This window comes from Gopherus evgoodei, chromosome 3 (assembly GCF_007399415.2).
Source record: "Gopherus evgoodei ecotype Sinaloan lineage chromosome 3, rGopEvg1_v1.p, whole genome shotgun sequence".
Taxonomy (NCBI): Eukaryota; Metazoa; Chordata; order Testudines; family Testudinidae; genus Gopherus; species Gopherus evgoodei.
This window is the reverse complement of record NC_044324.1, coordinates 135,901,510-136,031,962: the sequence shown is the minus strand read 5'-3', so window position 1 is coordinate 136,031,962 and position 130,453 is coordinate 135,901,510. Positions and strand designations below refer to the sequence as shown.

General features: G+C 43.2%; 1 protein-coding gene across 6 annotated transcripts; it reads left to right on the top strand.

Moving 5' to 3' along the window:
* The first annotated feature begins 9,799 nt into the window (after positions 1 to 9,799).
* Positions 9,800 to 66,163, top strand: C3H6orf118 (chromosome 3 C6orf118 homolog). Of its 6 annotated transcripts, XM_030556716.1 has the most exons (11): positions 9,800 to 10,021; positions 19,512 to 20,220; positions 25,005 to 25,127; positions 29,835 to 29,894; positions 32,285 to 32,409; positions 34,327 to 34,385; positions 37,262 to 37,458; positions 40,398 to 40,451; positions 41,749 to 41,810; positions 54,615 to 54,755; positions 64,500 to 64,583. In XM_030556716.1, the coding sequence occupies exons 1-10, from the start codon at positions 9,876 to 9,878 to the stop codon at positions 54,733 to 54,735; spliced, it is 1,656 nt and encodes a 551-aa protein (XP_030412576.1). In that variant the 5' UTR covers positions 9,800 to 9,875; the 3' UTR covers positions 54,736 to 54,755; positions 64,500 to 64,583. The 6 variants fall into 6 exon arrangements, with proteins under 6 accessions (XP_030412576.1, XP_030412577.1, XP_030412578.1 ...); XM_030556717.1 differs by lacking the exon at positions 54,615 to 54,755 and having other exon boundaries at positions 64,500 to 66,163; XM_030556718.1 differs by lacking the exon at positions 25,005 to 25,127.
* Positions 66,164 to 130,453: the final 64,290 nt, after the last annotated feature.

Sequence of the window (130,453 nt, the reverse complement as noted above, 5' to 3'; positions counted from 1 at the left end):
GGGTAAAAATTTCACTAGTACCTTAGGGACTTCAAGCATCTGCTAGTCACTTTTGAAATTACCATCAGTGTCCAAATACTGTGGGGAATAGGTAATTCAGAAATACCACAGACCAACAGGTTGATCTTAATGAAAGTAAAGCGGAACTTGAACGTGATTTGCCTAGTTTCCAAGGAGATACCACCCTTCCCTCAATTCCCACTTTTAAGAATTGGTAAAGTCCTGTATTGTGCCTGTTGTAAAAGTACTAAAGTTTAGTTACTTTTAAACAGTACAGAATCACTTCGCTTGACAATTATTGTTAGCAGTATGGATCAGCTTGGGAAAGGAATAGGTGACAAACTGTGCACACAAGATAGTTGACATTAAAATGATGGGATTTTGTGAAGAATCCTGCTTGATGCTTCCATTTTGATTTGGAGTTAAGTGCTTGGGAGATCTGGCTTTAAGTGGCCTTGGACAAGTCATCAAGGGTCAGATTTTTAAAGATATTCAGGCACCTAAAGATGCAGATAGGCACCTAGTGGGATTTTCAAAAGTGGCAGGGTCCCTAACTCCCACTGAAATTAATGGGAGTTAGGTGCTTAAGTGATTTTCAAAAGTGCCTCAGTGCTGAGTTGTGAATTATCTGTTGCACCCCTTTGAGGCACAGCACAGAATCTCACCCTGAGAGTTCCAGCTGTTTTATATACAATGTCTTTGTTCATACAGAGAGACCATGTGACATTCTTAGAGATTATATACAGGGATTACTTGATCCATCGATGACAAAGCTGTCTGGGGTTGACCATTGTAGTTTAAGAGGACCAGATATATTGCACAGTAGTGTAGGATGGGAAGTGAAGGAGCTCCACTGAAATAGCAGGAAGAGATAACATGTAAGTTTGAACACTACAGAACCTCAAACAGTTTAGCCATGTAACACTTAGATAACAAGGCTACCCCTGATTGGACATAAGGTGTAGTTTTTTTAATGGTGAGTAATTAATCATTGGCACAATGTACCAAGGTTCATGACGAAGTCTTCAAGACTGATCATTTTTAAATCAAGATTGCATGTTTTTCCTAAGAGATAAGGTCTAGGAATTATTTTGGAGGCAGTTCTATGGCCTGCGTTATATAAGAGGTCAGACTAGTTCACGGGTAGGCAACCTATGGCATGCATGCCGAAGGTGGCATATGAACTGATTTTCAGTGGCACTCACACTGCTTGGGTCCTGGCATCCAGTCTGGGTAGCTCTGCATTTTAATTTAATTTTACATGAAGATTCTTAAACATTTTAAAAACCTTATTTACTTTACATACAACAATAGTTTAGTTATATGTTATAGACTTATAGAAAGACCCTCTAAAAATGTTAAAATGTATTATCGGCACGCGGAACCTTAAATTAGAGTGAATAAATGAAGACTCGGCACACCATATGAACATAAGAACAGCCATACCGGGTCAGACCAAAGGTCCATCTAGCCCAGTATCTGTCTACCGACAGTGGCCAATGCTAGGTGCCCCAGAGGGAGTGAAGCTAACAGGCAATGATCAAGTGATCTCTCTCCTGCCATCCATCTCCATCCTCTGATGAACAGAGACTAGGGACACCATTCTTTACCCTTCCTGGCTAATAGCCATTTATGGACTTAGCCACCAGGAATTTATCCAGTTCCCTTTTAAACATTGTTATAGTCCCAGCCTTCACAACCTCCTCAGGTAAGGAGTTCCACAAGTTGACTGTGCTCTGTGTGAAGAACTTCCTTTTATTAGTTTTAAACCTATTAATTTCATTTGGTGACCCCTAGTTCTTGTATAATGGGAATAAGTAAATAACTTTTCCTTATCCACTTTCTCTACATCACTCATGATTTTATATACCTCTATCATATCCCCCCTTAGTCTCCCCTTTTCCAAGCTGAAGAGGCCTGGCCTCTTTAATCTTTCCTCATATGGGACCCTCTCCAAACCCCCAATCATTTTAGTTGCCCTTTTCTGAACCTTTTCTAGTGCTAGAATATCTTTTTTGAGGTGAGGAGACCACATCTGTACACAGTATTCGAGATGTGGGCGTACCAAGGATTTATATAAGGGCACTAAGATATTCTCTGTCTTATTCTCTGTCCCCTTTTTAATGATTCGTAACATCCTGTTCGCTTTTTTGACCGCCTCTGCGCACTGTATGGACATCTTCAGAGAACTATCCACGATGACGCCAAGATCTTTTTCCTGACTCGTTGTAGCTAAATTAGCCCCCATCATATTGTATGTATAGTTGGGGTTATTTTTTCCAATGTGCATTACTTTACATTTATCCACATTAAATTTCATTTGCCATTTTGTTGCCCAATCACTTAGTTTTGTGAGATCTTTTTGAAGTTCTTCACAATCTGCTTTGGTCTTAACTATCTTGAGCAGTTTAGTATCATCTGCAAACTTTGCCAGCTCACTATTTAGCTCTTTCTCCAGATCATTTATGAATAAATTGAATAGGATTGGTCCTAGGACTGACCCCTTGGGAACACCACTAGTTACCCCTCTCCATTCTGAGAATTTACCATTAATTCCTACCCTTTGTTCCCTGCCTTTTAACCAGTTCTCAATCCATGAAAGGACCTTCCCTTTTATCCCATGACAGCTTAATTTATGGAAGAGCCTTTGGTGAGGGACCTTGTCAAAGGCTTTCTGGAAATCTAAGTACACTATGTCCACTGGATCCCCCTAGTCCACATGTTTGTTGACCCCTTCAAAGAACTCTAATAGATTAGTAAAACATGATTTCCCTTTACAGAAACCATGTTGACTATTGCTCAACAGTTTGTTTTTCTATGTGTCTGACAATTCTATTCTTAACTATTGTTTCGATTAATTTGCCCAGTACCGATGTTAGACTTTCCGGTCTGTAATTACCAGGATCACCTCTAGAGCCCTTTTTAAATATTGGCGTTACATTAGCTAACTTTCAGTCATTGGGTACTGAAGCTGATTTAAAGGACAGGTTACAAACCTTAGTTAATAGTTCCGCAACTTCACATTTGAGTTCTTTCAGAACTCTTGGGTGAATGCCATCTGGTGACTTGTTAATGTTGAGTTTATCAATTAATTCCAAAACCACCTCTAGTGACACTTCAATCTGTGACAGTTCCTCAGATTTGTCACCTACAAAAGCCGGCTCAGGTTTGGGAATCTCCCTAACATCCTCAGCCATGAAGACTGAAGCAAAGAATCCATTTAGTTTCTTCGCAATGACTTTATCGTCTTTAAGTGCTCCTTTTGTATCTCGATCGTCAAGGGGCCTCACTGGTTGTTTAGCAGGCTTCATGCTTCTGATGTACTTAAAAAACATTTTGTTATTACCTTTGGAGTTTTTGGCTAGCCGTTCTTCAAACTCCTCTTTGGCTTTTCTTATTACACTCTTGCGCTTAAGCTGGCAGTGTTTGTGCTCCTTTCTATTTGCCTCACTAGGATTTGAGGAAGTCTTTTTATCTCTCACTGCTTCTTTTACATGGTTGTTAAGCCACGGTGGCTCTTTTTTAGTTCTTTTACTGTGTTTCTTAATTTGGGGTATACATTGAAGTTGGGCCTCCTATTATGGTGCCTTTAAAAAGGGCCCATGCAACTTGCAGGGATTTCACTTTAGTCACTGTACCTTTTAACTTTTGTTTAACTAACCCCCTCATTTTTGTATAGTTCCCTCTTTTGAAATTAAATGCCACAGTGTTGGGCTGTTGAGGTGTTCTTCCCCCCACAGGGATGTTGAATGCTATTGTATTATGTTCACTATTTCCAAGCGGTTCTGCTATAGTTACCTCTTGGACCAGCTCCTGCGCTCCACTCAGGATTAAATCTAGAGTGGCCTCTCCCCTTGTGGGTTCCCATACCAGCTGCTCCATGAAGCAGTCATTTAAAGTATCGAGAAATTTTATCTCTGCATTTTGTCCTGAAATGAAATGTTCCCAGTCAATATGGGGATAATTGAAATCCCCCACTATTATTGGGCTCTTAATTTTGATAGCATCTCTAATTTCCCTCAGCATTTCATCATCACTATTACTGTCCTGGTCAGGTGGTCGATAATAAATCCCTAATGTTATATTTTTATTAGAGCATTAAATTTCTATCCATAGCGATTCTATGGAATATGTGGATTCGCTTAAGATTTTTACTTCATTTGAATCTACATTTTCTTTCACATATAGTGCCACTCCTCCCCCTGTTCTGTCCTTCCGATATATTTTGTACCCCGGAATGATTGTGTCCCATTGATTGTCCCCAGTCCACCAGGTTTCTGAGATGCCTATTATATCAATATCCTCCTTTATCACAAGGCACTGTAGTTCACCCATCTTATTATTTAGACTTCTAGCATTTGTGTACAAGCACTTTAAAAACTTGTCCCTATCATCAGACTCTCCCCTAAGAGAAGTCTCTGTCCGATCCACATGCTCCTCTGCAGCAGTCCGCTTTCCCTCATCTCCTAGTTTAAAAACTGCTCTACAACCTTTTTAATGTTTAGTGCTAGCAGACTGGTTCCACTTTGGTTTAGGTGGAGCCCATCTCTCCTGTATAGGCTCCCCCTATCCCAAAAGTTTCCCCAGTTCCTAATGAACGTAAACCCCTCCTCTCTACACCATCGTCTCATCCACACATTGAGACTCTGAAGCTCTGCCTGTCTACCTGGCCCTGAGCGTGGAACTGGGAGCATTTCTGAGAATACCACCATAGAGGTCCTGGATTTTAGTCTCTTCCTTAGCAGCCTAAATTTGGCTTCCAGGACATCTCTCCTACCCTTCCCTATGTCATTGGTATCTACATGTACCACGACCACCGGCTCCTCCCCAGCACTACTGTCATTGCATAAATCCCCAATCTGAATCTTAGAGTCCAAAAGATGGGGTACCAGCATGAACTCCTCTAAGCTTAATTACCAGCTTAGATCTAATAGGCTGCCACCAACCAGGACTTACAGTGCCTGGTACACTCTGGTCCCCCCAAAACCTTCCCTGGAGACCCCAAGACCCAGATCCCCTGGATCTTGACACAAGGAAAGTAAACCCTTTCCCCCACCTTTGCCTCTCCCAGGCTTCCCCTCCCTGGGTTACTCTGGAAGATCACTGTGATTCAAACTCCTTGAATTTTAAAACACAGAGGAATTCCACCTCCACCCCTCCTCTGTCCCACCAATTCCCTGGTGAGTACCGACTCAATTTCCTTTGAGCCTTAACAAGGGGAAAATCAATCAGGTCTTTTAAAAAGAAAACTTTTATTAAAAGAAAGAAAGAGTAAAGATCATCTCTGTAAATTCAAGATGGTATATTACAGGGTCTTTCAGCTTATAGACACTAGAGAGAAGCCTCCCCCCAGCAAAAATACAATTTAAAATACTTCCAGCAAAATACACATTTGCAAATACAGAAAACAATCAAAAGACTAAACTCGCCTTTTTCCTGGTACTTACTAAAATTAAAACAGAAGAGATTTTTTCAGAAAGATTGGAGGAATTTGCTTATATGTCTGGTCCCTCTCAGAACCCAGAGAAAACACAGACAAATTAAAAACACACAAAGAAAGACTTCCCTCCACCGAGATCTGAAAGTATCTTGTCTCTCGATTGGTCCTCTGGTCAGGTGTTCCAGGTTCACTGTTAACCCTTTACAGGTGAAAGAGACATTAACCCTTAACTATCTGTTTATGACAACTACACATAAGTCTGTCTAGATGCCTCGAGAGATCCGCAACCTTCGCACCAGGCAGGCAAGTCACCATACGGTTCTCCCGGTCCTCACAAACCCAGCTATCTATGTTTCTATGATCAGATCTCCCATTACTAACACCTGCCTTTTCCTAGCAACTGGAGTTCCCTCCCCCAGAGAGGTAACCTCAGTGCGAGAGGCAACCCCAGCACCATGTGGAAGGAGGGTCCCAACTATGGGAAGGTTTCCCTCTGCTCCCATTGACTGCTCTGCTTCCCTGGGCCTTTCTTCCTCATCAACAGCACAGAGGCTGTCTGAGCAGAGGTGGGACAATTCTACAGTGTCCCAGAAAGCCTCATCAACATACCTCTCTGCCTCTTAGCTCCTCCTTAGTTCTGCCACCCTGGCCTCCAAAGTCCGTACGTGGTCTCTGAGGGCCAGGAGCTCCTTGCACCGACTGCACACATACGCCACCCGCCCACGAGGCAGGTAATCATACATGCTACACTCATTGCAATAAACTGGATAGCCCCCACTCTGCTGCTGGGCTTCTGCCTGCATTGTCTCCTAGTTAATGAAAGGGTGCGTTAAAGAAAGGGGTTTTGGAATATGGTTTGGATTATAGGTTTTAAGGGGAATACAGGGGAACAGGTAGGACCGACAAGGGACCCCCCCCTTCCTTTCCACTCCCCTTCCAAACTCCCTGTTAGCAGCCCCTGGTCTCTTGTGCATGGCTTTATAAAGCCCTTGCCTGAGTTAATGCCCCGCCTACTGATTAAGGCTCAGCCAATTACCAGAGGCTTTGAGCTTTCAAACCTTCCTTTGAAGCTCACGGCCTCCAACTGCCAGCCACAGCACATGGTCCTTCAAACAAACAGACTGACAAACACAAGCTCAGCACACAGCAAGTAACCCCCAAACACAAACACACACACACACACTACAGACAGTTATCCCACAGATGCTGTATTTGCTCCTCCTTCACCTGGAGAACTCCCCTGCAAAACTCCCTGTTAGCAGCCCCTGTTCGCCACTTCTGAAAGGTTGCCAAACCCTGGACTAGTTGATCACAATGGTCCCTGCTGGCCTTAGAGGCTCTGAATATATAGGGCTCAGTCTTGCAAAATGATCAGCATATCAATTTCTCTGATTTCAGTGGAAGCAAAGGGAAGCACTCGATATTATTTGCAAGAGATGCTCAGAACTTGGTAGGATGATGTTCATAAGCCATTTCATATCTCAGACAGTCCTCTTAAAAAAACAGCAAATAACCCCAATCATCAGAATAACAGGCAACAGACTCAACTGCCCGAGTTATTACATAAAGAATAATTTAGGATAGAATTTTTGAAGGCACTCACCATTGGCCTAGCTCTACTGCCAATGATATTGCTAAAATCCCACCCTTCGGGGCCACCGTCAAGGTAAACTTGCGAGCATAGTGTGTAATAGACCCCCCCCAAACACACACTTTTATAATTTAAACAGTGACTTTACAATTTCTAAGAAAATATGAGCTATATTTAAGCCCCACCTATTGTACATAACCCAAAGACCATGACTTTTTTACAATTTTAATACACAAATTAACAAGCATAGTTTGCACGCTAAAGCTCAGAACCAATGGAGAACTTACGTTACCACTTGATACTTCACCTTTATGGAGTGCTGTATACTCCTGCAGCCCCTGCTGGTTCCACTCCATTTAGAAATGTTGTCCAAAGTCATGAAATTGTCCCAGGAGGACTTCAGCAATCAGCAAACTTTTTCTAGTTCTGAGGTAAGTAGCTCAGTGGTTTGCGCATTGGCCTACTAAACCCAGGGTTGAGAGTTCAATCCTTAAGGGGACCATTTAGGGATCCAGGGCAAAAATCTGTCTGGGGATTGGTCCTGCTTTGAGCAGGGGGTTGGACTAGCTGACCTTCTGAGGTCCCTTCTAACCCTGATACTCTATGATTGCTTTTGCAATAACTGGGCACTTTGCACCTAATACAGCCCCTCCTCCACTGCTGCCCCAGCTGAGGCTTCCGTAGCAAAAGCTCCATTAAAACAATGAGGAGAAATGTAAATATTTGCACTATAAGCAGGCAGGTTGAGCTTTCCTTCACAGGTGTGATCCTAGAGTCTAGCCCTGCAAAGTGCTCCATCCTTCCCTGAGCCTAAGGACTGCATTTGTGCCTGGCCTTTCTGTGGACCACACAAGGAGGAGGTTTCAGGTCTCTCCCATGCAGTTGCACAAGGGCCAATCTGGCCTTTAGATAACATAGCTACCCCTGACAGTAAGCAGCTGCTGAAGGAGGTTCTTAGTTGCTCTTCTATGAAAGATCTCTGAGATGGTCCTCTGGCAGTTTTAAATGATCAGAAGTTTATTAATGACCTAAGAATTGTATTCTTATTTCTTTTCATAGACTTATAGGCAGAATTGTGTAAACATGGGGTCTCATTCCATTTTGTTTGACTTAATAAAAGGAAATCTGGGCCAAATTGCACCTGATTTTGAAAAGGCATAACGTCCAATGACGTCCTACTTCAGCCCCAAAGGAAAACATAAATCCATAGTGGTCAGATACCACAGTGATGGCTAATAATAACCTGGATAAGACATTCAGACACCAGTTCCCACATTCCAACCATGGAACATTGCTTTAACAGCCAACCTGGGGCTGAATTTGTCTGGGTAGGGGAGCAGTGGGGCTGTGGATAGGGGTAGGGCCAGAGGCTCCACTTGCATGCACATCCTTCAGTCCAGGATGTGGAGACACTGGTGCCATGGAGTTTTGTGCCATTGGGCTAAAGCAGCCTCCATGGAACAACTCTATAGCCTATACTCCTCCCATCTATGCTGATACTTCGACTGAGCTCTGAATCCCTGAATTATGCCTTCAGGGCTTATATGATGTGTATGGACCCTCTGTGGTAGGGTGAATTTACCTTACTATGAATACATATTATTCAATAACAGAGTGAAAAGTAAAGCAGGTGGGACTAGCAATGTGAACTTCTGTTTTAAACATGACTTTCAACATTAGAAATGTGCATCATGAACATGTTTTGGAATGATAATATCTATAAAATATGTAACAGTGGGTCTGGTTTCCTGACAGCCCAGTGTGGTGGTTGCTGCAAACAAAAGTCTTGTGGCACTAACAATAGTTCTAAAAAGACTGTTTCTGCTGCTTTACTCTTTAAACAAACATAGTTTGAGGAATAGGGAATTAGCCGCAGGATATTGGTCAGTGCTTAAGTTGATCACGATTAAAAAAATGTTGTTGCTTTAGCTGGCTTTGTGGCCACATACAGCATTACCAGCTGGGAAATATCAATTCTGGGCACAGACGGACAGTTTCAGGTTTATTCCAAACTATTACCAGATCCAACTGCCTCATGGATCCCATGCATGTAAATACTACAGTTCCTTGGAAAGGGAATCTGGGCTGCTTTGTGCCAAATTGTAGAAATGGTATTGCCAATGAGAACAGCCATATGCCTGTTCTCCTGAGGTAGAGAAGAAAAATCAGTGCTGGGTGTAGTGTTCAGTAAGCCTCAGTCATCTGGTTTGTCAGGAGAAGGCAGCACAATGCTTATGTTAACACCATGAGCACTCGACTAGGCTGACTTTGCTCAGGCTTCTGAGCATGCTCGGAGGATTAATACACAGATATTAACATTGTCTCTACGTCACCAATGCATCTGCCCGCACAATGCCTGGCTCAAGCCAGGCCTAATAGCCCTCAATTACATGAGTACTAAGTTATTATTTAATGATTATTTATGATATGCTAAATGCGGTATCAGACTCAAAAACAAAGACAGTCTTTGATCCGAAGAGTTTAAATGATTGAGTGTGTACTTTTCAGGAGTGTTCTCTGTTTGCAAATATTTAACTCTGACAGCAGGAAGAAATAGGCTTTGCACAAGGTGTTAAGTGTATTCAGTATACAAAGGAGGACAGGCTATCGCTCCTTGGGATTCAGAATAGCTCCTAGGAATGTGTCCAACTGTCCAGTGTGTTTTAACAGATCAGTATTTCCAAACAAAAAACAATCAGGTTGGAATTTAAAATACCAGTCATCAATTGGCAACCTTGAAGTGAAAAAGGATTCCCATGAGGGAGGCGGTTTTGATTCCACAAGCTTGCTGGGCTCCACAGGAAAATACCCTTCCCTTCTGAGGTTCCCTTTGCAGCAGCCTGCATGGTTGCTCAGCAGCAGCAGCAGGAGCGAGGGGGGTGGAAGGCAGAATGTTTAGCTGGTTTCCTTGGAAACAGCACCCGGTCGAAGGGAAGCAGTTATGCTGGATACACAGCGGAGCCAGTGCGAGCGGACAGCGGAGCCTTGACGTAAGTTATTGTTCTGCCATTCGAGCCCCTGCTGCAATGTGTCTCTCGTGGCTGGGTTCTGTGGGAAAGTGGTTAGAGCAAATCATTTTTAAAAAGCAACGCAGGTGCCTGGGTGGGTCCTGGAGGCTGTGCAGCGGGCCGTGCGGAATGAGTGAGTTACCACGAGAAGGTGCAGTGAAAGGGCACTACAGAAAACCAACACAGTAGCCAACTTTCATGCGGTAAATAAGCACCGTGACTTTCACCATAAACCAAAAATCAAGCTAATCCCATTTAAAACAAGGCCAAAACCTGCCAATCCCTAAGAACCCCAACACTCCATGTGACTAGATCCCCCTGGCCAGGGCCAGATTAACTCTCCTGTGGGCCTAGGGCTATTTGATTTTATGGGGCCCCTGGGGGGTTAGAGTGCAGGAGGGGGCTCAGGCCTGGGACAGGGGATTGGGGTGCAGAAGGGGGTGCACCTCCAGCTGAGTGGTGGGGTTAGGGAGGGGACGGGGGTTGGGGTGCAGCAGGAGGTTTGGGGTGCAGCAGGAGGTTTGGGGTGCAGGCTCTGGGTGGGAGTTTGGGTGTGGGAGAGGGCTCAGGTCTGGGACACAGGGTTGGGGTGGAGGTATGGGGTCTGGGAGGAAGTTTGGGTGCATGAGGGGGCTCTGGGCTGGGGTAGGGGGTTGGGATGCAGGAGGGGATGTGTGGGGTGCAAGCTCTGCCCAGGAGCTGCTTACCTCAGGCGGCTCCTGGTCAGCAGCACAGCGGGGCTAAGGCAGGATCCCCCAGAGTTGCCAAATCCACAGAAGCTAAGTGGAAATTGGGCTTGTTTTAGTCTGAGTTGGCTCGTATGTTGCATGGTGGCTAGCTTTTTGGCTTTCAGGGCTTTTACAGTACCTTGTAGTTTCTTGTTTGGCTCCTGGCCCTGGCCCATCCCTAGTCCCAGTCAATCAGAATGAGAGCTTGAATCAGGTGTTTTTGGCTCCAGTCCAGCTATAGCGTGTGTGCGCATCTCCCAGTGTGCCTGTGTCATAAACAGATAGCTAAGGGTTAACGTCTCTTTCACCTGGAAAGAAGTAATTTGAAACACCTGACCAGAGGACCAAGCAGGAAACCAGACTTTTTTCAGATCTGGGTGGAGGGAAGTTTGTGTGTGAGTCCTTTGTTCTGGGTCTTCTGCCTGTACTCGCTCGGCTATGAGGGGATTTCTATTTCCTTCTTTCTAATCTTCTGTTTCCAAGTTGTGAGTACAGAGATCATAAAAACAATAGGGGTTATTGTTTTTTCTTTTGTATTTACATGTCTATGGTTGCTGGAGTGCTTTGAATTGTATTCTTTTTGAATAAGGCTGTTTGTTCATATTTCTTTTAAGCAATTGACCCTGTATTTGTCACCTTAATACAGAGAGACCATTTTTATATATTTTTCTTTATTTTTATATAAAGCTTTCTTTTTAAGACCTGTTGGAGTTTTTCTTTAGTGGGGGGACTCCAGGGAATTGAGTCTGTGCTCACCAGGGAATTGGTGGGAGGAAGAAGTCAGGGGGAAATCTGTGTGTGTTAGATTTACTAGCCTGACTTTGCATTCCCTCTGGGTGAAGAGGGAAGTGCTTGTGTTTCCAGGACTGGAAATAGAGAGGGTGGACTCCCTCTGTTTAGATTCACGGAGTTTGCTTCTGTGTATCTCTCCAGGAACACCTGGAGGGGGGAAGGGAAAAGGTTTATTTCCCTTTGTTGTGAGACTCAAGGGATTTGGGTCTTGGGGTCCCCAGGGAAGGTTTTTTGGGGGACCAGAGTGCCCCAAAACACTCTAATTTTTTGGGTGGTGGCAGCTTTACCAGGTTCAAGCTGGTAACTAAGCTTGGAGGTTTTCATGCTAACCCCCATATTTTGGACGCTAAGGTCCAAATCTGGGACTAGGTTTATGATAGCCTGACTGTGCGTGGCAGCGGTGCTAAGCGTGTGTGCGCATCCCCTTCCCTGCCCGTGCCCCTGAACGCTCCTTGCCCATGAGGACGGGTGGCAGGGTGCCGAGGCTCAGGGACTAGTGACTGGCCCTCAGCACAGAAACTTGCCGCCGGCTGGATGAAAAGAAGCAGCAGGCCCCATCCAGCCCATGGGCATGCGGGGCCACCCCTTAGTCCAAGGCCCTGGGATGCAGCCCCCTAAATCCACTGCAGTAATCCGACCCTGACCCCAGCGTGCAGTCTGAGACTGTGGTGGGCCCACTGTGCATCCCTGACTCTGTCCCCCCTTCCTTGCCCCTGCTTGCTGGGGGCTGATTAAAAAAAACAGAAGCATCAAGCTGCAACAAGCTACAGGCCAAAAACTAGCCAACAAGCAACTCTCACAACCCAATTAAGCCAAAACCAAACCCAAACCCAATGTCTGCGTTTTTTTCGGCAGGTTTGGCATATCTCAAAATGAACTGTGCTTTCAGTTTACTCAAGCCCGAGAAGCAAAGCAGGACTACTACCATTCATTATTCAATACCAGCCATGTGGTTGGTACTGTCCCTGCCTGCAGGTATACGGGATCTTGGGGAGCAATTACCACACAGCTGGGGTTCCAATTAATTTCATTATTAAAGGAAAAAAAAGAAAGTGGTGGGAATTTAATAATGAAATATGATGGGATGGGGTGTATAGGGTGTTTACAATAAACAACGATGGGGGGGGTTCTTCTTATTGAACAGTGTAGGGAGTTTTAACAGTGGGCTACAGCAAGTGGGGTTCAGCACAATGGGATACAGTACAGTCAATAAGCAACTCTAGATACAGTGTGGAAATGCAAAGTGTACCCAAAAGAAATGCAAAATAAAATGGTAGCTTCTATATGAGTTAATAGCTAGATACACAATGTAACACAGTGGCATCAATGTAAATACAAAGTATATCAGAAAAGTGGAGGCAACCAATGGGGTGTTATAATTACAAGTAAAATGTGAGTTACAGTACAACAATACAATATCAATATAAAGGCTGGGTCAAGAAACGGGGGTGGGTGAGTGATTAGTGGTATGCAGACGAGCGGCTGGAAGCAGCGAGAGACTCTGAAGCCCTGCAGGGCAAGGACAATGGAGCAGCGTGATGGTGATCTTCGGTAGGGGAGGGGCAGCGGAGAAGTGTAAAGAAGGGCTAGAGAGAAGTTTAAGCAACAAGCGGACACCAAAAACAAAGGTAAAAAAACAGCAAAGGGTTTGGGAAGTTTCACGGGGAGAAGCAGCAAGGGGTTTGGGAAGTTCGGAGAGAGTGCAGATGTGGGGGAAAAAGCAGCAAAGGGTTATAACAGGGAGACACGGGGAAGCACACAGAGGGGGAGATTTGAGCGGGGGAAAAACAGACATGGGAAAGTTCAGGGAGAGATCGGGACAGCAGGAAGGCGAATTTAAGCAGCAAAAACCTTATCTATCTTAACCAACGACTAGGCAAAACAACAAATATCGCAATTCTAAGCAAAGCTGTAACAAGCAACTATACGGAGCAACAAAACAGTAAACTATAACAAGGCAGTTGAAACTTACAAGCTCTACAATCTTAACAAACTATGACTTATTAAACTAAAAAAAACAAGACCTATGGTGCACCTTATGCTATGGAGAGGTTACAGAGGGCAGAGTGGTATGTGTCCAGGACCCAGCTCCCAAGGAAGCCAAGGGATGGTGGCTACAGCGATGGATACAGCTGAAAGCAGAGAGCCCCAAGGCAAAGCCCACAGGAGCAGAGCTTAGCAGCAGCACAAACTTATTTTTAACGGCAAAGAGCCCTGAAGTTTAAGAGAGGTTTTAAGACACGGACCAAGGTTTAGCTTGAGTCTGTGTACTGGGGAAACAGAGCCAGCAGCTAAAATAATAAAATAAAAGTATAGAAAGTTTTACAGAGGGATTCTTACCAGTCCCAAAGGCAGAAGCAGCAGCAACATCAGAAGAGGCAAGGAGGGCTCAGTACAGTCTCAATAATCAGGAGATCTCTCAGGTAGCAATTCGTTCTTCGTGGAGGGGGGGCATTCAAAAAACGAGGGTATGCTCAAAAATAAAACGAGAGCGGAGAAAGGACCCCCCAGAACCCCTGGCTGATCAGACCAGGCAGCAATGCAGGAACCTTTCTGAGGTGTGTTTCAAAATGTCTGGTTTTAAAGGCAAACTTGGGCAGTTTCCCGCCAGTAATCCTGATAGGCTCCCTCTGTCACAGGGGACGGGGCACAGGGAAAAAACTGAAGGTAAGCCCAGAGACATGCCTGGACATAGTCCTGTGCAATAGGTGACTCAAGAGCACATGAGGCCTATGACTCATGCCCAGGATCTTAAAAACACATTAGGTCTTGCAGCTCTGGACATTGCCTGCCCTACACCAAGCCCAGGCTCAACGAGGTGATAACAGGACTAACCCTTTGAACAGGGCAGTGGTCCCACTTAGCACGCAGCACAAGTGGCCATCCCTTTGAGAAGGGCAGTGGCCCTGGTAAACAACTTAACAGCCAGGGAAGGGCGGCCACAGGAGAACAGAAAACAAAATGGAGTCTGGGGACAGCTGTAAGAAACAAAATGGAATAGGGGATAGCTGTAACAGACAGGTGCTACGTAAAGCATAATGGCAGGTGCAGGGTCCCGACCTGCTCCTAGCTTCGCTGCGATAAATATGGAGTCAGGGCCAGCTTTAGGACGTGCAGGGCCCTATTCGAAAGAGCTGTCGCCGACATGCCGCCGAAGACGGCGGCAATTCGGCAGCAGCTCAATCGGTTGCTGCTGTTTCCGGCGGCACTTTGGCAGAGGGTGCAGAGCCCCTCTTCTGGACGCTGTGGGGCCCTTTTAGGCGAGAGGCCCAATTCCCAGGAATCAGGGGAATCACCCTAAAGCCGGCCCTGTAAGGAGTGACTCCAAAGACTCCAATGATTTTGTTTACACCAGCATAAATAGGACCAGAATTAAGCTCACAGGGCAGAGAATTTGAGTTCACAGTGTCAGAGCATGATCCAACAAGGCTCTGAGCAGCACTTGGGGTTGAGAACACTCAGAGGCTCTCAAGAACAAGCTGGCAACAGGCATAAGTAACCTTGTAAAAGAACTATGCGAGTTTTGCACAGGAAAGGCCCCAGGCTCTGCAGTCTGGAGCTATAATGTAGTATTGTATTATAATGTACTGTTGTACAATGTACTATTTTGGACAAATACTGTAGAATATTATAAAATACATTTATTTACACTGTTGCTTGTTCTTTTTTAATTATAGCGTGAGGTAGTAGAGAGCCCTTATATTTGTTTCCTAATACTGTCCATTGTAATGGATTCTGGGGACCTGTTGTCTAAGAAGCATTAGCACCTCTGTCGTTTGACATTCAGAAGGGGGAGATTCCCTCATGCTACAAAAGTGCCTTTTCTGTGTCTGGTGACAGTCTGTTGAGATTTAGCTAAGGACTTGTCCACAAGAACAATGAGTTTGTGGCAAGCTGGGGTGTCAGTCTGCTCTGCACTAGCCTGCTGTGGTCTGACTGTCCCTCAGCACTCTGCTGATGCGCATTCCCCGGTTTTTTATGATGCGCTTTGAGCTAGTCCCATTTCAAAGAGGACTAGCTCAAAGTGCTCTGCCGAGCTGCTAACACACATCAGCAGGATGCTGACAGACAATCAGACCCCAGCAGGCGAGTACAGCGCACACTCACGCCCCTGCTTGCCATGAACAACTACAAGAATTTTTCTTGTAGACAAGCTCCAAGTGTTAAAAATCACCATTTCCCTCCTCTCATGTCTCTCCTCTAGAACATTTTGCCAAATGTTTTGGCTCAAATCACTAAATATTTGGAAGAGCTCAGCCTTGTCACTCCCACTGCACTAGGAATACCAGTGACCTGCCAGAGCAGCAGCAGCACTGTGGGTAGGGGAATGGAGAGAGCCCGGCTGGGCTCCCTGGACAACCCCTTCTTCTTTCCTTACACTCCCAGGCCAGCGCATAGTCCCAGCTTCTGTTGGGCGAGAGGGAGTCAGACCAGGCTCCTCTGTTTGCCAAGAACTGGGAATGGGTGACAGGGATGGATCAGTTGATAATTATCTGTTCTGCGCATTCCTTCTGGAGCACCAGGCATTGGCCACTATTGGAAGACAGGATACTGGACTAGACAGACCTTTGGTCTGCCCCAGTACGGATGTTCTATAAATAAATAATTGGAGATATCCTATCTCCTAGAACTGGATGGGACCTTGAAAGGTCATCGAGTCCAGCCCCCTGCCTTCACTAGCAGGACCAAGTACTGATTTTTGCCACAGATCCCTAAGTGGCCCCCTCAAGGATTGAGCTCACAACCCTGGGTTTAGCAGGCCAATGTTCAAACCACTGAACTATCCCTCCCCTTCTTATGTTCCTCTGTAAATATGCCCTAGACCCTGCACATGTTTTTAGCAGCCTATATCTTGTGGGACACCATCTGGGCAGGAGCTCCCTGAATTCCCAAGTAAGGAGGGGCAAGGGAGATGAGCCATGCTCCCACCCACCTTTAGTACTATAGTATATTTTCCCATAGGGCCCCTACCTCATTCAGTATACAGGACAGACTCACAAGGGGGGAGTGAATTAAGTTTGCACAGACAATCCTAACTTAATTCTGGCATTTCTTAATCTTAACTTTTGTGTGCTTGAATTTGCAACCTTAATAATGTTCTTTAACATAGTTTGTTGTATGTAATTTCCTATATTATAACAATGCCCAGAGGTCCGATCTGTACCTCTTTGTGCTAAGTTTTGTACAAGCACATTCAAAGACACAGTTCCTGCTCCAGAGCATTTAGAATCTAAAATCAGATTAGAATCTCAACTTGTCTCCTTATAACAAAATGCAATGGGCCAAGTTCAGATGGGATATGTAAGTTAGATCCCCTTTCTTTAGTTTAGGTTCCCTTTAAGCTATTTGTACACACTGATGTCTAAAGGATTATACATTGATGTACCGTGTATACCATGGAGCCTGGAATGAGATGTAAAAGGTGTAAACCAAAGTAAGGGAGGAGCTAATTAATGAACATCTTTTAACTCTTTGAGGTGCAAATTACAATAGCACACACTCCAGACACCAGGCGAGTGGGTGTAAGTAGCTCTATGGCTGCTCTGTTTAGTGTAAGGGAATCTAATTTACATTTCCTGACTGAATGTGCCCCTGTGAGTCTACATAAATAAGTTTAGAAAGAGTCTAGAGGGATTCTAAGTTGGCATATCATAAACTTTGAGGGATCTGTATGAAAGTATAGGTTTGCTTCCACTTAGCCTCCCGCTAGACTTTTTTACTTACCTGTGACTCTGGTCCAATGAGTGGATTTCATTGCTATATTTAGTATAAAACTGGGTGTTAATTTAATCAAGGCATTGGATTGGTTAAATATGCCAGGACCTCTATTAATTGTGTGAATTTAGTGATCCTGAAAAACTGAAGTTCCCTTTTTTTTTTTAAAAATCCACAGACCAGGTGCAGCATAGGCAGCAGTAATGAACATTTCTCCACACTGCCCTACTATTGCGTCTCAGATCTGACCCAGAGGAGATGACCTTCAGGGTTAGTTCAGTCTCCAAAGTCACAGAAGAACTGTGGGCTACCATGATTCTGCCCCACAGGGAACTAAAAAGACAAACTTGTGAGCATGCTCTGATCTCAGCCCAGCTCTATACTCTCCTCAGGCCCTCCCCTGACTGCACATGGGAGTACTGCACTGTAATGGCTAGATGCTGCCAGACCTTTTCTGCCTCCCTACATGCACCCATCTTACTGGTCACTCTGTTGTGCTGCAGGAGAAAATAAAAGCATCTGCTACAAAGGGATTTGGTTTTCTTTATTTAAAGAAACAAGCTGGGATTTAATTGATGATAGATAACCCCATTAATCCTTCCTTTCCAGCTGTCATAGCTTCTTCCCTTCCATAAACCTTGCAGTGTGCTCTTTTCTCCCTCATGTGCTTTTACAACAAAATCATGACCTTATAAGAACATTCAGTTCAATCCCTCCACACAAGTCTGTCCAGATAACAAGCTGTTTTAGAATTAGAAGTGAATTAGAATTGGCTTTTTAAAAAGAAAAGAAGAATGTAAACCTTGGGGGTGGGAGGGCAGGGGGAGTATTGGGTGTTTTGTCACTTTCTCATATCAATTTACTATCAAGGAAAATTGTAACCAAGCCTTGGCAAATCTCCTTTTTAAAAAACGTGTCCCACACTCTGTCAGGCCTAGCCCCAAACAACGGGTGGCCACAGACAGTACCAATGTGTCACGTCGTGTTATGTTAGATGGAGCAGTGATTGAACCATGTTTAAATCTGATTTTCGAACTTTGTCGTATGGCCAGCAAAGATGGGTGGGGGGCCAGCACATACTTCTGCAAAGCCTGGTTTGTCCAACAGATTTGTTGGGTAAATGCCAACCTACATATAGTGACGAAAAAGCTGTGATAACTGGCTGCTGTGCATGGAGTCAAACTATGTTAGAGCTATACTCAAAAACCAAATTGAGTAGCTTAGGCTCCTGCATATGCAAAATATTTCTTCTTCTAACATGTCTAGCTTGGCTGCTCAAACTGTGTTAGACGAACTTTTTGCTGCAACTGAGTTTAAACTTAAGCACCTTAGTTACACTTGGTTGTTTAGCTACTGTAGACTGAATCTCACACTGGGTGTAGTACTAAGGTCCTGATCCTGCAAGCTTTCATGACTACACATGTTTAACTGTAAGCACATGAGTAATATTATTGAAATCAGTGGGACTACTCTTCTGTTTAAAGTTAAGCAAAGGCATAAATAGATGTAGGATTAGGGCTTTATGCACAGCTCTCCCACATTGCTTCCTGATGAAACTACACAGACATCCTCTGTCAGATGCTTTGCAGAAATGGCATTTTCCTGAGTGACCTCAAAGAGACCACGACAGGACAGTGATCTGATTTAAGACGTAACTTTGAAACAGAATGTGAGTGACAATCAGATGTGTTACAAAAGCCTTTTTTTTTTAAACAAAAAACACTCAATTCCTCTCTGCAAAAAATCAGGAAATTCCTCTCACAGTTTTCCATGTCACCAATATTTTTGGCAACTCTTGGAATTATTTCTTATAGTTTTCCCCAGATCACTGTGTTTGCAGTCTATCTCATTGTAGAGTCTAAAGTCATTCAAGGGTCCTACAAAAATTCCCAACACAACTGGCACCTACAGGTATGGTTGTAGGGATGAGATCAGCAATTTACTGGGCATGGAGAATGGATTTAGACTTTTAGCCCTATAGGTTGTACTCCCAGCTCCAGATTGAGGCATGCTGAATGGGGCACATTGTGAGGAAGTCATGCTGAATTTGACACGACTGCTTCCTATGCTGTTTAATTTCATACTTCATGGGCTTGGCTATCCAAGGCTGAGAATCCATGCACTAATTTCACTTAAAATATTTTATTATGAAGCTAGAAGAGCTGAGGCATATGTTCAATGTTTTTCTCAACTAAAACTATACTACTTTTTCTTGTTTTCTGTGATATAATCATCAGTTTTACTATGGCGGAAAGCAAGCAAGCGAGGAGCCTGACTCATCTTTTAGATGGCTTGGAAAAGGCTCACAGAGCCGATGTTCAACTTTACACCTCAGGGCACTTAAACCATAACAATCTTTATAAGCCCCGAGAGAATGTAAAACCGGGATACTGGGACAGTGCCAAGAAACCAGCAAGTTTCATGACAGAAAGAAAGCAACTCCCAGCTCAAAATATATGCAAGGAGACAGCCAAGAAGATGAAAAATAGTTTGGCTGATTTCACCCCCAGCACCACACAGGTTCCAGTACTTGCCAAATCTGCCTTTTCTATCTATAGACACTCTCAGGCACTCATGGCCAGTGTTGATCACCCAGTGAATGGCCCATTAACTTCTACTCCTTTGGAAAAGCAGCTGAAAGAGCTTAAAAAGAAAACAGAGGAGGAAACGGACAGACTAAAAAAGCCACTTAGAAGAGAAGAGTTAGATGTGCCAGAGATGAAGGTGTTGAAGTACAAGCCAGTTAAGAACAGCCGACGTTGTGCTGCTGAAGTTACTAAGGATGAGTACCAGTTTATGCCTTCATATTTGGCTGGAGTGACTAAAACTGATCAGTTTAACAAGTTTTTACATTTTCAGAGGGATTTCATTGCCAAGCACGATCTGCTAGAGAATGACATCACTGGGAGCAAAGCATCAGAGCGGCATGAAAGGAAGTTGGCTCAGGTAAGGAAAAGCATCTCAATAATTATTACAAAAACAACACATCCTTCCCCCCACCCATCACCACCTCCACCTCCCTCCAGATCCTACAAATCTTCTAAACTGGACAGGGTAAGAAATGATAAATCTGATCATTGCTATATGAAAGCCCCACTCGTAACCAAGGAGTTAAAGTAAGAGATTCATTTGGTAGTAGTTAGAGACAGAAAAGACTTGTTAGATTCTCATTTGAGCACTGAACTGCAATGCTGGGTCACCTAACAGCTGATTAATACTGCTGTGAGCAGAGAAATGTATTTCTGTCTGGGCACATGAGAGAATCATTTTTACAAGGGCTTGTGTCCCTTGATCCTTTTCATGGTGCGCAGGGGTGTGAGGGTGGGTACAAATTTGTTCTAGGCCAAGGAAGAGTCATAGCACAGGCTGACAGTGTGTTAGTATTGGTCCCACTGACCATACATAGCATGGGGTCTTTCTCAGAAGCACAGGGTATCGGCTAAACCTGATCTTGCTCTTGAGTTCCTGCTGTTAAGTTTAATAATACAGGCTGCCAGTGATTACTAACCATGATTTGATTTGGGATGAGGCTTTGGGCTTTGCAAACTGGCTGAGTCCAGCTGGGCACTCTATTCAGCTTGAATCAAGAGAGAGTTTGGGAGGTGATGTAGCCAAGCTTTTTGCATCCACCCTTCAATGCAAGTGGTCTCCCACTCTAAAACTGAGCTTGATTAAGGGTGTCCAGCTTGGACGTGAATCTCAGAATGGGATGAAGATGGTACTAGCAGAGGTTCTCTGGTGCACCATAGAATCCCTGCTTGCACTGCAGCATTCAAGTCACCAACACTAATTGTTGTATATTCTTGGAACCCACCAGGTTGCAGCGGACTCTAAGGAGGGATGCTGTTTTGCTGATTGGCCACTCTACTGATGGGCCGGGGGACTTTAGATAGCTTAGTTGTCCTTGGTGATTGATAAGATGGCTCATAATTGTCTTCTCTGTCAGCTTTGTCTGCCTAGGTCACCGTGGTATTCAGAAGCCTTGGGAATGATGCAGTAGGCAGGGAGATAACTAGAGAGCTAAAAGTACTATGGCAGAAATAGAAATCTGTCTGACTGCAGCATACAAGGTTTTTGAAATGTTATCCTGTGGCTGTGCAAGAGGCAAAGCTCCCCCTCCCCCAATTTACACACTAGCTATTTTATAAGAGTACCGCACGTAGGTGATCAGCAGTATTTTCAGACAGGGAGTTGAGCTTAACAGGCCAGTGAGTAGTGATGACTGCTCGGCAGAGAGGGAGACTGATAGTCCAGGCTTGAAAGAGGCAGCAGTGAGAGCATTGAGCAAATGGCATGTTGGCAATGAAATAGGTGATGAACAGCTAAGAAAAGGAGTGCTCCCACTTCCTGGATGCCTCCAACCTACTGCAGCAGCCGCACTAGGACAAAGTGTACATTTCTGGTAAGAGGGCCAAATGCTTGAGGATGGATAACCACCACCAGACCTTTGGCTCCTCTGAAATACAAGTTGCTATGCTGAGAGAATTGGCTAAGAAGTTGGTTACTTCCACTTGCAATACGTGTTCCTAGAGCAGTGGTTCCTAAACTGGGGTTCATGAACCCATGGGGGTTGACAAAATGTTACAGAGGGTTCTTGGGGAAAAACTTCCCTAATGGCAGACAGAGCCATAGGGACCACAGGCAGCACGGGGCCAGCAGCTCGGAGCCTTGGTGACTTCCAAGAGCTAAGCAGATCAAAGCAATCATATCTATCACACTGAGGAGATTTAAACTTCAAGACTCCTTATATGAAATAGAAAGGGAGGTGGCTATTTTTTGCTGTTTTTAAAATTAAATATGCAGCTAGAGGTGTTTTCAAATTATTATGAAGAACAAGTTTAAGCTTTGTTGTAACATGCACTGTTTGCCTGGACTGCTCAAGACCTGAATGCTTGTGTAGGAGGAACTCTTTGAGTTGGCTTCTTAAATACCTTCATGCTGTTTCACATCTGATACTCCTTGATGAAACATAGGAGCCAGAGGCACCAGTATGGTGGGGTGACCAGGGTCATTTGCAGCCCCCACGTTGGCAGCCCCCTGTGGGTCCCTCCTCTTTTTTTCCAGTGGCCCCTTTGCCCCCCCTTTTCCGGCAGTGCCCTCCCAGGCCCTGGGTTGCATGGGGGCTTTGCCACCACACCCCTTTTTTCTACTGGCGCCTCTGATAGGAGCCTTGTCTTGTAACAGGCTTAATCAAAATTGATACAAGCTACAAAAGTGAGATCTTGGAAGAGTGTTGCTGTTTTCATAATGTAATAAAAATCCTGTAATAATTAATAATAATAAATAGTGTGTAATAAGCATGTCATAAAAACAAGTTTTATATTTACAAGATCACTGCTTTTATAATTTATGCTAAGGTAAGGGAGAAAATCCTTGGAAATATTCATTTTTAGCAGGGGGTTCACAAGACTTGACTTTTAGGTGAAAGGAGTTTGCGGGTTGTTAAAGTTTGGGAACCACTGCCCTAGAGGAATATCTCTCTACTTAGTCCCAGGGTGCATCAGGGAGACCAAGAAGAGAGTAGGCAAAGGAATGAACCACTGCCTGAGAGAGATCTTCCAGGAACTGCCTGATTGTAGACTTGATGTTGCATTAAAGATGCCCAGAAAACCAAGAGTTTATAGGCCAACCTTGCATTTAGTAATTCTTCATCTGAGAGACTTAGTTACAGGTGATAACGAATCAAGAGAGACTTTTCTTCACTGGGAAGAAATATGGTCATGTTGTCAGTAGAATGAGCTAGAGAAGGTAAATCACTGTGAATCAGAATCAGAGGAAGGAGGTTTGCCATAATTTGAAATGAAGGAATTGTATGCTGTTCATCATCATAAGCAGGAAAATGGCATCTTGCTATTAGAATAAAAGAGCAATGTAGCCTTAATAAAAAAAACCCCACAACTGTTTAGCCACAAAAACATTGACATTTCTCTACAAAAATGCAGAGAATATTTCCTCCAGGACAAGTTTGACTCCATCACATTTTTTTGTGACTTTGTGAAAGTCGACTACAGTTAAAGCTGTTAGCCAGCAGCAATGGCAACCTCTGGCCTTTGATCGAATCCGCAAATTTTCCTTTCTGCCTCTGTTGAGAAATATGAATGTTCACAAAGTGAAATTGTGCAACGTCTCATCACCTGAATAAGGACATCTCCCTGAAACAGGTATGATATTGAAGATAGACAGAGCACTAGAAGCATTATAGAGCAAATGTTGCAGTGGATGGGGATGGACCAGATGACCTGACATAGCTCTTCTGTCTCTAATGCCTAAGATTTTGTAATCAGAAGAGATGCCTATATGAACAGTCACAACACCCTGAGTAAGGCCCTACCAAATTCATGGTCCATTTTGGTCAATGTCATGGTCATAAGATTTTAAAAATTGTAAATTTCATGATTTCAGCTATTTCAATCTGAAATTTCACAGTGTTGTAATGGTAGGGGGTCCTGATCCAAAAAAGAAGTCTGTCTGTGTGTGTGGGGGAGGTGGGTGCAAGGTTATTGTAGGGGAAGTTGCAGTACTGCTACCCTTTCTTCTGTACTGCTGCTGGTGGTGGCCCTGCCTTCAGAGCTGGGCAGCTGGAGAGCTGTGGCTGCCGGCTGAGATCCCAGCTCTGAAGGCAGTGCCACCGCCAGCAGCAGCGTCGAAGGAAGGATGCCATGGTATGGTGTTGCCACCCTTACTTCTGCGCTGCTGCCTGCAGAGCTGGGCCCTCAGTCAGCAATTGCCGCTCTCCAGCCTCCCAGCTCTGAAGGCAGCAGGATGTAAGGGTGGCAACACCATACCAGGCCATCCTTACTTCTGTGCTGCTGCTGGCAGCGACCCTGCCTTCAGAACTGGGCTCCCGGCCAGCAGCCGCTGCTCTCCATCCACTCAGCTCTGAAGGCAGCACAGATGTAAGGGTGGCACCACAACTCCCCTAAAATTGCAACCCTCCTGCAAATCCCTTTTGAGTCAAGACCCCCAATTTGAGAGAGGCTGGTTTTCCCCGTGAAATCTGTATAGTAAAGGGTAAAAGCACACAAAAGACCAGATTTCACGGCAGGAAACCAGATTTCACAGTCTGAGATGCATTTTTCATGGCTGGGAATTTGGTAGGGCCCAAGCCATGAGGTTATAAATGTTGCATACCTTGTCCAAGATTTCCTTATTTTTCTCACTCTCCATGCTAACAGTTTTCTTTAAGGAATGAGATGATGGATTCTAAGGGCCAGCATCCTCATCTGTTGTAAACAGGCATAGATCTGTGGAAGCCTGTGGCGTTACACTGATTTATAACAGCTGAGGAATTGGCCTTAAATGTCTAAGCAGTGATACCTAACCATTTATTCAGGCATAATATACTAATCGCTGCCTATAATACTCTTCCTCAAGCTTCTCTTTATTTTCTCTTGGCTGTTATAAACATCACTTACTTTTCATTTCCAATCTGAGCCTTTCTTCTTCTTGCTGAGCAGGGTTCTCCAAAAATATTTTTCATCCCGTGAACCATGTTATATGAGTGAGAGAAAATCTTTCCTTGAGTGATCTCTGTCTAATCCTTCAATCTTTCAGAAAGGGCTCCACAGATCACCAGAGGGTTGAAGCACTGCTGGTTGAGAATCACTGCTTTAAAGTATATCCCTGAGTCTCAAGCCTGTGCTATGCTGTCTGTACCTCCTAGAGCTGAGTGGGGATGACGCATCCAACACACACCTGCGTGCAGTTGTTAATTCTGATTTTTACTGCAGGAGCTCCAGAAGATCTGTGATTGTAACCGTCCCCATTTCAAACGGTTGCAGGTCTTTGGGGATGTGTTTGAAGATATTTGCAACAGCTCTTTGATATTTGGTGATATTCTGAAGGAAGTTAAAGTAAGAGATACCAGTCAGGCTTAGCATATTGTGAACTAAAGGTTCTCTAACTCCTGTTTTGTATTACCAGTGTTGTGCCCTATGCACCTTAGGGACTATTCACAAAATGTCACTGAATCAGCTAACACTATTCTATGCAACCAGCATGTCCATGTTTATACTTTCCTTTTATTCCTCCTTGATCTCTTGGCCACACAATAAAATCACACACACCTGTTAAGTCTTCCTGTACTCCTGATATCCTCAAAGAACCTCCTAATTAATTGCTATGCTCCCACAGGGGTTGGATGATTCTGTCTTCATTTATGCTCTCTCCTGGCTCCTCCGCTCTATTTTGTTAAACATACAAGAGCAGAGAAGTGTTGAGTGAGAGAGCAACTGTAGAAAAAGTCAGTCCGCCTGCATGCCCAGCAATTTGAGGTGACAAAAGCTTGCTCTGCACCCCTACCATCACCAGGTATCACTTTGCTAACAGAGAGAGGGTCTTCCACAGATCCATTAAGGGGATGGTAGCATTGCCGAAGCTGTGAACATGCACACAGTCGGAGGTAGGGGCTTGCGTAGCCTATAAAGATAATATTTGCTTATATTCATATAAAAATATGTTGCAAAGTAAGTAGGCCCCAAAAGCCTTGACAATAGCCAAGTGAGGCCTGGTAAAATATAAGGCAAGTTAAATAAAACAGTTCAGAAGCAAGCTGGAAATAAGTTCGGGCATAACCCCAAGTCATGTTATCTGGTTATACCAAAAGAAGGACAGGGGACACCTGATATGGTTTTAATCAGGATGCAACCTTATTATTGGATGTCTGAGACTACCTGGCAGATAAAAGTGTACAGTGCAGGAAACTCCATGATCATTCAATATCTACCCAGGAGATTCCACCAGCACCTCTCCCACCCTTTTTTCCCCTCCCAACCTGTTGCTGGAACCTTACCATCTGCCACCCCTTGAACAAGGCTGAAGGTGGACTATAAGAAAGAGGGGTCAGCTTCCTGCCAGTCATAAGAGCCCTGAATCCCCACCCCCACTTCTGCTTCTTTAAAAAACACCTCCTTTTTAAGACCTTCACCAAGCCATTTTTTTGGTCATCTTATCCTTTCCCTGAACTGGACATCTGCCACAAGTTGGTGCCAGTAATTACCATCCAGTCAGGTTCCCAGACATCTCCTAATGCCCCTGTTATACCGGCCAAAAATGTGTCTGTGCCCAAGTTTGACAGGTGGACCCTATCCTCCTGAAATAACTCTGGTGCCCCATATGCTATGCCAGAATGCAAAATTACCGACCCTTCTATGGCTCCAAGGAATTTGGCCACCTCCCTGTTCACATACCTCCTTACCTTGTCCACCTTGGGGGCGGGGGAGCTTTACAGCTCCCTGCCAGATTCTACATTGAAGTATATCTAAGCACACAACTTTTACTCCTGGAAAAAGTTCTCCATTAAGTACACCCTTCACACTTTCCCAAATTGTTTTCCCCCAGGTGCACCACAATTATATCTGGTGACCGCTGATAAACCTGTCACAGCATACAGCTGTGGCATCTGCTGGTTCCATAACATACCCCTCTTTCTGTGCCATCTCAGGATTGCTTCATCACTGAATACCAGCTGAGAACCCTCAGGCAACTTGGATGCCTACCTATAAGCTCAAAAACACCCCAATACTGTGCCTGCAGATCCACACCACCATCTGCATGGCTGGTCATCCAACATCTGGAATAAAAATACAATAAATTAACACTGACTCACTACCTGGGATCTCACATACATTCTGTCGGCTTCTGAATGCCAATATCTAATTGCCTGATTTGCTTCTGCCCCCATGCTCAGCAGTGCTGCTGCTGGTGACACCCCAATCCTGAATGAATGGGAATCAAATTCCTGGGTTGGCAGTACCAGCCTTGTCAGTCCCTGTCTCAACACTGTAACGAACTGGTACATTGCGAGGGGACTCCCGTCACCATACATAAAAAGAGGCCCACCCCTCTCTAGTTGTATCACCATGTATACCTTCAAAGCCTCCATGGGTTCAGCCTCACCACCCACCTGTAGATTAACAGATTCACCCCTGCCTCCTTGATCAGTCATTGACCATCACTTCTTGCCCCTGCCAGTATCGATCACGCAGTTCCAAAACCCTTCCCACACCCACTTTTGCAGCAGCTTCTGAACCCTTTTCTCCCTTTCTGCTTGTAAATCACTATTCCCCCTCCCCCGGCAAGCCAGACAATGCCCTCCCCCTGCAAGGGTGACCATATTTCCCAAAGGGAAAATGGGACATCATGTGGGGCTAGCCTGAGCCACCCCCCTCTCCCTCAAAGAGCTGGCACGAGTCGCTCACCCGAGCGCCCCCCCCCAGCATGGGCTACCATTGCTGCACCCCCACCCTGCACATTCCTATGCACCCCGCTTTTTTGACAAAAGTGGGCATTTGTCTCGTTTGCTCTTGCCAACTGATCAAGTCAGCAAGAGCAAATGGGACAAATGCCCACTTGTGCCAAAAAAATGTCAGGACAGGGCTTAAAAAGGGCACTGTCCCAGCCAAAATGGTCACCGCACCCCCCAACTTAAGCTGCTGTGTGGTCATTTTAACATGGTTTGCTCTTAACTGGTTTTTACAAGTGTTTTAAATACATTGTTAATGTTTTGGAAAATGTTAGTGGTATGGTATTTACACAAATGCTAATAAAATCATATTTAATGTAAAATAGCCAATGAAAAATAAAAATATATTTAATCATGGTAGTGGAAATATAGGAATGATAAAAGGTATGTTTAATTTTAATTATTTAAGGGGTGTTATAATAGATTATAAAAAGGGTAGCTCGCGACTTTTAGCTTAGGCATGCCCATCCACCATCAAGGAACCGCTAGAAAAAGGATTATACCCATTTTCTTCATTTAGGGACTAATCACCTCTAAAAATGCCTTATTTCACCTTAAAATGTAAGTATAAATGCAGCATATGGTTATATTGTAATGACTATTTTCTTAACTATTTTATATTAAATAAAGTTCTTAATGTTATCACTTAATGTGCCATTCATAGTCCTTCACTAAATTAAATTATCTATAACCAGCCTGCAGGTTCAAGCCTTAAAAAATTCAGTTTGGTTTTTTCCCTCATTTTTAAACTGTGAATTGGCAATACATAAATCAAACGTTACACTTGAAGGTTTATAGTAATTAACTAGTTCTCTTAACATAATTTGACAAAATTTTCAAACTTAATAGGCATAGAGCACATGACATTAAAAGGTACTAAATCCTGAGTTTCACAAGGTCTTTAACTGTGACTTTATTAATGCCACAGACTCTATCTTTCCTTATATTTTCAATATTTGCCTTTCATCTTCATTTAGGCTGCTGTTCTCCAGTTTCTAAGGGTTTGTCTACACTATGCACCTTTTAGTGACACGTCTGTGCAGCTACAGCTGTGCTGCTAAAAGGTGCACAGTGTAGTGACTCTTTGTTGGAAAGAGTGACTACATTGCCAGCAAAATACTTCCACCCCCAATAAGCAGTGGCTGCTTTGTTGGCAGGAGAGCGCTCTGCCGACAAAATGCTGTTCACACTGGCACTTTTCATTGGCAAAACTTTTGTCGTTCAGGGTTAACCTTTCAGTGCCTTAATTTCCCTCTCTGTACAATGGGGATGATAGTATTTTCCTGTGCAAAGCTCTAAAGGTATGTCTACACTACCCACTGGATTGGCAGGCAGTGATCGATCCAGCAGGGATTGATTTATTGCGTTTAGTCTAGACGTGATAAATTGACCCCCAAGTGCTCTCCCATTGACTTCTGTACTCCACCACCATGAAAGGCACAGGCAGAGTTGACAGGGAAGCGGCAGCAGTTGACTCCCTGCAGTGAAGACACTGTGGTGAGTAGGTCTAAGTACATCAACTTCAGCTATGTTATTCACTTAGCTGAAGTTGCGTAACTTAGATCGATTCTCCCCCTCCCCCAGTGTAGACCAGGCCTTAGATATGTACCTATGAAAAATACTGATGACTGTATTATCATCTAGCTGCATTAGTCAGTGTTTGTTATCCCCCCTCTGTTTCTGAACTGTCGTCAGGTTGCAAGATAACATTTAAAACTCTCTGGACATCAAATCTATTTGTCCCTCCAACCGTACCCTGGTGATAGTGACTCTAATATGGAACAGAACCTAAAAATTCAGTGACGAAAATTGAGTTTCACTCTTTCTGTTCTGTACATAGTCGAGTCATGCCATTGCCATTAGACAGTGCCAGGCTGACATACCATCTGATATTTGAGAGGGAGAGAAATGGCAACATTTCACACTTGTTAAGAAAGTGAACACACCCCAATGCCTTCCAATAGTTGGCAGTGGGTAATGGCAAAAGGCAGGAAATAAAATACTACCTAGGATGAATGGCAGCGAGAAGGAAGGAGCGGCGGGTTGGAAGAGGGTTGGAGAACAAAGACAGTCTACATTAAAGGAAGCTCGAGGGGGTGGAAAGAATGCACTTCAGATCGGTATATTTATTAACAAATGACATGACCCAACTCTTTCAAATGACTTCAGTGAGATCAAGACCCCACTCATTCCTAGCCCTATCAGAAAAGGTTCTTGTAGAGCACATACAGTATCTGAAGTGAATCCGATCTGTATAATCTCTGAACACTGTTGATAATTGTTCTGTAATGTTCCTCATTCCTCTTTGTTTGTTTAGAATGAATATGAGCTCTACATGGTGATACTTCTGGATTCTCTGCCTACAACACAATACCAGGTAATAGGCATTTGCCAGTGGCAGCACAGAATGAGGTCACAAGGTCAGCGTTACTTGCATTCAAAGCTTGGAAAACAGCAGGCGGAGCCAAATGCATAAGTTAAAACTTCCTTTGGACACATGCAAACAGACACATGCACACATGAGCGCACACAGACACAAGTTACATGAAACTGAACAGCCCTTGATTCTTTTGTCCTGTGCTTTAGACACATTTAGGACCACTGAAGGTGATGTGCACTTATCTTTGATACAAAGATCCAAAGTCTGCCCATTATTTCACTGCTCATGAGGACTTCTGCAGGAGCACCAACAGCAAAAGGTTAAGGTGGAAGCAGATTTCAGGCATAAAAACAGAGTTGGCAGAAACAGCATGAATTGAATGTGTTGAAGCAGTTCACCCAACCAAGAACTCTGGCTGTGCAGTATATGTATTATTGGGGACTTTGACTTTGACTTTGACTTCATTGATGCATATTGCATCTGCACACTGTTCATTCTGTATTAAGACTTTCTTCTGTGGTCCAAAGGGGGAATTTGAGTAGATCGAATGGCTCGGGGATTCGTAATTTAAATTCAGTATTATTTATCTCTAAGTCAGTGGTTGAAGCACCCACAGAATGATAGTGACTTTTAGTCACTTCCACTGACATCTGTTTTGTTTGTCTCTTGAGTGAGCTAGCGGTTTCACTCCAATTCCTAGTGGACTTATATCTGCGTCATAAAATACCACCCACACGAATGGGAAAGAAAGCATTCTGAATAAGTGCCAAACTGCAATATCCAGCTACGTGTAGACACGTTACATAAAAATATGTTCACACAGCCAGATGTTTAAAGCTAAGAGAGTGGGGAGGGTGCCTCCAAGAAATGTTCTGCACAGTGGTTTTGTGGGGAGCACAAAATCTGAATTTAAACTTTGGTATTTGTACTGAAAATTACACAGAGCTGTGTAAACATTTCAAGCCAGAAACTCCTGTCGAAGGCAATTTTGTGGTGTATTGTTCCCTTAAAGCAGGAAGAGAATTCCTCCTGTGCACGGGAACTACCACTGGAATGAAACTGGTAAAGTTAGCTCTCTGTGCCTTCTACATCAGCTCTCTGCTCCTCTCCCCTTCCTTCCCCTTAGCATAAAGGGAAGAAAAAGACATGTCAGAAGTGTTCTGGGGTGCAGTGCAGGCAGGATAGGGAGGGGGACTGCCATGATTCACCTTATTCTCCAGCAGCATGTAGCCCTTTGGGCCAGGGACTGGGTAGCTTTGAATCAGGTAGAAGAAACTGTCTCTTTAAGGGTATGGAGCCATAGTAGCTGGGAACATGCTTCCCAGAGTGGATAGACAGATGCATACTAGCTCCACTTGAGCTAGCCCACTAAAAATAGTTGTGTGACTACAGACCCAAGGAGTCAGGTAATCTGGTGTGTTTGTTCTCAGGGGGGCTAGCCCAAACCGCCACACATGCTGCAGTGACCACACTGCTAGTTTTAGCACTCTTGCTCAAGGAGAGCTAGGGCACATTCATCAACCTGTACGGGGAAGCATGCTCCCAGTTGCTGTGTTGACACACCTTATTCTCTCTGCCAATTGTTTTGTTTTCCGCTGTATTATATATTGCTGTCATGAAGCTCGTAACACAAGGATACTGGGTGACATTTTAAACTTTCATTTTGCTTTTACTGTGAAATATAAAAGTAATCATTTAGGTCAATGGTCTCCTGCCAACCACAAGTATATGATTTTGTTGTAGGCTCAAGGTGAAAATCCTGTGGGAGTAAAATCCAATGGGAGTTTACCATTTACTGCAATGGGGTGAGGATTTCACCCTAGGTACCACCTCCCTTCCTTAAAGGTACTCTCTGCTGGGGTCCTGGTGCTGCTGTATTACTATGATGATCTGTTGAAATCACAGTGGAACGTAATGATGAACCTGGCACAGCTGATAGCAGTGGAAGTGTGCTTTCTCTAGCATAACTAGACCATTAATCCCTCTCATTGCTTCTCTACTGTGTATCCCACAAGCAGCAAAGCCTTCAGCTGGGTAGGAATGGAAAGACAATCAGCTGGGAGAGACACAGCATTGTCAGTCCTTTCTCTGTTAGTAACCACCTTTACTTTACCTTTCCAGTGTCTCTGTGGAATTAGAATGAATTGTCTATTTACAGAGATGAGTGTTTTTCTGGTTCATCCGTGGAAGTGTTAGCATTAGCACTTATCCTCATTCAGAAGCTTCCCTCAGAATTGATTTTTCACCATATATATATATATACACACACTGTGCTAGGTCCTGCGTATTCAGTGAAGAAAAATTGTACAAGTTCTTGCATGTTTCTTCCATATGCCCGTTATAAACGTGCATGTCCTCGTATTTCACTCCTGTTTATTTAATCTCAGACACTGATGGCTCAGGTGAAAGGTATGGGGAAAAGACCCGTGAAGACACAAGAAATAGAAGCGATCAGGCGAGAAGTACAGACCCTTGTGAAAAAAGCCAAAAGTGTCTTGGAGAGAAATGAAGAGTAAGTGCCATAAGTGTAAGGGACATGCAAACCAGATGTGTTATCTCACTCTAGTGCCTAGTATGCATAGAGGATGAGAGTCTGTTACTACTGCAAAATAAATGGAGTTATTCCTAGCTCAAGTTGTTGAGTCCATACTGGACTGTGGAAATCTTGCTGGTGACCCATTCACATGCATTGGAGACAATCCATTTTTTGTTTCAAATATTATTACACCTACACTCATTCAATCACATGCTCCTGCCTCCAACACCCCTTCCATCAAAGTCAAGAACTAACGAGTCACAATCTAACCTAGTTGACTTTTGCCCCCTTTTGCAAAAGTCAACTAGGTTAGATTGTGCGTGAGCTACCTAGGTTAGATGACCGAATAGGTCTGTTTATTTTGTTGTGTAGTTATTTTTATTTAATCAAAACTGTGTAAATAACGGCATTAACACTGTGCTTTCCAAACTTATTATGTATGATTCTATGATCATTACGATATTAAAGTGTGACAAAGCCTTGTTTACACCAAAGGAAACTGCAGCAAAAACAAGTAGCTAAATAACAGTGGCCAAACAATTATACCAAACAATTATACGTGTGTGTAGGTGTCTACAGAGACAGATTGTGTGACAGAGTGGTATGGGAGAAGGGTTTTATTGATATAAGTTTGGGATGGCTCATAAGAACAGTCATACCAGTTCAGACCAATGGTCCATTTAGCCCAATATCCTGTCTTCTGACAGTGGCCAGTGCCAGATGCTTCTGAGGAAGCATATACAGAATGCATGCAAGTATATCATCAAGTGATCCATCCCCTGTCACCCATTCCCAGCTTCTGGCAAACAGTGGCAAGGGACCCTTCAGAGAATGGTTTTGTGTGTTGTTTGGAGTGTGTTGTAAAACTTTTATAACATCTCACAACTTCATGCATCCTGTATATGCACCATATCTTACAAATGGTTAGATTTTAAGAAAAATGCTATTTTTACTATTTTCTGTATTCTTCCAGTAGCAAACCCAGCTGCCTTAGTTACCATGAATCCAAGGGTATTGGGCTCAGAGGGAATAACACAAACCTCCAAATATGAACTAAAATAGTTCTTTAAATTTGTGAAAATGTTAGGGGTAGAAGTCCATTATCACAAAATCTTCCAGGACTAGAAGGGAGTCTGTGTTACAAGAGAAACTGAGGATTTCCCTGTCCCAATAGTATCTTCATTTCTGCCACTAGTAATCTGAATTTAAAGCTGTAACATTTTTAAGTTGATCAAAGGTGTTACTGGTGGAGGTCTGAATTTTGCTTGGAATCATGTAATTGGTGGTAGTGGAGGAGGGGGAGAAGTAGGAAATGTTTCTTGGTGGATATCTTTTTAAAATGGCATTTGTTTGAAGCTGCTTGCAATTTTAAAATGAGTCCAGGGGACATGGATTAATTAGCAGAGAGCAGGTGAGGAGGGCCAAGTACATGATCAGCTGATCATCATATGAGTCTGCAATAGATTACATGGATAGCACTCCACATATGTTTCTAGGCTATGAGTGTATCCTACCATGTGTTTAAATAATGTGTAGCTATTTTCTCTCTGTTGCCATTTTAATGTTACTTCCTTCATGAAACAAGGGCTTAATGTGAGGGTGCTTTGAGTCTGCAAGTTTCTCAGAGCAGGGATCATGGACCAAATTCTTCTCTGATTTATATCACTCAAATCCAGAGTAAGTCCAGTCACTTAACTGAATTTACTATTACTCTGCATTTACACAAGTATACCTAGGCTCAGAATTTGGCCTATGAATGTCAGTGGGAATTCTCACATGTATAAGAGCTGCAGGATTACCTGAATTGCCTTGGCTCATGTCTAATCCGCAGAGTGATACTCAAAACATGGCTGTGATCACATTAACACAGTGTTCTCTCTTGTTCCACTCTAGACTCAGAAATGAATTAGAAATTCAGCTGTGGGTGAGCCAGTCTCCTGAGAGTAAAACTGGTAAGTAACAATACAGTGTGGATTTACAGAAGGGGTGTCTTGCAAGAAACAAATAAACAAACACACCCCAACACACACACATTGTGAATCAGGGTACCAAAACACACTAAAACTAAACAGCTTCTAAAGAAAAGCAAAGAAATATATCTCTCAGTGGTGCTGAGCATCTTGTGGGATAATATTTTTCTTGCCTTTCATTCTGGGCCTGATAAAGCCCACTGAAATCAATAGGAGAATTTGCATTTATTAAAGAACACAGGGTATATGCCATACCAGATAAGACCTGTGGTCCATCTAGTTAAGTATGTTATAGCCAGCAGGAGATACCTAAGATGTGAGATAATCTGACACTTCAAGAAGGTCTTGTCCTGATCTCTAACAGTCAGAGGGCAGGTTAAGTTGTGCAGCATGAGCTTTCGTAGTCCTTTCATAAACTCTTTTAGGCATCAGCTATTATAACTCTGGACAATCTTGTTATTTATATAAATGTCTAATCCCTCTTTGACACTTGCTAAATTCTCAGCCTCAACAACATCCTTGTGGCAATGAGTTCCACAGTCTAATTCTGTGCTGCATGAATAATTATCTCCTTTGATCAGTTTTGAATTTGCCTTCAGTGAGCATTGGATCAGAGTTTTCAGCTAATTCAATAAAAAAAAAAGAGTATGTAAATCTGGAAGCTCATGAAAGGGCAAAAAGGAAGGAGACTATTTTCTGATGAACTAGGCCATTTCTGAATTTCTATAAAATGTCATCAGGGCAGAATACAGTATGCGAAGACTGACTGCATAGTGCATCTATATTTCATGCATTTGTTAAACTTCTGTATTTATGGCAAATGCAAAACATGGATTCTTCACATAGCATGTGACCATATAACATGGTAAGCTTCTACACTGGAAATAGAGAGAATAAATAGCCACATGAGTTGTTAAGGTGAGATGCTTTCTGACTGTCTCTGATAGCTGCTCCACACATATGTTAAATACTACATGGCAGCTTCTGAAAGAGAGGCTATAACTCTGTTTTGGCCCATACGCTCCTTCTCAATTAAATACAGCATCATACCCAAGGCTGCATGTGATCTGTTATCAGTGCTGTATTTTAGGTGCTACTATCAGTATCTTACTCATTATTATGAACGCACGTTGCATATGAAAAGTGCCGTATAATCAAACCAAGTTCTGCTCTTTCATCACTCGGGAAATGTGCTGGCCCAAATTCCTCTCTGATGTAACTCCATGCACTTCAGTGGACTTAGCCAGGGCTGCATTTGCCTTGCTATGTTTCTACAGCTTGGCACAGGCTTTGAACTCCAAAGCTTTACAGCTGTCCCTCTCAGAAATGATCATTGGCTCTAGATCTCTGACAGAACTAATGAATTTGAAGTTTCTAGGCCAAGACATTTCTCAGGGATGGCTATGCATGAAACAAGTTAAAAGACTTATGAACTACGTGAAAACACTTCCCTTTTCAAAGTCTTGCATCTCAGAAATGCTGGTCCAATTAATCCCAAGCTCTCCTCCCCAACATTTTCAAGATATTAGACAACTGTATGTGGAAAGCTTCAGATGAAAAGGAATTGCAAAAAACAAAATCAGAAGGGGCTGAATACTATGCTTAAAAACCCAATATGAGATTGAGGCCCAAATGTGCTAGTCACTATACAAACACATAGTAAGAGACAGTCCTTGTTCTGTATGCTTATAGTCTAAATGGACAAGACAGAAAAGGCGATACGACTATTATTCCCATTTTACAGATGGAGAACTGAAGCACAGAGAGATTAAGATATTTGGCAAAGGAAGTCTGTGACATAGGCAAGAATGGAATTCAGGTCTCCTGAGTATAGAACCTTAACCATAATGATAATCTTTAGCAGTTTGTGCCTTCAAAACCTTTACAAACAATACAAATTACTGCATTGTTTTTAGCAAACCCCTCCTCAAAACTCACCTCTGCTGTGAGGCCTACCTACAATGGACAGGTGGGTATGCTGTGACCGTTGTTTATTATACCAAGTATGATCACTGGCAGGTCTATTGAAACTAAAGGCAGAAATGTGATGCCTCCTGTTTCCTGGTGGGGGCTGAGTGGAAGAAGATGATGCTCACTGCTTGGAACAGGAGATTTACACTGTATACACTGGACTTCCATTGGTAAAACTTTTATCATTCAGAAAGGGGTGTGAAAAAAACATACAACCCCCGCCCCCCAGAACAACTAAAGTGTTACTGACGAAAAGCGCTGATGTGAACAGTGCTTTGTTGAGCTCTCTGGTGACAAAGAGAGGCTACACTGCGCACCTTTTAGCGGCCCAGCTCTAGCGACACAGCTGTGTTGCTAAAATGTGCGTGGTGTAGACGTAGCCTAAGTTAGAAATGCAGGTAGCTGCAGGGGATGGCAAGCATGTGTGCGGTAGGGGAGGGTCATCTGGCTAGAGAAGGATCCTTGGTTTGAGAAGAACGTTAGAGCATCACCATAACAAAACAGTGTATAATTTCTGAAGGGTTATTTCTAAATAGTTCAGCAGATACTTAGCAGTGATACTTCACTCACTAACTGGGCAGATTTTTCGTTCTTTTGTTAAAACACCCAATCAACGTTATTATCTGCTAGGAATGAACCAGACACTATCATACTCATTGCGCTGCCAGACAAGATATAATTCCTAGATACCATACATGCCTGCAAGCTGATTCGTCATCTGGCAATTTCTGAGAAAAGAGCATGTGATCTAATTTCTCATTGGCCTCTCTGTAGACGTTTTGCCATTTTCACTGGGTCCTCAAACTGAGATTGCAACAGTTTAGCTCAAAAAAGCCAAATAACTCTCTGGCAACACTGTGCTATTAACCATGCCTGCCTTTTTATAGTTCCAGAGACCTCCGGTGACCATGCTATGAAACTGCCTGAAGAGAAACATCTCTCCCTCGCTGAACAGATTGAATCTATGAGGTGCCAAGTTCTCGCTAAGTGGGAGGAAATGCAAGCGATAGAGAAAGAGATTCGAGAAACCATGACTCATGCTGGGATGGCAAATACTGTAGAGAAGACGGTTAAAGACATAGAGGCATGGCATAATTATTTCTAAACAGCTTCTATCAAGTTTATTGGTGCCTAGTTACTTTGGTGATAGGCTCTTTAGAAGAGACAGATAGTGACTCAGTTGCCTGTATTTTCTCCTCTGAGAACATACCTCTCTACTCCTTGTACTTATACGGCCCCAAACACCATGGTGTTTAGGCTCTGATCCTGCAATGTGATGCATATGGGTGGACCCCCAAGTTAAAGTAAATGAGCTCTGCAGACACAGGGGTCTGTCTGCACACACCACTTTGCAGGATTGAGGCTTTAGAGTCATATGTTATTTAAAGTACATATGTTAAAATATATAAGTGATATAGGTGCAGGGTCTGATTTTTTTTTTTTAAATTGATGTTCTCTCCTTTTGCTCCTGCGCTTGGTTGGTGGTAATAACTGTGTGCGCCGGTAAGGTCATAACAGGTGGGATTTTCAAAAGCACTCTGTTGGCCTAACTCTTCTCCTATTGAAGACGATGGTAAAACTTCCTTGGGCTTTAAAGGGAGCATGGTTGGGCCAGCACTGAGCACTTTTTAAAAATCCTACCAGCAGAGGAATAAAACTACAAATATATGTTAATAATGTTTGTTACAAAAATTATCATCTATTTGTTTGTATTCCAGTAACATTCAGAGGTCCCAGTCAGGGTTGGGGCCTCACTGTGTTGGGCATCAGAGATAGCCCCTGCTCCAGAGCATGCAGTCTAAGCCTCTGATCTCGCAGAGACTTAAGGGCCTAACTTTAGCTCTGTGACTGGTCCTATTGAAGTCCTGGGACCACTGACGGTATGAAAAGTCTAATGTGTGTAAACATCTGCAGGACTGGTGCCTAACACATTAAAAACAGCATTCTCTTTACTTTGGAAATTGTGCTGCTAGCAGTACCACAAGCGCTCAACAGAGCCATGCTTTCCCTGTCCCTGATCCGGTGACTAGGAATCCCAGGTGTCTTAAGTGAAGTAATGTCCTGAAATCAATTAAAAGGTGAATATTCTCTGCTCATGCAGAAAGTGAAATGTGGCACAGTTAATGATGGATAGACATAATTGAAATACACTTCTAAGATATGGGGAGGGAAAGCTCAGTGGTTTGGGCATTGGCCTGCTAAACTCAAGATTGTGAGTTCAATCCTTGAGAGGGCCATTTAGGGATCTGTGGCAAAAATCTGTCAGGGATGTACTTGGTCCTGCTCTGAAGGCAGGGGATTGGACTCAATGCTTTTTCAAGGTCCCCTCCAGTTCTATAAAATTAAAAAAAACATTCAAATATTTCTCCCAACCTTTTATCCCGAGGCTGAATTTAGCCTTCCTTCAGGACATCAGATCCATTCAGTTTGTTGTACTGGTAGTAAAACAGAGCAGCCATGCAATTGTGTAGCATCCAGGAACAAATATGAAAACAAACACACAGACCAAAAGTCATGCACACTCCACACTTGTCTTTTCCAGATCAAACACGCAGACCATCATTGTGTTTGCTGGGTTTCACTTGGGTGCCTTTAAACTGACTGGCTACATTCCAATTCTTTGTTTTGCCTGCCAGTTTTTTCAATCTTGTCTTCTTATCGAACTGTACAAGACAGAAAACTGTATTTCACTTTAAAAAAACAAAACAAAAAAACCTGCTACCCACAAATGACAAACACTCGTTTGGAGAGAAAGTCTTGACTCAGATGAATGTACAGAGTGTCAATATATTACATCAGAGAATAACAACTATAAGCCACCAAAGTCTTCCTTATTTGTAGTAGCATAGAAAAGGTATAAGCCCAAGATGTTTTCTGAAAAGTTTATTTTGCAAACTTATCAACAATGCATGAGTTATGCCCCTCACAGCTAAATAAACAATTAATTTCTGGACAAAATGTGAAGCACCTTAAGAGAACAAATTCTTTTATCTGCTCCAGAGATGCCTATTAAAAGGGATATGAGTATCCAGAAGTTCCTTATATGGTTTTAACTTTGTTCATGTCATTTTCATTTGTTTTATTTTTTGACCAATTTTACCTGAGCTGGAATGAGAGAGAGCAGCCGGCAGAGGGCAATATTGCACAGTGCTCTCAGCCTGAGAGACACAGCAGCTGTCTGAGGCAGGCCTGCCCAGTGCTTCATTTGCAGCCGCTTCAGGCACTCTCAACAAGTATATGAATTCTGGGTGTGAATTGACCCTCTATACCAGTGGCTCTCAACCTTTCCAGATTACTGTACCTCATCAGTCTGGCATCCCCCAAGTTGCATACCCTGACTTCAAAATGATTTGCTTACAAAATCAGACATGAAAATGCAAAAGTGTCACAGCAACTATGACTGAAAAATTGCTTGCGTTCTCATTTTTACCATATAATTATAAAATAAATCCTTTGGAATATAAATATTGTACTTGCATTTCAGTGTACAGTATATAGAGCAGTATAAACAAGTCATTGTCTTTACCCTATTTTCGTTTGTACTGACTTTGTTAGTGCTTTTTATGTAGCCTGTTGTAAAACTAGGCAAATGTCTAGATGAGTTGATGTACCCTCTGGAAGACGTCTGCGTATTCCCAAGAGTAAGTATACCCCTGGTTGAGAACCACTGCTCTACACAGTCTGAGACATTAGCTCCCCCAGCAAATGGTTGGTTACTTAATCTGGGTCTGTATGTGTAAGGTGTATATGATTTCAAATTGTTATTCATAATAATAAAGCTATAATCTAAACCTTGCACCCACTGGATATTTAGACAAAGGTCAAGTATGCTATCATTTAAGAAGAACAAGCTAATTGAACTAACCCATCTTCGTATTTCTCCTAACACTGTGATTTCATAATGCTAAGATGGCAGGACATGTACTGTGCACATATATGGAATTTTTAAAATAGGTCAGTTCAATTGTTTGCTTTTTTGGAAACGTGCTACAGTTTAACAAAGCTGGATTATTGTTTTTACAGGCAGAAGCTCTCAAACTCAACTCAGCCAACAGCTTCCTTCAACACCAAATCAAAGCAAGTTCCTTCTTTAGAACTGTGATATGGTCCAAACCCCATTAGAAACTTGTTTGCTCCAGTTGCCTTCACTAGGTCTGATCCAGAGCCTATTGAAGTCATTGGAAAGACTCCCATTGACTACTGTGGGCTCTGCATGAGCCCGAGGTGAACCACCTGCTAGAGAGTAGAAAAGTGTTGGTTGTCCCTCTACTCTGTTGTTCACTGTTTAGGAGAGCTATTATGGTACTTCGATGAGAAGCAAATTTCTCCTGATCACCATTTGAATTATTTTTTACAAGAACTTGTCAAAGCTTCAAAATCCATAACTCAGCTGATGATGCTAAAGCTGCTAGTCTAATTAGGGAACTAGCATGAAGGACGGGTTCCTATGCTAGGTGGATTTAACATACTCACAAAATACGTAACTCAGAACAGAGTACGGTTGCCAACTTCCTAACTGCACAAAACCAAACACCCTAGCACTGCCCCTTCCCTAAGGCCCTGCCCCCCATTCACTACATTCCCCCTCCCTAGGTGGCTCGCTCTCCCCTACCCTCATTCACTGGGCTGAGGCAAGAGGTTGGAGTGAGGGCTCTAACTAGGGGTGTGAGCTTGGGGGGTTCAAGGTGTAGGAGGGAGTTCCAGGCTGGGGCAGGGATTTGGGGTGCAGGAGAGGGTGTGGACTCTGGAGGGGGTGCAGGCTCTGGGATGGGGCTGAGGATGAGGGGTTTGGGGTACAGGAGGAGGCTCTGGGTTTGGTGGGGGTGAGGGATTCTGAATCTGGGAGGGAGGCTGCGGGTTAAGGTAGGGGGTTGGGGTGCAAGAGGGGGTATGGGCTCTGGGTTGGGAGCTCTAGGATGGGGCTGGGGATGAGGGCTTCAGGGTGCAGGAGGGGGCTCTGGGCTGGGGCAGGGGGCTGGGGCTCAGGGTTCGGGCGCAGGCTTACGTCGAGTGGCTCCCAGTCAATGGCCAGTGGGTCTAAGGCAGGCTCCCTGCCTTTCCTGGATCCGCACTGTGCCCCAGAAATGGCCAGCAGATCCAGTTCCTAGGTGAAGGGGCCATGAGTCTCCACATGCTGCTCTCACTCACAAGCACCGCCCCCCCCACCTTCCTGCTGAAGTTTAGCGTTTTATAGCACAGGAACCACAGTATTTCTTTCCCATAAATTATGAAGTTAAAAAAGACTTCAGCACCACCAAGCACTTATCACAGATGTTGCCAATTAACATCACAAACAATTTTTTTCTTAACTCCTGACAAATATTTCTCTGCATTTATACATAGATGAGTTTTTCTGGTTTTGGTGTTTTTTTAGGAAGTTCAATACAACATCACAGACATCTTAAATAGACAGAAGGTCACCCAGGAAAGTCAGCGGTGAGTTTCTTTATGTTAGTACGTATTTTGGATTTATTATATTGTTTTATGTGTATATTATAAATGTTACATGTTACAGAATGATGATTGAAACCCCTATTATAAAAACTTCCCAGAACTGAGTAAGAAAGATCAGTTATTTATAGCTGCTAGGTTTAAGTATTACTTAGTACAACATACACAGTAGCATTTTAGGGATTAAGGTAAGGACTCAATTTAAATAAGGCCCTGTAGTCTAGAATAAGCTAAGAAAAAATAATGTGAATCTGAGTGCTTATGCACGGTGTTCGATTGACACCTGCACTTGCTGCAGTTGTCTATTCAGCTACAGAGCAGATATATTGCAGAGGCTGTTTAAGCTTCTGCCCACGGCCCTGTTGATACGCTTTAGACTTGCCCAGAGAGGTGACCTCTAGGCATGAGATGGTAGCACAGTCTCCATGCCCATCCAGTCCTTGGCCTCTGTTCTGAGGCTGCAGTCCAATGCCAGGTGTGAAGTGTTTTTTGTTATGTGGCCTCATGTCCATAGGAACCAAATTGAGACCTTATTTCACACACGGAGCTTCTTTATTGTCTGTGGCACTCTGGGTTTAAGTAGAGAGCTTTGTAAAGTAATGAGTTAGAACGTTTTAGTCACTACTGAGTTGGGCTGGATCTGAACTGGTTGCCAGGGGCAGAAGACTGTACACTCCATTACCACTCCCCTCGGGCATCCTCCTCACCTTCCTACACTACATCTTAATAGTATCAAGATGGAATGAAAGAAAAAAGAGACAGCAGGCAGCTAAGTCTGCATCATAAAGAGTACACTTTTGACATCTATGCTTATTTCAGAGGTAAGTAAGGAATGTGTTTATTGGTTTGGTTTCAATTATGTGCAAAGATTTAGCCCGATTTAGTTTATTCTGTCCACAGATGAGGTTTTCAGCTAACCGTATATTGCAATCTCTCTTAATAGTCTGCATTCAAATTAGTGTAGCATAACATTAGATTTGGGTATGTATTATAGGTCTGCAATATAGTTTTATGAAAACCTAACTTGCAAACTTCTGTAGCAGAAAGAGGTTAACAGTAGACTGAAAGATGCATAAAAAGTTTTAAGAGTCCATTTCAGTGATAATATTTGGGCCAGATTTTTTTTCACATACCAGTTAGACACACATCATATACTGGTATAGGGTCTGATTCAGTGCACCCTGAAAGAAAAGCCTCTCATTGACTTAATGATCTGAGACATTAAGTGCCTATCTCCTTACAGTATCTGTCCCCATTGTATTTTAACACTGTGCTATTTAACTATAGCTACAGACATCATTCCCTGAGCTCAGATGGGAGGTATGTACGCTTTTGGTAGTGAAAGTCCCACGTTCAATCCCCGCAGACAACAATGGTGCCGGTAGATACAGGGTCATGGTCTGCAACATTCCCAAATGTACACATGCAGTTATGTGACTAATGGTGCAAATCTGAATCTATAAGTGTAAACTCAAATTAAAATGGCATATTAATACTAATTAGTGGAACACTGTTTTTCTCTCTTCTCGCCGGTCAAGTCCTCCATTTAAAGGGGGTCTGTGTTTTAGTTGCTGCCATTGACAGAATCACTAACTTTTAAATCGACAGTTGGAATGTAGAAAAGTCACATCCCTCTTTTAGGTATTTTAATGAAGTCTTGTTGCAAATAGAGAACTGTGATCTCAAATCCTGGCATGTAAAAAGCTTTTCAGTTCAGTGTTAACTTAAGAGAAGATTTCAGAATCTGCTTCATGCTCTTTTACTCAGTTGTGGATTGTCAGCACGTGGTAAACCAGTGGTTTTTATTTTGGGAGGACCATATTGCCAAATGGCTCACAATTTCTAGGGGAGACACAGAGCTGCTATGTAATTACCTAAGAATACTGATCTGTAGTAATGCTAGGAAAACTTATGTGACCAGGTCAGCAACGTGAAGCTGCTGTATTTTGGGTTATTAGACTTTCCTGTATGAATGTATTAAACTAGCTTGATAGGAGACTGTTGGAGAAATGGGAAGGAAAGCAACACAATGGATCTAGATAAGCAATCTCCCAATAAATAATTACCTCAGACAATGACCTACTTTCCAGCCTAAGTTGCAAGGCTGCTTTGCCAGAGCTGGGAACAAAGGCTATAAACAGTTACAAAGGCCTAAATTCGCAAAGGGAATTAGTTGTTGTCCAGTGGAATTAACAAACCTGATTTAGGCTCTCAGGCCTGGTCTACACTACGCGTTTAAACCGATTTTAGTAGCATTAAACCGATTTAAGGCTGCACCCATCCACACAATGAGGCCCTTTATATCGATATAAAGAGCTCTTAAAACCAGTTTCTTTACTCTTCCCCAACGAGAGGAGTAGCGCTGAAATCAGTATTACCATATCGGATTAGGGTTAGTGTGGCCGCAAATCAACAGTATTGGCCTCCAGACGGTAGCCCACAGTGCACCACTGTGACCGCTCTGGAAAGCAATCTGAACTCAGATGCACTGGCCAGGTAGACAGGAAAAGCCCTGCGAACTTTTGAATTTCATTTCCTGTTTGCCCAGCGTGGAGCTGTGATCAGCACTGGTGACCATGCAGTCCCAAATCCAAAAAGAGTTCCAGCATGGACCATACGGGAGATACTGGATCTGATCGCTGTATGTTGTATCAGAGCTCTATTACAGAAGATGAAATGCCAAAGCATTTGAAAAGAATCTCCAGGCTATGATACAGAGTCCACAGCACAGTGCTGTGTGACAAGCGTAACGGAAAGCCAAAGAATCAAATGGACGCTCATGGAGGAAGGGAGGGGGTACTGAGGACTCCAGCTATCCCACAGTCCCCGCAGTCTCCCAAAAGTATTTGCATTCTTGGCTGAGATCCCAATGTCTGTAGGGTCAAACACATTGTCCGGGGTGGTTCAGGGTATATCTAGTCAATTTACCCCCCTTCCCCTCCCATGAAAGAAAAGGGGAAAAAAATCATTTCTTGACTTTTTTCAATGTCACCGTATGTCTACTGCATGCTGCTGGTAGATGCGGTGCCGCGGCACTGAACAACAGCATCCTCTCCCCTCCCTTCCCTGGTGGCAGACAGTACAGTGCAGTAGGACTGGTAGCTGTTCTTGTCATCATCCCATGAGTGCTCCTGGCTGGCCTCAGGTGAGTTCGGCCGGGAGTGCCTGGGTAAAAATAGGAATGACTCCCGGTTATTCCCGGCAGATGGTACAGAACGGCTGGCAACCGTCCTCATCATAGCAACTGGAGGCTGAGCTCCATCAGCCCCCCCACTTTCATGTCTAAAGAAAAGATTCTGTACTGCCTGGACTATCATAGCAGTGGGATGCTGGGCTCCTCTCCTCCTCACCATTAAATGTCCTGCCTGGACTGTCATAGCAGCTGGAGGCTGCCTCCCCCTCATTTTATCTCACTAAAAAGTCAGTGTTTCTTATTCCTGCATTCTTTATTACTTCATCACACAAATGGGGGGACCCTGCAATGGTAGCCCAGGAGGGTTGGGGGAGGACGGAATCAACGGGTGAGGTTGTTGCAGGGGCACACCCTAGAATGGCATGCAGCTCATCATTTCTGCGGGATCTGACACGGAGCAGCTGTGCTCTCTGGTACACTGGCTCTGTAGTACACTTGCCCCATATTCTAGGCACGACTGACTCTATTTTTAGATACAACGTAAAGGAGGGAATGATTCCCATTTTTGTCTTTGTGCCCCCGGCCGACCTCACCGAAGTTCAGCCAGGAGCACCCATGACAGCAGCAGACCGTACAGAACGACTAATAACCATCATCTCATCGCCAATTCACAGTGGCACAGCAGACGGTACAGAACAACTGGTAACCGTCTCTGCTACCTTGCAAAGGCAAATGAATGCTGCTGTGTAGCGCTGCAGTACCGCCTCTGTCAGCGGCATCCAGTACACATATGGTGACAGTGACAAAAGGCAAAACGGGCTTCATGGTTGCCATGCTATGGCGTCTGCCAGGGCAATCCAGGGGAAAAGGGCGCGAAATGATTGTCTGCCGTTGCTTTCATGGAGGAAGGAATGAGTGATGACATTTACCCAGAATCACCCACGACACTGTTTTTGTACCATCATGCATTGGGATCTCAACCCAGAATTCCAATGGGCGGGGGAGACTGCAGGAACTATGGGATAGCTACAGGATAGCTACCCACAGTGCAACGCTCCAGAAATCGACTCTAGCCTTGGTACATGGATGTACACCACCGAATTATTGTGCTTTGTGTGGCCACGTGCACTCGACTTTATACAATCTGTTTTACAAAACCGGTTTATGTAAAATCGGAATAATCCTGTAGTGTAGACGTACCCTCAGACTCCACAATACATGGGGTAGAGTCAGTGCTCAAGAATGGAATTCATAGAAGAGAGCATGTGAGTTGGGAGCTAACTGAGCTGGCCAATAGAAAATGCCAAGGATAGAGGTGGGGCTTCAACTCTGCCCTTGCCCTAATGCAGGGTGAGGAGGAGGTGCCTATCTCTCTTTGGGATTCACAGCTCTGAACCCTCTCCTGGAATTAGGCACCTAAACCAGCTCATCACTTTCTCATGGGAGAAAGTGTGTGTGTGGTGGGGGGAGAGGGCAGTGGGGGATGATTTTAGGCACCTAAACCAGCATCACTTTCTCATGGGAGAAAGTGTGTGTGTGGTGGGGGGAGAGGGCAGTGGGGATGGAAGGAAAGGCACTCCCATGTCAATACAGCCAAGAGCCTGGTGTTTAGAGAACTCATCTGGGGGTGGGGGCAGGGTTGTCTTTAGGCATAGGCAACATAGGCAGCTGAGTAGGGCACCTGAAAATTTGGGCACCACTGGGTCTTAGTGTCCACCCTCTTGTTTTCCTATCCCTGTTCTGACCCTTCCTGCAGGCTCCCACAGATGGCTGCTCTAGCCTGGTGAGTCTTCCTTGGGAGGGAATCTAGTAGTTAAAAGTGAAAAAACCTCCAGCCTGCCAGACCTATTAGCACAACATTGAAACTGTTCAGGGGTAATAAAGCCATTTAACAGGCATTTGCCAACCCCAAGGTATATACTGACAGGTTTCAGAGTGGTAGTCCTGTTAGTCTGTATCAGCAAAAACGAGGACGAGTCCTTGTGTCACCTCAAAGACTAACACATTATTTGGGCATAAGCTTTTGTGGACTAGAACCCATTTCATCCGATGTCCATGAAAGCTTATGCCCAAATAAATTTTTATACTGTCAGTTTCTGACTTAACTGACAAAAACAGTTGTGCATTAATGCAATATTTACAGGACCTTAGTTTAAAATTTGCTTTAAAAATATTTCATTAGTGAGCTGGTGAAGATTATAAAATCCCATTTCTAAAAAATGCTTGCATAGAGTTTTAGATGCACAATCATTTTTAGCCTTAAATGCGTGGATCTTCAGACATACAGTTTTTTTAAATAAATCCTTCAAAAGACCTCCCTTATCTAAATACACATTTTAATTACTATAGTTAAAAAAAAAAGTGCTTCCAAGTCTTCCTGTCCTTTCTGTCCATCCCTTCACCACCTCTCCCTCCACTCCCCACTGAAGAGAGCCCTTAAAGGGACAACAGTCCTTCCCTTCCAGATAGCTGGACAAAGAGTTTCCCTTTCTTACTTCTGACTATCCGACGAACTAGTTTTAAAAGAACCCTCCAGCAAAATCAGTACCTTAGTAAGACAAAATCCTTGTTATACCTAAAATCTTTGGAAACATATTTTTTTTTAAAGTTGGTGAAATTCATAACCATGTCTCTTGTTATGGAGATCACACAAAGTAAATTACTGTTCCCTTTTTCTAAAAGCAATGAACATTGTTATGAACACACTAAACCTCTCTAATTAATTTAAAAGAATGTCTTTGTTTCAGTGAGTTAAATATGTAATAATCTGGAATGCTGGCTTAAGATTTGAGTACATTTAAAATATAAATTCAATTTAGAAATACTGAATAAGAAAATGTAAAACAGAGAAGAGCTGCATCATGTATTCCATTATATGTAATGTTGTATTCAGCAGGACAGCTGACCTCACCCTTACTATGAAGTTTTTGCAAATAAATCTCTGACAAACTTCAGGGCATATCAAAAAACCTGTGACTGACATTTTTTATTCCCAAATTTTAGTGCTTTTAATTAGGTACTTTCTTCATGTCCATTCTGCATGAGGGAGAGGGCATGGAAGTCTCTGCGGGGAACTGTGACTCTCCACCACCATGAGGCAGGCCGGGCATCTCATTATCCTTTGCTGTCAAGTCCCTCCTCCCCCTCCCCCACCAGGCAGTGAGCTTGGGCTGCCATCCGGCACAGGGGCACCAGTTTAATAATACTGCGTAGGGCCCCATAAATCCTAAGGACGGCCCTGGGTGGGGGGATGGGAGACTTGTTTTCAAATCCCTGTTTGCCTGATTTGGAGCTCAGAATTGGGTCTCCCAAATGCCAAATGAGTGCTCTTACTACCAGGCTATAGAGTCAATCTCTGACCCACTGATTATTGATACAAAGTGGGAACATCTGGAGAAGTCAGAAGTGTGGGTTAGCCTAGGAACTGTGACAACTCAGATCTGGTTAGAGGGAGGGTCAGAATTACAGGACTGCATGTGATGTTAGTTTCTGATATTCCTTTGGTTCTGTGAGGTGTAAAACAACCTTTTAGATTAGAACTGCATGTCCCAGAGAGCAGGAGTGGCACCTCACAAACCAAAGTCAATGGAACCAAAGGAAACTTGGAAGAAAATGGAATGTCACTGCATCTGAAAGAATAATGAGAACTATTTTGTAAAAAATAAAAATTCAGTAGCATTGTTTTAAAATCATTCAAATGCAGTGCTGCTTAGCCAAGAGCTTATTAGAAATAAAATATCAAGGCAATTAGTAGTAGATATACTTGAATACAAAGTTAATTAGTTTCATTTCTATGGTGTTAATTATTAAAGTAATTAGCCCTGAGGTACTTAAGAAAGTGCCCTCACTAAGTGTTTTTTAATGTAACATAAAGACTTAAGTTTTGCTTCCAGCAGAGCTCAAGTTTAAACCCTTTAAAAATGTAACAGTGCCTCAGGATATTTGCATAATAAGGCATTTTATAAATGAGATATTTCCAATTCTGCCCTCCTAGTATTATGATTCTCAGTTCTGGAGCTGACACTTTTTCCTATCCAGGATAGATCAGGAAAACTAAAACATTAGCAAAAGCATGAGATTTCTGAATCAAAGCCTGTCTGTAGGCACAATTGAAGGAGAGCTAAAAGCAGGATGTGAAGATGCCCTGCATTTAGCATTATAAAGGATGTACAGATCTGGACTATTAAAAATGGGTTTACAAACTATGGCAACTAACTGGATTAAAATGTGACCTGGATTAAAATGTGCATGCCTTGCTCCCCTGGACTTTTTGATCACCGATGACCACAACTCATGCCTCTATTGCAGGGGTGGGCAAACTTTTTGGGCTGAGGGCCACATCTGGATGGGGAAAATTGTATGCTGGGCCTGCATAAACAGATAAGTAAGAGTTAATAGAACAGAAATGCTTCATATCCTTTGCCTGGAAAGGGTTAACAAGAAACAATGAGCCTGGCTGTCACCTGACCAGAGGGACCAATCAGGGGACAGGGATACTTTCAAATCTGAGGGAGGGAAGTTTTTGTGTGTGCTGTTAGATATTGGTGGTTGTTCACTCTGGGGGCTCAGAGGGATCAGACGTGCAACCAGGTTTCTCTCCAATCTCTCCAATACCGGCTCTTATAAGTTCAGACTAGTGAGTACTAGGTAGATACAGCGAGTTAGGCTTATGGTGTTTTCTTATTTTGCAAATGTGTATTTGGTTGGAAGAAATTCAATGTGTATTTGGCTGAAGGAGTTCAAATTGGTATTTTGCTGAAAAGATTTTAATTGTACTTAGTATACTTAGGCTGGGAGGGTGTTCCCAGTGTCTATAGCTGAAAGACCTGTACCTATTCCATTTTTTTTTAAATTTACAAAGATAATTTTTACTGTTTTTCTTTCTTAATTAAAAGCTTTTCTTGTTTAAGAACCTAATTGTTTTTTATTCTGGTGAGACCCCAGAGGATTGGGTCTGGATTCACCAGGGAATTGATGGGGAGAAAGAGGCTGATTTCTCTCGTGCCAGGATACTTTCTCTCAGGAAGAGTCTGGGAGGGGAAAGAGAAGGAGGGAGGAAGGTGAATTGTCTCTCTGTTTTGTGATTCAAGGAGTTTGAATCACATAGTGATCTTCCAGGGTAACCCAGGGAGGGGAAGCCTGGGAGAGGCAACGGTGAGGGAAAGAGTTTACTTTCCTTGTGTTAAGATCCAGAGGGTCTGGGTCTTGGAGGGTCCCTGGGCAAGGTTTTGTGGGGACCAGAGTGTACCAGGCACTGGAATTCCTGGCTGGTGGCAGTGCTACAGGTTCTAAGCTGGTAATTGAGCTTAGAGGAATTAATGCTGGTACCCATCTTTTGGACACTAAGGTCAGAGTGGGGAATTGTGCCATGACAGGGCCGGGGTAGGGAGTTGGGGGTGTGGGATGGACTGCGGGGTGTGAGAGGAGGTGCAATATGCAGGAAGGGGCTCAGGGCAAGGGATTGGGGCAGAGGAGGGGTGCAGAGTGTGGCAGAGGGCTCAGGGCAGGAGGCTGGGGTACATAGGGGTGTGGAGTATACAAGGGGACTCAGGGCATGGAGTTGGGGTGCAGGAGTGGTGCGGGGTGTGGTGGAGGCTCAGGGAGTGTGAGGGAGTGTGGAGTGTGGGAGGGGGTGTGGTGTTCAGGAAGCAACTCAGGGCAAGGAATTGGGGCAGAGGAGGGGTGTGGGGTGCAGCAGGGGGCTAAGGGCAGGAGGCTGGGGTGCAAGAGGAGTGCAACAGGGGGCTCAGGGCAGGGGGTTGGGGTGCATAAGGGTGCAGGGTGCAGCAGGGAGCTCGGGGCAGGGGGTTGGGGTGCAGGAGGGGTGCAGGGTGCATGGGGGGGCTCAGGGCAGGGAGTTGGGGTGCAGGAGGGGTGCGAGGTGCAGGCAGGGGGCTCAGGGCAGGGAGTTGGGGGTGGAGTACAGAAGGGGTTTGGGCTCCGGTCCAGCACCGCTTACCTAATGTGGCTCTGGGGTGACAGTGGCGTGCACCGGAGCCAGAGCTGGCTCCCTGAATGCCTGCCCTGTCCTTGTCCCTGCGCTTCTCCCAGAAGCACTGCGGCCCCTAGGGGCGGAAGGCTCTGCATGTGCTGCCTTTGCTGAGCCTCTTGGTACCTTCCCCGAAGCTCCCATTGGCTGTGGTTCCCTGTTCCCGAACAATGGGAGCTGCGGGGGGCAGTGCCTGGAGGCAACACACGGAGCCATCTGCCCCCCCATCTGGGGGCCACAGGGACGTGGTGCCAGCGGTGCCGTGGGCCGGATCCAAAGCTCTGAGGGGCCGGATCCAGCCCACGGGCCGTAGTTTGCCCATCCCTGCTCTATTGCCTTAACGATTAAAACCCACAGGGCGCCACATAGTGGTCAGAGAAGGGTGACAGGCACTGTTCTGTGACTGGCCCTCTGAGCTGTCTATAAGTTGCATCCACCCCTTCTGGGATATGTGAAGAGTCCCCTGAAGTATAGTTCTGCAGCCCAGCTCGGGGCGTCAGGCTTCACCTGGCCAAAGTCCCTGAGTCAGGACTCTGTGGGATATGGGGGTCTTCCTTCAGCCCTATCAGAAACAAGGTGTATGGGTAGGGGAACCTGGTCCCACCCTCTCCATGAGGTTCTGATTCAGGGCCCAGAGGCAGGCAGCTGAGTCCTGCACCCTGGAGTGCTATGCAACTGCCTCCCTGGATCACTTTCTAACAGTTTCCCCATGCAAGAGAAAACAGCAAAGACAGGTAAAGAAAATAAGCCAAAGAAGAAGAATCTGACCTTGCAAATGTCAGAGTCCTTTTCTCTTAGCAGGGAAAGATGTGTAGACCATCGATATTCATGGGCCCTAGCAGCTGGGCCTCCCACAATTCTCCTTTTGCAGGGCTCCAGAGTGCAGGTCTGCTCACCTTCACTGGCTGCTGCAGGTGAGCTACTCTCTGCTTCCCTTTTCAGCTCCTCCTGCAGCCTGTGCATGCCCACATCCAAGAAGGGGTCCTCGTCTCTGACATCCACTAAGTCAGGTGAGACGCTGCACCGCAGTATGAGAGTGTCAGGAGCTCACCAGGAACATGGTCCTGGTTTCCTGGCACCAAAGGGAACAGCACCCTGAAAACAGCTCTAACTGGCAAAGGAAAAAAGGCATTAGGCATCTTCTACGCTGTCCGTACCAACACAGAGTGAGAAGTCATCGGTACCGAAGACCATGGCGAGAAACAAGGGGAAAAAAGATCCATCTCTCTTGTACTGCTTCTGTGCAATCTCAAACTGGTGCATTTGCTACCAGATCGCTTGTTCAGCAGCGCACCTTCTGTGGGTGCACAACACATTATAGCAGAGATCCTTAGCAGATGGTTCTCCAATGACCAGGAGTGGGATTTATCTGACTTAGTAGTGAGGAGCATCTTTCTGCTGTGGGCACTCCCATCTTCGGATCTCTTTGCATCTCAACAGAACAAGAAATGCCCAACGTACTGCTCCAGGCCACAACTCCAGAGGGACACATGTGTAGTTTGATGGTCAGGACAGAGGATGTACATGTTTCCTCCGATCCTTCTCTTACCTCAAGTTCTGAAGAAGATCAAACAAGATGGAGAGTCGGTGATCCTGATTGCTCCCCAATGGCCCAGATAGTTCTGGTGTTCAAGCATTCTCAAGATGTCCTTGTGCATCCATATTTGTTTTTTCCCAGACTGGCTGATTCAGACAGAAGCAAATATCACAACCCAGCATCCCTCCATCTAACAGTGTTGTGTATGGTGGATGTAGCATGAATACCTGATTAGAAACACAGAAACGTACACATGGCTGAAGCCATGATGGCTGGCTGACTTTTGTATTGCAGAGAGAGAGAGAGAGAAGAAAAACATAGTAACCACTATCTACCAACAGAGTCAACATAAGCAACTGCTTAATAAACTATAACTGCAAAATTCACATAAACAGATTCAACATCTACTTGATACATTCAAATATATCACATCTGTCTTCTCCCCACAATATAATGGGCACAATGCTGTCAGAAGTACTTGTGGCAAAACAACCTGAGGTCCAATTACAAATCAGATCTTTCAAGTGGTGTGTGTTTTCTCTCTGGAGAAAGTCTGCCAACATTTTGAACACTCCCCTGAGGAAATGGGGTGTCTGCAGCAATGTCTGACTCATATGTTCCCTCAGATGATATTGATTGTTCAGCACAGCTGCTTTCTGGTATCATGTTATTGGTTGTTGCATCAAGCTAGGACACAAATTCAGCAGCTCCCTGAATTTTGCTTTCTTTGTCAGACATGGGGTCACCCACGAATCTCACGACTGGTCAGTGTGCCAGTGCCAAATCATATTTGGTGCCACTTGTACTGTGTAGGACAAAGGATTCACTTGTGCACTAACAGCTGATGAAAGCCATGTACTGGGTCCCCAATAATCATGAACCAGTACCGTTTGACCCACTTGTAGCTGATGAGCTGCACTGGTCCCTCTCACCATCACTTGACTTATTTGATTATTTCTGGCTTATATCTGACTTTAATAAGCCCAAGTGTGACCTGAGATTTTGGCCCATAAACAGCATTGGCATATGTTGCATCTTGATATGCTAGAAAAAAATGTTCCAGCTTTCGCTGTAGTGACCCCTTCTCATCTGCCATGGATTGCAGGGCTTGCTTAAAATGTATATAAACCTTTCAACAAAGCCATTTATAGCTGGATGGTAAGGTGCAGAGGTAATAATCTAATAACATTTTTCTTTATGAACTGCGGACCTTCTTCTGAACTAAACAGAGGACCCTTGTCACTCACAACTTGTTCTGGTGGTCCAGTTCTTGCAAACAAATGTTGGTTTTATACTGTCTGTGCAGCTGTGGCGGTTTTCATGGAAAAAGCTTCCAGCCAATTTGGAATGGGTATCTACAACTACTAAATACATCATACCCAAAAATGGAGTGGCAAAATCAAAATGAAGACATTATCAGGGAGCTGATAGCCATTCCCAAGGGTGTAGTGATGCTGGTTTAGGCCTGCGCTGTACCTGTTGGCATCCCAAACATTCTTTAGCAAACTGCTCTATTTCTTGGTCAATTCCTGGCCTCCATACAAAACTGGTGAGTGCCATCATTTTTACTACCCCTAACAGACCTACATGAATCCCATCTAATACTCTTGTGCACAATTTACTGGGAATAATAATACAAATTCCCCTCATGACATATCCTTGATGTATGGTAAGCTCACCTTTGCGTATGGAAAAGGGTGCCAGCTTAGGGCAATCAGTACATTTAAAACTCTTCAAAGTTAGCTTCATAAACCTGAGCTAGTGTGGGATCCCTCTTAGTTTCTGCAAGACACTGAGGAGCACTCGGTCTGCAACAAATTGACAAATTTGATAGATTCTGTCTCTATTACAGGCCACCCTTCAATTGGCATGGGCAGGCAGGGGAGCCCATCTGTATTTGCGTGCACTTCTTTTCTTTTGAATTTGATGTTGTAGACGTAACCAGCTAAGAAGAGAGCACAGCATTGCATTCATGCTGCTGTTGTCAAAGAAGCTCCATTCCTCGAATGAAGGACTGCCATTAATGCTCGGTGGTTGGTGACAAGGGTGAATTTCCTCCCATATAGATACTGGTTGAATTTCTTCACACTCCATACCAAACTTAAATCCTCCTTGTCTATTTGTGCATAGTTATGTTCTGCTGCTGGGAGAGATGTTAAGTCCAATGCTATGGATCTCTCACTGCCATCTGGCACGGAGTGCGATAAAACCACCCCAATTCCATGGGATGAAGCTTCACATGCTAACTTGATAGGCAAAGGATGGGTTAAGGTATGTAAGCACACTTTCTCAAGTGACCTATTGCTTTGCTTCCAGGAAAGCTTTTTTGACACTGACATGACCATACCCATTTTTGACCAGTCTGCAGTAAACAGTTAAGTAGATGCAATACAGTTGCTATGTCTGGTACAAAATGGCTATAGTAATTGATAAATCCTGGAAATGATCTAAGTTGTGACATGTCCTTTGGCAGTGGCACTTTCAGAACTGCTTTTATAATCTCCTGAGATTTATGTAGGCCTTATGCATCAATGACGTACTCACAGTAAGCTATCGAGTCCTTGAAATATTCACATTTTATGTGATTGGCTTGCAATCCATATTCTTCTAGATGTTTTAATATGCTTTTCAGGGTTCCCAGATGATGTTCTTCACTTCCACTGGTCACAGTAATGTCATCCAAATACACTCTGTTCTCAGAATAGCTTGCAAAATCTGGTCCATTGCCCATTGCCATATAGCAGGAGCTGAAGCAATACCAAACAATAGCCAGTGGTATTGATACATACTCTTTTGATCATGAGGTTTGCCTCAGACTCTCCTTCAATTCCATTCATAGGTAGGCCTGTGACAAACCCATTTTGCTAAACAGTTGCCCTGCCAGTGTAGCAAAAATGTCAATTCAAGGCAAGGGGCATTTTTCAATGGTCAGTACAGGGTTTATGGTGACCTTAACATCTCCACATACCCTTACTGGATCATGTTTTTTTTACATTTGGGATGATAGGAGTTCTCTACTTGCTCTCTAGGCCACTTTTGAAAGTATGCCCTCCCTTTCCAGATGTTCCAGTTCAGCATCTACCTTCAAGTAGATACTGTAAGGCAATGGTGTTCAACCGGTGGTCCGCAAACCCTAAGGGGTCCTCAAACTGTTTAAGGGGTCTGTGAAAAGTTGCTGTTACCATAGAACAGTAGTTTTCAATCTGCGGTCCGTGGACTTCTGTGGGTCCGCAGACTATGTCTAAGATTTCCAAAGGGGTTCTCACCTCCATTTGAAATTTTTTAGGGGTCCACAAATGAAAAAAGCTTGAAAACCATTGCTGTAAGGGACAGGTTGAGCTTGGGCTGCTCTTCACAGCTAGGATTATTTTAGCCTTCATGTGTTTGAGTTCCTATGGCCTTCTTGAAGGCTCCCAATGCCTGACATAGTATCCCTTCCAGCTGTTGTTCAACTGTTTTAGTGAGGTCTTCTGAAAGTGACTGCAGCATCTTTATAGATTTCCAATCCAGAGGAATCATTGTGTAACCATTCACAGCCTCACAGGGCTGGTCCTCCCTTCTCAATGACATAAGGCTAATAAACAGTGCTTATTGTTGTACTCCACACTCACTTGCATCACTCCAGTTGGTATTATCTTTTCAGCAACATTAATGTCCCCTTCAATTTGCTATTTTTAAAAGTTTCCATATTCAAAATGTGAGATGCTGCAGTGTTTCTAACCTGTTTTAGCATTTCTCCCACCACCCAGGGTGTCAACCAGATTGCTGACTTGTCATTTTGATCAGACTATATATATTCAGGCTGGCTACTCCACTCTCACTTTGTGTCACTATTGCCTCTGTCTACAGACTGTACATTGATAGTCCATTTCAATTCCCATCTTTGGTCTCTTCCATATTTATCTTAGTGCGACAAACAGCTTGGATAGGATCTTTTATATTACAGCTTCTGCAATATGCATCCTTGAATCAGCAAGGAGAGTGAAACCCTTTTCCACACCAGTAATGTGTCTGTCTGCTGAGTGGACCAGATCTTGTCTTGGGTTGCAGATAGTTTATGCATTCCTACTTCCGTTTTAGTTGTGGTATGCAATTCTATTGCATCCCTTGCTGCAGTTTTCAGCATTACTTCAATTTCTACTTCATGTTTAAAGATAAGATTTTCCTCAATTAAGAGCCTCTTCTGTGTGCTTTCATTAAGCAGTCCACACACAGATGTCACTTAGGGCTTCGTTAAGCTCATCCTTAAAAGCACTGTGTGGTAATAATCTTTTTAACTCTTTCACAAAGGAAGAAATAGATTCACCTTCAAGTTGATTCCTCTTATGAAACCTGAACCTTTGTGCTATAATCAGGGGCTTGGGTTCCAAGTGCTTTTGAACAGTTTGCATTATCTCTTTAAAGGGGTTTTGCTTGCTGGTTTCTCTGGGGCAATCAGACTGCATATTAAACTGTTACGTTTTTCCTCTTAACACACACAGTAAAGCTGCTACGTTTTTCTGGTCTAAGCTCATTTACTTCAGACTACTGCTCCAGACTCTCTCCATATGTGAGCTAGTCCTCCATGGCAGTGTTGAAGACCTCCATATTTCCAATACAGCCTTCCATTTGACCTTGCTGCTGTTAGTTTAGTACTTTGGAGTATTCAGTAATAGCAGACGCCTCTCCCCACCCAGGGGCTGTAAGCAATGTCAGCGATTGTTTTGCTAATTTGATGCATAGCATGTTCTTGAAATCTTCATTGCCAGTTGTTCTGTATGGCAGGTATAGCACAAGTCCCTAATTAGAAACACATTCATGTACACGTGGTTTGAGCCATCATGGCTGACTAAGTCTTATACCGCAGAGAGAGAAGAAAAACATAGTAACCACTATATAACAACAGATTCAACATAAGCAACTGCTTAAGAAACTATAACTGCAAATTCACATAAACAGATTCAACCTTCTGCTCAATTCATTCAAATATATCTCACACAGCATGGAAAATATTTTCTATCTGGTGCCAGCATTGTGGGATACCTACAGAGGATGCTGAGATCCCTACTATTATATACTACCTCCTCCTTCTAAAAATGTTGGAGTTGTCTCTCTGTTCCTTGTGGGTGCACTTGGCAGCTGTTAGAGCCTTTCACTCTCCAGTGGACAGCCATATGGTCTTTGCCCATCCTACTACTAATTTCTGATGGGACTTATCAGACTATTTCCTCAACTACTAATGTTTACCCCAGTACGGGACCTCAACCTTGACCTACTGGCATTAATGAACTCTCCATTCAGACCTTTAGCATTGTATGTCTTTGCTCATCTATCTATGAAGGTTGCCTTTCTGGTTGCAGTCACCTCAGCCAGAATAGTAAGTGAACTGGGGGCCCTTATAGGGGACCTAAATGTGGAATTCCCCAAGGATAAAGTTTCCATGAAATTGCACCCAAAATTCATTCAAAAATAATCTCAGAATTTCTTTAAACCTAGTCATACACTCACCAGTTTTCTACTCAAAGCCACATGCTACCAGAGAAGGCAGGAAACTACACCGTTGAGCCCTGGCATTCTACCTGCAAAGGACAAAACCTTTCAGGAAATCTCCTGAATACTTTGTCTCCTTTGCTGAGTGTATGAGAGGGAAAATAATCTCCACACAAAGACTTTTCAAATGGAGTTTGGGCTGCATCTTGCTTTGTTGTGAGCTAATAGTGACCTTTCTCCCACAAGGTTTGAGGCTCCTCTTGACTAGAAACCAGGCTGCATCTGTAGCTTAATTTGAGATGTCCCTCTTCTGGGGATCTGCAGCATGAGGCTCCATGCACAGTTTTGTAAAACATTATGTCATGATACAAACTTCTATAGCAGACACATCCTTCAGCAGAGCAGTCCTTCTGAAACAGCATCGGAATCAGCACTGGACTCAGTGCCTTCAGAGCACAAGGATTTTCTAAAACCAAGGCAAAATTGTTTTCAGTACTATCTTCTGTAGACTGTTGGGTTGAGCACATGGACCTCACATCAGGACAGGCTTCAGTACCCACAGTGTTCTGACTTCTGAGGATCACAGAATCATAGAATATCAGGGCTGTGAGGGACCTCAGGAGGTCATCTAGTCCAACCCCCTGTTCAAAGCAGGCCCAATCCCCAACTAAATCATCCCAGCCAGGGCTTTGTCAAGTCTGACCATAAAAACCTCTAAGGAATGAGATTCCACCATCTCCCTAGGTAACCCATTTCAGTGCTTCATCACCCTCCTAATGAAAAAGTTTTTCCTAATATCCAACCTAAACCTCCCCCACTGCAACTTGAGACCAGTTCCTATCCAGACTTCCTGGTACCATCCAGGCTTCTTTCCCATTAGGACCTTCAGTCCTAAATGAACCTTATTCACCTTTGCTGAGGGATACCAAGACACATTTCCTGCTGGTATTGACTTCCCTTCCAGATTCGATTCACCCTCTGGTCATACCACACTCTGCAATGATGATTCAGCCTCTGGTACTGATGTGGTTTCTGGATCCACTCAGACCTTTTGAAGTAGCTCCGTTGAGTGGTGCTGAGAGGGATTTTCAGCCAGTACTAACCTATCCTCCATAACCAATTTATCTTCCACTGAAGTCTTGGCTTCCGGTACCAATGTAGTTACTGAGCTCTCACTGGCCACCAGTGCTGGCACTATTTGGATCTGAAGAACAGAAGGGTATACTGGCTGCCAGGAGCTAAGATATGGGATGTACGTCTGAGTCAGAGGCAGTAGGAAAGAATCCACTGATTGTCCTTCACAAATGATACAGCTGGATGAACAAAGGATACAGCTAGATTCTTGCCAGGCTGGGGAAGACTATGCCAGGCTGGTGAAGATGGTTAAGGAAATAGATCTTCAATGGAATTCTTCTCCCTGTCCCTAGAGGAGGAGAATAAAGGTGAGACAAGATTATGATGATCAACAGATGGCTCAGGCAGTGATGTTATAAGGAGGGCTTTGGGATGTTTGACCACTGGGAGACATTCATGGACAGAGGAGTGGTCTCATAAGAAGATGGACTCCACCTGAGCAGTGAGGGAAATAGACTTCTGGGATGAAGGTTGGCACAACTGATTAAAAGAGGTTTAACTAGGAACTCGGGGAAGACAGCTGAGTGATGCACATATAATCTCCATACCTAATAGTGAGATTGAGTGGGAGGAAAATCAGGTAAGAAAAGATACAGCAATGGAGAAAGGAACAGCAGTGGAAGGGGAACGGATGTTAAGAAAAAAGATAACTCACTGGTATTGGCACTAACAGTCAGGTAGGCGATACCGGCAGTAGAATGACTGTACCCAATTGGGTGAGGAATGTGGGCGAAGCCAAGCAGAAGCAGCTAAGGAGACTGGGTAACAAAGTGGAGGAACTAGAACCACTGATACAGAATGTGAAACCAGATATTGTCGGGATGACAACAACATGGAAGGGTCCAGATTTTCCTGGATGTGATAGCTGACTGATTTCTTCCTCAAATAGTTGCTACACCAAAAAGAGGTGATGCCATTTTAGATTTGATATAGGTGAGTAATGAGGACCTCATAGAAAATATGGCTATGGGGATAACCTTGGTTCTAAGGATCATGAGCTAATTTAGTTTAAACTAAATTGTGGAATAAACAAAAATAGATCTGCAATGAAGGTCCTTGATTTCAAAAGTGCAGATTTTAAACAATTAAGGGAATTAGTTAGGGAAGTGGACTGGACTGAAAAACTAAAGCATCTGAATGTGGAGGATGCTTGGAATTACTTTAAGTCAAAGTTGCAGAAAAGATCTGAAGCCTGCATCCTAAGCAAGGGGGGAAAATTCATAGGAAAAGGTTGCAGACCAACTTGAATGAGCAAGCATCTCAAACAGGTGATTAAGAGAAAGCATAAAGCCTACACAGAATGGAGGATGGGATGGATCAGCAAGGAAAGCTACCTCTTGGAGGTCAGAAAGTGTAGGGATAAAGTGAGAACAGCCAAAAGCCAGAGATGGACCTTGCAAAGGAAATTAAAACCAATAGTAAAAGATTATATAGCCATATAAAGAAAACAAGGAAAGAAGAAGTGGGACTGCTAAACATTGAGGATGGGGTGGAAATTAAAGATAATCTAGGATGGCCCAATACCTAAACTAATACTTTGCTTCAGTTTTTAATAAGGCTAATTAAGATCTTAGTGGCAGTGTGGCTAATGGGAATGAGGATATGGAAGTAGAAATTACCACATTTTAGGTGGAAGTCAAACTCAAACAGTTTAATGGGATTAAATCAAGAGGACCAGATAATCTCCATCCAAGAATATTAAAGGAACTGGCACTTGAACTTGCAAAACCAATAGCAAGGATTGTTAATTAATCTAAACTCGGGGCTATACCCTATGACTGGAGAATTGCTATAGTTCCTGTTTTTAAGAAAGGGGAAAAAAGTAATCCACAAAGCTACAGGCTTGTTAGTTTGATTTCAATTGTATGCAAGGACTTGGAATCAAACCTCTTCCTCTGGATTTCATTGAGAAAGGTTTCTATTTCCAATACTTCCTGGTGCCCAAGATAAACATCTCTTGGAGACTGATTCTAGATCTAGGGACTTAGAACACCATTGTCTGCTTTCAGTGTTTCAGGATAGTGACCCTACCAGTTATAATTCCTTCTCTGGATCCCCGGAGATTGGTTTAACTCCCCTGATCTTCAGGACAGTTATTTACACATATCTACGCACCCCCCTCACACACATTTCCTATGTTTCCTGGCTGGCAGGGACTACTACTAATATCACATCCCATTCTTCAGCCTCTCAAGTGCCACAAGGGACTTTACCAAAGTCCTATCAGCAGGCACAGCCCATCTCTGTCAGATGGGAATAATTGTTTTTCCCTCTTGGACGACTGGCTTCTGAAGGGTTGCTCATTTATTGAGGTGCAGGCAGCAACCAGCAAGGCCCTGTCCCTTGTGCCTCTACCTCAGCACACAGAAGTCTGCGTTCATACCCACATAAGGAATAGACTTCATCTGGGCTATTCTGGACTCCATTACCACAGAGCATACTTGCCCACCCACAGGTTTAACATTGTGTTCAGCCTCATCTCTACAATACACCAGAACCCAAAGACTACAGTAAGAGGTCGGTTGCAACTCCTGGGCCCGTGACCATATGGCAGCTTATACATTTGTAACATCCTGAGCAACTACACTCTTCGTGTCTTCAAGCCTGGCTGAGAACTGTTTTTACCTGTAACTGTGTACTTAAGCAGGTGTCCATATCTCAGCAGGTCCTCAACTCCCTCAATTGATGGGAAGATCCTCAAAAGGTATATGTGGGAGTTCTGTTCTCACAGCTTCCCCTCCCCCCCCCCCCGTAAAGATCACCACAGACATCTCTCTACTAGGCTGGGGTGCACTCTTTCAGGACTTCACAGCTCACAGCAAATAGGCTCCCCAGGAGGCAACCCTCACATCAGTGTATTAGAGCTCAGAGTAGTCAGTTTCACTGCCATCACTTCCCATATCAGGAGCCACTCAATCAGAATAATGCTGGACAACAGAGCAGCAATATATTATATCAATCAATGAGGAAGAGCAAGGCCCCAGTCTTTATGCACAGAGTCCATAAGACTATGGAACTTGTGCGTATCTCACCGCATCCTGATCTCTGTGGTTTATCTACCAAGATTGCAGACAACAATAGTGGAATCCCTGAGCAGGCATTTCTGCCTAAGCCATGAGCAGGAGCTGACCAATGCAGTATTCTGAAGGATATGTCTTACCTGGGGTCATGTGGAGACAGATCTCTTCCAACACCATCCTATGCAAAGTGCAGATGATTCTCTTGGGGGAAGGCATGGCTGCAACTCAGTGGGAGATGCTCTAGTCACTTCTAGGCCTCATATATTGCTATATGCTTATCTCCAAAGCCATCTCTAAGCAAGGTCCTGAACAGGCTGAAACAGGAGAAATTAGCAACCATCCTCATAGCACTGTTGTACCAGGACAGGTATGGTTCCCAGAGCTGATTTGCCTGGCTCTGCAGCCACCTCTCTACCTTCATTGGATCTCGTTACCCAGGAGTTGAGATTCATCACCAACCCAGCCTCTCAGTTCTTTACCTCAAGGCCTGGCTACTAGATGGCTCACTGGCACAGAACAGGCTTGCTCAGCAGAGATATAAACAGTACTGCTCTATGGCAGGAAATCTACTATGAGGAAAACCTGCCTACAGAAGTGGAAACATTTTCAAGTTTGGTGCAGCCATCAGTCTGCACCTCTTTTTGAGTCTTGTCTATCACATGTTCTGAATTACCTACTGAATTTAAAAACTACAAGATTGTCACTGAGCTGAATCCAAGTTCACCGGGCTGCTTTTACAGCTTTTCATCTCCTCATTGAACGTTTTTCAGTCTTTGCTCACCTGACTACCATGAGATTTGCTAATGGCCTGTTCAACCTTTTTTCTCCTGTCAAAGAACCTACTCCACCACGGGGCCTCAATTTTATTCTTAATAAGATGAATAGACCACTGTTTGAGCCTCTGGGCAGTTGTTCCCATCTTTCTTTGTCCCTCAAGACCTCATTCCTAACAGCCATTACCTCAGCCAGGAGGGCTGGGGAGCTGGGAGCCCTTATGGCTGACCCACCATGCATGGTGTTCTATTGTGACAAGCTGATATTACATCCGTATCTTCATTTCATACCTAAAATTTCTTCAGAATTCCCCATTCACCAGGACATTCATCGTGTTTTATCCCAAGCCTCTCTCTGTGAGAGAAGAAGCAACCCTTCACACACTAGGTGTCAGAAGAGTGCTTGCTTTTTACTTTGACAGGACTAAGCACTTTAGGGCTTGTCCTAGACTTTTCATCTTGATCACAGAAAAAATCTGGTCTGATCTCCACTCAAAGACTGTCTAAGTGGGTTTTGTTACCTGTCGCAATGTCTTGAGGGTGCATCCCCCTTGCAGGGTGATTTCTTGTTCTACCAGGGTCCAGTCAACCTTTGTGGCCCTACTAAAAAGCATCCATCTCAGGCATTTGCTACCTGATCTTCAGTGCACATCTTTTTCCAGCACTACTCTCTCACGCTTGTTTTCAGAGCCAACACAACTTTCGGTGATGCTGTTCTACAGTCTGTAGGAAATCTACCTCCTCAGTACCCTCCTCAGTATTGAGGTACTGCATGGGAATCAAGTGAGGCACGTACAGGGACAATAACTCAAAGAAGGAGGAGAGGTTACATATCTTGTACAGTTACTGGAGTTCTTCAAGAAGCTTTGCCCCTATGAGTGCTCCACTCCCCACCTTCTTTCCCTTCTGCCTCAAAGTCTTTCTCTCGACTTAATGGTTGAGAAGGAACTGGAGCGGCAGCAGGTACACTTCCCCTGTCATATCCTTGCACAGCAGCACAAGGATATGCAGGGCATAGGCACAGATTCATAGACACTACTGATGAAAATCTCTGATCAAGTGTGCATGGGGGCAAGCATGTCCTGAAGTGGAGCACTCATAAGGACCACACATCTCAAAGAACTCCAGTTACTACACAAGGTAAATGACCTCTCCTTATCTCTACAGTAAATGGAATTCTTCAACATGTGTGGTCCCTATTTGTATTCCACCACCCATTCTCCTGCTCCTCTTCTGCGGAGCCTTATCCTACAGCCATTCATAGTAGAAAAGTAACTGGAGAGACCACACTGCCACTTATGTGCTCAGTTCAAACCATGAGGAGTAGAGGGGTGCAAGCACAGACCAATGGACACTGCTAGCAAAGATCTTCCTTCTCAGTATATGGAGCACATACACACCTTAAATGGAATACAGCTAGTGACCACACACCTCAAAGAACTCCAGTTACTGTACAGGTAAGTAACCTTTCTTTCCTTTTCTATTGCTGACAGTGGAAGAGTTCATAGAGGGGTTGCTATTTTGTCAAAGATGTTTTCTGTGACATTGTTACCCTGTGCTTTCTCCTCACTTAGTGTACTGATTGTGTGTTTTGTTTTTTTTTCTTGTTTTGTTTTTAGAAAGTTGTGGGAGAGGCTGAAGACATTCTTGTCACCTGAAGATAATGAACCAACTTCAGACAATTCAGAAGAACGCTTAGGAAGATAAATCGTAGATGCTTTGATTGTATACTTGACACCTTGAAACCATGCAAATGAAATCCAAATATGAAAAACTGATGTTGAGTCTCAGAATTAAGTATAATAATGCAATGTCAGAAATAGAAATGGATACCATTTTTTTACACAAATTATCATGGTTTGGTATTCTGTATATTTATAGAGAGATTACTATATACTATCTAGAAAATGCCCTGCATTAGTAATAGCAATCGTTTAAGTAGCTGTGCCTTTTCCATGCAGCTTTCAATAGAAGCTGCCCTCGCTTAGTCATGGAACTTTATTATGCAAGTGGCAGAGGTTATTTATTAAACTCCCAGGATGGAACTCACAACGAAAAGCTATTCAAGTAAATGAAAGCTGCAGCTTCTCAATAAGATCGATTTATATCATTGTGTGCAAAGACTTTCTTGCCAGTAGTGCATACAGGACTTGATTTGGTCTGGTATACAGTGGTATGGCATACTGGCACATCTCCTGGAAACCTTCTTGTTCTACAGAATCTCAGCTTCCATTTTAGAAAAATAAACCTCTAGCTGTTACTGTTGCAAAAAACAAAACAAAACAGAAAAACAAACCCTTGAAAACACAAACCAAGTATATGTGAAGCAGCAATGTCTGCCTGAATTTGCAGAGTGCCTGAAAAGATAGCTCAGAAGTGTGTATTGCCCCATTCATCTCAAAATTCAGATGCCAGTGATGATATTCTAAGTGTCAACTTTAACTATTTCACTGCAAGTAATAGCTCATTTTGTTGCCAGGCAACAAGAGGGAGAGTACCCATACTAATTATTTTCCCCAATCATAAAGGAGCCCAAACCCAGGAGCGTAAGGGGACATTTCACACTCCATTCAGGCTATGTCTACATTGCTCAGCTAAATAACTCCTGACTTGTCCCTGGGTCTGAGCAGCCAGATAAGTTTAGCCCAGACATGAGTGTCCTCACTGTGTTTGCCAATTTGTGTCTATGGGCATATTCTATAGTTCTTTTCCAGTTAGTTGTCAGTTGTCCAATCTGAGAAATTTACTGGAGGACTTGAGTAATTTTAGCCACATTCTCACTGCAGAGGGGTAGGTTCTAGACTGAAATCTAACCTGCATCCCCAGCGGGGTAAGATAACCTGAACTTAAAGCTGGGTCACAGGTTTTTTTTTTTATATGGATTGTCGGGGGTGGGGGTGTCAGACTAAAATGTCTGTGCAGTGTAGAAGTACCCTGAGAGAGAACCAAGCCCAAGGAGGCTGACAAAGCCTCTGGGTGCATTTGACTCCCACTAAGGTGAAACTAAACCCAAGAGGCTTAGAGACCATGTCTGATCAAACTTTGAACATATGCGCAATCTGCAGAGTGCAGCCTCTCCTTTTGGCATCTGCAATGAGTAGAGCTTGGAAGAGCACATCTACCTTCTCTTTTTACAGGTCAACCTTTGACTCAGGCCCAAGAACAAAGTTTAGATGGATATCTGCATTTTAGGATTGTGATGGGTTGGATCACAGAACCCCCTTTGGGAGCTGACACCTGGTGTGCCAAGACTACCTTTGCCCCTGCTTTCCATGCCAGTTCAGGACCCAAGCAGCTTACAGAAGTGTTCTTGTCTTTAACATTCAGATGGTCAACTCCCAATGGGGTCTAAACCCAAATAAATCTGTTTTACCCTGCACAAAACTTATACAGGGTAAACTCATGAATTGTTCGCCCTCTATAACACTGACAGAGAGATATGCACAGCTCTTTGCTCACCCAGGTATTAACACATACTCTGAGTTAATTAATAAGTAAAAAGTGATTTTATTAAATACAGAAAGTAGGATTTAAGTGGTTCCAAGTGGTAACAATCAGAACAAAGTAAGTCACCAAGCAAAATAAAATAAAACATACAAATCTATGTCTAATCAAACTGAATACAGATAATCTCACCCTTAGAGATGCTTAAGTAAGTTTTTTCCTCAGACTGGACACCTTCCAGACCTGGGCACAATTCTTTCCCCTGGTACAGCTCTTGTTCCAGCTCAGGTGGTGGCTAGGGGATTCTTCATGATGGCTCCCACCTTTGTTTTGTTCCATCCATTTATGTATCGTTTGCATAAGGTGGGAATCCTTTGTCCCTCTCGGTTCCTACTCCCACCCCCCTTCTCAATGGAAAAGCACCAGGTTAAAGATGGATTTCAGTTCAGATGACATGATCACATGTCACTGTAAGACTTCATTACCCCTTGCCAGCACACATGGATACAGGAAGACTTACAGGTAAAACAGAGCCACCTGCAGTCAATTGTCCTGGTTAATGGGAGTCATCAAGATTCCAAACCACCATTAATGGCCCACACTTTGCATAATTACAATAGGCCCTCAGAGTTATATTTCATATTTCTAGGTTTCGATACAAGAGTTGTACATTTATACAAATAGAATGATCCCACTCAGTAGATTATAAGCTTTGTAATGATACCTTACAAGAAACCTTTTGCATGAAGCATATTCCAGTTACATTAGCATATTTTCATAAAATCATATAGAGTGCAATATCCACAAGCATAATTCAAGGATATTTAGATCATGGGGTTTAGTACAAACCCATCTCTAACCTGGCAAGAATGAAAGACTATTTAGATTATTTTTCATCTGTGATTTGTTTTTAAACTTTATTTCACCAAATCGATGTATTAGTAAACGTGGGCCGGGCTAGGCACTGCAATATTTCACATTAGATGTAACATTTTCCATAGAGCTCACCTGGCAGCTTTAGTGACTACACATGCACATTGAACTGTGTAGAGCAGTGCTTTTTAAACTTTTTTTTCATTTACAGACCCCTAAACATTTGGAATGGAAGTGCAGACCCCTTTGGAAATCTTAGACATAGTCTGTAGACCCTCCAGGCGTCCGCGGCCCACAGGTTGAAAACCACCGTTGTATGTAATGATAACCTTTTGCAGACCTCTTAGACATTGTTTGCAGACCCCAATGGGTTTGCGGACCACAGATTGAAAACAACTAGTATTGATGGGTTTGAGGAGACAAGGTCAAAGGGACACTATACCCTAGTGCAGTGCCACGTTTAGGAAGGCGCCAATATTTCTAGTAATGCGAAATTATTATGATTTTAATTGTTTTCCATTTTTAGACAAATATGACAGGCTCTGAGTTGCTTCCTGCTTGGCTGGCTGATATTTTCTGATGACAAACCTTCTTGTTGAAATAGTGCTGCAACAATAGGACTACATATGAAACAAACATTTTCTGTTCTTCAGCTTCTACTGTTCAGTTGTAGCACTCATTCCAGTATATTAATCATTATTTTGTTGAGTCACTGATGTAACAGAGACCAGAGCATTACAGTTAGTTTCTCCATAGCCTGATGGAGGATTTTGGCTCTTTGCCCTTACAATTAGAAGTATCAAAACTTTTATATATTTGTATCACCTTGATCAAGACTTTGTGCTACACACTGTATATAAATGTGGTAAAAGCTAGTTCCTACCTTGAAAAGTTTGCAATTAAAATAGAGAAGACGAGCAAAGGAAGGAGAAAAGAAGTATTGTTATCCCCATTTAATATTTTTCCATTCAACATTTAGACCTTGGAACTCATTGTCACCCGATGTCATTGAGGCCAAGAAATGAGCAAGATTCTGAGATGGCTGAATGTTTATATGGATTACAAGAATATCCAGTTTTTATAACTGTGAATGCTAAAAAAAAAACAGTTTTGGAAGGGAAACAAAACCTCATGCTTCAGAGTTTAAACCAGTTTTTAACTATTACGGATTAGAATAGGAAGTTAATATTGGTAAACTATCCCACAGCTGTTTACTGTGGGGTTAATTTCACCTTCTTTTGAAACATCTGGTACCAGTTGGAGACCAGATACTGAACCAGCTGAATCATGAGGCTGATCCAGCGTGGCAATTCCTATGTTCCATTTTATGGATGAGGAACTGAGAGAGATTAGATGATTTGCCCAAGGTCACACAGGAAGTCTGACAGTGTAAGGAATTAAACACTGATCTTCTCAGGCCCAGTCCAGTGCCTTAACTACAAGACCATCTTTCTTCCATACTTGATTCTTTCTATGTTTTTGTACACATCTAATCACTATAACATAACTTGAAAAAGGAAATAGGAGCTCTGCTCCTGCAGAAATTTATAGCTGAATGCAGGGAAAATGTTGTTCATCTCACATTTTTGTTAGCAAAGTAAAACAATCAATACATAAAGTTTGATTTGCATTCTTATGTACATAGGTATTCTATGAACTAAAATATACATTTTGAACTTGCTAAGTGTTACAACAGATTAGTGATTGTAATTCCGAATTTATTGTTAGTGCATTTATGAAAAAATATGGATGCTCCCAAGGTGCTGAAAGTATAATAAAGTTTTGTGCTTATCTTTCAATGGAGACTCTCCAAACAGTTTACAAACATTAATTAAGTTTCACAACACTTCCATGTTATAGATGGATAAACTGGGACAAATGGAAACTAAATAATGACTTTCCCAAGGTTACCTAGCAAGTGAGGGGCAAAATGGGCATGAAATTCTAGTGTCCTGACTCCTAGTCCTCTGTGCTAACTTCTGTGTATGCTGCCTTCTAGTATATGTATCAATAACCTAGTCCCAGATTTGGACCTTAGCGTCCAAAATATGGGGGTTAGCATGAAAATCTCCAAGCTTAGTTACCAGCTTGGATCTGGTACTGCTGCCACCACCCAAAAAATTAGAGTGTTTTGGGGCACTCTGGTCCCCACAAAAACCTTCCCTGGGGACCCCAAGACCCAAATCCCTTGAGTCTCACAATAAAGGGAAATAATCCTTTTCCCTCCCCCCCCCAGGTGCTCCTGAAGAGATACACAGAAGCAACCTCCGTGAATCTAAGCAGAGGGAGTCCACTCTCTCTAATTCCAGTCCTGGAACAAAAAGCACTTCCCTCTTCACCCAGAGGGAATGCAAAGTCAGGCTAGTAAATCTAACACACCCAGATTTCCCCCCTGACTTCTTCCTCCCACCAATTCCCTGGTGAGTACAGACTCAATTTCCCTGAAGTTCCCCACTAAAGAAAAACTGCAACAGGTCTTAAAAAGAAAGCTTTATATAAAAAGAAAGAAAAATACATAAAAATGGTCTCTCTGTATTAAGGTGACAAATACAGGGTCATTTGCTTAAAAGAATATTGAATAAACAGCCTTATTCAAAAAGAATACAATTCAAAGCACTCCAGCAACTATAGACATGTAAATACAAAAGAAAAAAACCCATATAACTCACTATTTGATCTCTTTGTACTTACAACTGGGAAACAGAAGATTAGAAAAGCAGGAAATAGAAAAATCCTTCTCTAGCTGAGAGAGATTCAGGCAGAAGACAAAGAACTCAGACACAAACTTCCCTCCACCCAGAGTTGAAAAAAATCCTGTTTCCTGATTGCTCCTCTGGTCAGGTGCTTCAGGTTACTTTTTTTTTCAGGTGAAAGAGACATTAACCCTTAGCTATCTGTTTATGACACGCCCCCCAAATTGCAGACAGTGGGGAAGCTCACTGGCGGTGATTTCCTCCTAGAACTTTAAACTAAACAGATTTATACAACACATGTACCGTTACATATACCACTAAGTATATAACTAACAGACTTCTACAATTTAAGAACACTTTTTAACTACTGGATTGTGGGAAACTCTCATGGGAGAGTGCATCAGCTACTTTGTTAGAAGCTCCTGAGATGTGCTGAATTTCAAAATCAAAATCTTGGAGAGCTAAACTCCAACGAAGAAGTTTCTTGTTGTTCCCCTTGGCAGTATGAAGCCACTTTAGCGCAGCATGGTCAGTTTGTAGCTGGAACCGCCGTCCCCAAACATATGGGCGTAGCTTTTCCAGGGCGTACACAAAGGCGTAGCATTCCTTTTCACTGACTGACCAGTGACTTTCCCTCTCAGACAGTTTCTTGCTGAGAAACACGACAGGATGGAAGTTGTGATCCGTTGCTTCCTGCATGAGAACTGCTCCTATACCACGCTCAGATGCATCCGTGGTTACTAGGAATGGCTTGTCAAAGTCCGGGGCCCTGAGCACAGGGTCAGACATGAGCGTTGCCTTAAGTTGGGTAAAGGCCTTTTGACACTCATTAGTCCACTTAACTGCATTTGGCTGGGTCTTTTTGGTCAGGTCGGTCAGTGGGGCAGCAATTTGGCTGTAGGGTGGTACAAATCGCCTGTAGTACCCGGCCAAGCCAAAGAAGGATTGGACCTGTTTCTTTGACCTTGGGACAGGCCACTTTTGCATAGCATCCACCTTGGCCTGTAGGGGGTTTATGGTTCCTCGACCCACCTGGTGCCCCAGGTAAGTCACTCTGTTTTGGCCTATTTGACACTTTTTGGCCTTAACACTTAGTCCAGCCTGCCTGATGCGCTCAAAGACCTTTTCCAGGTGTAGTAGGTGTTTGGGCCAGGAGTCCGAAAAAATGGCCACATCATCGAGGTAGGCAACTGCATATTCTCCCAGTCCTGCTAGTAGACCATCTACCAGCCTCTGGAAGGTGGCGGGTGCATTTCGAAGGCCGAAAGGAAGGACATTGAATTCATACACCCCCGCATGGGTGACGAATGCTTACCTTTCCTTGGCAGGTTCATCTAGTGGTACTTGCCAGTACCCCTTGGTTAAATCTATTGTAGAGATGAATTGAGCACGTCCCAACTTCTCCAATAGCTCATCGGTGCATGGCATTGGATAGTTGTCTGGACGAGTTACCGCATTTAGCTTACAGTAGTCCACGCAAAAGTGTATTTCCCCATCTGGTTTGGGTACCAGAACCACTGGAGATGCCCATGCACTGGTAGATAAGCAGATTATACCCATCTGTAGCATGTTCTGGATCTCCCATTCTATAGCAGCTTGGGCATGAGGAGACACCCGGTAGGGTGGGGTTCTGACTGGGTGAGCATTACCTGTGTCAATGGAGTGGTATGCCCGTTCAGTCCGTCCTGGTGTGGCTGAGAACAATGGGGTGAAGCTAGTGCACAGCTCCTTGATCTGTCGCCTCTGCAGACGTTCCAGGGTGGTTGAGAGGTTCACCTCTTCCACACCACCGTCTTTTTTCCTGTCCTAGTAGACACCGTCAGGCCACTCAGCATCATCTCCCTGGACTGTAAACTGACAAACCTGTAAGTCTCTGGAATAGAAAGGCTTGAGAGAATTAACATGGTACACTTTAGGCTTTAGTGAGGAATTGGGAAATGCTATGAGGTAGTTCACAGTTCCCAGGCGCTCTTGGACCGTGAATGGCCCTTCCCATGATGCTTCCATCTTATGGGCCTGTTGTGCCTTCAAGACCATAACCTGGTCTCCTACCTTGAAGGAACGTTCTCTGGCATGTCTGTCATACCAGGCCTTTTGCTCTTCCTGAGCATCCTTTAGGTTTTCTCTGGCAAGGGCTAAAGAGTGTTGGAGGGTGCTTTGCAGGTTGCTTACAAAGTCCAGAATGTTAATTCCTGGAGAAGGCGTAAACCCCTCCCATTGCTGCTTCACCAACTGTAATGGCCCCTTAACCTCGTGACCATACACAAGTTCAAACGGTGAAAACCCTAAACTGGGATGTGGTACAGCCCTGTAGGCAAACAGCAACTGCTGCAACACTAGGTCCCAATTATTGGAGTGTTCGTTGATGAATTTACGTATCATGGCCCCCAAAGTTTCATTAAACCTTTCCACCAGGCCATTGGTTTGATGGTGGTACGGGGTGGCAACCAAGTGATTCACCCCATGAGTTTCCCACAGTTTTTCCATGGTCCCTGCCAGGAAAGTAGATCCTGAATCTGTAAGGATGTCGGAGGGCCTACCTACCCTGGCAAAGATGTCTGTTAGGGCCAGGCACACAGTGTTAGCCCTGGTGTTGCCTAGAGCTACTGCTTCCGGCCATCGGGTAGCAAAGTCCACTAAAGTCAGTACTTTCCTCTGGGTGTCTTTTTTGGAAAAGGACCCAGAATATCCACAGCTACTCGCTGAAATGGGACCTCAATTATGGGGAGTGGCTGGAGAGGGGCCTTGACCTGGTCTTGGGGTTTTCCCACTCTTTGGCATACCTCACAAGACCGGACATACTTGGCAACATCCTTGCCCATCCCCTCCCAGTGGAAGGACTTCCCCAACCGGTCCTTGGTTCTGTTCACCCCAGCATGGCCACTGGGATGATCATGGGCTAAGCTTAAGAGCTTCCCCCGGTACTTAGTTGGAACCACCAACTGTTTTTGCGGCTGCCATTCTTCTCGGTGTCCACCAGAAAGAATCTCCTTGTATAAAAGTCCTTGGTCTATAACAAACCGGGATCGATTAGAAGAGCTGAGAGGCGGTGGGGTGTTCCGTGCCGCCGCTCAAGCTTTTTGAAGGCTGTCATCTGCTTCCTGCTCAGTCTGGAACTGTTCCCTTGAGGCTGGGGTCACCAGTTCTTCCTCAGACTGTGGACTTGGGCTTGGTCCCTCTGGAAGCGATGTAGGTGATGGGGTTGTTTCCATTGCTGATGAACCGCTCTCCGCTGGTGCACCTGAGGGTATTTCAGGCTCTGGCTGAGACTTTTGGGTATGGCTGTTTGTTGCTTCTGCCAGTTCTGGCTTGCTGGCGCCCTCTGGCGTTGAGTTTGAAGATGTGGTCGCACTTGCTGGTGCTAGTTGCTGTTCTGGGCCTGGGACTGGAGGTGCTGTGGCTGTTTCAGTGGTTGGCATGGAATCCGGGTCCATTACCTCTGTCTGGGTCTCTGGTAACACAGACGTGGCCTCTGTGGATGGCTCAGGAACAGGAATGGGTCTGGAAGCTTGCCTTCTTTTGGCTACGTGTAACCATTCCCACTCGCTTGGCCCGCTTCACCTGGTTGGCCAAGTCTTCCCCCAGTAGCATGGGGATAGGATAATTGTCACAGACTGCAAAAGTCCACATTCCTGACCAGCCTTTGTACTGGACAGGCAGTTCAACTGTAGGCAAGTCTACAGCTTGTGACATGAAGGGGTAAATTGTCATTTGGGCCTTTGGGTTGATGAATTTGGGGTCTACGAAGGATTGGTGGATAGCTGACACTTGTGCCCCCGTCTCTCTCCATGCAGTAACCTTCTTTCCGCCCACTCTCAAATTTTCCCTTCGCTCCAAGGGTATTTGAGAGGCATCTGGGCCTGGGGATCTTTTGGGTGATGGTGGTGTAATGAATTGCACTCGGATGGCGCTCTTTGGACAGTTGGCCTTGATATGTCCCAGTTCATTACACTTAAAGCATCTTCCATCTGATGGATCACTGGGCCGAGGTGAGTTACTGGAGACTGGTGAGGTGGAAGAATAGGGCGTCTGTGGCTTTACTTGGGATGTATGTGGGGTCTTTGGCTGTCCTTGGTTGTAGGGTTTATGGTCAGTGTGCCCCCTGGGGTATTCGTTCCCCTTGACAGTAGCTTTCTTGCTTTCTGCCACTTCCATCCATCTGGCTCCAATCTCCCCCGCCTCAGCGAGATTTTTGGGTTTTCCATCTTGTATGTACCGTGTTATGCCCTCAGGAACACCAACCAAGAACTGCTCCATTTGTATGAGGAGGTGCAGTTCTTCCAAGGTTTTAACATTGTGTCCTGATATCCAGGCCTCATAATTTTTCCCAACGTAGTAGGCGTGTTTGGGAAATGACACATCTGGTTTCCACTTTTGGGTTCTGAAACGCCGACGGGCATGATCCGGGGTTATCCCCATTCTGTATCTGGCCTTGGTTTGAAAAAGTTTATAGTCATTCATTTTCTCCTTAGGCATTTCAGCTGCCACCTCTGCTAAAGGTCCACTGAGCTGTGGCCTCAATTCTACCATGTACTGGTCTTCAGGGATGCTGTACCCAAGACAGGCTCTTTCAAAATTTTACAAGAAGGCCTCAGTGTCATCACCTGCCTTGTAGGTGGGAAATTTCCTGTGCTGTGGAACAATCATTGGTGCAGGGTTGCTAGGGTTGGCTGTGTTTTGCTTAGCCTTTTCTAATTCCATGGCCTGTCGGTTGGGTTTCTCTCAGGAGTTCCAACTCTCTCCTGTGGGTAGCCTCTTTTTCTCTTTCCCTTAGCTCCATCTCTTTTTGCGTTATTTCTAGTTCCTGTATTTTTTTTTCCATATCTCGCTTGTGCTCTGCGTCTTTTATTTGTGCTTCGGCCTCCATTTTTGTCTTGTTAGGCATGGTTCCTGTTTTCTTGTGTTGGGGTGCCCTCCGGTGTTTATTTTCTGAACTGCAGGCTCTGTTGCCTCCTGCGGTCTGCCTAGCAACAGTGCCTTTTTCCCTTTCTTCCTAGCTAATTTTTTCAATGTAAAGTAAACCAGAAAAACCACTTTATTTGCATGTATATAGTGCTGGTATATGACTCCTAATGGGAGTGCTATTGTCCGACAAAAGACCTGTTTGTCACAGCTTAATGGTTTCTTGCTTAATATGCAAGCCACAACTGTCAGAGAGAGCAGAAAAAAAAATTCTCTCTGGTTCCTTTTTAAAACCAAACTGTTTCTCTCTGCTAAAAAGCCCCTAGCAGAGAAAAGAAAAATATAATATTCCTACTGGCTTCTGGATTCTATCTTTCCCATAAACGCTGCCACCATGTCAATAACCTAGTCCCAGATTTGGACCTTAGCGTCCAAAATATGGGGGTTAGCATGAAAACCTCCAAGCTTAGTTACCAGCTTGGACCTGGTACTGCTGCCATCACCCAAAAAATTAGAGTGTTTTGGGGCACTCTGGTCCCCACAAAAACCTTCCCTGGGGACCCCAAGACCCAAATCCCTTGAGTCTCACAATAAAGGGAAATAATCCTTTTCCCTTCCCCCCGCCCCCCAGTTGCTCCTGGAGAGATACACAGAAGCAACCTCCGTGAATCTAAGCAGAGGGAGTCCACCCTCTCTAATTCCAGTCCTGGAACAAAAAGCACTTCCCTCTTCACCCAGAGGGAATGCAAAGTCAGGCTAGTAAATCTAACACACCCAGATTTCCCCCCCTGACTTCTTCCTCCCACCAATTCCCTGGTGAGTACAGACTCAATTTCCCTGAATTCCCCACTAAAGAAAAACTGCAACAGGTCTTAAAAAGAAAGCTTTATATAAAAAGAAAGAAAAATACATAAAAATGGTCTCTCTGTATTAAGATGACAAATACAGGGTCATTTGCTTAAAAGAATATTGAATAAACAGCCTTATTCAAAAAGAATACAATTCAAAGCACTCCAGCAACTATAGACATGTAAATACAAAAGAAAAAAAACCATGTAACTCACTATTTGATCTCTTTGTACTTACAACTGGGAAACAGAAGATTAGAAAAGCAGGAAATAGAAAAATCCTTCTCTAGCTGAGAGAGATTCAGGCAGAAGACAAAGAACTCAGATACAAACTTCCCTCCACCCAGAGTTGAAAAAAATCCTGTTTCCTGATTGCTCCTCTGGTCAGGTGCTTCAGGTTACTTTTTTTTTCAGGTGAAAGAGACATTAATCCTTAGCTATCTGTTTATGACAATATGTAAATCTTAGGACTGTAATTGTTTAGTCTCGTGAACAAAGTAGTTGTTTTCTCTTCTTTGTTTTTAATAATCAAAATGCTAGACTGCATCTCATTTATAAGAGAAGCTATCACTTAACCTGGCACTCATGGCCACATTTAATCTTTACCTTCCATTTTTGTTAACATTTGTATATAGTCAGCACAAGATGCTACCAAGGAACATCCTCATTCTTTCATGGGCCTTATAGGGGATGCTTCCATTGATGTCCATGGACTCTGGATCAGGCCCTTAATTTCTTCTTATGAATCAATCCTTCCAGTCCCTCAGTCATTTTATTTTTCTTCTCAGAATATATCCTCCAGTTTTTCCAACATATGTATGGCAGTACAGTGCCTTTCTACTAAGATGGCTAACAAGGAGCGACAAATGTGGTTGTTGTGGTGGTTTTTCTGGTGTGGATGTGTTCACTAAGAACTGGACTGGTAACCAACTAATTTCAGAACTATTTTTTATAACCTTTTTATATATTGTTACCATCCTTCTGCCCAGGCAGTGGTAAATCCGCTTGTAGAAGGAAGAGGAAGGCTTGTGGCTCGTATAATAGTCTCCTTCCATTTCTTAGATGCAGTAGCCTAGGAAATTATATTTTGGTTGGCAGTTATGGCTGTTCTCCTCCCTCATCTGATGCTGGGTGTCAAATTAGAAGGCACACCCGTCTTAGAGAAGATAGGGTTTGACAGTAGAGAATATTTTTCCTTTCACAAAGGAGGGGGTCTGTTTTTGGCAATGAGCGGACAAAGAAAATTTGGAAGGTGGAAATACGCTGGTGATTTAAAGTACTAGTGGACTTTATTTCTCTAAGAAGAAACCCCAAAAGGCTTAAACTGTCCCTAGTTCTCTCTCTGGCACAAAGATGGATAAGCAACAGATTAGGCTATGATCATTCTCTGTGTAAAATGCAACATTATTATTTATTAAAAACATTTATGTAACATTTAATTTACAAGATATTTTGCAAATCTAGATAGGTTGTATTCCATCTCCTGAAAAAAAAAAAGTTTAAATAGGACAAAGAAACCATAAGACCCAGGTGTCATAAACCTAGTCCCAGATTTGGACCTTAGCGTCCAAAATATGGGGTTTAGCATGACAACCTCCAAGCTTAGTTACCAGCTTGGACCTGGTAAAGCTGCCACCACCCAAAAAATTAGAGTGTTTTGGGGCACTCTGGTCCCCCCAAACTTCCCTGGGGACCCCAAGACCCAACTCCCTTGAGTCTCACAACAAAGGGAAATAAACCTTTTCCCTTCCCCCCTCCAGGTATGCCTGGAGAGAGACACAGAAGCAAGCTCCGTGAATCTAAACAGAGGGACTCCACCCTCCCCGTTCCCAGTCCTGGAGAACAAAATTACCAAGAGCTAATTTTTCTTCCCCCCTCACCCAGAGGGAATGCAAAGTCAGGCTAGTAAATCTAACACACACAGATTTCCCCCTGACTTCTTCCTCCCACCAATTCCCTGGTGAGTACAGACTCAATTCCCTGGAGTTCCCCACTAAAGAAAAACTCCAACAGGTCTTAAAAAGAAAGCTTTATATAAAAAGAAAGAAAAATACATAAAAATGGTCTCTCTGTATTAAGGTGACACATACAGGGTCATTTGCTTAAAAGAAATATGAATAAATAGCCTTATTCAAAAAGAATACAATTCAAAGCACTCCAGCAACTATAGACATGTAAATACAAAAAGAAAAGCAATAGAAACCTTACTGTCTTACTATATTGTACTCACAACTTGGAAACAGAAGATTAGAAAGCAGGAAACAGAAATCACTTCTCATAGCTGAGAGAGAGAGTCAGACAGCAGACCAAGAACAAAGGACTCACACACTACAAACCCTCCACCCAGATTTGAAAAAGTCTTGTTTCCTGATTGGTCCTCTGGTCAGGTGTTTCAGAGTACTTCTTTCCAGGAGTAAGAGACATTAACCCTTAGCTATCTGTTTATGACACGCCCCCCAAATTGCAGACAGTGGGGAAGCTCACTGGTGGCAATTTCCTTCTAGAACTTTAAAATAAACAGATTAATACAACACATGCACCTTTACATATACCACTAAGTATATAACTAACAGACTTGTACATTTTAAGAACACTTTTTAACTACTGGATTGTGGGAAACTGTCACGGGAGAGTGCATTAGCTACTTTGTTAGAAGCTCCTGAGATGTGCTGAATAGCAAAATGAAAATCTTGGAGAGCTAAACTCCAACGAAGAAGTTTCTTGTTGTTCCCCTTGGCAGTATGAAGCCACTTTAGTGCAGCATGGTCAGTTTGTAGCTGGAACCGCCGTCCCCAAACATATGGGCGTAGCTTTTCCAGGGCGTTGCAAATCTAGATAGGTGGCATTCCATCTCCTGAAAAAAAAAAAGTTTAAATAGGACAAAGAAACCATAAGACCCAGGACAGCAGCTCAGCAGAAGGAGGGTGAGAGCAGGGCCGGCTCTTCCATTTAGGCAACCTAGGTGGTCGCCTAGGGCGCCAGGATTTGGGAGGGTGGCAGGCTGCTCAGGTGGACCTCCCGCAGGCGTGCCTGCGGAGGGTCCACTGGTCCTGCGGCTCCGGTGGAGCATCCGCAGGCATGCCTGCGGCAGGTCCACCAGAGCCACGGGACCAGCGGACTCTCCTCAGGAACGCCTGCGGGATGTCTACCGGAGCCGCAGGACTGGCGACCGGCAGAGCACCCCCCGCGGTGTGCCACCGTGCTTGGGGTGGCGAAATGGCTAGAGCTGGCCCTGCAACTAGGGCACCAAAAACCCTGGCGCCGCTCCTGGGTGAGAGTCTGATAATGAGTAGAATGCAAGAACAATGACGTGAAAAAGTGGATTTTAAGGAAAGATTTAGAAGAGTAAGAAAGACTGGGGAGTTTGTTGGATGGGGACAGTATGTATACTTCAGGCATAAAGGGCAGCATAGACATGAAACCAAGAGTAATGGATGACAGAGGAGTAAGATAAAAGTTCCCATCTGTGTCCCAGACCCGAACTTTCAGACAATCAGAGTAGATCCCATCTCTGAAGACTCTCTTGCAGGTCTTAAACAACCCCCTGAATATGTTAGAACAGGATATTTTAGAAGCGTTTAGTAAGTTCTACACAGACAGCCACAACTCATTCTTTACCTTAAATGCTGAGTCTATGTATTAATTTCAATGGTCTTGGATATGAGATCCTCCTTTCCTAACATGTCTATGGTATAAATGATGCTAGCTAGTGACGTGCATGTTATTTTTAGAATACAAATTGTCTTATCGCAAAATGAAGGCTTGAGATTTAATTTCACATGTGCTTGTACCTTCCATACAGAATGCCTTTTATTAGGTCTTCCTTCGATTGTATGATTAATGTTTTCTGCTAGCAAACTCTCAGGGTCTCTTTAGAACTTTCCACTGAGTCCTTAAAATAGAATGTTACTCATTATGTTCAAGGAGAGCAGGCCTCTTAATTAGATTTAGAAGAGGTACTGTTATAGTTTTTGTTAAACTGATAGAATTCTGTTTAACAGTAAAATTGTCATTTCTTTCTTTGACATGTTACTTTCCAGCACACTGATTTTCAGTTATAAACAAAGTTTAAATATTATTTTATTTCAGATACATTTACTCATAAAAATTAATTGAAAAAGAAAAAAGAGAGAAAACAACCTTTGGTACTACTAACGTGGTTTTCACAGTGGCATCTTGGCAGCACTATGTCGTATCTATGCATGCCTTCCTTCCCCTGCTAGCTGCCACACTCTGACCATGTCAAGCTCTCCATAGGGTCTGTGCCTCCACACTGCATAAATGCCATTCATACCTATAGCATTATATACAAAAGTTGAATCAGAAAAATAACTAGTCATTCTCTTCCTATGCCAAGCTTCTTGGATGCTCAGTGTTATACACAAACACACAGTGAGCTAGCCTTAAATACAAGCAACACAAGCAAGAGCTTTGGTGACCCTTCTATTAGCAGTCCTATTGCCCTGTGCTCATTTGGCCAGCCCAGTTTGTCAGCAGGACTGGTGGGACTGAGGAAACCTGCTGATCAGCTTTGATGTTCCCATCTAGCTGAAGGATCAGAGAGAGAAGACCCTCAGAATGTGTTCCACTGCAGTTTGCATAATGAAGCCATTCAGATTGGAAGACCAGTGATCATAGAACAAAGTCTTATTTTCAGAAGCAGATTCTGATGCAGTTCTTTTGCTGACAACATATTCTTCACCTTCAACAGCTGCACTGCCTCCCCTTTCTGGTCATGTTTCAGTGTCCTAGCAGTCTATGAAGGATTTTTTGTAAGATATATACACACACACACACCCAAGAGTTGTGGCATCAATAGCAGAACTCCTATTGAGGGCCAGGATTTCACTCCTGATGTTTAGTATCCTGTATATTTCATACTTGTGGCACTGGAGATGATGTGGGGAAGCTTTTGGTCATCTGATTGTACATTATATCAGCAAATTGCTCACAGGAAAGTGAAGATCTTCTAATCCCAGACCCTGAATTCCTAATTTAAGGCCAAGTCATCTCCCAGCTTCTCAATCATGGAAAGGCCCTCTGTGCATAGATCACCTACCCCCACCCGCCACAAAGGAGAGCCCACTGGAGGAACTCAAAATTCAGAGGTGTGAATGGAAAAGTTTGGCACGTAGCTGAGGTGGTGTACATTGTCTCTGGCCAACCCCACAGGTAATCCACTAAGGAATACCCAGTCCAAATTCATTCTTGGGTGTATCTTCAGAAAGGGGACATTACTTCCCTGGTGATCCTCCTCCTCTGAAGATTCATTCTGCAGGATTCTCACTCGCCAACCCACATGATATGGAGGGAGCCATTGAAGGCGGGGTTGTGCACTTTGTTGTTCATGTTTTACAATTGTCAGTTCATTTATTTTTTGGGCTTGGTTTATTTTTCTTTGGGAAGCTTTGGTTTCCCATTCATATCAGGAATTGTATGGAAGCTTCCAAGGGTTAAGGTTCCAGGACGGAATGTGACCATCAATGGTAGACAGAGAGGCTCAGATTCCTATCCACTACCATTAGGAACAAAAAGTCCTTTAGATCTAGGGGAGCTCAGTCTTTCTCATGCCAGGGGGCTGAGACAGAAGTGTGAGAATCTGGCATGACTATCTTCTTCAGAGAAGTTGAAGTAGAAGACAAGTAATTCTCCATTATTAGCTCTCGGGAAGCAGGACACTTATCTCAAGTCATTACAAATCTGGACGCATGACAGACAATCAAAATGTGGCACACATTTCTGCAGTGTTGTTTTTCTAGTTAATTAAGCCATTATCCAAAGTGATTAAATTATTTAACCTAGAACATTTGGTGTATTCAATCTTTTTTATTATTTTCCAATAAACGGAGTGCATGAAGTGGATAATGGTAAGATACTGTAATTAACAATCAGTCTTGTTAGGGAAAAGATAAACATGTGATGAAGGGACACTGTTAACAAAGTAAATTAAAAACAACATATAAAACCACTCTGTGCATGCAGCGAAAGACTAGATATTGAATTATCATCATGGGAGTGACTATACAGATGAGCTTATGCCTATGGTAATATGGGTGTAATTCTGTTAATATGTCTTTTAAGCCTTGATCATGTGCACTATGGGTAAATTTTCAGAAGTTCGTAAGTCTCATAGACTTTCAGGGGGATTTAAGTATCTAAGAGCCAGATTTTTTTTAAGGTATTTACTCCAATTAATTAAAAAAAAAATCTGGTCCCCAGGGCACGCAGACACTTCTGAAAATGTAACTCTACATGTGAACTTCAGGCTGACCTGGCTGCCTGTGCTGTTACGTCCTGTGCCTGCCCTCCAACTAACCTGCTGCCTATGAATTAACTAAACATGGGCATAAAGGTTCTGGCTCTCCCAACATATCCACTTATTTCTTGCAGCAGTGCTTCCTGTTCCCTCTACTTGGCCAACTACGTAACCTTGACGGACTTTTTGTCTACTTTTCTCCCACAGCTATCTTCACTCCTTTTTCCACCCCACCCCACCCCACCCCCTCCTCCTGGAATCCCCTTCCCCAAATGATCTGTAAGGCCACTTCTATTTCCCTGTTCAATTCCCTCCTCAGGAACTATTTCTTCTGTGATGCCTACAACACATCAAACAGCTTATAAGGTAAAGGCTGCAGGAATGGTTGACATATTTTTATTTAAATAGAATGATAATGGATATAAAAATGTAGGTTATTAACTAGATCCTCCTCCCACTGTCTCTGCCCCTTTCTTTCTTTTTTTTTTTTTTTGCTTGTCTTTAGACTGGAAGCTCTTTAGGCCAGAGTCTGTGGCTAAGTCTATAGGGGTATGATTCTCAACTTGAGTAGACATACTTGCACTAGCTCTCATCTGAGCTAGCATCGCCAAATACGTACCCACGGGGTTTAGGCGGGTTTGTACTCCAGCTGGCCAGTTTCTGGGGAAGAGGGAAAATGTCTTTCTCAACTGACGACGGTGGGGGCATGACAGGGGTAGGTCTGGGGTCAGGTATGGATTTAGTTCCTCTCTAGTCTGGGATGGGAAGGTTAAGTGAGACAATCCCCTGTGGCTTGTGGGTGTGGGGGTGAGTTCTGCTGTGCATGGAGGGTGGGGGGTGTCAGATGATAGCGAATTTCCTGTGAACAGAGTGGGGGGAGCAGGTACCTCTGGCTTGGGGTAAAAATGTTGGGTCCTTTGAGATTCAGTTGGGGAAGAGGAGGGAGGGGTTGAGATTAGAACACGTTTCATGTCTCTGTGGAAGAGGGTTCATGAGGCCTTGTGTGGGGGATCATGTTGGGCATGTATCTTCTGATGAACTAGGGAGGGGAGTGTTTCCCCTGCTGCTAAAGGGATGGAGTAAGTTGGGTCCCTTGTGGCTTGGGGTGAGGGGATCAGTTGAGGAAGGAGTCCTCTGACCTCTGGGGTAGGGGAGGTTTGGTTCCCTGAGACTTTGGAGAGGAAGTTTTGAAGAAAGTGTGTCTGATATCTCTGGGGGAGATGAGTTTGGGTTTCTTGAAACTTTGTGGGAAGTGAATCCCTTGCGACTTTCGTCCCTTGATCTCTTAGGGAGAGACTGTTCACCCCCCCACCTTAAAATTTTTGTGAAGGGGAGATTTGGGGGGTGGGGAAGAGATGAATCTCTCAAGTGTGAGGAGTCTTCTCTTTAGCCTGAGAATAAGGGCTCCCCTGTGGCCTGAGGGTAAGGGGAAGGTGGGTCGGCTGAGAGGAGGGGTCAGGTCCTTTGAGGACTGATAGGGTTGGTTATGCTGACCTACAGATGAGTGGTGGGGGTGCTCCCGGTTCCAACACAGCATAGATGAGCAGGCTTTAACAGTCTCAGTGAATGCTCACTGTAGCAGCAGTGTGGCTCTGCCTCTCCTTATTGTTGGAGCCGTGCAGCTGGCAGGGTAGTTGCAGAGACTGGGGACACACTGGGAGGGGCTGCAACAAGAGAGATCTCCTTAGAGGGGCAGGTGTGTCAAACAAATGGTAACTAGCACCAAGAGAAATCTGGTAACTTTAATGAGGGGCTGAGGCAAGCCTTCTCTAGCTCTTCAGTGCATGTGAAGTTCAGTCAACATTTCTACTTGGGACAAACACAGTGCAGTGGCAGATCTGATGTTTTTTATGAGGGAGGAAGAAATTAAAGAGGATTTGGCCCAGCTTGTAGATAACTATAAGAGGTACAGTAAGCCCAGGAAAAGTGTTACATATTAGAGAAATGTGTATTTGTAATCAAAGGTAAAATGTTCCAGCTGGTATTTATGTGTCAGGCTTAGAGTTCAGTCATGTGAATTTGGGGAATTAAGTAACTCCTTTTAAGAAAAAAAAAAGCTTTTATATAAAAAATGTATGCTTGTATGTGATTTTGTTTAAAAAAAATGCATATATGTGCATGTGCTTGTATCTTCCTTCCTTTTCTCTTAGCTAAAACTGGGATGGGAAAGGCAAATTAACATTGAAAATAAGAACCAAAAATGTTCTTGACTCCCAAAAATCCCTGGTAGCCAGAGGAGGTCGAGCACATGTGCTAAGGAATTGCCTAGCATTTGGCCAAAGATGTCATAAAGGCAATAGGGGGAGAAAACATGTCAAAGATACATCACACAGTTAAAACCAAGTGTGTATGTGCCAGATAACAGAACGGAGGGTGGAAGCAGCTCTCTTGGTAGACAGAGTGGTTGCAGAACAAAACCAAAACCCTTTCCACCTCTTGGAGAGGTAATAGACTGCCCACAGAAAATCTTTTGGATGGCAGGATTCATATGAACCTTCTTCTATTTTGGTTATGATTTGTGTGCTTTTACGCCACCATAAATTGGCCGAGTTTTGCTTGAAGCTGGATCCTGGTTTGCTCACAAGTACCCACAAAACTCTTGACTAAACTGGGTTGAGTTTCAGTTTTGGTTTGGGATTTTGTAATTAAGGTGTCTCCTGGCTCTGTTCCCACATCTCTCACTGCCATTTAAAAAAAACCACACAAACATGTGTCCTGTAGCTTCTTTTTCTTAGAGGAAAAACTCCCTGACTGGACAGAGAACACCTTGCTTTTTGCACCGGTTGAATTTCAAGTGTGGTGGGGGTAAGCACCCTTTATAAAGGTTTCTGTGAGGTGCTTGCTTAACTCAATAAACTTCAGGGCTTCTTACCTTTCTGTATTAGGCTGTTTATATCCTTAAGCTTTCTAGGCTGCTGCATTGCTTCAAGCCGCTGTGCATTCCATTCTGGTTTGCTAGGCTGCTGACCAGCAATAGGCCACTGTGAGATAGCGCCAACTGCGCCTCTAGCCTGTCTGGGCTGCTACAAGACATAAGCTGCTGCGAGGTCACTCCCTCACACCTACTTTAGCCTGTTGTGCAGCTTGCAATTTCTCAGAGGTCCTTGGTGGACAGTTGTTAATAAATGCTTAGCATGATGTGGCACAATAATGCCTTCCTTGCTATGCAATGCAGTCTTTTAAACAAGCTTTTAAAGTAAACTGAAGCTTACGTATAAAGCATAATACTAATAGTACATAGGATTGTTATGTCACGACTGGACAGAATTCTGCAGATGCCCAGTTAGCATGTTTTATTTGCCTTTTTTTTTAAGTTTTCAATGTTCCTTCTTGCACTGAAAAGCATACAGTATTTTGAAGTGACTATCTGTATCTTCTCATACATGCTGTTTCAATGCAAAACAATGGTTGTCTTCCTCTCCTGTCACAAGCACCTTTCTGACTTTTCTAAAGCCCCCATTATACCTGTGCAATGTAAAACTTCAGATAAGTTTTTTTGTTAAATTTTACCTTGATTGCTGTACATCATGGGCAGATTCTCCCATGATACAATCTCTCATCATAGCAGGTGAAATCTGACCAGGGAGCCCAATCTATAGAGGAAATTGGGAACATGAGGCACTTGAATGTCAACCCTTCTCCCCTCCCGCCATGAGGCCCTGCAGCTGCATGTCTGAATTGAAATATTTTGGTTTTTAAATTTTTATTAAAAAGTCAAAATTTTATATGGCAAAAAGGCCATTTCCTGACCAGCTCTAGAGATTGTGTGCGCACACAGAGTGGTTTCCATTTCATTTTTTTTCAAATGTCATTATAAATGAGCATCACAGTATTCCCACCAAATTTACCGCAGTAACATAAGCCAAAATTGTCTGAATTGTAGGGGTGGTCTCTTTATGTCTACATACATCCTTCAGTTCCCTGAGGGGGAACAGCATAAGTCTTCCTGTGTCATTCAGATTAGTAGCACGTAGTGGAATTGTCTAGTGCCCTGAGTAGCAATTCTTTATAATGGTCACTGAGTTGCTATTTTACAGGTATTATGATACTTTAAAAAAAAATGAAGCACCACAGGCAAAACAATTACTGTATAGCATTTCACTTACTGTATAATGGATTGCTCGACTGAGGGGTCATGCAAAAAGTCCCTGACCACTGTATTTCTTCTCTCCTAGTATACCTGCCTTTAGCGGTCCTTGATATTAACCTAGGAGCAGAATACAATTAAAACATTTTCAGTTCTTCTTCATGCTCACCTTTAATCTTGATGGGAGTTTTTAACATAGGAAATACAAGTCAGAAAAGTAGCAGTAATGATTTAAAATTGACTCCATTTCAGGCAGCATAGCCTGATAATAGTTTGCTTTATTCCAGAGGTCCCAAAATTCAGTTTTCATATGCATCCACTATAAAACATGTTCATATGGTTATGATTAATAAAGAGAGAGAGAAGTTGAGATCAGTAAAAAGGGCAAAAGATGTGATTAATTGGAGAGTGGAGCACAAAAACTTCAAAGCAATGCATTTCGGTTTGTTCAGAAGGCCCTAAGTAAAGAGAAGAGACAGGAAATGTATTTGCTTCTTGAGTAAACCAAATTCACCAGTGGTGGAAAAGGATGCAACTCAACATAGGCCAGTGGTGAGTCTGGCCCAGTGTATTTGAGAAGCGTAAAAAGAATCCAGATTGGGCAAGAAGACTTTAAAGGATTTGATAGAAATTACAATAGGATCCTTTTTCAGTTCTATCAACATTTTTTGTAGCATCAGAAAATTTGAATTAAACAGAAAGCACAGGCTGTTCCAAGATGGTAACATTTAGTTTAACAATCAAAAGAAGTTCAATTCTCTCAGATCCATGCATGCACAATGCCACAAAGGGGAATAATCAGTATGTTAGTTCACATGCAAACTTATTACTCTGCTCTGTTATGTCTGTTAATAAACATATGGCTCTGGAAGCGCATTTTGGATTGGACAACCAGGGGCAATGCTATTTAAATAAATGAATATGTACAACCTATGTCTAATCAAAAATATAAACACTGTGCCAGGGCTGATACTGTATCCCTTATTCACGCAATAGTCTTTGCACATGCGAGTAATGCCACTGAGTTTGTAAGAATTTTTCGTGAGTGAGATTACACAGAATTAGGCTTTGTCCTATGAAAAGGCTAGAAGTGGAAGCTCCATTCAGAAACATATGCCCATGAAGATCTGCCAAAAGAAATAAAACCAGCATCAGTGGTGTTGGAACAGTTTTTATAGTGGGGGTGCTGAACGCCATTGAACAAAACTGTAAACCCTGTATATGATGGAAACCACTTCAAGCCAGGGGTGCTGCTGCAGCACTCCTAGTTCCAGCCCCCCCGACCAGCATAGCACATAAGATCTGTTGCTTCATAGCGCACAGAGACGCACCTGCTTTTTTCCAACATGCTTTAAATATTTACGGATGACTCCATAGTAACTAAAGAAATCATGGGGTTTCAATTCCTTCTTTGTTTGCTATAGTAAATGTTTAGAAGCCCTGGAGTCTGGACATAGACTCATAGACTTTAAGGTCAGAAGGGACCATTATGATCTTCTAGTCTGAGCTCCTGCACAACGCAGGCCACAGAATCTCACCTACCCACTCCTGTAACAAATCCTGACCTATGTCTGAGCTATTGAAATCCTCAACTTGTGGTTTAAAGGCCTCAAAGTGCAGAGAATATTCCAGCAAGTGACCCATGCCCCATAATGCAGAGGAAGGCGAAAAACCTCCAGGACCTCTGCCAATTTGCCCTGGAGAAAAATTCCTTCCCAACTCCAAATATGGCAATCAGCTAAACCCTGAGCTTGTGGGCAAGACTCACTAGCCAGACACCCAGGAAAGAATTCTCTGTAGTAACTCAGATCCCACCCTATCTAGTGTCCCATCGTGGGCCATTGGGTATATTTACCACTAATAGTCAAAGATGAATTAGTTGCCAAAATTAGGCTATCCCATTATACCATCTCTTCCATAAACTTATCAAGCTTAGTCTTGAAGCCAGATATGTCTTTTGCCTCCACTGCTCCCCTGGGAACGCTGTTCCAGAACTTCACTTTAATGGTTAGAACCGTTCAACTAATTTCAAGTCTAAACTTCCTGATGGCCAGTTTATATCCATTTGTTCTTGTGTCCACATTGGTACTGAGCTTAAATAATTCCTCTCCCTCCCTGGTATTTATCCCTCTGATATATTTATGGAGAGCAATCATATCTCCCCTCAGACTTCTTTTGGTTAGGCTGAACAAGCCAAGCTCTTTGAGTCTCCTTTCACAACACAGGTTTTCCATTCCTCAGATCATCCTAGTAGCCCTTCTCTGTACATGTTCCAGTTCGAATTTATCCTTCTTAAACATGGGAGACCACACTGCACACAATATTCCAGATGAGGTCTCACTAGTGCCTTGTATAATGGTACTAACACCTCCTTATCTCTACTGGAAATACCTCACCTGATGCGTCCCAAGACAGCTTTAGCTCTTTTCACAGCCATATCACATTGGCGGCTCATAGTCATCCTGTAAACAACTAATACTCCAAGGTCCTTCTCCTCCTCTGTTGCTTCCAAGTGATGCGTCCCCAGTTTAAAACAAAAATTTTTGTTATTAAACTCTAAATGCATGACCTTGTGCTTTTCACTATTAAATCTCATCCTATTATGTTTGCACCATCTATGAAATTTGGTTATCTTTACGCAATTATTAATATTTTGTTCTTGTTTTTTAAGCAGCACTTTAATAGAGTTGGGGCTTCGTGTCAAGCAGCAGCTTTCCTTTGGAATTAGATTAAAATAGCAACTGTGCACATTTATGTTACTGTTGCTTTGATTTTAATCTAGTACGAGGAAAATACAGAAAATGAAACCATTCAAAACTATTCCTATGTCAGAGGAGAAATGTAACTGGAAACTAATTCTACTTGACCCTTTCCAACCGCAGCCATTATTATGTTTGCCACTGAGGCTTGTGTGGACTGGTCACCCTTTTCCTTCACTGAGTTGTCCTCAGATATTTATCAAGTGACTATCAAACTTTGGAGGCCGTGACTGCTGGTGTGAGTCTATATTTTAAGTTATATTGTTGCAGATATATTGTCTTTAAAAAACTAAAGGCCTGATTTGCATTTAACTGAAGGGCCCTTGAAACCCCTCTGGCAGCGTCGAGGGTCCTTGCACGCACTTACCCCTTTATGCTGCCAGAGTGGTAAAAGTGGACTCTAGGGTAAAAGAAACTCAAGCCATTGGAGCTGACTGTAGCACAGTATTTCAGTATTTACCATTACAACATGGTCTGCAGAAACCCCATGGACTTAGAATGAAATTCCACAAATAACATAAGTATGCTTACTACAAATAGTAAACGTTGGAATTGTAATGACACTCACTGCACCTATTTTCCTCACAGATATTGGTTCTTCCAGAATCTGATATCTACATGATTATCACAATAACCATATATAATGCTGATGAGCTTATATGTAACATCTGGTTAAAGCACCTGATCTGAATATAATCAGCCAGTTTGCTGTGCTGGGCAAGAGTGTTTTCTTTTATACAAAGAATGTCTCAATGAAGACCCTTTGAGGGTTGAACTCTTAGTCAAATCATGCTTTCTTTTCTGTTTTTGTTTATTATCTTTTAGGCTTTTTAAATATTTGATTTTTGGTTTCTTTCTCTATATCTTGGTGTGCAATAGCCCGCTGTTTATTGGTTTGAAGGAAATTGTCAACTAATACGTTAGAAGAGAAGGAAATCATGTTTGATACTTGGAGTTTTGGCTGCAAGGATTCCAAGTAGTATCCTTCATCTTAGATCTTGCCATGTGTTATATTAAGGAGGCTATCCTTCTCCCAGCATGTTTGGTTGCAATGTCTCAGGCCATTTCCAGGTTATTGTGTTTTAATTGTATACACTAATTAGTCCTTGTTCAATTAAAGAGACAATGTAGCTCTGCTTTAGGGTTAAGGCAGGTACAGAGAGCTGGGTGTGAGGGACCCAGTCACAGCAGGGAGTCATTAAGAAACTAAAGCCCAGATCCTCAAAGGTATTTAGGTTCTAACTTCTATGGGAAACAGTGGGAATTAAGTGTCTAAATACCTTTGAGAATCTGAGCGTAAGAATGTTCGAGACAACTTGGAGAGGTCAAGGAGTCCTACGAGAGGGAAGGGATAATGGGGAAGAAGAGGGCCCCAAGGAGCAAGACAGATTGATCCTGGGGAGAAGGGTGTGTGACGTTTTCATGTTTTGTATTGACCTAGAGTTGCCCTCAGTGTTTGTAGAAATCATGTAACATACATAATGAGAGCTGTGCAAACTGTTCACAGTGGAACCTGAATCCAGGTGAGACTTGCCTCTTCTAGGGTTATATTGGAAACAGAAAACTCAGCTCAAGTTCCTAGAAATGTCCCTGTTAAAGTTTACAAGCCTTTTGAGCAAATGTGGACCTGGTTTAGAGCGATGCTGCACCACTTTATGGTTTTGGAATCTGAACTAGATCTGCGCTTGATCTGCAGAGTTCAGATCTGGATCTTGAAACACCTCTCTCAATAAGGTAAGGGCTACTCGCACCCTCTCTCAGCAAAGTTGCTGAATGAAGTGTTAGGTGTTCATTCGAATCTGAAACTCAAAGCAGAAGTCCAACAGTTGGATGGGCCTATGAAGAATACTGTGGTCTGAATTCCCAAAGCATCTGAATTTCATACAGCCCTAATTATAACCTTTGGAGAAAAAAATCCCTGTAATCCTTGTTCTCTCTAGGCAGTAGTTATAATAATGACAGCCCTCTTTCCTCTTTGCTATAATCAGTTTTCTTTCTCTCCTTTGACTCTGTCGAAAAAGAATGGGTGTTCTGAGGCTGAATAGGGTCCAGCAGCTGCTTCGTGTATTGAAGTCAATAGCAGTTCTGTGCAGAGACCAGGCTCTGGAAGAGAAACCTTAGGTTGGAATGTTTACTAAGGAACTCAGGAATTAGGTTTGTCTGGAGAGAAGGCTCAGTGCTTGTATTAATGGCATCGGTACTCAGAGCAGCCTGAGTCTGCTTAGGCTTCTGAAAACCTCTATTTCACACTAGGAATGTTCTAAAGCTTACCTTGGACATTAGCAAAATCAGTCCCATGATCTCATTCGTAGACTCTCTCATACTAATAACTCGATTTTACCCATGTTTACAGGTACAGTTATCACATGGTGCGACTCTCGGAAAGTGTGAAATACTTCAATTTCTCAGGGCTGAGCTCTGTATTTCTGAGAATCAAACTTAATTTTAAAACTATAGTTACCGATGTCCCTTTGTAAGGCAGTTCACTAGCTGTTATACTGAATGATGGGTGTTTTGAATAATAAAAGTAAAAAAACAAACAAAACAAACTCTAGAATTTTAGTTGTGAATTTATTTTTTTCTTTACTTCTCTCATTGATTTCATTGTGGCTACCTGGAGAATAACAACTTATCCAAGATGAATAAGGGTGTCTGTCAGATTCTGGTTTATGGTATATTCCTCTGTGTCAACATTTTCATTTTCAGTTGTTTCCCATGCCACCAAAAATATTTTTCCACTTTTTTTTTCTGATTTTTTTTTTTACCATTAGAATCATAGAAGGTTAGGGGTTAGAAGAGACCTCAGGAGGTCATCTAATCCAACCCCCTTCTCAAAGCAGGACCAACCCCAACTAAATCATCCCAGCCTGGGCTTTGTCAAGCTGGGCCTCAAAAACCTCTAAGGATAGAGATTCCACCACTCCCTAGGTAGTGGACGCAATACTCCAGATGTGGCCTTAGCAGTGCTGAATAGAGGAGAATAATCACTTCCTTCGATCAGCTGGCAATGCTTCTACTAATGCAGCCCAATATGCCATTAGCTTTCTTGGCAACAAGGGCACACTATTGACTCATATCCAGTTTCTCGTCCACTGTAATCCCCAGGTCCTTTTCTGCAGAACTGCCACTTAGCCAGTTGGTCCTCAGCCTGTAGCAGAGCATGGGATTCTTCTGTCCTAAGGGCAGGACTCTGCGCTTGTCCTTGAACCTCAACAGATTTCTTTTGGCCCAATCCTCCAATTTGTCTAGGTCACTCTAGGACCCTATCTCTACTCTCCAGCATATCTACCTTTTCCTCCAATTTAGTGTCATCTGCAAACTTGCTGAGAGTGCAATCCATCCCATCATCCAGATTATTAATGAAGATGTTGAACAAAACCAGCCCCAGGACCAACCCCTGGGGCACTTCGCTTGATACTGGCTACCAACTAGACATCGAGCTGTTGATCACTACCCGTTGAGCCTGATGATCTAGCCAGCTTTCTACCACCTTATAGTTCATTCATCCAATCCATACTTTTATAACTTGCTGGCAAGAATACTGTGGGAGACCATACCAAAAGCTTTGCTAAAATCAAGATATATCGCATCCACCACTTTCCCCATATCCATAGAGCCAGTTATGTCATCATAGAAGGCAATCAAGTTGGTTAGGCATGATTTTGCTTTGGTGAATCCATGTTGATTGTTCCTGATCACGTTTCTCTCTTCCAAGTGCTTCAAAGTGGATTCCTTGAGGACCTGCTTCATGATTTTTCCAGGGACTGAGGTAAGCCTGACCGGTCTGTAGTTCCCCAGATTTTCCTTCTTCCTTTTTTTAAAGATGGGCACTATATTTGCCTTTTTCCAATTGTCTGGGACCTCCACCGATTGCCATGAGTTTTCAGAGATAATGGTCAATGGCTCTGCAATCACATCAGCCAGCTCCCTCAGCACCCTCGGAGGGATTAGATCCGGACCCATGGACTTGTGCATGTCCAGCTTTTCTAAATAGTCTTTAACCTGTTCTTTCACCACTGAGGGCTGTTCATCTCCTCCCCATACTGTGCTGCCCAGTGCAGCAGTCTGGGAGATGATCTTGTCTGTGAAGACCAAGGCAAAATAAGCATCGAGTACTTCAGCTTTATCCACATCATCCGTCACTAGGTTGCCTCCCCCATTCAGTAAGGATCCCACACTTTCCCTGACACCTTCTTGTTGCTAATATACCTGTAGAAACCCTTCTTGTAACCCTTCACATCTCTTGTTAGCTGCAACTTCAGTTGTGCTTTGGCCTTCATGTAGGGGTATAATCAGGCTTGAGCAATATTTGTATACTCCTCCCTAGTAATCTTTTTTGTGTTTAAGCTCACCAAAGATTTCCTGTTAAGCCAAACTGGTCGCCTGCCATATTTGCTATTCTTTCTGTACATCGGGATGGTTTGTTCCTGTGCCCTCAATAAGGCTTCTTTAAAATACAGCCAGCTGGGGTGAAAGAAACTGAGGACACTTACCAGCACAGGGGGAGGGAGAGTGGCTCTGGCCCCCGGAAGGGGCAGGGCCTCGGGCAGAAGAAGCGGGAGTTAGCATCCCCCAGCTAGCCCTTGGCCCACGCTGTCCAGGACTCCCGTGTTGATTTAAAGGGCCCGGTGCCCAGATGCCACTGCTGCAGTAGCGGCAGCAGCGTCTGGAGCCCCAGGCCCTTTTAAATCGCCAGTCCCAGGGCAGCTGCTCCCTTTCCCCCCCTCTGCCCGTCAGCAGCTGGGGAGGGGCAAAAGAGGCAGGGACGTTAAAGCACTGCAGGGTCCTTTGCTGGAGCAGCGCTTTAATGTCGCTGTGTCACCCCAATGTTGGTGGCCCCGCCAATGTGTGTGTGTGTGTGTGGGGGGGGGGGTGGCCGCAGCAACATTAAAGTGCTGCCATGGCAAAGGATCATCCTTAAAGCACTGCCCTTTGCAGCACTTTAATATGGGCTGGGTATGGGCCGGTACGGGTTCTTACTGGTACGGAGTACTGGCCCATACTGGCTCACTTTCACCCCTGCTGCCAGCTCTCCTGGACTCCTTTCCCCGCTCATATTAGCCTCCCAGGGGATCCTGCCCATCAGTTCCCTGAGGAAGTCAAAGTCTACTTCTCTGAAGTCCAGGGTCCATATACTGCTGCTCTCCTTTCGTCAGGATCCTGAACTTGACCATCTCATGGTCACTGCTGCCCAGGTTGCCACCCACTTCTACTTCTCCTACCAATTATTCCCTGTTTGTGAACAGTATTTAAAGAGATGTCTGGCCCCTAGTTGGTTCCTCCAGCACTTGCACCAGGAAGTTGTCTCCAACACTCTTCAAAAACTTCCCGGATTGTCTGTGCACTGCTGTATTGCTCTCCCAGCAGATGTCAGGGTGATTGAAGTCCCTCATGAGAACCAGGGCCTGTGATCTGGAAACTTCTGTTAGTTGTCCGAAGAAAACCTTATCTATCTCATCCTCCTGGTCTGGAGGTCTATAATAGATGCCCACCACAACATCACCATTGTTGCTCTCGCCTTGAAACTTAAGCCAAAGACTCTCAACAGGCTTTACTCCAGTTTCATACTGGAGCTCTAAATAATCATACTGCTTTCTTATATACAATACAACTCCTCCACCTTTTCTCCCCCGTCTGTCCTTCCTGAACTGTTTATACCCCTCCATGACAGTGCTCCAGTCATGTGAGTTACCCCACCAAGTCTCTATTATTCCAATCACGTCATAGTTCCTTGACTGTGCCAGGACTTTCAATTTTTCCTGCTTCTTTCCCAGGCTTCTTGAATTTGTGTGCAGGCACCTAATATAACTAGCCGATTGCCCAACTTCCTCCCCACTGCACCATCCACCTTGTGTTTCCTCCCAGTATTCCACTTTCTCACTTACTTTTGGGCTTAGATCACCATCTCCTTGCCTTCTGTTAGGAGTCTACACAGAGATTGAGGGGAAAGTTCTCCTCTGCCATCTGCACTACAAATATCTCCTGTGTTTTCAGTGTTTGATCCATATGCAGAATTTCCTCTGATGTCAGAGGAATTTTGCCCAAAAATTGAACATCCCAGAAAATGTTATTGAAATCCTTTCCACTGTTTTTAAACTTTATCTTCTTTGTAGCATTTTTGGGAAGTTTTATTTGTGAAAAGTGCTACATACTGAAACTTTGGATTTTTGTCTCTTTATTTTGACTCTGCCACACTTTGCCAATATTTGAATATACTATAGAAGAATGAACTAATTGTTTTATGACTACCTATTGTGGGAGATGCCTTTAGTACCTGTCGGGGGAAGTCTGAAGATTATGAAATAGTGTTTGCAAACTGTACTACAAATGAAACTGGATATATGTTCACAGATTTCTGAGACGTTAGTGTATTAAATACAATTTTGTGGAAAATGATTTTATTAGCTTATACTAAATGGATCTTGAATATTAATTGGTTGACATCCTGTTCATTTTTATCTAAGTATGCTGCACTTTTTACTTCACTAATTATTATGATACAGTAACACCTATTTCAGAGGTCAGTCTGTGATATAGCATGTATAACAATGCATATCAAATCGATTTCATCCGCTTTGAATGTTACAGCACCTCCTGTTAGCTTCACTTTCCAAGTTTCTTTCAAAACGTCCATTAGATGGCAGTACAGCCCAAATCTTAGCAGGGAAGAAAAACTTTGTTCTCTAAGGCCCCATCCACTAAGCATGTGCATCGACTTCAGTGGAACTACTCACATGCTTAAGTGGCTTTGCTGAACTGGAGCTGAAGTTTTTTGTTAGCCACTTAATATTTACTCTGTACACAGGTTACAAAACGCCATTTGTTTGAACACTGCAATAGGCAAAAACTGTTGTAGTTTTAAACCCCCTCTGACATATTCCCAGAGGCTGCAGGTTTTTTTTTGTGAGCTTTTGAGAACAATGTAGCGTATATGAAATTTTCATTAACATACAATTCCAGGCTTCTTCTTCTGTACACAGAACATTATTGCTCAGAAGGAATGTTGCCCAGTAACACATACTTTATACTTATTTACCAAACTTTGAGGAAATGATTCACCATTAATTGCATTAGTCAGTTATCAGCTTAGCTGCTGCTTCTGATGAAAAACGCTTATTATAAAGCAGCAGTGCACCTGCATAAATAACCACATCACTGCATTTGTTGGAGCTCAGATTGTTTCTTTCTGGGTTTCCATGAAATGGCAATGCTCTCATACTTTATAAAATAAGCAAACGGAAAAATATCTTCTTGAACTTTGATCTGCATGTCATTCCTTTGTCAATAGGAACTTGACTTCAACATGCGCTGAGTCTTCTCTTTGGTACCTTCTTTCTTATCATGTCTTATGCAAGAAGGAGCTACTTAGTTTTCTTCCTCAAGTGCCCTCCCTTTCCTGTTTTAAATCCTTTCCAATAATCCACCTGTTCCACCCCGTGTCCACCACTGACATGCCACTGTGTCCTGTTCCTATTTTTTTCAGTCATACTGTAAGTTCCATGGGACAGGGACTCTGTTTTGTTTAGTACATTTTAATTAACAGAAAAAGGTGATAGACATATTAATTGCATGCACATGTAGTTATTTAAACAGACTACAAGGAAAACCTAAATCAGTGCAAGATAGTGTAGTGATCGATTGGAGGGATGGGAGTGTTTGGCTGTGTGAGACAAAGAGTAGCAGTAGACAGCTACACTTTTGGTGTTTACCTTGGAAAGGAAGAATAGATTTCTTCACCCTTCATCTTCAAAGGTTCCAGAATCCTCTCATACTTTTCATAAAAATAACTAGCAGGGAACCTGGGTTCTCTTCCCATCTCTGCCACTGGCCAGTTGTGTGCCCTTGAGCAAGTCACTTCATCTATCTAAGTCTCAATTTCTCTTTATAAAACAGGAATAATTATGCATACTCACTTTTCAAACTGTTCTGAGATCTATGGTGAAAAGTTCTAAATAAGTACTAGTAGTACTAAGAAAAGTCTTATTCTTGCTTGATGCTAAATATAATTGTAATGGCAAAAAAATTTCCAATCAGATTTATCTAGCTACTCTGTAAGGGAGTTTTTCTATATTGATTCAGCTTTTCCATGTAGTTAGCTTGTCCATTCAAAAAGGAAATATTCTGGAATTCAGGAGCTGATCAAAAAAACCCTCTTTCCCATCCCCACTGGACTTCAGAAAGGTGCTTGCTATTTTAAAATAAATGATTAAAAAAATGACAACTCAGTAATGTTCTTTATGAAATGTTGGACTTTTTCAAAGGACTTTTGTTCTTTTCGCATCTAAATGTTTGTCAAGCTATTTAATTATTAAACACCAATGGCTAGAAAAAAATATTAATTATGCATTTCCTAGGCCACAACAAATCTATTTTAACAGGCTACAAAATGATTTAGTAAGCATAAAAGTTAACATTTAATAATACCACCAAGAGCATTTCTTTTAAACTTTTCCATGTACCATTCCTGTCTAATTAATATTTAAGTGCTAGAGCATTAGTTATGTTCTTCTGTTTCTTACTCTGCACTGCTGAAGTTTTTGTTTAGCTACCCTTAGATGATACTCTTGTAACAGGATACTGCTGTACAGTAGCGCAGACACCAATAGCAGATCCAAGGTGTGGGACTGTCTTTCGTTAGACTCTAGCCCTTTGAACATGAGTGTCTCCAGAAAAAGTGCTTGAGGGGGTGGATGGTAACTGGGCTAAGGTAAATTATAACCCCCAACCTCAATTTTCAAGCACAACTAAGGATGCGATGTAGACTGTTAGGCTTCACAGGGATTAGGATTTAAAAGTGTGTAAGTTCATGTTATCTAGCTCTATCTAATTAATGCCTTCCTAAACTCTAGTCAAGACAAGGCAAATTGTACTTGAGCACATGATAAACTGGTCAAGTTAAAGCCTAAGGGGGATCCTAGACTTTAATCTGCTCAATTTAGCATGTGCTAAAGTACGAAGGTGCTGGTTAGAGTGAGCTAGATAACACAACGTGATATCATAGCATTAGATGCTAGTCAAGACAAGACCTTACTGTATTCCTTGTCTGAGCAGGTTTTTAGAGTGTACAACTTTAACGTCTGAATTGGGTGGAGGTTTGCCTGAAATGGGATCTGTGGAGAGAGCTGGAGAGGCATTTCAACAGCTATCTCCAGGAGTCAAGCAGCCCTGGGTGGCATGCTGACACTCCAGTGCAGTGTTTGTACCATGAAATTTTGCCATGACTAAACAGTTGATACAACACTATAATGTGAACATCACAATTCAATGTCAAGACATTGGTGCCACTGTTTTTGTGCCTTTCTGCAACTTTGAGGCAATATTTCCCCTCTCTTAACCAATGGCAAATGGGAGAGAATGCAAGACACTTTTCTTCTCCGCTACACCTCTCTTGGCTGCTTGGAGGGACAGAAAGGGATCCCAGAGGCTCCAGTTCATTTGCTCAGCACTCCCTGTGCTTCCTGGAGTGTGTCCTTCCACTGACTCTGCCTGAGACGTGTGTCATAAACAGATAGCTAAGGGTTAACGTCTCTTTCACCTGGAAAGAATAATCTGAACCACCTGACCGGAGGACCAATCAGGAAACAGGATTTTTTTCAACTCTGGGTGGAGGGAATAGTGTGTCTGAGTTCTTTGTCTTCTGCCTGTATGCTCTCTCGGATGAGAAGTTTTTCTATTTCCTGCTTTCTAATCTTCTGTTTCCCAGTTGTGAGTACCAAAGATCAGATAAGGGTTTATATGTTCTTTTGTATTTACATGTCTATAATTGCTGAAGTACTTTGAATTGTATTCTTTTTTAATAAGGCTGTTTATTCATATTTCTTTTAAGCAATTGACCCTGTATTTGTCACCTTAATACAGAGAGACCATTTGTATGTATTTTTCTTTCTTTTTCTATAAAGCTTTCTTTTAAGACCTGTTGGAGTTTTTCTTTAGTGGGGAACTTCAGGGAATTGGGTCTGCAGCTCACCAGGGAATTGGTGGGAGGAAGAAGTGAGGGGGAGGTCTGTGTGTGTTAGATTTACTAGCCTGATTTTGCATTCCCTCTGGGTGAAGAGGAAAGTGCTTTTGTTTCCAGGACTGGGATTACAGAAGGTGGACTCCCTCTGCTTAGATTCACGGAGGTTGCTTCTGTGTATCTCTCCAGGAGCACCTGGAGGGGGATGGGAAAAGTTTTATTTCCCTTTGTTGTGAGACTCAAGGGTTTGGGTCTTGGGGTCCCCAGGGAAGGGTTTCGGGGGGACCAGAATGCCCCAAAACACTCTAATTTTTTGGGTGGTGGCAGCAGTACCAGGTCCAAGCTGGTAACTAAGCTTGGAGGTTTTTCATGCTAACCCCCATATTTTGGACGCTAAGGTCCAAATCTGGGACTAGGTTATGACAACGTGGCTCTCACCTAAGGCATGAACATTGTTTATTGGAACAAAGTCCAGATCCTGATTTAAACACTAGTTCTGTAATGAGGCTTTGTAGTTCAGGTTTAGAAAAAGGAGACAGAGAATTGATTATTCATTACAACAATATGCTGGCTCAGAGGAGAAAAACATGAAAATATTGACCTCAGGAACAAATAATTCCTGTATTTGAAATATTGCCCACATTTTCATTTGAGCAAGCAACAATATCAGGAAGTACATTATCCCAGGATCGGATCAGTGTTCAGGGATCCAAAGATAATGTGGTGATTGTGTGGGGACTTCTGAGTGTGGAGAGCACTGGGCAGGAGTTGAAGAGATTCCTTGGGAGAGGAAGAAGGTGCTGCTGCTGGGAAGGCATCTAGACTTACTACTTTCTTTGAAGATCTATCTGCAACTCCAAGGTCACCAACCTCCAAGCCAGTTTCCGATGTGATTGGGTTCACTCATAGACTTTAGGGTCAGAAGGGACCAATATGATCATCTAGTCTGACCTCCTGCGCAAAGCAGGCCACAGAACCCTACCCATTCACTTCTATAACAAATCCCTAACCTATATCTGAGTTATTGAAGTCTTCAAATTGTGGTTTGAAGACCTAAAGCTGCAGAGAATCCACCAGCAAGTGACCCATGCCCCACGCTGCAGAGAAAGGCGAAAAACCTCCAGGGCCTCTGTCAATCTGCCCCAGAGGAAAATTCCTTCCCGACCCCAAATATGGCGATCAGCTAAACCCTGAGCATGTGGGCAAGACTCACCAGCCAGCACTCAGGAAAGAATTCTCTGCAGTAACTCAGATCCCATCCCATCTAACATCCCATCACAGACCACTGGGCATACTTACCTGCTGATAATCAAAGATCAGTTGCCAAAATTAAGCTATCTCATCATACCATCCCTTCCATAAACTTATCAAGCTTAGTCTTAAAGCCAGATATGTCTTTTGCCACCACTACTCCCCTTGGAAGGCAGTTCCAGAACTTCACTCCTCTAATGGTTAGAAACCTTCATCTAATTTCAAGTCTAAACTTCCTAGTGTCCAGTTTATACCCATTTGTTCTTGTGTCTACATTCGTACTAAGCTTAAATAATTCCTCTCCCTCTCTAATATTAATCCCTCTGATATATTTATAAAGAGCAAGCATACCCCCCCCCCCAACCTTCTTTTGGTTAGGTTGAACAAGCCAAGCTCTTTGAGTCTCCTTTCATAAGACAGGTTTTCCATTCCTCAGATCATCCTAGTAGCCCGTCTCTGAACCTGTTCCAGTTTGAATTCATCCTTAAACATGGGAGACCAGAACTGCACACAGTATTCCAGATGAGGTCTCACCAGTGCCTTATAAAAGGGTACTAACACCTCCTTATCTTTGCTGGAAATACCTCGCCTGATGCATCCTAAAACTGCATTAGCTTTTTTAATGGCTATATCACATTGGCGGCTCATAGTCATCCTGTGATCAACCAGTACTCCAAGATCCTTCTCCTCCTCTGTTGCTTCCAACTGATGTGTCCCCAATTCATAACTAAAATTCTTATTATTAATCCCTAAATGCATTACCTTGCACTTTTCACTATTAAATTTCATCCTATTACTTTTACTCCAGTTTACAAGATCATCCAGATCTTCCTGTATGATATCCCGGTCCTTCTCTGTGTTAGCAATACCTCTCAGCTTTGTGTCATCTGCAGACTTTATTAGCACATTCCAGCTTTTTGTGCCAAGGTCAGTAATAAAAACGTTAAATAAGATTGGTCCCAAAACTGATCCTTAAGGAACTCCACTAGTAACTTCCTTCCAGCCTGACAGTTCACTTTACAGTACGACCCGTTGGAGTTGCCCCTTTAACCAGTTTAGCGAGTTTGCTTTTTGTGCTCGATGCTGCTATCCCTTTGAGGCAGCAGATACCAATTCTGAGCTTGATTCCTTATTGTCTGAGAATTCTGAAGCTGTGACAAAAGATATATTGTGTTCCTGTGTGCTTTGGTCGGGAAGGAGATACTCATAAATAAGACGATTATCACCATTTATTGTACTTCAACTCTGTGCTCTCCAGTTTGGCTCTAAATCTGGTGGTGGTGGTGGTGGTGGTGTTCGTTTTCCTTGCACAGCACTAGGGTTCAGTCTTTGATAAGATTTCATCTACTATTAAACATCCCCTTCACCTTTAGAAAACCAAACTTTGAGGCTTTCAAGGAAGTTATTTCCCTTCCCTCTTCACAGAGTTGATGGTTTTTTAAAGTATGACAGGGGGACTGATTGGTAGGGGGAGGGAGGTGAGCAGGGGCGGGGTGCAGGGGAGACATAGACAGCATTTACTTAACTGCAAGTATGAAATGCATTTGGATTTAATAAAGGTAGTGAGCAAAGGGATGGGACTTGAGCAAGAGGAAAGCCTTGATGCCTTTGACAAGCCTTTTCTTTATTCTTTTGAGCTAATTGTGTCATTTGACAAGCTGGCATCAGGGTACAGTGAAATTCTGACAGGCTAATTTGAGCTTGCGTTTCCAATGAAACGTACATACGGCACTCATTATATTTAGTGACAATCAGTGTCATTTTCTGCTTAAATGCAAACAGCTCAGTACATTTGTTCAGCTGCCTATCTGTAAATGAAGCAAGCAACCCTTTGACTGAGCTGAAGCAAAAGAGTTTTGGTTGGATGGGGGGGTGGGAAGACAGGGGCATTTGAACTTTTGATGATGCCCTGGGTGTAGAAAGGGGTAGGGGGCGAGCCTGAATATTACACTGGTCTGAGTGAGCATGGAAGCGGGAAGAGACAGCCGGATAATTGCCATTAATCTTCTATTTGACATGGTGAAATGCTGAGAATGCTTGCTCTTCTACAGTAATTGAGCTTCAGGCTGAAAGGACTTGTGACAAACTGTTACCTAGTTAGCAGCCTTCTGGACTTTTGAGTAAGCACAAACATACCCGTTATTGTTTTAATCTTAACAAATCATTTATACTGGTTTGTATTCAAGCATACAAAGTAAAAATGGTTTATGGATTTAAAGGGCAAACACAGAAACATCCATGGTATGATGGCTCCGTGTCAGAGAGGACAGGAATAAGAAATTACAAAACACGTTAGGTGTATTGAGTAGACTTGACTGCACTGAGAAGTAGCTTTTTTCTAATCTATTCTGTACAGGTTCTTATACCACCCTCATCGCAGTAATAGCTGAGTGCCTTCCAGTGCAGTAAGTGATGCGATTAACATCTGTCATGTCTGTTTTGTGATGTTCCTGGGAGTAAGATGATAGGCTCTGAATGGAGGATGAAATCTCCTCCTGAGATGGAGAGCAATAGGAGGAGAGACTAATTCATTGCATAGGTAATACCATGCATCAGCAGAGATTAAATACCCCCTTCCTTTAAAGCTCCTGGTGCTGTAGGGCTACTTAAGTCATCGAGTTTGTATGCTCACTTGATACACAAGTTCAAATCCTGGCTAAGGTCACAAGTTTGTTGATCTCTTCTTAATTCCCTCACAAGGGCCAAAAGAAATCTGTGGACATTCGATTTCTGACTTTCAGTCAAATTTCATTAAATGAAATGCATGCTGTGTAGAAATGCGCTTATGTAGTCAGAAAAAGGACCACATGGAAATGACGCCCTCTAAAGCAACGGATCAGCTCCCTTAGAGGTATAGTTATATTTATTGATTTTGATGATTACATTTTTACTCTTGGCAGAGAGAATTGGGTTCTGTGCTGGCTCACACATGGTCATCATCATAACTGATAACCAAGTTCAATATGCAGAATTTTTAATAATAGTGATAAGTGCAAAATAACTCCAACAAAGCTTGAAATTCAGTTCCTGCCCTGACATTGTTGAGCTAATGATTAGTTTTCTTTTAATGTCATCTTTCACTTGTAATCTGATCTGGCATCACCGAATGGTTGTAAACAGCACCCTAAGATGCCATATTGGAGTGTGGGGGGAAGGAATCTCTTTTCAAAGTAGAACTGCATTGTACATTAAAAAAAATTAGTTTCCAGTAATGTAGTTATTTAGTTTTAGGGCACAATCCTCCACTTTGTTACATCAGCTTTACCAGGTGTAACTCCATAAATCTGGAGTTACACTGGCATAAAACTAGTGTAACAGATTGGAGAATTGTGACCTTGCTGTGATGATGCTGTCATTCAATATGATGATCCAAATTTTAATGCTAATGCACTGCATTCACATTTTTGGATAGGAATCTGTGTTTAGCACCACCAGGGCAACTTTGTGTGACACGTGTCATGGTTTGGATCTGATCCAACAAGGTGGTGTGCTGTAAACACCTTGTTTCCCCTCCAGTGTTCAGAAGGCTTCAATGTAATTTATTCCAATCAGGATGTACTTTGACAAGCCAGCTGAATGGGATGCAGCTGTTGTAGTTAAATATTCCCCTCCCCATCCCTTTTCAGGTTTTCCCAGATGTCATCCTCTTCAGAGTGACAAAGCACTCTCCACACTATAGATACAGGCAGCTCTGCCAGTAGTTGGGAGGAAGTGGGGATGGGCTGGAAGGAAAAGCAGCCCATTCTGCTCATTACTAAGAAGAGCTGGACAATGGGTTTTGATTGGAAAACCCTTCTCCGGTGATGAATAATCAACACCCTGGGACACTGAACTTGATACTGATTGTGCATTTGATGAACATCTTAAAAATTCTATATATAGAAATAGATATTTTCCTATAATGTGAATCCTAATAAACATACTGAACTAATGAGCCTTTTAATGCCTCAGATGCTAGACCGGATCTGAAACTTGCTTGTTTTCTGCTTCTGATAACTCAAGTGTTGAAACCTAACATAGTTCCCTCCACTACTCACTCTTGCCTGATGATGGGCATTGCAGGGCGCTTTACATTTCAATAAAGATACCTGCCCTTTAAGAGCAACCCTAAAAGGCAAGTCCGGCTTTTGTGAAAGAGAGAACTTCAAAGTAAGTTGTATGCAGTTATGTCAAATAATGGTTGGGAGAGATGCCCTTTGGTAACACTATATAGATGTATACAATTGTAGCTAAAAGCTATTGTGCTTGAACTTAACCAAATAACATACTGAACTCCTTTCCAGTATTTGTTATTTCAAGAACTGATTTGGCATCTCTACACCTGATTCTCATCTCTCATTGTTATAAATCAGGAATTACTCCACTGTAGTCAGTTGAATTACGCCAGAGTAAAACCATTGTAAGTGAGATCACAGCTTGGCTCTGTCCATCCATCAATATCATTCTACCACTGCAGTCTGAGTGTCTCCCGAGTATTTACAAATAGAATCAATAAATTTGATAGATTCCTTGTACAGCAAAGGAGCCCAGGAATCACAAGACAAGCCTAGCTAATTATCCAAGCCTTGACCAAATATGTCTGGTTAGGGTTCTTCTCTCCTCCCTGATTATTTGACTATTCGGCTGACGTGAGTGGAGCTGTAGGACTTTCAACCATCCATTTAATTTGTGCTGCCATTTTATTCCTGGAGATTCACTCTTCCCTTGCTATTAGCAGATTTGTGTTTGCTGAATATATCTAATACAGCTAGGAGGTGCTGTTGATAATACTCCACAGTCACCATTCTCCCTGTGGACTGAGGATCTAATTCTGCTGGTGTGAAGGACCTCCTCTGAAGACAGTGGAGTTACATCTTTGTAAAACTGGGGCAAGGGAAACTAGAATCAAGGCAATTAGTATCAGTGGGTTCTGACATGGCTTTAATGTCTTGTATCCCTGCCCCTTGGGGCTAGGAAATGAAGTCCAGTCTTTTACTAGCACTCCTACGTGACACCTCATTTTCACAAAGAGAATCACATCTCCCCTGTTGTTCTTCCAGTTCCTTTTGACTGAAGATGAAAATCCTAATGCCAGTCTTGAAACTGGCTCTCTTTTTCTAGTTGCTATAATAATAATTGGGCTGGAATTCTCGCTGCAACTCTAGGGGATGTGGCACAGAAATGCAGCCCCTAGGAGCAAGGGGAGGGTGTGAATGAGAGGAATTTAAGCACCTTTGCTGTCCAGGAATTCTGGAGTGTACCCAGGGCCAGTGCAGCACCCAGTGTCTATTTGTTTTAATTTACAGCAGCTTCTCAAGGGCTGCTCCATGGCCTTATGTGTACTACAAGGACTTTTTCCTACTCCAACATGCCAATTAATGCTACTTGTAATGGTAGTTTCTGTGACAGGCTCCTGTCCACTACAGATTCTTGCCTAAGGCCACCCCTCCATTTCACATACAACAGCCAGCTGATTGTAACTTCCTATGAAAAATGCCCTGAGCCAGATTCCAAGAAGTAATCCAGAGGTGAAAGGCTCTGTAACCCACTACAAACCCCTGAGCCATGCAGTCCCCCTTGAACTTTGCTCCTTTGTCAGCAGAATATCCTGTGGGTAGCCACATCACTTTTCAACACTGTTCTGTTTGCTCATCATCTGAAAAACAGCCCAGCTAACTCAATTTTTGTTTCTTGACAAGCCTTCAAGATGTATTTAATTCCTCATAATATCCCCATTCTCACTCTTCGCTCAGTGTACTGATTCTATTCTCCTTGAAATCACAAACCTGGATGAATTCTTGTAAGAGTAATATAGTATGGCAAAGATTATAAGTTCAGATGCAAATGCGCAGAGAACTGCTGAATTCTGATTTCCAAAATCAAATTGTGACCTTCACTTGAATGCAGAGTTCTACTTACAATTAGGCACAATACTGTCTCCACAAATCAAAGAAGCCATTACTAGGAAATGTTAAAAAAAAAATATCAGCAGGTTGCACAGCTTTCAGAACAAAGAAGAATGTGTACAATGTAGCCTTATTTTCTGAAGAGTGCAAAAGAGATGCTAAGGGTCATAGTTTACTACAGCTGTGATTCCCTGAGATCTTTCATCAGGATAACTAGCTTCTGTTTGCTGTGATCGGTCTTGATTTCTCCCTGCATTGTGTCCAGTCCTGACAAATGAGGTGTCTGTACGAGTTAAGTTTTCAGAATGGCATGAACTGAGCTGAGCTGAAAACTTCATCATCTGGTTATTTCAAGAGAGCTGTACTCTGAAACAGAGGCCAAAAATAACAGTCTGTTTTGGGAGAATGTTTGTCACAGTTAGTGTAAACAGAAAGCTAACGGACAATTAAAAATTCTTAGCATTTTTCTATTACAAAAACTCCCAGAGTGCTGTAGAGCCACCTTGCAGGTGGAAACATAGTGGCCATGCTGCCCCAGCAAAACTATCCAACGGTGGTTTTAGGGACAGACGTGAAGAATGATTTAACTATTTGAAACTAAAAATGAAATTTAGGTCTGCAGAATATAATTTCTTAAAATGGAATTTGCCAGGAGGCTGGGGCTACAATTCTTACCCGTGTGAAAATTATCAAGAGACCTTTTAGTAAAAGGCAACCTCATTTGCTCAACTTAACAGTCTAAAAGTTCACCAGGATGATTGGCATTCGTCCTCTGAATATATTTTGAAACCTTGTGAAGATAAAAGGCCAGACTCTGAGCTAAGATCCTCGCCATTTCCTCTACTCAGGCAGCGCAAAATTATTGGATTCTGGCTGCTCTTAGTCAGCAGGGAATTTCTCTGATGCTGAAGAACTCCCCTCTGGTGTAAAGCTGTCAGAGGCAGCTCCTTCCCCAGACCCACCTGCCGCATAGGGGATGTGTAAGGGAGAGGAGAGATGGAGAAGAGGCATGTGGAGCTCTGCCCTGTAACATCTATCCTCCACTGGCATAGGGTCCACTAAGTTTCATCATTGCAATAAGGATGCTACATTAGTGATGTAGATTAGAGCAACTCCTCATTTACTTCAGCATTGACTGGCTTTCAGAATCAGAATCTACTTCTATTTTTAGCAAATGGATGGACCTTCATGTTTAACATTTAAATTAAATGTTTAATTTTAAAGATTAAAGTTCTATTTACGAGTGTTAAGCCCAGTATTACAGCAAGAGGGAAAAATGGATTTACATTCTCCAGCGTTAGATTTCCATACTCCTGTTAATATAAATGTCACCCCTTGGAAGATGGCTGCTTCCAGTCAAAAACTCTGATGTGTCAATTGAGCTTAAAAGTGTGGGGCTCATTGCGACAAAACGTTGAGCGCTCTCTGTTCCCATTGAACACTGGGGTAGCAAAAGGCTCTTGGCACCTTACTAGAGACATCTTATATCTTGCAGGGCCTGGTCCTTAATTTTTTTTTTAATACTTGTCACACTTTATGGATGATGGGAAAAGGTTCTTCTCTTGTGACTTTTCAGATGGCTAAGCACAATGGAGACCATTTTATTTCAATAGCTCAGAGGTCAGAGCCTTGGTTTTTAATCTTGTCTGAATAACCAACATTATATTTCTCTTCTCTCCTGTGTTCTTTCTCTTCTTCAGTCTTTGTTTTTCTTTCCAGCAGCTCTTGGTTTGTTTTGAACATGTGGCAAATAGTTTAACAGAACTTTTAGACCTCTTCCTCTGCCCCCGCCCACATGAAGAAGATAGAGAACTGAAAGGCATGGAGGCACTGAGATTAAAAAGAGCAAAAAGACATAGAGAGGAATCTTTGATGCAAAAGCTGAGTAGAAAAAAAAAATCCAGGAATTATCTTAATAAAAAGGATGACATAGCAATTTCTATCCAACAGCTTGGCCCTAAATAGCCCAAACTGGAGGACCATCTCTGTGTGCTGTAAAAACCATTTACTGTATTTGATCGAGTTTTGGTGAAAGCTTGAGGGCTCTTGAGGAGCAGTTAAAAGGGCTAATTTGCTGCTTTGATTTAGTGGCAGGCTGAGTTAATTTGTTGTTTGAATGTTTTATTTTGCTGCTTGGGTGGTCATCATTTGTGGTTGTAAGTCCAATTGTTAGGGTGCCTAGATCTTTTTCATATGGGCATTTTAACTGTTATTTATTTAAATCTAAAAGAATTAAATTTAGCATCTATTTGATCAGTGGTTGATTAATTATTCATGGAAGCTGAAATCCAGAATACATTTCAATATCCTTTAGATTTGGAAGCACCTGAAAATTTTAGATGGGCTTGGATTAAAAGAAGAGTTTGGGAGGCCCTCATGGCTACAAGAAATATAGTTAGGAAGTTGACATCTGCATACAAATTGATTGACTGATCCATTCCCTCTCTACTACTCCCACACAGTGTAGTTCTCAGCATCCCCCTAATCCATCAAGGAAGACCTACCATTGCACATAATATGATCACTATCATAGTAGGTGCGGGTGATGGAGATTTAGAGCTGTCTAGCAGTGAAATACAACATTCCTAGTTGACATAAGAAATGTTGCCCTTCAGGAAATTAAAAAGTGCAATTTGTATGTACATATCGTGTGTTTCTGCCTCTGCCCTGGCACAAGAAGCAATGAAAAATGTACATAATAGCTCAGTGCTAGGAGATCTAGCAAATTATCTATCAATAACTGCCTGCTTTCTTCCTGTATTCAAATCTATATATGAATAAACATAAATATTGTTTCTAAATACTGAATGTAGGAAGAATCGAAGGCTTGATCTTCAGATCATGTAAAGCAGCACATCTCTGTTGACTGATGTGGAGCTATGTTGACTTACACCAGTTTCTCTTTTGGGGCATGATTCTGCAACCCCAAACCAACACATTGAGACATGAATAACTCCCACTGGAGTCAAGGGGAATGGCTCATATCCTGTAGATGGAGAAATGGGTCACTCTGTGTGTGTGTGTGTGTGTGTGTGTGTGTGTGTGTGTGTGTGTGTGTGTGTGTGTGTGTGTATCCCTTTCTTACTATCCAACTTCTCAGTATCTAACATCTTATTTTCATTTTCTTATTGCCTTCTATGGGTCCCACCCACAGTCACACCCATCTCACAATGTCACAGTCACACCCATCTCACAATGTCACAGTCACACCCATCTCACAATGTCAAGTATAATACAACTGCAAGTATTCCTAATTTTTTGCATTATATGAGCGTTAGGGCTGGGCAAGTAGTTCAGGTGGAAATCTGAACAAGTTGTGTTCTGCCCTGTCCAAATGAACCCAAAGCTTTGTGAATACAAGTGATGAGTTGTATCGTAACACAAATGTTATCCAAAGAGCTTTAGTGCACCAAGATTCCGTATCTGGAATACATGGAGGCGTTAGGGGTTGTCTCAACATTTAATTCAGAGTCCAAATGTGGAGGAATGCATAAAAGGGGATAGATACAATAGGAACACCTTAGACAAATGTTCTATTAGAGAGGTATAGAGAGAGAGAAAATGATCACTAACCTGTATTCAGAAGCAAACACAAATCAGATTTATAAGTGTTCTAGTTTTTTAAAACAGTCATTTGTCCTGGTGCCATTGTCTGAGATGACAGATCTTGGGCTGGGAAATGAGTGTAAACCACACACTGAAGCAGGTCACAATTCTTACAGCCCAAGTTGACGTCACTGTGGTGCTGGGGTTGCGCCAAGATTGCTGGTGTCACTTCAGCACACTCTGCACTGCATGTGTCTCAATGACATTCAATTTGAAAGTACTGAAAATGGCAGGGCTAGCAGACTGGGCCACTGCCTTCTGCGAATGACATGTAATCCACCATTTTGCAGCTGGCTCATAGATCTGTGTCAGTGTGTTCCTGGCTCCTCTGAGCTTGCTTCATATCATTCATTACTCACCGACACATGGAGCGTCATAAAGCTGAAAAACGTCTTATATAGAGAAGCCTGAGATCTCACAATGGATTTCTTACAATGTGCAATGTCAGTCAGCTGTATGGAGACATTAATAAGTGGATCTTGCAAACCAAGTATCTTGTCAATCCACTGTTTGCAGATTTGCATAAATAGAGCTTTTGAGGGGATGCTTCAGAGTGGCTCCATAGAAGCTAGTTCACTGTGCTGTGTTAATCTGTTTGGAGTTGCTTATGATATTAATAGTGTTGCGGCTTGGTTCAGCATTGTTCTATGCGTAGAGCACCGTGCTCTCATGAAAATGGATATTCAGATATGAAATTATTATAAAATTATTCTTTCATTTACTAAAAGCCTGGACTATACATTGGTAATGGGCACTCTCTCCTGGCAGTCCATGCTGCGCACAGGATACTTTTCATTAAAACAGTCAGGATCTAAATCCATCCCTTCTTAGAAGCTCACATATTGTGATTTCTGTCAGTTTTGCCCCCTCTGTGTCTTTTGGAGACAAACTTATGTGTTCTCTGCTGCTTGTGGTATTGCTCAGCTACCAAGGCTTCCAGTGATTAACAGCACACTTGCTTGCACATTCCCGTTTCAAACATTCCTTGCTGTTAGTCTACCATGCCAACTTCTCCAGGGAATCACACCCTGTTGCCCAGCTGTTCATGTGTTAGGAGTCCTTCTGGATTTACACCCTTGCAGTTGAGAAAATAATTTGGCCCTTGGGGAATTGAGCTGGTGAAGATAAAGTAAAATGGACTTGAAAACTTCTCCAGTCCTGCGAAGTAATCCAAGCTGAATCTGGGGAAAAAGTGGGTTAAGCCTTTGTCATTTTCACCAACCTCTGCACTTTCTGGTTCTGATCATAAATGAAAGCAGAAAGGACCCCAAACCTCTGGTTTGGCTAAGCACCTCTTGGCACAGGACATAGCAGCGAGACTCAGAGGTGACTCTGCACCACATATATGCCTCCTGCCTTCAGATACTGGGGCCAACTGCTAAACCAGCTGTCAAGGGTGGCTTTAACTTATGCTAGCAGGAAACCGCCCCCAAGGTGAAGGCAGCATTTCTGGCATGAAGTGGCCATAGTCAGGATCTAGGTCAAGATGTTTTCATGCAATTTCTAGACCAGTCCTGCAGACACAAGGAGTTTGGATGGACCTGTAGAACCATACTCTGCTCTCGGTCACATCGATGGGAATGCAGACTTCACTGGCATTACTCCAGATTTACACTGCCTTCAGCTGAGACAATTTATCCCCTTGAACTTTTTGAGGTTTTCTCTTCAAAAGAATTAACCACTTAGTCCAGTCATGTCTCCCCTTCTTCTGTCCTTATTCATTTTCTTTCTTCTGTTAAAATACAGTAGAACTTTGTAATTGGACAATGTAGACTAATGTTCCAGTTAAGTGGATAGCAACCATGCCAAGCAAATGGCTGTTCTGATTAGGACAAGGTTATTTAAACAAAAATTAGTTTGAAAAGATTTTGAATGACAATACTGAATAAAGCTGACATTACCTGTATTTTATCTTTAAACTTGAATTCTGTATTATAAGGCAGAGCTTTGTAGCAGCTCACCAATTAAAACTATCCCAATGAAGAGGAATATACAGTATAGCACACTCCAACTTTGGTATAATAATCCACATTGTCTTGAATCTATTTCAAAGGGAAAGATTGCTTGCTATGAATTCACTCCAGACTCAGATTTAGACCGTCGTTATGTTTCTGTGCAAACTTAGATGGAAACAAATTAAAAACTTGTTGTTCAGCATTGAGTTCAGTGGTTCCAGATGCCAGTCTGTAAAAGGTAGAGACAAAATATTGAATTTACCAAGCCAACTAGAGGGTTTAGCTACACTACTCCCATTTGAAATTCATTCAACTGGATCCTCATTTTGGCTTCTTAAGTAGGTGGAGCTTGGTTTATGGGTGGAGCTTGTGAGAGTGTCCCTCCTCCCCTATCCAACCCAGAGCTTATCCACTCACCTGCAGAAGCTTCATGGGAATTGCTGTAGCTTTATGGTAGAAACTCTTATGGCCCTAAATTGAAGTAGTGTGTGTAGCTTTGTACCACCTACCCCAAAGCAGAAGCAGGTTCCCTCTACCTCTTTTGAGTGCTGTTTCAGATGGTCTTCAGGCTTTTTATGCCTGCTGCACAGCTGGTATAGATGTTGGTGATAAGGGGCTTCCATGACCTATATGATGGGACATAGCCTCAGGACCTGGTTTATAATTTGTAATTCTCTAAGGTGCTTTGAAGCTGTGGGAATGGAGTTTTTTTCTGCACAATGATGTTCAAGGTTTATTAAATAATTTAGCAAGCAGTCAATAATCACAAAGAATTAAGGGCCAGATTCTGCATTCTCAGAGTACTCATAAAGGTCAGGTAGAATTCCAGCCCCAGTGCTCTGGAAAGTATGTGGAATTCTCCTTTCCCTACTCCCCTGCAAGAGCATGGTGTGCCAAAATAGGTGGGAAGGGAGCAAGACCACAGCTCTGTCCCACGCTGCACTCCATAAAAGTGATCAGTAATGGGGTACCCCGCAGTGCCCCAAGGAGCACTGAAAGCCATTTTGCTTCCCTCTGAGGTGGGGCAGCTCCAGAACGAGGTGTTGATGAAAGGCTGTGCCCACAATGTAATTGGACGCTTAGCTTTTAACCTCATTTACAAAGTGTGTTTCTGCTGTCTCCTGATGGTTTGTTCCTTTGAGTCTATCTTGGGAAGAGTATACAACAATAACAGAAACTGAGAAGAAACGTACAATGTAATAAAAACACTGATTAACTGATTTAGTTCCCCCTTCCTCCAAACAGGAAAGCTCTGTGTGGGAGTGACATGCTGGGGAACTCAAGAGTATCACCAGATGGTATGAGCAAGGATGTTGCAGAAAAACAGGACTGTTAGTTGTGGCAGAGATGGACCTCATGGGCCATTGCAAGAAATAATGCAAAGCGTGTACTCAGAGGCCCCTGTTGCTAAAGCAGGTGGACTAGTCCTAAAGTCATCTGTAGCTCACCTTTGAGGAGAGCTTTGTTGTTTGCTCATATGCTGCTTTGATAGTTCTACAGCTGGAACAAGCCATTTTGATATGTCATTACTGATTTGATAGCATAACCTGGCAGCGTAAGATAAAGACACTTGTCTGTTCTTTCAAAATCCCATCAAGCTCATAGACTCTTTAAAATTCCAGCACTTAGAATGAAATTGGATGTTCTGTATGGCAGTAGAGTACTACATCTGTTTAAATGTTAAGAGAAACCACAGGGTGGTGAGAGGAAGAGATACTGACATTCCCATTAAGAGGAGGAGAAAGGGGGTATTCAGCAGAAATCACATTTCATTCTTCCAGGTTTGTTACATTAGGACTCTACTGAATAACACTACACAAGCAAAAAATCTGCAGACATCATTTGCTCAAACACCACTTCCTGGTTTAATGATTGGTTGTCAAATGTTTTGTATATGCAGCATTTTCTCTTTCCTATTTTTGGGAGTAACATTCTGGCATTCAAACTTCTTTGCTTTTATCAGTGTTATAATATCTCCTGTCCAAATCACTGTAATTGAAGATTCTTTCCTGAGATCTCCCAACAACTGCAGAAGGACAAAATATTTTGATTGCATTTTGTACTTCTGCTTACAGTGAACAGGCAGAAAAGATACTATCTGGTCTTAGCTTTTGTAAAGACAAGAAATGCCCTTTTTTCTTCTGCCCTAAAGTACCATTTTGGATGGCTCTATTTGATTGTTTTTAAAAAAATGCTGCTTTTTGTGGGCTTTTCAACCTGTTGCCCTTTTTTTTAAAGTTTCAACACCTAACATTATATCTGAATAAGAACAAATGTACTTAGAGCAAAGTAGTATGTTTACAGGCTGGTTATGACATTTATTGTACAGTTAACTAAGGGTGCCAATCATCAGGAGCACAACCTACCGAAAGAGCAGGGCTGCTTTTACTGCCACTGGGGAGAAAAGTACTCATCTTTGCGCCATCTCCAGCTTGTAATTACATAACCCTTTAAAGCCTCCATACTGTAATCAACAAAACCCGGTGCTGCCTGGGTTACCTAGTAAACAAACCTTCAGAGTATGAAGAAGAATATAGAGTTCTGCTAAAAAAAAGTGTTAGCTTTTTACCTGCGTACGTACCTGCATTTACTTCCACAAGACACTACAAAGAATGGCCTTACACTTTTTACTCAAGTGCACAGCAGCTAGCGTCTAAATATTCAGTCACTGGTTGACGAAAACACCCCTATTCAGGAAGGGTATTTATGCTTGTGCTCATGTTTAATTGAAATCATTGTGACTTAAGGACATGCTTTAAGTTAAGCACGCACTTAGTGCTTTCCTGAGTCAGCATCCTAGTTAGTAACACACAAATATAAGACCTATGTGGGCTACAAATCTCATCTGAACTATTTAACTGACTGGTAGCTAGATATTGCTTTTCACTTAAATGCAATCATGGTATGATGAATCTTATTGTCAAATTCTGCCCTTGTTAGCAAAACTATATTGTAGGTATTGTACAGTGCACCCTTTATTGCAATGGTAAGCACACAATTGGATTTCTACCCTATTAAAAATCATATAGGTGGGAAGTATCAAAGGATTCCCTCTGAGATGTGCAGAGGAGAAAAATAATTTGTGAGAAGGGAAGAAATGAAATGGAGACTTGTTAATATACATTCTACCATTCCAGAAGGGCAGAAGCAGAACTGTTTAAAGCACAATAAGACTGAAAAGTGGTTGTAAAAATGACACTTCCTTAATCAACAGATCTGCTCCCTTTCTGTAGTCAGTCAGATCTGCTGACCCGAGTGATAAAAATGAAGCCGGGAAACCAGGCCCTGTGGAAGTCTATGGGAATTTTGCTACTGACTTCCATGGGGCTAGGATTTCACCTAGAATTTTTGCTGGTTTTCCTAACATGCCTGCACAACTCTGAAAGAGTAAGTTGCATTCTATTCCTGTTCGTGCATCTTCATCAGAATTTTTAACATTGTTCCAATGGCAAGACCAAATTCTTTCCCTATTCCCACCTCTTCAGGAATATTGAAGGCATTGGAGCTGCACAAATGTAACTGCAGGGGCAGAATCTGTCCTGCAGAATGTTTACTACAGATGATGATTAAGGCTATGATTTAAACAAGAGTATTTTTAGTAAAAGTCATGGACAGGTGAGGGGCAAAAAACAAAAGATCATGCCCCCATGACCTGTCCATAACATTTACTAAAAATACTCATGATTGGGGAGGGAGGGAGCCTTGGGGGTCCCACAGCAGCTGGGGGAAAGGGAGGCCCACAGCTATTCTGGCCGCCACCAGGAGGGGTTGCCACGAGGGCCCCACTGCTCCAGCCATTGTCAGGAAGGGGGGTGCCCCAGGGCCAGCCACATTAGCAGCTGCTTAGGTGATCCCCGGGGCCAGCTGCTCCAGGGCCATCAGAGCAGTGGCCGGTGCTGCTGGCTGCAAGACTGCGCAACTGGCTAGGCATAGAGCCACTCTAGCAGCAAGCCGGTGTGGCTGTCCCCAGGGCTGCCTGAGCAGCTGGCTCCGGGGCTAACTGCTTGGATGGCCATGGGGTCAGCCACACTGGCCACTGCAGAAGTCACAGAGATCGTAGGAGGTCATGGAATCAGTGATCCCTAATAATAATGCACTGGTGGAAAAGAAACCTGTCTGACTTTTAGATCTCTGGGTGAATGTGCAGGCTGGCAGTTAACAGATATCTGAACAATTCTGATATGGACTCAATAGGCCACAATATACACAGATTTTTTACAGTCACTTTTCAGGATTGAACCATCCATATGGTGCACAATTTACTGTTTCTCACTGACAAAATAACTTGCATTCACACACCTAGTTAGAATGTATATAGCAGAAGTGCTGGAGCTGCTGCAAAGACAAAGTGATGGGGCCTTTCCATTGAATTTTGGGCTGGGGAAAGGAACTAGGAGATGTCAGGAGTAGGGGAACTGGGACTTGTGTGTGTGTGTGTTTAAAAATGAATAATTAGAAAATGATGGCATCGCTCTATAGTATTGGTAATCCAGAATAATTGTGTTACTTTTAAACAATGCCATTCTTTTTACAGTTGTGCATATTCCTTTAGCATAAACAGGGACTGGCCTATGCCTTTCCTCTTTTAATTAATGAGAATTTAATACACTGCATTCTAATACTTTGCAAAAATATGTTGCTGAGCCTGTGTTAATGAACAGATATTCTGTGGTTTCAGCAAAGGCAGAGATGCATGATATTACAGAGCCCAAAGCTATGGCATCTGATTCACTAACTGCACTGGCCTACAAATATGAGGCCATTAAATAATCTTCCTGAACTGGTACTTTAATCAGAGTCCCCAGTTAAAATGGAATTTCTTGGGTAGAAATGACAGAAAGTGAATAAGCACCATCCCTGTTCTGCTTCTAGCACTGTCTCTTGTCATGGTCTCTGATTTTGGGTTTGATCTTCATGAGTTCTTGCCTGATCCGTGAACAGGGTCATATTGTTGGCCAAAGGAATGGGTCTTCATTGGCATGAGGCACCGATGTAGTCCTTGGATGACAAGAGAGAGAGAGATTCCTTTTGGGAACACAGAAAACAGGGACAGGATCTGCTCCCTATTTAGAGGGCTGGGTGAGGCTGCTCTGTTGCTAGCATGGAGAGAAACCATCTTGTGTTGCTATAGTGGAGGTGACTAACACTAGTAGGGGAAAATTCAAGCAAACTCTTTTTTTTTTACAGGCTGGGGGACTCTGCAATGCATTCTTCTACTGTTGTGTTGTAGCATTCTTATGCTACAAGAGGAGGAGGAGGCGAGAAATATGTAGCTATTGGAAGATGTTTAGGAAATCCCTAATTTTGCTGCTAGCATTTGTTGTAGTTCTGTGCCTGATACATGTTTGTAGAAACGCAGGCAGATAACTTTTACTGGTGCGTGCAACACTGTATTAAAAAGAACTGCATGGCATTAATGTCACCAGTGGAATTTCTCACGAACCTAGCCACAGCCAAGCTTTTGACAAATAGACCACTGACCACTGTCTTTTGTTTCACCACTTGGTGTCTTTCAGTTGAAATGCTACAGAATAAGGCCCACAAGCTCACCAAACTTGAGAAAACTATATTTGAAGATTCTGGGTCATGTGCTCAGCTGGTATAAATTGGCACCGCTCCCTCGACTTTAATGAAGCCAGGCCAATCTACTCCAGCTGAGAATCATTGGAGCTGTTCTGTAGAGCTGTTCCATTCTGCTGCTCATTCAAATGTTGCTATCTTTTATAATTTTGCCCTGAAAGTGAAAAATGTGACTGTTTTACTGAGCTTCTCACTAACAATTGGCTTTAACACTAAAAGTCTCCTCTGTCAGAGCTGAAGCCTATTTAACTATTGCAAGAAAGCAAATGAATATGGACATTTCAGCAACAATTGTGAAGGTGTTAAGGTTTTCTTTAAATTATACTTTATTTTCTCTTGCTACAGATTGATAGAGTATGAGGTGGTCAGAGATTTTATTTCATATTTTTTTAAAAATATTAAATATTTTAATAAAAACCATACAATAGAAGAGCACACTATAAAGATAATTATGTCAGCACAGAGCTGTAATAACTCCAGTAGGTTGGAGCAGTCCACGAGTTAATTTCACCTGCCATTGTAAGTCCTTCAGACTGACTGATACACATAAAAAAACACAAAAAATTACCAAAATTTATAAACCCACACAATAAATTACCAAAAGTAAAAAATTAAAGTACAGGGCCAGAGAAGGGTGGACTAAGGCAGAAATGGAGCAAGGGACCTTTAGCACTAGAGCTGGATGGGAAATGGATTTCCTGTCCTGCCAAAATTATTGAAATTTCAAAAATTGTTTCCATCCTGAATCAGGAGGAGCAATCCTTCTCAAATATTTTCACAAGCTGAATATCTAAAAAACATTTCAGTTTGGGTCAAATCAAAATGTTTTATTTCAATTTTCACCATTATTTTTTTTTTTACTATACTTAGTTTGAATTCCTAAAAGAAAAATAGTTTTGACCCAGGAAACCAGACATTGTCATTTTGAAAAGGTCAAAATGAAACATTTCTAACACTTTTTTCCAAATTGAGAAATGTGTTGAAACTGACCCTTTCCTCTGAAAAGTTTCAGTTGCAATGAACTGGCATTTTCTAATTTTAAAAAATGTTTTGATGAAAACTTCCTGACCAACTCTATTTAGCACAATAATTTCAAACCAGCCTACACTTACTAACTGAAAGTTGTCACCATCTAATGGCTCTGTGAAATGAGAGGGTGGTCTTTCTTTGGTTCCTACTATGCAAATATCCACATCAGCAACTACTAGCACTGTGGCAATTTCAGTAGAGAGGAAAAGGACTTCAAGGACCTGGAGTTTTAAGCTCTGCCCTCTTCTCCCTAGAAGTGACCCCATTCAGGTAAGGGCTGGAACACTGGTAAGGTGTATGAAGGAGCCTTGCACACCTATTGCTTGGATGTACATGCTCTTTGGATGGAGGACTTGAGTATCCAGAGCTGTTGTGTTGTCACTGTGGTAAAGGATCACAGAGAGAGTTGCTTTCCTCAAACACTGAACAAGGAACTTGATTAGAATTAATACACAGACAGAAACCTTATTTAGAAACAACGAAGGTTGCTATACACACACAACATACTTGACATAAAACAACAAACATGAGGAGATAAAAGCTTATCATCTAACGGTATGGTACATGTACTATCCCACTAGTGCATATCACAGACCATGTACCACAAGCTTATCTCTACACCCTAGGGATATCAGCCTTCCAGCACCTCATATACTAAACTATCTCCTCTCAACACACCAGTACTATATTTACTGTTTGAAACCATTTTAAAAAATACTATGTTAACACACATAAGGGAACTTTTAGTGTGCACCAGAAGTGTCTGCATGGGCCAGTTAGTGCGTGACATACTGGTGTGTATTAGAATCTACATCCCTGCTGGCGTGGATTAAGGCACCGTGTAGACAAGCCCTGAGAGTGTTGAGGTTAATTTCCATTTCTTTCTGTTTTTAAAAATGGTGGGGCAAACTCTGCCCTTGGTTACACACATACACATGAGCCTCAGTGAGATTGTACGCATGTTACTGAGGCCCATATGCAGAGTCAATAGGTTGTGTTCCCAAGTGTTTTTGGAAAATGAACTTTTTCAGTTTGTCTCCACTGATTTTTTTTATCTGTCCCAAATGAAGACCTCTCTGAAGACCACCAATATCCTGCACACATTATTTTATAGCTGCTTGCCGTCACACAGACCTCTGCCTATTCCTTAGTTAGTTGGGTTACTTCTGTATTGAGTGATTTGCCTTTTCTTTTTTTCTTTTTTTTTTAATGCACCACTAGTCAGTTCTTCAATAAATGTGAGATGTTTTTCCCATGTGAGTGGAAGGGAATCTGGAATCCAGTGTTTGAAGCCGACTTGTCTTAGTCTGTGAATTCATTAAGACAGTTAGGCCTGTATGAAAGGTTAGGAACAGTAACCTTTTCAGCTTTACCACTCCTTAATCTCATTAGCTACCTCAAAAAAATTACTGTCTCTCTTTTGGGGGAAGGAGCTTTGTTATAGGGGGGGAGGGATAGCTCAGGGGTTTGAGCATTGGCCTACTAAACCCAGGGTTGTGAGTTCAATCCCTGAGGGGGCCATTAAGGGAACTGGGGTAAAAATCTGGGGATGGTCCTGCTTGGAGCAGGGGGTTGGACTAGATGACCTCCTGAGGTCCCTTCTAACCCTAATAGTCTATGATTCTATAGCATCTAGATAAAAATAGAAGTTAAATCCACTGAGGAGTATCTGTAGCAGCTTCCACAAGGACTGAACAGTTTCATGCAATTTCTTAAACATATATTTTGACTAGAAGTTTGGAATGATGGGGAAAAGGGCACTAATTAGGCCCAGTTTACTGGAAACAGCTCAAAACCCTATGGTGAATATGTCATAAACAGATAGCTAAGGGTTAATGTCTCTTTCACCTGGAAAGGAGTAACCTGAAACACCTGACCAGAGGACCAATCAGGAAACAAGACTTTTTCAAATCTGGGTGGAGGGAAGTTTTGGGTGTGAGTTCTTTGTACTTTGTCTTGGGTCTGACCCTCTCAGCTATGAGAGTGATTTTTCATCTCTAGCTTTCTAATCTTCTGTTTCCCAGCTGTAAGTACAAAGAGATAGACAGTAGGTTTATATTGTTTGTTTTTTGTATTTACATGTGTGTAGTTGCTGGAATGTTTAAATTGTATTCTTTTTGGATAAGGCTGGTTATTCATTTTTTTCTTTTAAGCAAATGACCCTGTATTTGTCACCTTAATACAGAGAGACCATTTTTATGTATTTTTTCTTTCTCTTTATATAAAGCTTTCTTTTTAAGACCTGTTGGAGTTTTTCTTTAGTGTGGACTCCAGGGAATTGAGTCTGCAGCTCACCAAGGAATTGGTGGGAGGAAGAAGTCAGGGGGAAAATCTCTCTGTGTCAGATTTACTTTGCATATCCTCTGGGTGAAGAGGGAAGTACTTGTGTTTCCAGGATTGGAAACGGGGAGGGTGGTGTCCCTCTGTTTAGATTCACGGAGCTTGCTTCTGTGTATCTCTCCAGGAACCCAGGGAGGGAACACCTGGAAGGGAGAAGGGGGGGAAATGGTTTATTCCCCTTTGTTGTAAGACTCAAGGAATTTGGGTCTTTGGGGTCCCCAGGGAAGGTTTTTGGGGGGACCAGAGTGCCCCAAAACACTCTAATTTTTTTGGTGGTGGCAGCTTTACCAGGTCCATGCTGGTAACTAAGCTTGAAGGTGTTCATGCTAACACCCATATTTTGGACGCTAAGGTCCAAATCTGGAAATATGTTATGACATGGTGTGCAGCGTTGTGGGATAGATACAATCCAGAAGCCAGTAGGAATATTATATTTTTCTTTTCTCTGCTAGGGGCTTTTAAGCAGAGAGGGTTTGGTTTTAAAAGGAACCAGAGAGAAATTTTTTTTTCTGCGCTCTCGCAGTTTTTGGCTTGCATATTAAGCAAGGAACCATTAAGGAACTATTAAGGGTCTTTTGTTAAACATAGCACTCCCATTAGGAGTCAAGTATCCAGCAATACACATGCAAATAAAGTGGTTTTTCTGGTTTACTTTACATTTAAAAGATTAGCTAGAGGAAGAAAGGGAAAAAGGCACTGTTGCTAGGCAGACCCCAGGAGGCAACAGAGCCAGCAGTTCAGACAATAAACACCAGAGGGCGCCTCAGCACAAGAAAGCAGAAAACATGAGTTCCAAGGAAAGCCTAAGGCAGGAGCGAGCACGGCAACAAGCCATAGACAAAGAAAATGAACATAAGAGACAGATAGAACTAATTAATGCAGAACTAGCCAAGGAAGAGGCAGCCCACAAAAGAAAACAACAAGAAGAGGAGGCAGCTCACAGAAGGAAACAAGAAGAAGAAGAGGTGGCTCACAGAAGGAAACAAGAAGAAGATGCAGCCCACCACAGAAAACTACAAGAAGAAGAGGTGGCCCACCACCGAGAAATGGAAAAACAACAAAAAGAAAGTGAAGAGAGGGAAAAACAGAGAAAACATGAACTGGAGCTAGTGCAGGCTGGGCAACATGCACCAGCCAATCCAAACAACCCTTCACCAATTATGGTTCCACATCCCAGGAAATTTCCCACCTACAAGGCAGGTGATGACACTGAGGCCTTCTTGGAAAATTTTGAAAGAGCCTGTCTTGAGTACAGCATCCCTGAAGACCAGTACATGGTAGAATTGAGGCCACAGCTCAGTGGACCTTTAGCAGAGGTGGCAGCTGAAATGCCTAAGGAGAAAATGAACGACTATAAACTTTTTCAAACCGAGGCCAGATACAGAATGGGGATAACCCCAGATCATGCCCGTCGGCGTTTCAGAACCCAAAAGTGGAAACCAGATGTCTCATTTCCCAAACACGCCTACTACGTTGGAAAAAATTATGAGGCCTGGATATCAGGAAACAATGTTAAATCCATAGACGAACTGCACCTCCTCATACAAATGGAGCAGTTCTTGGATGGTGTTCCTGAGGACATAACACGGTACATACAAGATGGAAAACCCAAAAATCTCACCGAGGCGGGGTAGATTGGAGCCAGATGGATGGAAGTGGCAGAAAGCAAGAAAGCTACTGTCAAGGGGAATGAATACCCCAGAGGGCACACCGACCATAAACCCTACAACCGAGGACAACCAAAGACCCCACCTACAACCCAAGGAAAGCCACAGAGACACTATTCTTCCACCTCACCAATCTCCAGTAACCCACCTCGACCCAGTGACCAGTTAGATGGAAGATGCTTTAAGTGTAATGAACTGGGACATATAAAGACCAACTGCCCAAAGAACCCAAACCGAGTGCAGTTCATTACACCACCATCATGCCAAAGATTCCCAGGCCCAGATGCCTCTCAAATACCCTTGGAGCAAAGGGAAACTTTGAGAGTGGGCAGAAAGAAGGTTACTGCGTGGAGAGACACGGGGGCACAAGTGTCAGCTATCCACCAATCCTTCGTAGACCCCAAATTCATCAACCCAAAGGCCCAAGTGACAATTTACCCCTTCATGTCACAAGCTGTAGACTTGCCTACAGCTGAACTGCCTGTCCAGTACAAAGGCTGGTCAGGAATGTGGACTTTTGCAGTTTATGACAACTATCCCATCCGCATGCTACTGGGGGAAGACTTGGCCAACCAGGTGAAGCGGGCCAAGCGAGTGGGAATGGTTACATGTAGCCAAACCAGGGAAGCTTCCAGACCCATTCCTGTTCCTGAGCCGTCCACAGACGCCCGTCTGTGTTACCAGATACCCAGACAGAGGTAGTGGACCCGGATTCCATGCCAACCACTGAAACAGCCACAGCACCTTCAGTCCCAGGCCCGGAACTGGAACAGCAACCAGCACGAGCAATTGCAACCACATCTTCAAACTCAATGCCAGTGGGGGCCAGCGAGCCAGAACTGGCAGAAGCAACAGACAGCCATACCCAAAAGTCTCAGCCAGAGCCTGAAATACCCTCAGGTGCGCCAGCGGAGAGCAGTTCACCAGCAACGGAAACAACCCCATCACCTACATCGCTTCCAGAGGGATCAATCCCAAGTCCACAGTCTGAGGAAGAACTGGTGACCCCAGCCTCAAGGGAACAGTTCCAGACTGAGCAGGAAGCAGATGACAGCCTGCAGAAAGCTTGGGCAGCGGCACGGAGCACCCCACCGGTGCTCAGCTCTTCTAATCGATCCCGGTTTGTTATAGACCAAGGACTTTTATACAAGGAGATTCTTTCTGGTGGACATTGAGAAGAATGGCAGCCGCAAAAACAGTTGGTGGTTCCAACTAAGTACCGGGGGAAGCTCTTAAGCTTAGCCCATGATCATCCCAGTGGCCATGCTGGGGTGAACAGAACCAAGGACCGGTTGGGGAAGTCCTTCCACTGGGAGGGGATGGGCAAGGACGTTGCCAAGTATGTCCGGTCTTGTGAGGTATGCCAAAGAGTGGGAAAACCCCAAGACCAGGTCAAGGCCCCTCTCCAACCACTCCCCATCATTGAGGTCCCATTTCAGCGAGTAGCTGTGGATATTCTGGGTCCTTTCCCAAAAAAGACACCCAGAGGAAAGCAGTACGTACTGACTTTCGTGGACTTTGCTACCCGATGGCCGGAAGCAGTAGCTCTAGGCAACACCAGGGCTAAAGCTGTGTGCCAGGCACTAACAGACATTTTTGCCAGGGTAGGTTGGCCCTCTGACATCCTTACAGATTCAGGATCTAATTTCCTGGCAGGCACCATGAAAGAACTGTGGAAAACTCATGGGGTGAACCACTTGGTTGCCACCCCGTACCACCATCAAACCAATGGCCTGGTGGAAAGGTTTAATGGAACTTTGGGGGCCATGATACGTAAATTCATCCACAAACACTTCAATAATTGGGACCTAGTGTCGCAGCAGTTGCTGTTTGCTTACAGGGCTGTACCACATCCCAGTTTAGGGTTTTCACCGTTTGAACTTGTGTATGGTCATGAGGTTAAGGGGCCATTACAGTTGGTAAAGCAGCAATGGGAAGGGTTTACGCCTTCTCCAGGGACTAACATTCTGGACTTTGTAAGCAACCTACAAAACACCCTCCGACACTCTTTAGCCCTTGCTAAAGAAAACCTAAAGGATGCTCAGGAAGAGCAAAAGGCCTGGTATGACAAACATACCAGAGAGCGTTCCTTCAAGGTAGGAGACCAGGTTATGGTCTTGAAGGCGCAACAGGCCCATAAGATGGAAGCATCATGGGAAGGGCCGTTCACAGTCCAAGAGCGCCTGGGAACTGTGAACTACCTCATAGCATTTCCCAATTCCTCACTAAAGCCCAGAGTGTACCACGTTAATTCTCTCAAGCCTTTCTATTCCAGAGACTTATAGGTTTGTCAGTTTACAGTCCAGGGAGATGATGCTGAGTGGCCTGAAGGTAGCTACTATGAAGGGAAAAAAGACGGTGGCGTGGAAGAGGTGAATCTCTCAACCACCCTGGAACGTCTGCAGCGGCGACAAATCAAGGAGCTGTGCACTAGCTTCACCCCATTGTTCTCAGCCACCCCAGGACGGACTGAACGGGCATACCACTCCATTGACACAGGTAATGCTCTCCCCATTAGCACCCCACCCTACCGGGTGTCTCCTCATGCCCAAGCTGCTATAGAACGGGAGATCCAGAACATGCTACAGATGGGTATAATCCGCTCATCTACCAGTGCATGGGCATCTCCAGTGGTTCTGGTACCCAAACCAGATGGGGAAATACGCTTTTGCGTGGACTATCGTAAGCTAAATGCGGTAACTCGTCTGAACAACTATCCAATGCCACGCACTGATGAGCTATTGGAGAAGTTGGGACGTGCTCAGTTCATCTCTACAATAGACTTAACCAAGGGGTACTGGCAAGTACCACTAGATGAACCTGCCAAAGGAAAGGTCAGCATTCGTCACCCATGCGGGGGTGTATGAATTTAATGTCCTTCCTTTCGGGCTGCGAAATGCACCCGCCACCTTGCAGAGGCTGGTAGATGGTCTACTAGCAGGACTGGGAGAATATGCAGTTGCCTACCTTGATGATGTGGCCATTTTTTCAGACTCCTGGCCCGAACACCTACTACACCTGGAAAAGGTCTTTGAGCGCATCAGGCAGGCCGGACTAACTGTTAAGGCCAAAAAGTGTCAAATAGGCCAAAACAGAGTAACTTACCTGGGACACCAGGTAGGTCGAGGAACCATAAACCCCCTACAGGCCAAGGTGGATGCTATCCAAAAGTGGCCTGTCCCAAAGTCAAAGAAACAGGTCCAATCCTTCTTAGGCTTGGCTTGGTACTACAGGCGATTTGTACCACACTACAGCCAAATCGCTGCCCCACTGATCGACCTGACCAAAAAGACCCAGCCAAATGCAGTTAAGTGGACTGATGTGTGTCAAAAGGCCTTTACCCAACTTAAGGCAACGCTCATGTCTGACCTTGTGCTCAGGGCCCCGGACTTTGACAAGCCATTCCTAGTAACCATGGATGCATCTGAGCGTAGTATAGGAGCAGTTCTCATGCAGGAAGCAACGGATCACAACTTCCATCCTGTTGTGTTTCTCAGCAAAAAACTGTCTGAGAGGGAAAGTCACTGGTCAGTCAGTGAAAAGGAATGCTATGCCATTGTGTACGCCCTGGAAAAGCTATGCCCATATGTTTGGGGACGGCGGTTCCAGCTACAAACTGACCATGCTGCGCTAAAGTGGCTTCATACTGCCAAGGGGAACAACAAGAAACTTCTTCGTTGGAGTTTAGCTCTCCAAGACTTTGATTTTGAAATTCAGCACATCCCAGGGGCTTCTAACAAAGTAGCTGATGCACTCTCCCGTGAGAGTTTCCCAGAATCCGGTAGTTAAAAAGTGTTAAAATGTAAAAGTCTGTTAGTTATATACTTAGTGGTATATGTAAAGGTGCATGTGTTATATTAATCTGTTTATTTTAAAGTTCTAGGAGGAAATCGCCACCAGTGAGGTTCCCCACTGTCTGCAATTTGGGGGGGGCGTGTCATAAACAGATAGCTAAGAGTTAATGTCTCTTTCACCTGGAAAGGAGTAACCTGAAACACCTGACCAGAGGACCAATCAGGAAACAAGACTTTTTCAAATCTGGGTGGAGGGAAGTTTTGGGTGTGAGTTCTTTGTTCTTTGTCTTGGGTCTGACCCTCTCGGCTATGAGAGTGATTTTTCTATCTCCAGCTTTCTAATCTTCTGTTTCCCAGTTGTAAGTACAAAGAGATAGACAGTAGGTTTATATTGTTTGTTTTTTGTATTTACATGTGTGTAGTTGCTGGAATGTTTAAATTGTATTCTTTTTGGATAAGGCTGGTTATTCATTTTTTTTCTTTTATGCAAATGACCCTGTATTTGTCACCTTAATACAGAGAGACCATTTTTATGTATTTTTTCTTTCTCTTTATATAAAGCTTTCTTTTTAAGACCTATTGGAGTTTTTCTTTAGTGTGGACTCCAGGGAATTGAGTCTGCAGCTCACCAGGGAATTGGTGGGAGGAAGAAGTCAGGGGGAAAATCTCTCTGTGTCAGATTTACTAAGCCTGACTTTGCATACCCCCTGGGTGAAGAGGGAAGTACTTGTGTTTCCAGGACTGGAAACGGGGAGGGTGGAGTCCCTCTGTTTAGATTCAAGGAGCTTGCTTCTGTGTATCTCTCCAGGAACCCAGGGAGGGAACACCTGGAAGGGAGAAGGGGGGGAAATGGTTTATTCCCCTTTGTTGTAAGACTCAAGGAATTTGGGTCTTTGGGGTCCCCAGGGAAGGTTTTTGGGGGGACCAGAGTGCCCTAAAACACTCTAATTTTTTTGGTGGTGGCAGCTTTACCAGGTCCAAGCTGGTAACTAAGCTTGGGGATTTTCATGCTAACACCCATATTTTGGACGCTAAGGTCCAAATCTGGGAAATATGTTATGACAGAATAACATTTTTGCGCATAATCCCCAGATGCACCACCTTCAAAGGTGACATCACCATTGTCAGTCAGTGGGCCCTATCTGACCCTGTAGTATGTGACTTCTGTGAATTGGTACAATTGCCAATGGAAATGATACTCGGGGGTCGGGAGAATAATGGTCAAAAGGAAGGCAACTACTAGTTTCCAGATTAGATTATAAAAGACAAAATAAACAACATACCCACCCCCCAGAGTCTTCAACACCTGTGTGTCAGAAGTTGGCTTCTTCCCTCCAAACTTGTTTGCTTTGTACTTCTTGGTTTTGGACTTTCTGCAATTTTACACTTAGGATACGATCATTTGAATGTGCTACCTGTTTACAAGTACTTCCCTTATTTTGAGATCAAAATCTGAGGCCAGAGGCAGAAATGTGTATTAAGATTATATTTAAAAGAAGCTTCTTCAAGTTACTATAGTTTATTTAAACACTGTCTGGGAATGATATTCCAACAGAAAATGTAGTTTTCACAAAATAGTTTTTTTCCATGGAAAATTTCAAATTTTAATGAAATTTTAAAATTTTTCTGGGGAACATCAACATTAAATATTTCATTTTTGTCAGTTTGAACATGATAAAAATCTGTCACTTGAGGTTTGTTTTTTCCTCTCATCCACTTTCAAGTGGCTTGTGTGTGGAGTGTCTTGTTCTGGGATTTTTTTTTTTTAAATGTCCATGATGCTAGTGTTTATATTAGAAAGGGCAAGGTCAAAGAAGCACTTTGGAGTGGAAGGTGTTGAGGTTTGTGATGGTTTTAGTTCCTGAGGGAGTTTAATCCAGTCTCAGACAGCTCCTGAGAAAGCATCATCTCCTACACAGATGAACTTTATCCTTACAGTAGAAAGTGTCATTGTGCTGAGAAGGGAAGTTGTCAATCAGGGTCTCCATCTCAGCACTCTAGATGATATCCTGGGCACAGGCCATTGAAGGCCTGGAAGATAAGGCCTGAGACCTTGAATTTGATTAGACAATCTATGGGAAGCCACTGTTAGAGAGTGAGGACATATCTCATGTGCTCACAGAAGCCCATGTTGTGGAGGAGGTGCACTGCAGCATTTTGTACTAGCTGGAGTTTCCTAAGGATTGAAGGCTTCATACTTGGGCTAAGCCTCCCTTTACCCGGCCAGGGCCCTGCCCATGTTCCCCTGGGAGGCCCCGCTCTCCTTCCCTGGCTACCCTGAAGCCGGTGAGGGCTCAGCTACAGCTGGCGGCCTGGAGCTTGAGACCATCAGCGGCCAGGGGTGGCACTTGGGCTGGTGCTTGGGAGGCTGGTGGCTTGGCCCAGTGCTGGGGCTGGCCCAGCGCTTGGGGGAGTGGGCTTGGCCGGTGTGGGCCCGCTGGGGCTCCTCTGGTCACAGGGGAGGGATGGGCTCGGGCTCCTCCAGTTGCCAGGGGGTGGGCCTTGGGTGGAAGAGGCAGGGCTGGCTGGCTAGCCTCCCTGAAGGGGGGTTCACCTGCTACCCATGGCTTCATGTCCAGATGTTGCACATTGTCGTGGTCCAGCCGAGAGTTGATGAAGCAGCAGTGGAGCCAACAGAGGGGTGAGGTGGGGGGTCACCTTCCTGGTGCCCCTCAGGTGTATGTATCATGCCCTATGTCAAGCATATTTTTCAGTTGAAAAATGGCCTCTAATGACTCATTGTCTCCCCGGGATCCCCTTAGTTACAAAACCTAGCTCTGCTACTGTGATGAGGTTGTGAATAACTAAGGCTAGTTCATTGTTTGGCAGAATCGGATGGAGTCTCCTACCCAACTGCAGATGGTAGAAAGTGTTACTTGCTAACCTATAGACTGATCTGACTACTTGTGGGTGTGTGCCTTGAAGCAAAGGAGACTGCCCCATGCCTGCAAACTCTTCTGAATGTTTTCCTCTGCCTGCCATTACCCCCTCTGTCCTGCTCAGGTTCAGCTTCAGGCAGCTGCTGGTCCCTGTGGTGTTGGGGGAGTTCTTGGTGTGATATAGAGAAAGTGCCACATTCTACTGTAGCTCACAGCATTGCAGGTGGTGGTGGTCCTGGCCAGAGAATTGCCGTGCTCCAGCTATTCCGGCCACAAGTTACGGTTGCCCTGTGTAAAGCTATCTGTGCTGCTATTCTCCCACCAAAAATACTGAGATATCTAATGACCAGAAGTGGCTAAACCCTCAGCTTTACATTTCATCTAAAATCCTAATTGCTTTGCTCTTTCCATCATTTACACCCTGTGCAAAGCATTTCAGAACCACTTTGCACAGATGTAAACTACTAAAATTACTACACAGGGTGCTAGGCAGTGTAGATTCAGGCTCAGCTGTCCCAGGATCACCGCCCGTTGAGCACTGTGGTGATGAAATGGTTCAGTAATGTTTCAGAGGAAAGAATGCTAGCTTTCCACATCACCATTATCCCTGCCTAGTGCACTCTGTTCTCACCATACAGGATACAAGTAATTTCCACTGATTTCAGTGGAAGTTGCTCCCATTCTTCAGGTTTAGGGGTAGGGCATGGGGAGTCAGGGCCTCATCTACTGTTCAAATACTCATCTGACATGTTTTTGTCTAGCCTCTGAGATCTGATAACATGATAGCCTGTAGAATGGGTGCCGATGGGAAGACTCCTATGTGGCTATAAGAGAAGCAACATTCAGAAGTGTTAACCTAGGACCAGCATAGAAAAGGGGAATGGAACTGGTAATGAGGGAGTTTGGAGGGTTAGGGGTTCTACCTTGGCATTATGCATTGCATTGTCAAATACCTTATAACAAGAGAGCTAAAGTTAGTTCTCAGCATAAAAATGACACTATCCAATATGGATTACAGAATTCTTAAACAGGAGTTGTCATTCAAACTCCATTTCCTTCTTGAACAGGGCACAAGCTCCACGCATAACAAGGCATTGGTGTAGCCACATGGAAGACTTTAAAATATGGTTTTAATATCAAAACAATAGACTAGTCATAGCTTTCAGTGGTGCTTATATCCTTGGCTTCAGTGGCAAAACTGAATCCCTTTACAAATCAAATATATGGAGTGTTTTAAGCTCTCAATTAAGATTTCTTAGAGAAAATTACACCTCTGGAAGTTCGGATGAGTTGGTGGAAAAGGCTGATGGAAAACAGCAAGAACTCATTAATTTTTTTCTCCCACTTTATAATATACAGATTTTTTTCAAATTTCCATATGCCTTACTCTACTATATTATTACAAAAAAACTGTAAGAGCCCAAAGGAAATAACACTGTCCTGTATATCTTGGCTTTCTGGTGACATTAGCGAGGATTTTCTCTTATTGTTTGTAATTTTGCACAACCTCTTCACATTTTTTTATTCAATTAGGGAGGCCATAGAATTAATTGTTTTTAATTCTAATACCACCAGATCAAATTCTCAGTTACCCCTCCCCACCCTTCTTCTCCCCTGGAAGCAGACAGCTTATACAATTTGAACATTACTTTTTCCCTGCTGGATTGCTGTTAGCCCCACATATATGTTACCAATTTGGAGCATTGTCTTTTAGTCATTACCACACAAATGTAAACATGGCTAGGAAATGCTTGTTTCTTTACGGGACAG

Excerpts from the sequence above, each read along its gene's own strand:
- C3H6orf118 (XM_030556716.1), top strand. The coding sequence starts at position 9,876 with ATGGTTGCTCAGCAGCAGCAGCAGGAGCGAGGGGGGTGGAAGGCAGAA. Across the intron at positions 10,022-19,511 it reads GCGGACAGCGGAGCCTTGAC|TTTTACTATGGCGGAAAGCA; the intron begins GTAAGTTATTGT and ends TATAATCATCAG. Across the intron at positions 20,221-25,004 it reads ATGAAAGGAAGTTGGCTCAG|GAGCTCCAGAAGATCTGTGA; the intron begins GTAAGGAAAAGC and ends TTTTTACTGCAG.